At 37.1% G+C, this 101,467-nt stretch overlaps 2 protein-coding genes and 1 long non-coding RNA gene across 5 annotated transcripts; 2 read left to right on the forward strand and 1 right to left on the reverse strand.

Annotated features, from left to right (window-relative positions):
- Positions 1 to 749: 749 nt before the first annotated feature.
- LOC128209203 (protein kintoun-like) lies at positions 750 to 74,397 on the reverse strand. Of its 3 annotated transcripts, none has more exons than XR_008256954.1 (6): positions 72,750 to 74,397; positions 43,142 to 43,300; positions 9,227 to 9,393; positions 8,646 to 8,947; positions 2,527 to 8,384; positions 750 to 2,487 (listed from the first exon to the last, which is right to left on the reverse strand). XR_008256954.1 is itself a non-coding variant. In XM_052913137.1 (5 exons), the coding sequence occupies exons 1-5, from the start codon at positions 74,370 to 74,372 to the stop codon at positions 7,636 to 7,638; spliced, it is 3,000 nt and encodes a 999-aa protein (XP_052769097.1). In that variant the 5' UTR covers positions 74,373 to 74,397; the 3' UTR covers positions 750 to 7,635. The 3 variants fall into 3 exon arrangements, 1 of the variants encoding a protein (XP_052769097.1); XR_008256953.1 differs by having other exon boundaries at positions 750 to 1,105; positions 1,273 to 8,384; XM_052913137.1 differs by having other exon boundaries at positions 750 to 8,384.
- On the forward strand, positions 61,958 to 71,512 carry LOC128209219 (uncharacterized). Its single transcript, XM_052913160.1, has 3 exons — positions 61,958 to 63,569; positions 63,836 to 64,062; positions 69,976 to 71,512. The coding sequence occupies exons 1-3, from the start codon at positions 63,342 to 63,344 to the stop codon at positions 70,259 to 70,261; spliced, it is 741 nt and encodes a 246-aa protein (XP_052769120.1). The 5' UTR covers positions 61,958 to 63,341; the 3' UTR covers positions 70,262 to 71,512.
- A 126-nt stretch (positions 74,398 to 74,523) lies between the features above and the next one.
- On the forward strand, positions 74,524 to 76,946 carry LOC128209665 (uncharacterized). The gene is made up of 3 exons (XR_008257049.1): positions 74,524 to 74,645; positions 75,345 to 75,822; positions 76,139 to 76,946. It is a non-coding gene; the product is annotated as an uncharacterized LOC128209665 (long non-coding RNA).
- Positions 76,947 to 101,467: the final 24,521 nt, after the last annotated feature.

The following is a 101,467-nucleotide window of genomic DNA, read 5'->3' on the forward strand; positions in this document are numbered from 1 at the left end:
GAGGGCCATGGGTGCAGACATTATCGAGTTATCACACGGACAACCTTTTACTATTCAAGGTCACTGTGACCTTGACCTTTGGCAGATGACCCCCAAAAACAATAGGTTCATCTACTGGTCAGGCCATATCAAGTTTGATGACCATAGGTCTAGGCATTGTTGAGTTATCACTCGGACAAGCTTTAAAATTATTTACCATTAAAGGTCACTGTGACCTTGACCTTTGACCCTATGAGCCCTTAAATCAATAGGGGTCATCTACTGGTCAGGCCCAACCTTCATGTCAAGTTTGATGATCATATGTCCAGGAATTGTTGAGTTATCACTCGGACAAGCTTTGGTCTACCGACGGACCGACCGACCGACCGACATACCGACGTCAATCAAGGGCCATAAGTTGTATTTAGGGTTAATTTGGAGTTTATAACCTAATTGTGTGATGGCCATAAGCAAAAAACCGATTTAAAACGATTTAAACATAGTCAGTACTAGTAGACATAATATAATCTCAACCACTAACATTGTTAAAGGGTTATTAGTCTACATTTATCAAAATAAATGGTTATGCAACACATATGCGACATGCGTCACATTAAAACGTCTTTTTTGGTAAATACATACTAATAACCTTTTACAATTACTTAATACGTAACCAATCTATCCTTTAAAGCCATTGACACTTAAATGCAAAATAAATACTGACGGAACTCATTTGACATAAAGGTAAGGACAGAACATCAACATTATTCTTATGTTTCTTTTATTGTTTCAATGTCCCTCTTACAAAGTAAACAGTCCTCCATGTACATAAAACATGTCCTATCATGTAGGCACCATTATACATGTTGCTCTAATTGATATAATACAGCAACCCACAAACAACAAATGTCATCTCATTTTTCACAATTGTTAAATCAATGCACCTGTCAATTGTAACCACAGCCCCCCCAGGTCCAGGGGTATACCAGGGATAGCCGGGGAAATGGGCCGTGTTTTTACCTTTCAGGTCGCCCCGCAGTGCCGGGTGAATGCAGTGGTTTTGTCTTTGCACAAAATGTAGCGGGGAATTTGCGCAAAATGTAGCAGGGAATTTGCCTTACCTAGGCTCCCTGCTGTGCGGGGGCATTTGGCGGGGATTTGACCATCAGTTCATCCCCGCAGGGCGGAGATTTTACCCGGGGTTGGCTGGACCGAAAGTAAAAGTCCCCGCTATTCCCCGGACCGGGGGGGGTATGTTACAATTGACTGGTGCATAATAATTACAGTTATAACAAATTGTTCTCAAAACACATCAATTGATGCATAAATGTGGAAAACCTGATCACATGTAAATGTGTGCTATAATATACAAATAGCTCCACCAACAGCAGGCACAGAGAGTTGGCAATCATTAGATATTATACAAGCGCCAGAGTTCTTGGGTAGTCCTGATACTGCTGGCCTTTTTTTGCATTGGGTGCCAACTATTGTTAATGTGATGATAATGATTGTGTTGAAAAGGCAAACTTAAGTTATATGTTCATCTGATTGAAATAATCAAGTCACATCAAACCATTTGGATATCCAAAATGTTACCATTTTGTCATAAACAATTTTATAAACACATGAGTTTTATCTCAAGTTTTAAGTAAAACCTCAATATCTCAGAACTTTTTGGATGAAACTCTTTATGAACACAATGTACTTACTTTAACTATTAAAAACATTTCTCTCCATAATAATATAGTTCAACAAGAGCTGTCACAGAGACAGCGCACTCGACTATCCCGCTGCTTTTCGGTGTATGGATTGAAAAGTTTTGGCGAAACATGCATGGATCACTGTTAGATTAGATTTCAATGCAATACATGATGTGCTGAGATATTAACATAAATTGAATAGGAAAATATTTGAGGTGGTACGCAAACTTTAACGTAAATTCTAAGTCGAAAAAGGGGCATAATTCTGTCAATATGCTTGATACAGTGACCTCCTCCTGTGTACAGGTTGGGGGCATGATGGTGAACAAGCGTGCAAAGTTTGAAAGCCAGATGTCAATGGACTTTGAAAATATTTGAGGTGGTACGCAAACTTTAACGTAAATTCTAAGTAGAAAAAGGGGCATAATTTGGTCAATATGCTGGATAGAGTTACCTCCTCCTGTTTATAGGTTTGGGGCATGATGGTGAACTAGCGTGCAAAGTTTTGAAACCAGATGTCAATGGACTTTGAAAATATTTGAAGTGGTACGCAAACTTTAACGTAAATTTTAAGTAGAAGAAGGGGCATAATTTTGTCAAAATGCTTGATAAGAGTTACATCCTCCTGTGTATAGGTTGGGGGCATAATGGTGAACAAGTGTGCAAAGTTTCAAAGCCATATGTCAATGGACTTTGAAAATATTTGAGGTGGTACGCAAACTTTAACATAAGTGGTTACGCCGACACCGACGCTCGGGTGACTAGGATAGCTCTCCTTATACTTTGAATAGTCGAGCTTAAAATACTTCTGGCAAAAACGTATCAAAATAAACCAAAGGCCAAAAACAAACACAATGGTAAGAAAACCCAAGTTGTTTTTACACAGCACAATAAGTACACAGTAATGATAATCAACAAAACCTAGTTCATGTCAGTTTAGTGAGGGCTATTCCAATTAAACATATAAGCCACTGGGGGAAGGCACTTTTGAATAAGACAAAACCCGACGGAAGCAAATAAACTGTTTGGAGGTCCTACCCCGATTTGTTTTTTTCCGACATGGAATAATCTCCTTTGGAAGCATTTTAAAATTTACAAGCATAAAAGCAAATTTTTAATTTACTGGAAACGGAAAAGATTTTTTTTGGTTTCAAGTTTTCAGACTTGCATCAGCCTTTTCTGGATGCTGTTAATGATAAAAACAGACGTTAAACCAGTTCTGTTTTAATTCACAAGACTTTCTTAAGATTTTAGAGGACATCATTTTAATGTTAGACTCTATAGTCACTGTGTTTTATGGTTATATATACATCTTGTTGCTGAAGATACATTGAAATTAACAATACTAGTGATGCTACAGTAATATTAATTGTATAAATTTTCTAAAGCACAAAATGTCTATATTGTGTTAACATAGAAATATCCAGAACAAAATCCACTCCTAGCCTTACTTATAAGAAACTAGAAGCGCCGCAATGCGACGAAACCAGGTTTTTGTTATGGGCAATCAGAAATTATAGCCAATTAATTTGTTGTATGAGGAAGTTCAATAGATCTGCAGCTTCATATAAGCTATATTCACACTAACATTCATCACTATCCATCAATTCTAACTAAGTTGTTGGGCAGAAAAACATTTTTCTATTTTTAGGAACAGTGACCTTGACCCCATCTCCCAAGCTAGCTCCTCACATAAGCTACCTTCGCTCTAAGTTTCATCAATATCTATCAATGCTAACTAAAGTTATTGGGCAGAAACCATTTTTCTATTTTTAGTAACAGTGACCTTGACCCCACCCCCCTCAAAAGAAATTCCAAGCTTGCTCTTCACATAAGCTACTAGTACCTACACACAAAATTTCGTCAATATCTATCAATCCTAACTAAAGTTATTGGGCAGAAACCATTTTTCTATTTTTAGTAACAGTGACCTTGACCTTAGCTCCACCCCCCTCAAAAGCAATCCCAAGCTAGCTCTGTACATAAGCTACCTACACACCAAGTTTTAACAATATTTATCAATGCTATCAAAAGTTATTTGACAAAAAACATTTTTCTATTTCAAGTAACAGTGACATTGACTGTAGCCCCTCCCCACTCAAAAGCAATCCCAAGCTAGCTCTTCACATGCTACCTACACACCAAGTTTCATCAATATCTGTCAATCCTAACTAAAGTTATTGGGCGGAAACCATTTTTCTATTTTTAGTAACAGTGACCTTGACCTTAGCCCCTCCCCACTCAAAAGAAATTCCAAGCTAGCTCTTCACATAACCTACCTACACACTAAGTTTCATCAATATCTATCAATGCTAATTTATGTTATTGGGCAGAAACCATTTTTCTGATTTTAGTAACAGGCGACCTTGACCTTAGCCCCACCCCACTCAAAAGCAATCCCAAGCTAGCTCTGTACATAAGCTACCTACACACCAAGTTTCAACAATATCGGTCAATGCTTACTAAAGATATTGGGCAGAAACCATTTTTCTATTTTAAGTTACAGTGACCTTGACCATTTTTCTATTTTAAGTAAAAGTGACCTTGACCTTAGCCCCTCCCCACTCAAAAGCAATCCCAAGCTAGCTCTTCACATAAGCAACTTACACACCAAGTTTCATCAATATCGGTCAATGCTAACAAAAGTAATTGGGCAGAAACCATTTTTCTATTTTAAGTAACAGTGACCTTGACCCCTCCCCCCTCAATAGCAATCCCAAGCTAGCTCTTCACATACGCTACCTACACACCAACTTTCGTCAATATCTATCAATTCTAACTAAAGTTATTGAACAGAAACCATTTTTCTATTTTTAGTAACAGGTGACCTTGACCTTAGCCCCACCCCCTCAAAAGCAATCCATAGCTAGCTCTTCACATAAGCTACCTACACACCAAGTTTCATCAATATCTGTCAATGCTAACTAAAGTAATTGGACAGAAACCATTTTTCTATTTTAAGTAACAGTGACCTTCACCATTTTTCTATTTTAAGTAATAGTGACCTTGACCATAGCCCCTCCCCACTCAAAAGCAATCCCAAGCTAGCTCTTCACATAAGCAACTTACACACCAAGTTTCGTCAATATCTATCAATGCTAACTAAAGTTATTAGGCAGAAACCATTTTTCTATTTTTAGTAACAGTGACCTTGACCTTAGCCCCACCCCCCTCAAAAGCAATCCCAAGCTAGCTCTTCCCATAAGCTACCTACAAACCAAGTTTCATCAATATCTATCAATGCTAACTAAAGTTATTGAACAGAAACCAATGTTTGACGAGCGCCCGCCCGCCAGCCCAACGACAACCTCATTCTAATAACCCGGTTTTCGTTGAAAACCTGGTTAAAAACAAACAATAATCACATTTTTTATTCATTTAATTTACAACTGTCTGAGTTTATTAAAAGTTAATCAGTATACAATGAATCCTAATTTTTCCTAACTGGTACGAAAACGTACAAGTACGAGCTGTGCAGGTGCCAATAATGATAAATTGGACTGGGCAGCATTTGATAAGTAACTAGCTTTCAATCTTTACGCATAATTGGCAAAGCCTCTTTCTTTAAGGGCATTTGAAAGCCCCTCTACATCGAGTAACCGCCAAAAATCAGCCATTTTTTGTGATCAACAGAAAACACCACAGTATTCGGCAAAATATAAACATTTCAAGGGAGGTTACACAAATGATCTGTTCCATTGCTCTGAAGTGGTTTCCACCCTTACATCATGTGTGATTTAGATTTCTACACCCCATGAGAAGCAAATTTCACCATTTGACAATCACCTACAGATGCAAATTAGCGAGAAAGACACCCCATTATAAATGTTAAAAAAAATGCCATCCCCTTGTGGGTAACGGTGAGATGTTTTTCTGAAATAGCCCTGAATTATATACAATTAATTCAATATGTTAAAACTTCTACAGACTGCCAGGTTTTTCTATTAAAATTTGCAATGTAAAACACTGACATACATTTGTAAAAAACTTTCATGGTGTAAAACACTAATGGATTTCTTAACAAAAGTGTTTATGTGAAAATATATGAAACAAAAAATAGTGAACAACATAACAAGTTGCATAAATCATTTAAATGCATCGACTTTTAGGGAAATAACAAAATATAAAGTACAATACAATTATAAACAGAACACATTTGCCCATTTAAATTTCATGGATGTTTATCATGCGATACTGTATGATTTCTTTGTGACAGGTCTTAAAGGTTTTGAAAAACACCTTGTGTAACAATAATTAATTCCTCTAATTAAACAATTATCACAGGTGCCTACTAGCGAATAATATCTACTATCAAACAGCACATATAATTGGAATCATAATATTTATCACAAATTTTATTGTCATTTCATGACTAGGATATTTTCAGTCGCAAAATTCAGTTGATGAGTGACACAATGATGCTGACGATTTTTTTTATATTTTTTTTCAATTTAGGACACACTAAACTGTTATCTGTTAAATTCACTAAAAAACAAAATTCATATGTGTGTGCAATCACAATTTATCTAATGTAAAATCTTTTATTTTTGCCGCATTCAATTTTCTGCCATTAATTCTTCCTGGGCCTGTCAATGAAAACTTAAATGCTTTAATTTATTCTTGCGATTGAATTGTTGCACATCTATTACAGCCCAAAAATATGTTCAGCAATACAAATAAATGACTTCACAGTGACAGTAGATATCAGAATTACTAGTGCTATATATGACTTCATACAATGTATGATATTAAGTTATCCAGTCAAGACTTTTGCACAGTAAAACTGCAGTCCCTCGAGGATGCCGGGCCTGAACTAAAACCTCAAGTGATCCGATTTTTAAAACGACCAAAGTTTTAAGTCTGTTACGGTTAGGATATGCCTTACAATGTATTTTCATTAGTCAGATTTAAGTTTCCCAAAATCAGGGATGGATAATTGGGGCATCTTGTCTGTCTCGCGCACCGTTGCATCATAATATGCACGATTAAATTCTCATCATTAACTGCTCAAAATTATCTTCTCAAATGCCCTCATCAAGTAATATTTATACCTTTAATTTCCATTCCTTCGATGGATGGCCTTTCAGGAATTGCGAATATTGTCCGATAAACGCAATATCTTCGAATTGCAAATCATTGTGTCTTAATATAAAAAGCATACTATTGTTTGTATTGTGTCAGCAGTCCACAAGTATTTTAAACAACATGTTGAAGAATTTTTACTTAAGATTTGTTAAATGTATTGTTGTCATAAGCGTTTCAATTTTACGTAAAGAAAGTGATTTTAATTTGGGACTCTTTTGTCCGCAGCAATAAAATGTGTAAACGGGTCGGGTCGTCCTATTAACAGCATACATGAGAAAGAATTTTTCTTAAATGAAATTATGTATTTTATTCACAATTCTGGAAAGAAATGATGAAATATTGGTGTAAAAATAAGAAATGAATTGCGTGATTGATGTCATTATAATTCTGCAATTCATTCCTTAAATAGAGGTAAGTGTAAACGATGATAATCGTTTTTTCACACCAAATCACATTTCCTTTCTACTGTGTGAAATCAAATTTCTAAATTCTAACACCTGGCAATTGTTTATTCTTGAACATGTCTTCCGGAAAATGTGTTTTACTGTACATGTAAACCTTAGCATATCTATGCAAAATTTTACCACGAGTATACATGTAAAAGTCATAAACATGGACCTACACAATGTATCTACAAGAGGTCCCCCTATGAAGAGTAATAACTGCAAATAGCATCTGAAACATTTAAAAATTCTGACACACATTATGTAATTTATATGAATGCTTTACAAGAATTATCCCAGTTTTAATATTAAGCAGAAAAGTAAACATAATAATTCCAGAGTTTCCATTTTGGGTCAAGCCTCAGTAAAACAAACAATTTTTTTTATGGATGGTCTAGATTTCATGTGTATGGAACTGTTATCTGTGCTTAATCAATGTCCAAGTCAAACAGGACATCATTTGAGAAGTTGAAGGCACATTGTGTGCGGTGTGCGTTGTACGGATTATTTCTGTCCGAATCTCTCCAGCTCATCTCAGTCTCCACCTCATTCTTTCCTTTCCCATCTGCAGCATTATCACCCTTCCCACTTTCCTCTTTCTTGCCACTGCCGTTTTCTTCTTTACTTCCCTTACTTTCAGATTTGCCATTATAACCATTACCACCATTCGCACCTTTTAATCTTACTCCCGTTGTTTTTTTACTGCCTTTGCCCTGATTTGTGTCGTTCATTGCACCAGCTGTATCACAATCTGCATTAGAACCCCCTGAGTCTTCTGAACTGCCATTTGTACCACTATTGAGATCAATTCCTTCCACTTTCTTAGCAACTTCTGCCACATCACTTATCTTATCAACAAATTTCTTCTGGTTTTCATCTGTATTTATCACAGTATCAATTTCACTTGATTTAACAGTTCTCTCACCATCCTCCACATCATCATCACTATCTTCATCATCAGCATCCTCTTTGCTTGTAGCTAGCTTGTTTATTACCTGTGAGGCGATCTTGCTGCCTATGTTCCCCGATTCACACTTCTCTGACTTCCCTGATGCACAATTTTTAGAATGCATCTGATATCTGGGCAGTTTATTTTCACTATTATCCTCTTCTTCTGCTTCTTTTTCTTCATTCTCTCGGTCTTCTTCGATCACTTCACAGTTATCAGATTTTTTTACTGGAAAAAACAATATAATTAAATTTTAAGGAATGAGCAGTGTTGAACATTTTTAAAAGTTAAGAAAATCTTCAGTCAAGATAGAGTAAGTATGACCTTTTACAACCACAGTCATTTTGACACCAAACATTGGAAAATCGCTACCACAATTTTATAGCTTTGACCATTAGTAGTCATTAGGTTTCTACGATTTTCGGAATGAAAATCGATGATCTTCAATCAGAGAAATGAATGAAAGATGTTTTTTTTATTCCCTCTCACCAAGTTTGTCAGTGGTTTCCTCCTCAGCATTGCCACCCTCATGAGCCTTTGCCCCTAACCTGAGGTCCCCCTCATCACATGAGCTGCCTTCTGAGCTGGCGCTATTATGACGTCTCCGTGGACCTCTCTCTTTCCTTTCCTCACGCTTACGCCTGTTACGCCTCTTACTCTTCAGTGCCTGAGTCATGCTGCTCACTGAGGCATTGGTTTTAAACGAGGCTCGGTCAATATGGCTGTTGAACGTGACAGAGTGTCGACCACCATCGTTGTCCCTGGGACTTGTGCTTGTTGGGCTGTCACCACTGTTTTGAGGAAAAAATGCTCATTTTACAAAAAAGGAAAACAGGAGATTTGTTAAATCAGTCAAAACCTAAACATGGTAACCAAGGCAAGGCAAGATTTCTTTTAAAGGGAAATATAACTAATCCATTAGGACATCCTAATTTCTTGTAACATCATCATACTTCCCTTTAAACAAAGTGCACAGATAGTTTAAACAACCATAAACACACTAAACATTTATTATACAAAGATTATGCCGATGATATGGTATTATTACTGACACAAGTAATGATAACAACCTGGATGATGTAGGGTCCTCACTTGACTCGGAAATGGACCGTTGTTTTAGGATGCCATGGAGATTGGGCACTTCCTTCGAGTGGACGACCTCAATGCTGGCGGAGAGTGGGGCCTCATCATCGCTCATGCCGGCCTCGTTGTCCTCGCTGAAACTTGACCCTGACTTCTGTAAACAGGAGAGGTAACATTGAACTAGGTGATATGGAGACGTGTCATCTGCAAGTGTACAACCTCAATGCTGGCTTACATAGTGGACTTTTTGCTGCTCATGGAAGCCTGATCATCCTCAATGAAACTAGACCTCAGCTTCTATTAACATGAGAGGTGACATTAAAGTAGGTGCCATTGATCATCTGACATGTCTGTATCAGTGGTAACAATTATTGATCAATAGCATGTACCTAATGTCTTTTAATGGTCAGCATCTTTATTTCAGTACTGTTTGTACTAAACTTAGAAAACAGTGCTCGTCGATCAGTTAAACAAAGCACGATCACAATGCCATTTTGCACTGGAGAGACAGTCCACCTGTAGGACAGTTTCGGGCAGTCAGTTTCAACTCTTAGAAGTGTTTTGTTTGTAACTGCATAGTTCTTGCAAGTGTAATTTAAAGTTACGATTAAATTGGCAGGTTGAAGATCAACCAATGCGCACTGTTCATGTATGAATGCTTTGAAGGGTAATGGCTGCCCGTCTCTTCATTTGTAAGTTCCACAACAAACTATACACCAATTCACTATATGTGGCACTCGATACAAAATATTGAGTAATATTGAAATATCAATCAGTGTTATAACTGGTATTCATGCTAGGTTCCATACACCTAGAAGGCTTGAAAATGTATATAAAAGCTTAGTGTTGGATAACAGACAAAGGACATCAGACACTGTGAATTTGCCTATGTTCATTTTTAAGCAATAAAGAATTAATACATGCAATTTTGTGTTAAAGTTACCTTAATTCATGCCCATGTTATGACTTTGTCTTTTTTTGGTAATTTTCTGCATCTAAGAACAACCTTTAATTTTTACTAACTAAAACACACTTAACATATTTGATACATCTGTAAAAGGATATAGTTTTAAAGAATTAACCTCATTATTAATTAACCTTTCATAAATATACATCGGCTTATGAAATAAAACACAAATCTTATTCTACATTAATTGAATCGTTTATATAATTAAACTACTGAAAAGTAAAGAAATATCACTAATATTATTAATTCTACATGTATAACATGTACTATTAATGCTGTATTGATTTTCACTGGTGTAAAATGGTGTTAATATAAGCCTCCCTTAATATTTAACTAGTTAAGCTTCAGTAGTTATATACATGACCATGAGCAGTTCTTGAGACTACAAGGCAGTCCAAAGGACGGCTATATCCCCCGCCGTTGTTTTTTTAGTATATTTTGTTTTTCTCGCAACCTCACTGGTAGGTTGAATTTGACCAAAATTGTACACAGCCACTGGTCAAGAGTGGGAATATAGGAAATACAAGTTGTTTGATCGGTTACCTAAATATTCTTGGATATTTGAACATATCATAAAAGGATATTTGTTAAAGTTATTCATATCGAGTGTGTAGTGTAGGTAAGATCAATGTCAAGGTTATTTTGGCTAAAAAAAGGAAGGAAAATGAGTCCTTGATTTATAACATCGATGAAATAGCAAGCCTCAAGTATTTTCGATAAAGTGGTACATATATATTGTGGTGAACGTCATAACATTGTTTTACTGCTTTTGAAGAGAAAACACATGTAATAAATATATTATCACATTTGTGTCGATTGTTTTTTTAAATATTAAACTTGTTGCACATAACGATAATGCTTGGTAGAGTGCGCTAAGTATCAATCTGTGCAACTTGTTTAACACTTTCAATTAACATTTATATCTTATCCTCTATTTAGCATTGCCATTATATGGACCCGAAACTTCATAATGGATTACTGACACAAGTTGCAACTTAGTTCGAGTTCTTGGATCAAATTCATTTATTGATGCTAAAAGTACATGAAATGTATAAGGTCAATAAATCCAGTAAGAATTGATATGTCTAACCTGCTAAATGTAAAAAGCCCAGACACAAGCATGTGTACTATGACCTTTAAATGTCAGATGTGACCTTGACCTTTGAGGTAAGGACCCGGGTCAAGGTCACTGCACATCATCTTAATAAGGACAACATTTGTACCAAGTAATATGGTAATCCATCAATGCATAGTAAGTTATAACGCAGACATGAGCATGTGTACTATGACCTTTAAATGACTCATGTGACCTTGACCTTTGAGGTATGGCCCCAAGTCAAGGTCACTGCACATCGTCTCAATGAAGACAACATTTGTACCAAGTAATATGGTAATCCATCAAAGCATAAGTAAGTTATAGCCCGGACACGCAAATGTTACAGCCAGACAGACAGACAGACCGACGGACAGACTGACAGACGGACGGACGGACGGACGGACGGACGGACGGACGGACGGAGTGCATTCCTATACTCCCCTCCCCACTCCGAGTCGAGGGATTAAAAATTACCAATTGCCATCCAGTTCAATGGATTATGCAATTATTAATTTGCCTTAATTCAGAAAGAGCTATCATAATATAAGTATCTATCATGTGTTTCCGGTATGAGAGAAAAATCAGACCCGAAAATACATGATTGATATTTTTTCTTGCATATCTTAAATTATCAATTCGTGGAAAAATTGATGTAGAAAATGCACTTATGTACATTTCACGAAAAACGCGTACGACATTGTTTACTGACGTCATAAAGCTCAGTAATTTTAAATCACTATTGACGTCAAAAAGATCCTCTAAAAATTTTTTGCGATTATTTATTTTCAATTTTAATTAAAACTCATCTATATATTTTATTGCGCTTTATTGAAATGGCATAATACACCTTTCATAATGCACCAGTCAATTGTAACCACGGCCCCCCCTGGTATGGGGAATAGCGGGGACTTTGACTTTCGGTCCAGCCAACCCTGGCTAAAATCCCTGCCCTACGGGAACGAACAGATGGTAAAACCCCCGCCAAATGCCCCCGCACCAGAGGGACCCTAGGTAAGGCCCATTCCCCGCTATATTTAAAGCGAAGACAAAACCACCGCATTCACCCGGCACTGCGGGACCACCTGGGGGGGGGGGGCGTGGTTACAATTGACTGGTGCATAAACCATACAATAAAAGAAATAAAAAGTGGTGCATGGATGCGCATGACTCATCTTACATAGGGGGTGTAAGATGGGTTTTTCCAGCAATGGTCACATGACCGGAAACACACGTCCGGTATGCAAGAAACATTAATCAAATGCCGGCCTCACTGATGGATGACATCAACTGTGGAGGAGTGATGCAGTTAGAGGTGGGGACATGGGTCTTGCATCAGACAGGTATTCTTTATGTACCCATTACATGTGCAAATCAATTTTATAATTCCTCTCTGCATGACTAAGTTACAGCCCAGACACAACTTACAATGCTGTGTATGCATACATACAGCATTCCATAATGATTAAACTTTAAGTGTGGCCTTGAACTTTGAAGAAGGGTCGTCTTGCATGTGACACACCGCTTTTATGTACTGAACACATTCATGAGCCAGTTTATTTTAAAATCACTCTGTGCATGACAAATTTACAGCCCAGACACAACCATAAATACTGTTTATGCATATATTAGCAGCATTCCATAACGATAAACCTGTAAGTGCAGAATTTCATTATGATTAAACTCCAAGGTTGACCTTGAACTTTGAGGTAGGGTGGTGGGTCTTGCTCGTGACACATTTCTTTTATGTACAGAACACATGTGCCATTTTGTTTTAAAATCCCACTGTTCATGACAAAGTTACAGCCCAGACACAACGAACTAATTGTATATGCATATGCAGCATTCCTTAATGATAAGTTTGGCCTTTAACTTTGAGGTAGGGTCGTGGGTCTTGCATGCAACAGGTCGTACCGAACACATGTGCCAATTTGTGCATGACAAAGTTACCGCTCGGACATGACCAACTATACTGTATATGCATATAAGCAGTATTCCATAATGATAAACCTATTAGTGTGACCCTGACCTTTGTGGTAGTATTGTGGATCTTGTACAAAGTAATTTTAAAATCCTGCACTGCATGATTAAGTAACACCCAGGACACGACCAACTAAGTCTATACTCTGTGTGCTTACATGCAGCATTACATAATGTTAAAACTCCAAGGGTGACCTTGAACTTTGAGGTAGGGTAGTGGGTCTTGCATGTGACACATCCCCTTTATGTACCAAACACATGTGCCAAATTATTTTAAAACCACTCTGTGCAAGTTTCAACCCGCACCAACAATACTGTATAATATGCATATAAGCAGCATCCCAGTATGATAAACGTGTAAGTGTGAGCTTGAACTTTGAGGAAGGGACATGGGACTTGCACATGACACGTCCTCTTTATGTACAGAACACATGTGCCACGTAACTTTAAAAGCCTCAGACAAGTCGATCTGGTAAAATGGAATTTTTTACCAGGTATTTCCATGCTTTACATTCTTTGCGAGCAAACTTTCCAAGTGTCAGGACAAAATCAGGTCCGGATAACCGCAAAACAGCTGATATTTGTTGACAGTCGGGAATATTTTGCAGGACGCATCGTTGTTATTCCTTTCTGGTAGTAAGTTTCAGTTTACTTTCAGTTTTCGTATTGTAAAATACATGTTTAACATTAAAGTGAAAATCAGTGTCATAGTCAATGGATTATAGTCTTCAGGAAACAACAACAGTTTCACAGCGTCAAAGGCAATAATTATTTATGTGTGTTTTAAGTAATTCATTGTTTTGTACTCAAAATTTAGCGCTAAATAATATATATATATATAACAATCAAATTTTGAGTGCAAAACTTATATTCAAATACACGCCGGACACACGAAATACAACCATTGAACATGTTTTCGAGTTATTTTTTTAAATTATAAAATGCATTTCTCAGTATTCATATGCTCATAAGTGTTATACGAGGTGCAGTCAAAAAGTTCCCGGACTGGTTATATATTGCATAATTTTGAAGTCTGACTATGACAATACTTGTCACACATACAGTACACTCCACGCGGAACTACCACTTTCCGTTTTCCTCGGCGGATTTTGGTCATCGCGGACACGACATCCAATTGATCATAATCCTCTTTCCTCTGCGTTTTCACTCGTTCACCCACCGAGGCTGATCAGTGGACTGTATTATTACAATCGCCGCGTTCACCGTGTCCAATCGTTACTGGTAGCGGTGGCTAATGTAACGCCTGTGTAGTGGCTAAATAACGCCAGCGTGCGGCTAATTTTCGGAGGGTAAGGTAAGAAAATTGAAAAAAGTAATCGACAAAGTTTTTGTTTTTCTAATAAGAATAGGTGGAGGATGTGGCCATACAATCATACTTTCAGGTCAAATGTTTCTTTTTGCCCAGACTTTTGAGTGTTTCCATATCATCCTGGAAAACCTCACCCTGTTTGGATTGATATTTCGATTTTCAATTTTAAAATCAAGATTCTAGCATATCTATCCATCTTAGGATTCAATTAAACCCTTTAAAGTTTTTATATTTATACTTGTAAACATTAAACAACATTCTGATTGTCCAATAAAATATAATGTTACTTCGGCAGACCCTTTTAAATAACGATTCGGTGGTAACGCATGTGAAGTGGTGCGCTTTTTCTGTAACGCCTGAGGAGGTGGTGCAAATACTTGCACTCCATAGCTTAATTTTTTGTCAAATATTCCATTTAAACGCCAATCTTTACATAGATTTCTCAAAACAAATGCCCGTTAAAGACCAGATGACATTTATTTACGAATTTATCATTTTAATCTCAACGCATTTATGTGCATTTATTCGTATACTATTCCCAAATTGATAACTACAAAACATTGCATAAATATCCTTTTAGTTTGGTGTTAAATGTTTCATACTTGGGTCTGTTTACTAGTAACTGGCAAAACATGAGTCTGCAAATTACATTTATTTTAGAAACATGTTCATTTTGAGAGAAAATAGGATAAAATAAGTACTCTTGTGAGGTTGAACACGTGACTGTAAAATAATGACCCATTAATCTTAAACTTAAAGAGCAGAGCGCAAACAAAAAGGCTATTGGGAATTTAAATAAAGCAATAAAAACCCATACATCGTCTTTGCCATATGTGTACATCAAACGCACAAAAAGATGCGTTTTAGTGTCCATATGGGTATGTTAACGAATGATACCTTACAGGCTAAACATATCATTCATGTCCGTATTATTATGTGGGACATCCGAGTCTTACGAACATTTTTTCTTACATCCTAAAATACACGATTCGTATAACATACGACCGCCGACAAACACGCAAACGCATACAACACCCATAAAAGTAACCTGTATGTGCCTTTTCTTTGGACGACATAAAAATGGTGTACACAATTATATTTGTATATTTGCACTAGTATATTATACGAATCGTGTATTTTAGGATGTAAGAAAAAATGTTCGTAAGACTCGGATGTACGGATGTACTTATTGAATCATCAATAAAAGTCAACACATTCAATGATATAGGTAACTAATTAATGTGATAAATTAAAGTTGGAAATGCAATACTTAAATTACATTCGAAAACACCACTCAGACACATTAATCCTGCATAACAATATACATGCTTTCCATGAAATCCTCTGGGTAAAACTGTGAGTTATGTGACGTCACACAGTGTGACTGTTTGATCTGAAGCCGATAGAATGTGTTATTCATTTCAATGCATGTATAAAATGGCGTTTAATGGGATTTTAATTAACTTGATGAAGGATTTACACTTTGATAACTACGGATAAATTGATAAGTTGTAAAATGCAAATTAAGATATAATGACCAAAAAATATTCACACTTACAAAGTTCTCAACACCATGGACCTTTTATATGTCCATGTCAACACCTTCATTACTCCAATCTAATTAAGTTCTCAACACCTTAATATAGTAAGAGAAAGATGACAACACAAACACAAACGCACGCTATGGTATATCTTTCAATTACATAATGTGAAAAACATGGAGTGTACTGTAAATCCCATAAACTTTTTTACATTTTGTAAGCAAAATTAATAACATAGCATCCATATTTTTATATAAAAATATGTTTATTATAGTATATAACATGCGCTACGCATCACTTTGAATTTTTACCAATTACCAATTTTTTTTCACTATTATTAACGCTAGATATGCAATATTTTGGAGCCCTTTAATCATGTTAATTTACATGAGGTCACATTAACGTCATTTCTAAACACACGCCCAAAACAAACATCATCCCTTATAAAATATTTATTTCATATGAATTGTTTGAAGCCATTGAAGAAATCGCTGGTGTAGAAACTTCAATGTCATCCAAGCGAACAGAGCAACCGACAGTCATTAAATACTGTGCGAGAGCAGGAATGACACCAACAGACACATGTCAATTTATAAATCTGTAGGATGGATTACGTTAATGTTCCTGGACACTCGTAATTGATTGACCCAAGCATTTCTGGGACGGTTGTGGCATAATTGACAATAAGAGAACAGATAGTGGCAGTTTCGACAAAATGCAGGGTGTCATTTCGGTAGATCGGCGGAAATCGATTGGCAGGTGTGTTGGATTAAGCCATTGAAATATACCGGTATATTACATCTTGACAATTAATACTTTTATTTCTAATTGATTCCAGGCATTTCTTATGATTTGATTTGGGTTCATATTGAGTTACATATGTTTGTGACATTTGTTGCCGTGCAAGATATCTCACGAACGCATCGAGAGAAAAACGATAGGACTGCGAAATTTGATCTTTCATCAAGACAATGCTCCTGCACGTTGGGCTGAGGACACATTACTAAGGCCAGAGTTTTTATATCTTTAGATTTACGGGAGCGCCGTACCTAAATATTGCAAAACCCAAATAAAAATAAAATTCATTTTCGTAGTTTTATTTTTATTTTTTCCGACGAACGTTGCTCCAAGGTTAAGAAAAAAATAAAATTAGTGTTCTATAACCCATATCTCAGAACCAACTGGTGTACCAATTGTCATTCATTATCGGTCTTTTTACTGCACAAACCACGTAAACCAGTCGGAAATACGCGGGGAAACAGAACAGGTACCCGTTACCATAACAACGTCCTGTCAAAAGTGAAAGTACTTTTTGTCATACCCCTTATTTCTCACAATTTCTGCAGCTATATAGAAATGTTTTACTACAAAAACGTTCCGATGTTTATGTTTCATTATTTAAATAAAACCGTGGTGAACTTAGAGCGTGTTTATAATTGTGATTTTTTTGTAGATTCAGTATGTTGTTGATCGCGTTTCGTGGAATGATTGCGAAACTTCCGGTCAAAATAAGGAGACAGAAATTCGTGGGTTGTATTGTCTATTAAAAGTCGTTGGCGCACGTCGTATATTAACAAGGATGAATTGGATTACAGCGCAAAAATGTATAGCTTCTGACAAACACAAACTGCAAAATGATATAGTGTTCATCATAGTCAAAATGGATATTTTTGTCTGAATTTGACTCTGGGGAGCATTGAACACACTGCTTCACGATCACATATTTGAAGAGAAAAACACAAGGTATCGTGATATTCGTAGTTGTTAATTAGTTTAATAATGATTTAGAATTTAAATCGTTATAGAATACTGAAAATGATGTAATAATACCATAGTGTGTGTTTCCGAAAAAATCTGAACATAAGATATCTGGCAGTCAGTGCAAGAAGTCAAACTTATCCGTTGCTTTAATATTGCCAACGGGCATAGCTGGAATTAGAAGGATATTTTTCAGGACTGATTCTAAAATCAGTTCTTAGACCTGGTTTTTTGAAACATATAACACTTGTAAAATTTATCTTAATGCTCCCGAATTTTCTTTGGTGAAGTATATAAATGTAGATTTTGACTGTCTGTGTATCCGTAAGCCCTGTCAAACTTTGAAGTGAAGAGAAATTTCCATCAGGGCTTCTACTTTTTTTGGTTCTATTTTCTATATAAAAACCACATCACGGTAAATTGTCACGGTGCTATTTCGTTAAAGACAGAAAAACACATTTGACCTCCTTATTATACCGTGTCTGAAACTGTGTTCAATGTTTGATTACTTGCAATGGAAAGGATATGCTTATATTGTGGGCAAAAGGTTAGAATTGGCCATTTAAACTTCTTTATTACACTGACATGTTTCATAAAATTCATGGGTTGATAATATATGCACCTCATATGCATAGATGCATTCGAACAAATATATACAATTAATTTCAATGAGCGCTTGAACTCACAGTGTTGAGGTCAATATTTTCAGTCATTAAAAGGATCTTTTAATTATGCTTTTGAAACTTTATGGTGATCTATCACCCTTTTTTTCAGCCTATGAAATAGCTGACACAAGTAAAGTGTGTTTTGTCTTCATGATATAAGAAGATTTAAAAAATAAAAAAAATCGGAGAAAAATCCGTTTTATTTTTATTTATTTCTCCTTTGGGACATTTTATGCATTTTATTTTTATTTTTATTTCCTCCTCCTTACCCAACTTTTTGAAAAATCTCCCGTAAATCTAAAGATAAAAAAACTCTGGCCTAACAATCGATTTTTGGGGTTATGCAAGACTGCAGTATCTGCCTTATAGACCCAACCTTGCGCCTTTGGACTTTTGTGTATTTCAAAGATTAAAGGCCGACTTACAAGGTCAAAGATTTGAATCTGAAGAAGCATAAAAATTGCCGTCAGGTCGGGGGTAAGCAGCTACAAAAAGGGGTGGTACGCAGAATTTTTTAATAAGTGGGTAGATTGACACAGAAAATGTCATGAATCTCAAGGGCAATACTTAAAAAAACATTGACTAGCATACAAGCGCCTACGTTGAGGTAAATTTCATTAGTGAACGTTAACAGTACGTCACTTCCGTACGAAGTGATCTGTACAGTGTGAGTTATGTTTATTTGTTTTGTTAAAATTGATTGTTTTATGTGTGATTAAAAAGTAGTATATTTACAGTCCTGTAGAATTGAGTTTTTGCTTTAGTTTGATGCACTTTAATTTTTTCAAATCCAAAAACTGACAACAGTACAAAGGCAGTCCGGGAACTTTTTGACTCTGATAAACAGATAAAAAAGTATGACTTGTTAATGTTTTAGAAACACTCTGTATTTACACATATAGTATTATAATAAATTCAGTTATATGAGAAAATAAAACCTTTTATGAGAAACAAGAGCTGTCAGAGACAGCGCGCCTGACTATTCCGCCGCTTTTCAGTGTAAGGATTGAAAAGTTTTGGCGAAACATGCATGGATCACTGTTAGATTAGATTTCAATGCAATACATGATGTGCTGAGATATTAACATAAATGTGGTTACATGCAAAATTTTAACCAGAATTTTTAAGTGTAATAATAAAGGGCCATTATTTGCAAAATACAGTTATCTAATTTGGTTATTCAATTAGGTTGGGTGGTTGAATACCATTGTATAAAGTCTCAATGCAATACATCAAGTAGTTGCTGAGATATTATCCTATGTGTGCTAACATGCAAGACCTTAACCAGAATTTCTAAGTTGCTAATAAAGGGGCAAAAATTATATAATATGAAAGATAGAGTTATCTTACTTGATTAAATAAGAAGGTTAAATGGTTGGGAGCCTGTGTGTAAAGTTTCAATGCAATACATGATGTATTCGCTGAGGTATTGACTTAAAAGTGGTTACACGCAAAACCTTAACCAGAATTTTTAAGTCGAATAATAATGGGCAATTATTTGCATTAAATGCAAACTAGAGTTATCTAACTTGGTTAATTAAGTAGGTTGGATGGTTGAGTACCATTGTATCAAGTCTCAATGCAATACCTCAAGCAGTTGCTGAGATATTAACCAATGTGTGCTTGCACGCAAAACCTTAACCAGAATTTCTAAGTCAAATAATAAAGGCCTATTATTTGCATTAAATGCAAACTATAGTTATCTAACTTGGTTAATAAGGTAGGTTGGATGGTTGAGTAACATTGTATCAAGTCTCAATGCAATACCTCAAGTAGTTGCTGAGATATTAACCTATGTGTGCTTGCACGCAAAACCTTAACCAGAATTTCTAAGTCAAATAATAAAGGCCTATTATTTGCATTAAATGCAAACTAGAGTTATCTAACTTGGTTAATTAAGTAGGTTGGATGGTTGAGTACCATTGTATAAAGTCCCAATGCAATACCTCAAGTAGTTGCTGAGATATTTACCTATGTGTGCTTGCACGCAAAACCTTAACCAAGGGGTGACGCAGACGCCGATGCCGACGCTTGGGTGAGTAGTATAGCTCTCCTTATTCTTCGAATAGTTGAGCTAAAAAAAGACGGTTTTATTTTTCTCAATTCTTTGTTCTTATCACACTTATTTTCTTTGATCGATTAGTGATAAAGTGGCCTGTTTCAAAAGGGCATTAAAGCTATGGAGGCTGTCATGTTATTCTTTTTCAAGGCACGGACCTATAAACCATAGGTTTGTGGTCAAGGTGAGGTCTTGAAACGGATCTTTAATCCACCACCTGCACTTAATATAATGACCAGTGCCACATTTGCAAATTTGTTTGATACTGCTTCAGATATATTGTCCCACAATTCAATCCACAGTGTATTTTTATCAGAAATGTTCTCTGTGTTATTTACATTTTCCATCTTCTGCCATGGCAATGCCACTACAATTTTATCATGTGCTTCAAGAGGTTCAAATTTAGACCTGACAGAATATTTAGAAATGCTCAAATGATGAATTACTGTTACTTGTCTAAAATGTTTTTTTTGTGATAGTAAGTTAGATTAGTATGGAATGAATACAATAGTTGTTCTTTTTGGTCTTCAAATAATTGCACGTTAGTGTGAGGAATGCTGTCTTTACACTAATATCCACCTTTAAATTGCTGATGCAATGGAAGTTAATTGTAAAGCACTGGATCTTATTGCCATTTGTTAAATATTGAGACAGATTTGCATGTGATACAATCACAACCTTTTCATTTTTAACTGAGAACCTTTTTGCAACTAAAAAGCATTTCTTGACATAACTGTATGATAAATTTGGTAAGAAATATACATTTTTTATTTATTTTTTAATTTTCGCTTTGCGCTCGCCTCTGATTTGCCTTAAATTTAGAAAAAAGTATATATATATTTTTTTCTCGCTTGCTCCTTATTTTATTTGGCAAAATCCGTAGAACAAATGATCAATTTGTTGTGGCATTATACTTGCATTGTAAATAAATGTACAAACAAGTCAGATTTACAAATATAGTAGTGTATATAAGTAATAAGAATTATATCAACAAACAATCTATTCAAAACAAATGTGGTTGATATGTATAAAATAAGTTTAACATTTTCAAATTGTCTTTGTGGACAGTCGCGAATGCATATGCCGTATTTTGAAAAGATCTGTTATTAGTCATATTGGCAATTTCAAAAAAAGTTGCCTCTCGGAGAAGTAAAACTTCAAGGACACTATTCGTATTGTCTGCTCCCTGCATGACAAAGTTGCAGCATGGACACGGAAAACCAAATAAGCAGTATTCCAAAATGATAAACCTTTGTGACCTTGAACTTTGAGGTAGGGTAGTGGGTCTTGCATGTGACACATCCCCTTTATGTACCAAACACATGTGCCAAATTATTTTAAAATCACTCTGTGCATGACCAAGTTTCAACCCACACCAACAATACTGTATAATATGCTTATAAGCAGCATCCCAGTATGATAAACGTGTAAGTGTGAGCTTGAACTTTGAGGAAGGGACATGGGACTTGCACATGACACGTCTTCTTTATGTACAGAACACATGTGCCACGTAACTTTAAAAGCCTCAGGCAAGTCAATCTGGTAAAATGGAATTTTTTACCAGGTATTTCCATGCTTTACATTCTTTGCGAGCAAACTTTGTATGTAGGACTTGCACACAACATGATGTCTATATGTACTGAACACATGACATGTATTAAATTTTACTGCATGACAAAGTTACAGCCTGGACATGGAAAACCAGATGGACATTGGGATTTTAGTATGCCCTCTGTTGGGGCCATCAAAATATTTGTACAACGCTGATTTGGATATAATTATGATGTTTTGATTCAACAAATGATGTTTTACATGAAAAGTTTGTTCTTTAAAGAAAGCAATGAAGTTCAATGAAAATGGATTATTGATGATTAGAATTGAATATCTCTGATGTTGGACGCCCATCGACGATTATTTGATTGTATTCACTCTTTGCACCATCACTATAAAAGGTGACATATTGAACCAGTTTGGATTTAGTGGTGAACAATATTACATGTACATATTTCATCAATATGTCAAATATGTTTCAAGAAAAGTGCATACAAAACCAGCCTTTCCCAGTGTAACTAGGCCAAAATGCTTGACTCATGAATTTTATTCAATAAATTCTATTGATCAGCTGACAATCTGTTGAAAAGATAAGTAAAGCACAAGATGAACATAAACAATTTACACATTATTTTATTACCAACAATACGGAGACATAGACCTTTTTTTTCTCCAATAGTCTATATTGATTTAACAAGAGGGCCGAAAATGCATTATATCGCTCACCTAATTAAAATGACCAACAAGTCAGTGGTTATTATTGATGTTACTGCTTGCTAAGAAAGTAAGTGGTTGCCGAGTAAATTGATGGCTGATATAGAAATTGGTCCTTATAAAGGGAAATAAACTGTATTTCTAGGGAAGTCAAGATGTTGTCGGTTGCATGTTCCCAGGGACAATGGATGTGATGGCAATGGAAGTTGACTGTTGCTATTGAAGTAAATGGTTGCTAAGGAAGGGTTTGGTTGCTATGGATGTAGGTGGTTGCTAAGCAAGTAAGTGGTTGCTAAGGACATCATTGGTTGCTGATGAAGTAAGTAGTCAATGGGTGCCAAGGAGGTCATTGCTTGCTAAGGAAGTACAGTCAAACCTGTAATTATTAAGTCCAGATTGAACATTTCCACTACTTAAGCATTTTTCCCGAAATTGTAAAAATTCTGCCTGTCCACCGGACAGGCACTTTGGAAGTTTTTGTTTGTCTGAAAAAATATTTGCCTGTCCGAACAAATATGTCATAGTACACATAAAGAGTAAAAAAAATGAATGTCAACTGTTTTAATGCTTTCCTGATTTAGTTCACAAAAAACAACAACATATAAACACTACATTGACTAGGGATCAAACGATGATCTAGTATTGTCGAAAGTCGATTATTTGTGTCCGAGGTCAGCGATTATTGATTTCATTACTCCATAATCAATTATCGCTAATGTACGGCAAAGGGAAGTAACCGTGTTGTGTATGTACTGATTTTCTTTAAAATGGGAAACGGTACGGATTTATGGGGTTATACGGCAATTAGAAATCAGGGGAGCTTACTCTCGCAACATCCGTTTCAAAATGTCAGCTCCCATGGACGAACGTGTCTTTTTAAAGTAAAAAAACATCTTCATTGTAATATCAAATATAATTTTTTTTATAAAGTAAAAATGATTATTTATTCAGCATTTCCCCATGTTATATCTTGCTAGAAAAATATTAAATTCATTTCAACATGATGTCATGATAATTGATAAGTATTTTATGTAAAAGATTGGAACATTTTTTAAAATGCTACATGTAAATACATTTTGTACTACATTTTTGTTCCAAATTATGTAATATCTGTTTTAAAGTGATTAAAAATGCTGATAATTATGTAAATAATTCATCAGTTTATGGTTGATCTTTTTAATAAATATAAAACTACTGTCTGGTATATACTTGTAGTGTGGAAAAATCAAGTTTTTATTCTCAATTATTTTAGAATTAAGTTATCTCCTAACAACATTTTACTAAATGATCAATTGTCACCTGGAATGTATAACAAAACAGCATATATAACATAACTGATTGTAATATGTTTGTTCATTTAAAGACATGTATGTACAAACCAATATAGTTTTGGATATATTTGTAATATATTCACTTGTTCCGTTTCGATTATATAATCGATGATTGATCGAAATGGCTCGTCCGATTATTTTCGATGATCGATTATGACTTAGTCCGATTTTCAATCCCTAACATTGACATGTCGTTTAGTAAAAATAAACACACTTGGTATAGCAAAAAAATATTTAAACACCGCCTCCATTAAGAAGATTAAATACAGATGTAGATAATAACTTTATTTCAAAATTATAAATAAAATGCATTAATTAGATAAATGTTTAATGCTCTCATATTCCTCCATTGTTCGATTAACCGCAGAAACTAGCCTGTCGATAGTTAAATTCCTTGGCAACACTTCTTGCACTACGACCGTTTTCTATTAATTTTACAAACTTCTTTTAGAGTCAAACACTTTTGATTTGTCTTATTTTCAGCCATACCCCAAAATTATTTTTTTTTATATCAAGAACAATGCAATGTAAATATCTGTTCATAGAAATATAAATCAATGCACTTTAAAAATTATTATGGAAATGAATACAAATCGTAACTTGTTTCACACCTTTGAGTGACAATGCAAACTGTTATATCATAATAACCGGTTTTCTTTGTCGATATTTGATAATTAACTTGAATTTTTTTAAAGTATCTTCTTTAATTGTATCAATTCTGATCAAAACATTTGCCATCGTGTTATAAACATGACTTCTCGATGAGTAAACACGCATGGCAATCATGTAATGTAATATGCATTTCATTGGATGACAGAAATAAAGCTGTGTATTGGAAAAATTAACAAGTGGAAGTGTCAGTGGCAAGGGACTAGTGGCCGATAATTAGTGTTTATATGGCTTCATTGGGTCAAAACTTACTGACCATGGCCGCGTTACACAGTTGGCCGCTTAATGCACATACTTTATATACTAAAAACATACAGGGGGAATTCGGAGTGGCCCATTAAGGCAAGTGACCATTTAAAGTAGGTGACCATTCAACCAGGTTTGACTGTAAATGGTTGCTAAAGAAGACATTTGTTGCTAAGGAAATCATTGGTTATTTACTAAGTGAGTTGTTGATAAGGAAGTCATGAGGCTACATAACAAAGTGTTAGGGCCTTGCGGTTTCATAGATTAAGATTTTACTAAAGAAGTCCTGGGTCCCCATGGGGGTGGTCAGCTTTGACCCAGAGGCATTGATTGAACAATTTTGGTGAAAAAAAACTTCATAACGCTATATTTTTATTTTTTATTTTACTATATACAGTCGAAACTCGTTGGCTTGATATCTCATGGCTCGATATCCTCGTTGGCTCGAACCAGTTTAAAAGAACCGATTTTTTTACTCTTTGTTCATATAAAATTAGATCGGATGGCTGGATATCTTCAGGGTCGATATTTCTCCATGCTTGATGTCATATTCGCGGTCCCAAGTAAGAATTTCACACTTTGTTTTGTTTGCTTGGGTCGATGTCATTTTCGCAGGTTCAGGTAAGATTTTCACACCTTGAATTGTTTGCTTGGCTTCATTTAGCACAAGACCCTAATTGATTAAAATTGCTGGATTAGTTTTTATCAAATTTAAATGGTTATACTGTTTGAGCAAACATGCCATCACTACGTTCTGTCTCTAATTGTTATCGTTATCCATGTATACATTTTAATGCGTTTTGATAAGGCGATATTCACATAAAATATTGCCCTGAATGCTCTTCTCAATGGATGAAATCTTACAAATTTCAAATGCTGAGCAATCTAGAGAAGGACCCGGTACAACCGGGAGGATATCAAGATCGGCAACCTCTAAGATTTCTGCCTTAGGAACTAAAGGGACAAAGAGAAAACTTACTGTTAAATATTATCTTGAGAATATGAGGCCATAATGGCTGTTGAGAATGGACGAAAATCTAAAAACCAAATTGCAGAAGACTTAATCATTCCGCAGAATACTTGTTCAACTTGGTTGTCAAACAAAGACCAAATTAAAGCCAGATTCCACGCTGCTTTCATAGAGCCCGAACAAAAGCTAGCTCTTCTCTTGCGGAGATAGCATAGCAAATAACAAACGAGGTAAACACCTCAAAGAAAAAATCACATTCTGTAAGCAATCCCGCTTGACTCGATATTCTCGAGGCTCGAAGTATTTTGGCCATTCCTAGAATATCGAGCCAATGAGTTTCGACTGTATATATATTTAAGTATTTAGAAATCCTTGGACCTCAAGGGCGGTGCCAGCTTGGAACCCAGAAACATAATTTGAACAATTTTGGTTAACGGCCACTACATAAGGCTACATACTAATTATAAAAGTCTTGGCATTGCGATTTCAGAGAGGAAGATTTTCAAATAAATAAGTATTTAAATATATAGAAAACCTGGGACCCCTGGTGAGGGGCCAGCTTTGACCACAGGAGCAATATTTGAATAATTCCCTGTCCCATACGGTTTCTGAGAAGATTTTTACAATTTTACTATATCAGTACAGTACACTCAACGAGTTAGACCCACTTTCCTCGCTCACTCCGAGGGATAAAGTCGATGATCGCGGGTTTCCTCCGAGGGTAAAACTGTTGCCCTCGCTAAAATCCCCCCGAGTTCTATGGAGGCTATTCGTTGCCAAAAGTCCAGACGTGTATGTTTACATTTTACACTGCACATTTTCATTTTTCATTGTACCAATTGGAGATTTATTCTCGTTGCATCTATTCAACAGACGATTCAGTCGTGTTTATAAGGTTGTGTATGTTAAACACACGTCATTCTGTGAAAGTCACATGCCGGGTTTTACATTGCGGTGTGTAGAAGACAGATTTCAGTTCGTGGTTCTACAAAGTACATTGTATGGTGGTGACTTTTCATTCGCAGTTGAACATGTTTACGAGATGAATTTAATTTTATTTATAGATAGCTCCGCCTTAACCATGTCTTAACTCCGCCTTAACCACGTTCGCAAATTGATGTTTTATGGCTAAAAGCGATACTACAGTAACGTTTTAAGAAAAATGAAAAATGTCGGCAGTTTTCCAAACAATTTAGATCTGTTTTAGTGTGAGTAATCTTTTAATTTGTATAGAAAGCATTGCTGCCAACTTAGCCGAGTCCGGAACAAAAAAAAGGTTGTCAAAACTGTCAATCTGTGAGAGTGCAGCTTTAAATTACTATAAACACTATTTTAAATTCTACCATTAGAGGACACGTTCTTGCCTTTTTGCAATGTTTAAGATTGCAAGTAATATTAGATAATTTAAAATTTACAAAGAAAAAAATCTAAATTTTCATTAAGTTGAAATTATTCACTAAGATGCCCCAGAGGTTTCTTACCTGGTAGCTGGAACTGTATGGATAAAATACACTTAGATTACAACTTCATATAACTCGTACATTATACTGTAACGAATATTATTTTATGGGTAATTAATAAAGTATTTTAATGATGAAGTCAATTTATTGCTAATAAACAATTATTACTTGCTGCTACCTTTTATACCCCACCCACACTCAACAGTCAGGGCTTTTTTTCACATTTAGGTGAAGCGGACCTAGCCCTTTTGGAGGGGAAAAATCGCGAATTCGTTTTTCTAATCTAAGACTCACGATATCTATTTTTTCATGTTCTTGAAATCCCCCACTTGATTGTTATGGTTCACAGTGGCAGATCCCGTAATTCATAACTGGGGGACACAAGTGGGTTGGAGGGCTGTTCTTCCATCCACATGGATATTTTGTTTCAATGATGTATTGAAATTACACGTTTACACCATACATGCTTATTAAGATAGTAAATGTATAACATCAGACAAAACTAGGTGGATATCATTATGATGTCCATTAAAAGTTTCGTGGATTTGCTGGAGCAGGTTTTGAACAGGGAATTGCGTTAGAGGGGCGTTACTTAGGGGCACAACTTTTGGACATGATCCCTCGAGTGGGCATGACATTAATATGTTTAAAATGTGGGAAGTGGGGTTTAGGGGTACTCCCACTAGAATATTTTAAATATTTTTAGTCTGAATTGGTGCATTATGGCGTAATTAAGTACTTTTTTTCTGAAAAATATTGAAAAATTAACCTTTAAGTTTACTTGCGGGCCAACTGGGGGGGACACTGGCCCTACAGCTCCCCCCCCCCACTGAACGACCCGCCCATGGTCCACTTGTAAATAAAATAAATGAACAATGTTTGCTTGCTTGGGTATATAAGTAAAAAAACAACTGACAGTGGCAGTATAAATCTGGGTCCCTGAGCCCAGCTCAGATACACCCAACTGCAAATGACTAAATAATATGGTGATTTATAACCCATTCAGGAACATTGATCGTCAAAATGAAATAAAAGATGAAGTTAATTTTAGTTTTTATTGTGAAATAAAGAGAGAGTACTCGGACTAACAACCGGGAATTTACAGGAGGTAGGCGAAGATGTTATCTCCCTTGCTTAATTCGACGGAAATAAACGAAAGAAAATCTGATTCGTTAGCTCCGCCCATTCACCTTCGTTTCTTTCGGTGACATTTACCATATAAGGTATAGGCGAAATCGTCTATCCTTGTAATTCTTAACTTGTCAATTGACTTTTGTAAACCTGGACTTGTTGGACTGCAAATGTTCATTTTACGAATGCGAGTGTCGACTGTAGGATTGCAGTTTTACATATGCATGATTCGGCTTTCTAAATTACATCATCATATTGTTAACCCTTTCCCTGATACATACGCCATTCTACTCCTCTATCGATAGCCTGATAGATACGCTTTTCTACTCCTCTATCGATAGCCTCATACATACGCTATTCTACGCTCTATCGATAACCCGATAGATACGCGATTCTACGCCTCTCATTTTCAATTGTCAACATAAACATCATCAACGATCAAAAACGCCTATTAAATGTTACTTATATCACTAATGATACAAAATAAAGTGAATTATGCAATAAAATAACCTTGTCATTATGTAAAGTTGTTGAATAAATTAATCCATTCGCGACATGAGTAAAATCCATACAACAGCACTAAAACATCGATGTTTTCTTTCAGTCTTGTGCCTTTTCCGCATGGTTGACCCATTTTTGACCAACATAATGAACAAGAGATTATTCGTATTTATAACGACCAATAAAATTCGCGGAAACCATATATCACGTGGCAAGGTCACATGGCGAGGTCATAATGACACAGGTAGTCTGCTTTGGGTTTCAGAAGCAACCTAAACGAAAAAAATACGCTGGCAACTTCTATTCTTGATAAAGCCGTTAATTGTTTGTTATTCTGATATAATCTGATACATTTATGTTAGCACGTACAGTAATCAAGGAAGAAAGCAATTTAAAAACAAGAGCTGTCACAGTAGGTGACGAATGCCCCCGAATGTGACATTGACCTACGAACAAGGTCAGTACATGAAAAGTTGATCTTGCCTTTACGTGTCAAATACATATGGCAAGTTATTTTAAATTGCCTCTGAACATAAAAAAATACCACCCATACTTGACAACCTACACTGTTATGTCCTTATATTCAGAATTCCCTTGTGAATAAACACTTAGTGACTCTTTCACCTTAGAGGTAGGGACATGGGTCTTGCACACCACATGTCGTCTTGGTATGTGGAACACATGTAGCAAGTGATTTTAAAACCGGTCCATACAAGGGAAAGTAACAGCCCTGACACAACAACCTAAACTCTATGTCCTTATATGCAGCACTCCATTGTGAATAAACACTAAGTGTGACCTTGACCTTTGAGGTAGGGACACGGGTCTTGCACGCGACACGTCGTCTTGGTATGTGGAACACATGTGGCAAGTTATTTTAAAATCTGTCCATACAAGAGAAAGTTACAGCCCGGACACGACAACCTATACTCTTTGTCCTTATATGCAGCACTCCATTGTGAATAAACACTATGTGTTACTTTGACCTTTGAGGCAGGGACACGGGTCTTGCACGCGACACGTCGTCTTGGTATGTGGAACACATGTGGCAAGTTATTTTAAAATCTGTCCATACAAGAGAAAGATACAGCCCGGACACGACAACCTATACTCTATGTCCTTATATGCAGCACTCCATTGTGAATAAACACTAAGTGTGACCTTGACCTTTGAGGTAGGGACACGGGTCTTGCACGCGACACGTTGTCTTGGTATGTGGAACACATGTGGCAAGTTATTTTAAAATCTGTCCATACAAGGGAAAGTTACAGCCCAGACACGACAACCTATACTCTATGTCCTTATATGCAGCACTCCATTGTAAATAAACACTAAGGGTGACCTTGACCTTTGAGGTAGGGACACGGGTCTTGCACGCGACACGTCGTCTTGGTATGTGAAACACATGTGGCAAGTTATCTTAAAATCTGTCCATACAAGAGAAAGTTACAGCCGGACACGACAACCTATACTCTATGTCCTTATATGCAGCACTCCATTGTAAATAAACACTAAGTGTGACCTTGACCTTTGAGGTAGGGACACGGGTCTTGCACGCGACACGTCGTCTTGGTATGTGGAACACATATGGCAAGTTATTGTAAAATCTGTCCATACAAGAGAAAGTTACAGCCCGGACACGACAACCTATACTCTATATCCTTATATGCAGCACTCCATTGTGAATAAACACTAAGTGTGACCTTGACCTTTGAGGTAGGGACACAGGTCTTGCACGCGACACGTCGTCTTGGTATGTGGAACACATTTGGCAAGTTATTTTAAAATCTGTCCATACAAGGGAAAGTTACAGCCCGGACACGACAACCTATACTCTATGTCCTTATATGCAGCACTCCATTGTGAATAAACACTAAGTGTGACCTTGACCTTTGAGGTAGGGACACGAGTCTTGCACGCCACACGTCGTCTTGGTATGTGGAACACATGTGGCAAGTTATTTTAAAATCTGTCCATACAAGGGAAAGTTATAGAGCCGGCCGGACGGCCGGCCGGCCGGACGGTGCGATTTTAATATGCCCACCTTCGGGGGCATAATAAAATGCATATAGATTATATACATGTACGTCGTCACGTACGCACTAATGATGTTCAATACGATCATTTTCGTACTGCCTAAATGTAAATTGTTCTTAATTTGACAATATGCATCTGCTGTGAATTCAAGTCATATATATATATACCCAAAACGATATTTACAGGATGAATATAAGATCATTATAATCCCTGAATTAGCTCAGATGTAAGAAGCTTGTGCATCATAAATATTTAAGGGGTCGGGAATGAGGGGTGGCCGTAAAAACTCCATTTTACAGGTCGACGATGACAACCTTTAGGTATAAAGCGGTAGGGGGCACAATTATTTATAAAGCTGGATTACAACACCTATGTTTCGTGTGAACGATCGCGATCAAATAGAAAATAAATCGAGTGGATTTTGTTCTAGCGATTTGACAAAGCTATCATAATTATTCGCTCCAAGATAAGTCGCCTAACTGCTTATTTTATAATTTAAGATTAATTCTCCAATCGGATGCTGTGTAAAATTAAGTTAAATGATACTGCATTATTTTATTCTCATTGCATTATTCTTATCTTTTTAAATGAATAGCCCAAGCTTTACGCTATTGATCGGCGGGAACTTGAACAGCACGTGCTACCTTTTTTCGCGCCAAAAATAATCATGCGCTTTATCGTAGTTATATTGTAAGACAAAAGTGCAATACAAGAACAGTAATTAATGTGTAAGCAATATTAATTTTCAGTTTGTCACATTGCGATTGAGCATTCAGAAAATAATATTTTTTTACATAATCTTGGTATTCTTCACTCGTCGTAATAGGTTGTTTTTTTATAGTTATATAATATACTGCTTCTTATTTCGACTTTATAATTGTCTGTCCGCTATTATACTACATCGCTTGACTTATTTTTTAAACACGTGTGCATCTTTTATTACGTAATGGTAGCTTCCAGATGTTATAACCATATTGCCCAAAGGGTCATAACCATATTGCCTACAGGGTCATAAATCACATCTCGCACACGAGTTCAAAGCCCAAATCGTCGCTTGTGCAGACGACAGATGACATATCAAGCTGGGGAAAGGGGTTGTGGTTTGGAGGGGTTGGCATTTATGACCCTGTCTTGGAATGAAACAATTAAAAGTCTTTGAATTTAGAAAGTATATTTGACGATCCAATGGTATTGCATATACTAATTTGCATATTTAGAATTGACAAATCAGAACATACACATAAATACTAATTTGCATAAATTTTCGATAGTAAAAAAACTACCACAAATTAAGCCATTGCAGATTTTATCTCAGTACAATAAACAATTATCTATAATAATTACAAGCACTTAGACATAATTATGGCACACGTTTTTGAGAGTGACACTGACTCAGGGTCAGAGTTCTCAGGGTTTGGCTCGTCTGACATTGATGTTCCCCTTGATCACCATGATGAGCCTGACTCGCCTGTATCTTCCGACGAAAGTGATGTTGATGAACCGGCCCACGAGGTGGAATGGACACAGGACTTCACACCTTTCGTGGTACGCAAAAAAAAAAAAAAAAAAAAAAAAAAAAAATCTAAAATAAAGCAAGTGCAAAGATAAATAACTGTAATACATTTTATTGGATGATATAATAAAAATAAATATCAAATAAAATAATAACATTTGTCTTATATAATACTTTATGATTCCAGATTGATGATTTTCATGGAGAACCAGGCCCACAGCTGCCAGATGACTTCGACACTTTGACTGCAACACCCCTGGAGTACTTCCTCCTCATATTTCCTGTCCAGTTGATACAGGCCCTGGCACACCAACGTGTACTCCGTGTGGAAGATCGCACAGAATGGCCCTGATGACCGCTGGGATGACGTCACCTTTGCGGAGATGAGGGCCTTTCTTGGGATCAACATACTGATGGGGATCTCCCAGTTACCCCACACGGAGATGTACTGGTCCACTAACCCATTCTTTGGTAACACTGGAGTACAGAGGGTTATGACCTGCAACCGATTTCAGAAGATCTCGCAGTACTTCCACGCCTCAGATCGAAGTGCCAAACCAATCAAGCGTGGAATTAAAGTTTGGATGTTATGTGACTCCGCCAACGGGTACTTGGCCAAGCTAGAAGTATACCTTGGTCGGGAAAACAACAGGACCGAACATGGACTGGGTCATAACGGAGATGTACTGGTCCACTAACCCATTCTTTGGTAACACTGGAGTACAGAGGGTTATGACCTGCAACCGATTTCAGAAGATCTCGCAGTACTTCCATGCCTCAGATCGAAGTGCAGAGGTTGGGCGAGGTCTTCCTGGATATGACAAACTGTACAAAGTTCGGTCTGTGATGAATGTTTTACTTGGCACCTTCCGGAGGTATTACACCCCGTCACGCGAAGTAGCTGTTGATGAAGCCAGGGTGAAGTACACAGGCCGACTTTCGTTCCGGCAATATATGCCTGCCAAACCAATCAAGCGTGGAATTAAAGTTTGGATGTTATGTGACTCCGCCAACGGGTACTTGGCCAAGCTAGAAGTATACCTTGGTCGGGAAAACAACAGGACCGAACATGGACTGGGTCATAATGTTGTCACTCGGCTGACCAGTTTCCTGCGGAATACATTTAGATGGGTGTTTTTGACAATTTTTTTACTGGCCTTCCACTTGTGCAAAGTTTATTTCAAAATGGATTGTACTCGTGTGGGACTGTAAGAATGAACAGGAAAGGATTTCCTCCTGGACTTAAAAAACCCCGGGAAGTGCGCGAGAGGGGGGATTTCAAAGTGATGCAGCAGGGAGATACAAATGTGACCGCCTCAGTATGGATGGATCGTAAACCCGTGCATCACTTGTCCTCCCTCTCAGACCCTTAAGATGTTCGCCAGTGTACAAGGAGGAGTGGACCGGGTATTTTGAACCTCATGCAACCCCACAGTGTGTCCGTGTACAACCGGTTCATGGGTGGTGTTGACCTCCACGACCAGTTCCGTGCCAAGTACCCAGTGGGCCGATCGTCAAAGAAGTGGTGGCGCCATCTCTTTTGGTTTCTTCTGAACAGTGCAATCGTCAATTCATTTATTCTGTTCAAGACGTAAGTACAAGGCCAACCAAGAAGAAGAGATTTACACACCTGGACTTTCGAATGGAATTAATTAACGAACTAATTTCTGGCCATTGCCAAGCGCAAGAGGTCCACATATGAAAATCGCCCCCCACTAGTCCTGGCAGCTGAGAACGTGGATAAGCACAGGAACGACGAAGGGAAATGAAAAAGTCAACGTGCAAGTACCATTCGCATGTGTTGCGGCAACGTAGAGAGACTGTATATGGGTGCAATATATGCAACGTGCATCTTTGTAAAGATTGCCATTTGAACTTTCACAGCCACCCTATTGCTAGGCAATTGGGTGGTGTTGTCTAAAAGTGCACTAAATGGACCAAGTGGATTTACTTGTATATATTGTAAATTGTGTGTAAATATTATAAATATGTTATTTATTGCATTTGATTTATAAAATGTATGATGTACCTTACCAGATGAATTATTTTTTTGCTTTTCAATTTATAATAAATATATATATTCTATTTAAAAAAAATTCTTTGCATTCTTAGTGGCCTTTTAGCTATTTTCTTATAAAATCTTTCAAAAACCTAAAATTATATCACTTATTAATCTTGAAGTCAGTAACCATTTATATAAAAATCCTAGAAACATCATACATTTTTTATTGAAGTAATAATGCTCATTTGAATAAATTTTACTTGTAGTAAACGTTTTTATAGTTTTAAAGTCTTGTTCCTTCTTTTTCACCCATGGTCAATTCTGTAAGAAACCCCAAAAATAATACAGCTCAGTTGTATTTTAAAATGTTTTAAAAGCAATATTTACAGTCTTATTAGTCTGAATTATTCATCAAATATGCAGTTATATATAGCCAAACATGCCTGTAAGTGCAGATTTGTGATAGAAATTGGCTAAAAAATATGTTTGAACAAATGATATTATGGAACTATACATCTGACAGAAATAAAATTTAAATCATAACAAAGATAATTTTATGCTATAAAAATCATACACTCACATCAAAATGATAAAATGATTCCTTCTACTTCTAATTATGATCTTAGCAGAGCAGGTATCAATTTCTTACTGAATTTTCCAATACCTCTATGGAGATAGGGTACTGAAAGGGGCCAGCTCCCTATTAGGTACTGATAAGCATTTTACAGATAAGGGCATGCACTAGTGGTAGCTTATATGTTCACTTATCTATCAGGGAAAGGGTTAAAGGCAAGTTATACGATCTATGTTTTAGTGAGTTTATACAGGGTCGATCTGACAAATATACATTTTGACTACTATAATGACAAATGACAAATCAATACGGAAGAACTGACGAATAGAAACAACAAATAGCACGTCTACATTGACAAATGTAAGAGATATTTAGTACGATTAAGAAGCACATTGTGGGAATTACACGTCTGGACTTTTGGCAACAAATAGCCTCCATAGAGTTCCTCAGAGTGGCCGGCTTACCGCCGAGTTTAATATGAACGATAGCGTTGAGAATCGTCCGATTTTATGATCCCGCGGCGGAACTCCGAGTCTTATCATCATTCTTGTTTAAAAGTTATTTATTGGCGCCACACTGAAGTGCGCGCCTATTATGGAATGGGAATTTATTTTAGTTAGTGGTAGGAGCGGTTTTTAAGTTGATTGACAGTTTGGTTTTACTGTTATTTTATTATGATTAAAAAATGCAAATTGATGGTGATTGCATGGGTGTTAAAAATGCTATTTATGGTTGAATAGATTGTCTTCAATTTATCTTCAAAACATTATATCGGAAGAACGACAAATAAGTTTAATAACTGTTCCCGATTCGTTTACGTTTTCCGATTGGTTACCTGTAATATCATGTGCCGGAAATGTAAACATTCGGAGGAGTTCCGAATGAAATGTAAAATGTGTGGACCGGTAATTATGTGAATGGGAATAATTATGTTTCATGTTGTTTTGTAATAATAAACCATGAGGTAAGCTGTTTTCTTTAATTTAATCGATATTGGAATTAAATGTTCACATGACTTTATTTGTTAATGTGTTGAAGGTGACATTAGTAAAATTTTATTACGATTGCCCCCGAGTTGTTTTATTTTTAGAACATTACACATATCCGGATGTTGCTATTTTTAGAACCAGAAGGTATTTCCCTGCTATTCATAGGTCAATAATGGAATTTCTACATCGTCGATTAATAGTTGGAAATTCGGTGAAGTTTTTTCATGAATATATGTTTAAAATAAGTAAACACTAAAAGTGCACACTGACAGTTGATTACGATACATCTAACAATTTGAGTCATTACAGTTAAACATGGATTATAAGTGAATTATACGCGTAAGAGAAGATTTTCTGTCGAAAAAACTAATGTCAACAATCAGCATGGAACTGGGATATTCGTATCAAAGGGCTATTCATGTAAGTATCCTTGAGTAGTTGTGTACGTTTATGTGTTCAAAAATGTTTGTTTTTTAATTTATCTTTGGAATTCTTAAATCATTTTTATTTGCTAAATGTTAAGACAGCGTTTTAATATTTCTACTGGTTGACGGTACATTTCCGAACAGGGCACAAATCCCGAACACCGGCTAAAACAAGCGTTTGTTTACCGTGATCGATTATTCGATGATCAAGATCAATACAGAGGCTTGCCTTGACTACACTTGTGAAGTTTCATCTTGTTTTATTAAGTATTTTTCTAAAAAAATGCCATTTAATGTTTATACCTTAAAGATCAAAATGTAGTACATGGGGGAATGACGTCAGAGGGCGCACGTGCATCTTTAGGTTTTGCAGTTATGTTGACCTACATTCAAGGTATTTATAAATAGAAATCACGCTTTACATTTGAATTGAATGTTTTAAAAAACATTGGAAACAATAATTAACTTTGCAGTTAAGTGTTTATTTAATATAGCATACTTATTAATTATAATTGTATGACCATGTATTTGCGCTTTTCAAGTGTTCGGTATTTGTGCCCTCCAAAGCATAAATTTAAGGGTGACTTAAGGATTTTCGACATGAAATTGATGAGATCGTGAAACTGTACTTTGACAGATGTTGTCACATTAACCAAAGATGTTTCATACCCAATTTTAACTTACTTTAACAAAAACTCTCCAAGATAATTGTGAAAAACCTCAAAAAGTGTTTTTATTTGTGACCTTAGCCAGTACATGTACTATAAATATACATGTTACATACATGTACTTTACATCTACTTAAAATGCACCAGTCAATTGTAACCACGTCCCCCCCAGGTCCGAGGAATAGCTGGGACTTTGACTTTCGGTCCAGCCAACCCCGGGTAAAATCCTCGTCCTGCGGGGACAAACTGATGGTCAAATCCTCGCCATATGCCCCCGTACCCCAGAGAGCCTATAGGTAAGGCATATTCCCTGCTCAAAGACAAAACCACCGCATTCACCCGGCACTGCGAGGCCACCTGAAAGGTAAAAACACAGCCCATTTCCCCGGCTATCCCCGGCATATCCCCAGAACTGGGGGGCTTGGTTACAATTGACTGGTGCATTGTGTACATGTTACATATTTTTAAATGTACTTATGTACATCATTTATGTATATGATATCAGTATGTAATCTTTTATTTGATTGTTTTATCTTAGAAAAATATTAGACTTAAAAATACCCATTATTTGTTTACTGCATATTTTCAAAATAAACCTGTATTAAAAGATGATGTATGGTTTCGGGCTGGAAGCCACGACAGCTTGGACACAAGCGACATTCATTTGCTTGGTGTAGGTCTTGTTGAACGCCATACTGTTGTGAATCATTATCAACCATATGCACAACAACTACACATTTGTGCCTACCAACCCTTACTCTTGGCTAAAACGGATATTAGTGCAGAATGTATAATTAATACATGTGCATTTGTATTTTACGGTTGTAGTTTCTGTTGGTTGATAATCAGAAGTCCAATTTCTTTCAGGCAGGAAAATGACTGAATATTACTATTATATGAAGAATTCCAGCCTGCATTAAATACTTTGTTGGATCATTGAGATAGATTTGACATCCATGTCTATCCACACTGCAGTCACATCTGATAGAGATGATGTGAGTATTTCATATAAAACATATTTGAGTTGGTGTTTGTTGTTTTATAAACTCACTGTATTCAATAATCCAGTGGTGAAGGTGGTGATGGTGGTGGTGATGATGAATTTTATTGATAAATTTAGTTATTTTCTTTATATTGTATACATGTATGTATCAGCTTATTGTTGTTGTTTTTAAATAATGTTGAGAAATATTAAACTGTTTATATTTTTTTTTGTATATATGTATGGCAGTATTATTATCTATACAAATTAGTTAGAAAGTACTTTTTTTTTCTTTTACAGCACTAAACATTCTAGATGGGTAAAGAACCTGAAGGGGCATGAAAACCAAATCAGCATTGACTCAGCATTGAGTAATTATCATCTGTGCACACACTACAAGTACAAACGCATGGGAACAAACCAAACTTCAAATGTTGAAGAGTGAAGAATTATTGTGAAAAATTCTAAATGTTTGAATACCATTGACTAAATAAAACAAATAGACATCGATTACCAACAGAGACTGTTTACATGTTATAATATTAAAAAGACATTAGTTGAGATCTTTCACTTTGACATTTTTGGAGGGGCATTACTGCCTACTTAGTGTTCTTCTTTCTTTACATATATATATTCATTTAAAAGTACATTCATTGTTTTTAAAATCTGAATTCTGAGTTAGTATCATAAGTAAAATTCATTTATTTGAATGATTACATTTATGAATAAGTCCAATTAAGCTTTATCAATTTTTACAAGAAAAAGGTTGATTTTTAAGCATTTTATTAGTTATAAAAATGTATAGTTACATGACATTATGTATATTTTCTTCAAAACTGAACGGTAAACTATCATAAATTGTCTTTTTAATTGTTCATTAGACATCATAGAAAATATTTAAAATGATTTCAGCAGGTTGTCTTATTATTAACTATTTTTTATGAATTTATAAAACTGCTATATATTTTCAATCATCGAAATACTGCTCTGTTCCGAAGACTCACAAGATCAATCAAAATGATTTTTTTCCATGTGTATCAATAATATGTTGGTTGAACTTAATTTTTCTGTTAACTGAAGTTTATTTTACCAGAAACTGTTGTGTTTATTTCATAATCTCTGATAATGTGGAAAAAAATAATCAAATATAGACAAAGTATTTTTAATTCACGGTAAAAAAAAATCTTCAAAATTTGGATAAAAGTCCCATAGTGTTCCATGATAATGACTATGTTGTTGGTAAAAGCTTTATAAAAGTGTGTATTACTTATACCTTAATTCAGTTTAAATAATTATTGCCTTTAAGGATTTGTGTTTTCATATAGATTTCCTGTTATATTGAGCTTTGTCATTTTTTGTTGTTGTTTTGTATTATGTACAATTACTACTTCTATTTCCTAACTTTTGTCTCATTTGTCAAATTGAATTGTTACCTATTTAAGTGAAAAAAAACACACACTATTTTTAAAGATGCACTCTTACTCCCATATAAGACTTATCACAATTAATATTATTGTATTATTGTTTTGATTTTTTTTTAATGGGTTGATATATGTCAACAACAATATTTCTAATGAAGGATCTTAAGTTCAATTTGCTAATAAGAATGAACATAAAACATGGTATTTCTGCCTTGTGATACTATAGTAGACCACAGTAAATCTTTTAGCAATCACCAATCATTTAATATTTGCCATGCTTTCTGCTATTATAAACAGGGTGACAAGCTTGTTATCAGTAAACAATATTTCAGTAAATGCATTATTTAGTAAGTAGTTATTGTTTTATCATTCAATTTGATGTGTGTTATAAATACAATTATATGTATTGATTTCAAATAAGAGTTTCACTTTAAAGATGCTCATTTAAAGATAATGAACAGACACACAAAAACTAGACACATTTGATACTAATTATATGAATGATTATTGTTTAGGTGACCTCTGATTTGATATTCATAAATGGGTGTTATTCTTTATTGTCTTCAGTTTCTTATACATTTAAGGATTTTTATAATTGCTTTTCTGGTATATATTACAATGTAATTTAATGCAAATGAAAACACACTTTAAACTAGACACATTTGATACTTATCATATAAATGATTATTGTTTACATGTACTCTGATTTGTTATGAAGATATTCATAAAGGGGTGTTCTTCATGTTATTATACATTTTGGACTTGATTTAGTATTGCTTTTCTGGTATATATTCATTTAATGCACAAAGAAATTATTTTAAGTGTTCAGTATCACTTTCACACATTGTTTACTATTATATTTTTGCATATTTGGCCTATTTATGCTTATATATGTGCATTGTTGTATTTCAAAACGTTTGTGAAAAATAGAAACAGTATTATTTCTTTCATAAATAGTCTGATACATTTTCAGTTTGAATGCGTTATTTTTATCATATTTAAAAAAATTGCCATTGTCCAATAAGACACATGCTGTTTTTGTGTTAATATCAACTAAAAACATCCATTTTCAACTCTTCTTTACTATGTAAATGAAGAAGTTAACATAATAACTCCATTGACCAGATTTTTATGCAATTTTACATTACATTTTAGTATTATTAAACAGCTAAAAACAAGGCATGTTATGTTATAAATGCATTTCATCTAGTAAACAATGTTCACTTTTTATATAACAGTTCAATAATTATGTTCTATTTATGTTTGCAACTTTCAGAAGAAATGATAATGTTTATTAAAGTACTACAAAAATTGTTAAATTGTTATTTCATATCACTAATCCTTATGATGAATGAGGTAACTTTTTCTTCCCTACAAGTCGTCATTCCAGCATGGTGACGTTGCCCCCTCCCCCTATATGATTAGAACTGCAGTGTACATGAACAATAACTCTATTTCAGCGTATTGCAAGAGTTATTCCCTTTGTATCTTTTCCTGTCCGGAGCATAACTAGAAAACTACTTTTTTGGAATTTCATTAAACATCATTCAATGGTATTTAGCACAACGAGAGGAAGTGCAGTGGACAATGACTATAGCTCTTTTTAAGCTAATTACATAATTATTGCCCTTTGCCGCTTTTTCTTGACCAGAGCATTACTTTAAAACTACTTATGGTATTGAAATAAAACTTGGTATATGGGTAGGTGGCAATGACAAAAAGTACAGTGCATAAGCAACCTAATTCTGTCGTGTTCATTAATGTACCCCACCCCTAATGCAATGTTCAACTTGAAACTCTTCAATTTCAATGCTTTTGCCTATGTTGTCAAGCAGAATACTACAAATATTTTGAGAAGTTCATGGATGCGGTTCAATGCACCATAATATGCTTGTTGGCCTTGACATTCCTTGTTTTTCAACATATAATAAATGCATAAACTATTAAACGGCGCCCTTTGATGCTTTGCATCAATGGTCTTTCTTGTTTTTATGCTGATGCACATTGTTAAGCGTAAAAGATTCTTACATGTACCAACGTTTAATTTGTATTTATGTCCGTAAACGCCAATTGAACATTGTCTTGAATTATAAACATTGAATCATTAAAGTATATCCACTAAGTTATTGCATCATAAAGCAGCCGACTATTTACACGATTCTGAACCATGACCTCTTGACGTCAAGCGCGTGATTAATACAATGTAGAATTTACTATTTATTATTGGTGGTTAAAAATAGCTATGACGTTTCATGGAATTTTCCACAGAAAACGAGGCAAGAAGGCCTTCAAAACCATGTGCTGTGAACTTTGAACGCGTGTTTGACCTCCTGATTTTCCGAAAATGTGTAACCTAGAATTTCTCGGAAGAAATGTGTTTATCAGTCATTAGCAAAAACACATTTATAAGATGCATGACTGTGCAACTAGTGAAATACGACTGCATTCTTGTGGTAAGCTAACTTCATGCAAAACGGGCAGAGGAAAAAGAATAATAGCATTTTACTGGAGCCGTCGTAAGCGGTTGAAAATTTTAATAAAATAAATATAACTTTAGCGTAGATTCTTATGTAGTGTCCGCAGAGTTTCGCGGAGTTAACCCCTCCGAGGAACGCCGAGTACCGAGGGCCTTAAATTCAAACTCCGAGGAACGTGGACAGTCGATAAAATCATTGTGTTGGCCGCGATAGCAAAAATCCGCGGAGGGAAACGGTAAGTGGGTCTAACTCGTTGAGTGTACTGTATATCAAGCAACTTAGCAGTAAAGGTCAACCGAAGAGGGACGTAACTGATGTTGGCATAACTTGTGGCCCAATCCCTTTGCATGTTTGATAAAATACAATTTGTTTCAAATGCTATATAAACCTGTTTATGTTGTATTGATTATTTCATTATTAAATAATATTTATGCAATAACATATCATTAAATTAAAACACTTTTGTCAGTTTGAATAAACTTAAATTTGAGGGTTTTACATGCAGTCGCAGGCATTGGGCTTGTTCATTAAGTTTTGGTTTAACTGTCTTCTGCTCATAAAACTCATATGGCTGTCAAATGTCTGTGTACATGTTGTAGAATATTTATTGGATTTATAACAATGTACACCCATACAACATATCAAGTTCGCAAATGTTTAATGTTTTCACTGAAATTATATATTATTATCATTATATTATTTTGGCTTTGTGCAGTACAAAACCGTGATTTCCTTCAGGCTTATAATAACTTTACACGTACTGTGTTTCATAACTTATTTGGGACAGTCTGCTTCTAAATGTTTTCATTTGAAGAAAGTATGTTACTTTTTTCGGCAGGTTAACGTACCATGATCTTAAGCGAGAGCTTCTTCTCGTTCATCTCTGTAACCTTGACTTTGTCATGGTAGGAGTCCTTGTGTGTATCCGCCTGTCCCATGGCTTTTCCCTCTGCCTGCAGCTGATCTAGGTCCTCCTGAAGATTGTCGGTGGTCAGAAACAGCTTCTCCTGAAATAGATAAAACTTTTCTCTGTGATTTTGAGAATAATACAAGTTTCTTGCATACCGGACGTGTGTTTCCGGTCATGTGACCAGTGCTGAAAACCCCCATCTTACACCTCCCATGTAAGATGAGTCACGCGCAACAACGCGCCACTACTTATTTCTTTTATTGTATGGTTTATGAAAAGTATATTATGCCATTATAATAAAGCGCAATCAAATATATAATTATGTATGCAAGACTTTTAATTGAATTGTAAATAAACTAGAGCTATCGCTGAAGGTGATTAATACCCCCGAACGCCGCCCTGATATGAAATTGCAGTCAACTATTTGGAAAGCCAACCTATAAATGACAACTTTATTTTATGGACTGTCGTCAGGCAGTAAAGGCTTTAAACAATATCAGTGATGCTAATACTGAGATGTTAATACTGATATATTTGATGTTCTAAAGCCCAGAATATACGATTGCCTATGACCATCTATGAATGAGTTACTTTTTTTCAAGTTATGCTCCGGACAAGAAAAAAGTAACAATGTAGGGCAATAACTCTGTAATTGACTGAAATAGAATTGCGGTTCCTGTACACTGCACTTCCTCTCATTATGATCTATCACTGTATGAAGCATCATTTAATTCCATCCAATAGTTTTCAAGTTATGCTCCGGACAAGAAAAAAGTAACAAAGGGCAATAACTCTGTAATTGGCTGAAAAAGAATTGCAGTTCCTGTACACTGCACTTCCACTCATTATGATCTATCACTGTATGAAGTTTTATTAAATTCCATCCAATACCGTATTTCCCCGACTATAAGGCGATCCGCTTATAAGACGATCCCCTAACTTTGCCCATGAAATCTGGTGTTTTTGTCTCGACTCGTTTATAAGACGGGGTTGATTTTTAAAGCAAATCCAGCAATTGAAATTCTCAAAGTCTGTGATAATGTTCAAGCTAAACAGTCAATTATCAACTAAATTTTTATTTTCCGATTGTATGGTATGTTTGAACAGCATAGACGCAATTTTGGGAGTTAAGTGGGTTCATACAGTATTTGATTGACCTATTTAAATACAAACCATTGCAGTGCATCTTTGATCTTTACACAGGTCGTGCTGTGACGTCACAAATTGTACTGTTTGATCTGCAGCCGACAAACAGGACACATTCCATTACATGTGTTAATAAGTTAATTTTTCGCAGGTGTTTGTTTGGATTGCAGTTGGTGGGACTAAAATTTTGAGAAATAAATAACCATTGATGATTGCGGATATATTAATATAACGATTAATGAAATGTGTATTGAAATCTGCCAGTTAAATGCATGTGCATGATATACGCAAAGCCTTATAGTAAGGAAAAAGTAAGTTTTATTTACGACATAGAAAAAGAAAAATAACAATTCATTTTTTTTAAATAATTTTTGTTCAAAATATTTTTATTTTAAAGGTGGCAAAATATGTCTCCTGTTATAAACAACGTGTTTGGACCGATAACAAGCGTTATATTGAGTGTTCATCTTAATAGCATAACAAAGCAGATGGTCGTCTTAATCCGATGGCTGTGATCTTGTCACTTTTATTGGGGTGTCATCAACAAACAATAAATCAATCAGTCGAATACCTTATGTTGAATATTCCTGATTCTGACTCTATTCTTTATGAATTTCTTATAGACTCACCTATAAGACCCCCTACTTTTAGGTTAAAAATCGGGACAAAATTTCCCCGTCTTATAGTCGAGGAAATACGGCAGTTTTTAAGTTATTCTCCGGGCAAGAAAAAGTAACAAAGGGCAGTAACTCTGTAATTAGCTGAAATAGAATCACGGTTCCTGTACACTGCACTTCCTCTCATTATGATCTATCACTGTATGAAGCTTTATTAAATTCCATCCAATTGTTTTCAAGTTATGCTCGGGACAAGAAAAAAATATTAAAGGCCATAACTCTGTAATGAGCTAAATAGAGTAATGGTTCTTGTGCACTGCACTTCCTCTCATTGTGCTTTACCATTGTATGAAGTTTCAATAAATTCCATCTAGTAGTTTGCAAGTTAATGTCTGGAAAAAAAATTGACAGCAAAAAAAACAAATAAAGGGCAATAACTCAATAATTAGCTAAAGTAGAGTTATGGTTCTTAAACACTGCAATTCCTCTCATTGTGCTTTTACATGGTACGAAGTTCCAATTAATTCCATCCAGTACTTTTCAATTCCATCCAGTACTTTTCAAGTTATACTCCGGACAAAAAAAGTAACAAAGGGCAATAACTCAGTGATAAGCAAGAATAGAGTTATGGTTAGTGTACACTGCACTTCCTCTCATTATGCTCTACCATTGTATGAAGTTTAATCCAATTCCATCCAGTAGTTTTTAAGTTATGCTCCGGACAAGGTAAAATGCAACGGACCGACCGACAAACTGACCGACCACAGGGTGACTCCAATATACCCCCTTCAAACTTTGTTTGCCAGGGGTATAATAATCGTAAAAAACGTGATTTTAAGTTATTTAAAATTACTGCGTTTATGACGTCAGTAAACAACGCCGCACGCGCGTTTTGGTTAAATTGTACAAAAGTTTGTTTTCTAAGTCATTTGCCCTCAAACTGATCATTTTAGATATGCAAGAAAAAATATCAATCATGTGCTTCAGGTCCGGATCGAAAAATCCGACCCTCGGGCATGCTGCGTGGCCGGTAACTCGGCAAGCCTCATTACCAGCTAACGCGCATGCCCTCGGGTCGGATTTTTCTATACGTACCCGAAACACATGATAGATACTTTTAATCTTCCATGGCCGAGAGTATAAGATAGGTTCATCCTGACCTGAACGCAGGGTGATTTGCGGAAACAAGGTTTACCGAGTTTCCGCAAAACACCCTGGGCAAGGGTTGGGATGAACCTGTCTTACACGAGCGGCTACGGTAGATTCTTTTTCTCCCACCTCAGTTAAACAAAATTAAGTAAAAATGTATTTTTTGCTGGAACTCTTTTGTGCATAGTGAAAATAATGGCGTATGGATATGTGATAATTCGTGGCTGTCATGGATATGCGCGCAGTGATTCAGATTATGTTAATTATCAAATCGGTCTTTAAATAGTTCTGGGGAAAGTTCAGCATTATTAATTGAATTGTGCATGAAAACTTTTTTATGGTGACATTTGAAGCGAGAAATGATAAATTAGCATTCTAAATATTGCCACAAGACAAAGTTTCCATGATGCTACAGACGACAGTCTTCAACAAGGGAGGTAATTGTGTGATGACAATAAAAAAGGAGTTCCATAAGGGTACTTGTTTGATCTTAGCCCGTGGGCAAGATAAGAATATCTAGCATGGCTAAATTTTTGGATCTACTTATCTGAGTAATTAGTTTTATTCTTATTTCAATTCATACATATGGGATGATAACAGACAAAAATTCCAATCCTGAACATATAGTTTGCCCAAAACAGGGTATAAAGACTGCTGTGGAAATTGTTTTCTAAGCTATTTATATGCATTTCAAGGTACTTCTTACTATTTTAATATATCTAGCTAAACAAAAAATTAACTGAGTACAAATGACTGAAATTAAAAGCTCATTATTTTATGGTAACTTACAGCCAACTACAAACAAACACCAAGACTTAAGATTTCAAAATCACAACTAGATTCAGAACAGATGTTTTGTTGGCAAAATTATCTCACATCCTATCCATAGACAATGTGATACAAGATAAAATATACCAGTTCAACTTAAAAGTTGGTTTTTATGCACCAGTCAATTGTAACTATGCCCCCCCCCCCCCCGGTCCGGGGAATAGCAGGGACTTTGACTTTCGGTCAAGCCAACCCCGGGTAAAATTCCCGCCCTGCGAGGACGAACTGATGGTAAAATCCCTGCTAAATGCCCCCGCACCCAAGGGACCTATAGGTAAGGCACTTTCCCCGCTATATTTTGCGCTAAGACAAAACCACCGCATTCACCCGGCACTGCAGGGCCACCTGAAAGGTAACAAGAGCTGTCACAGAGACAGCGTGCTCAACTATTCCGCCACTTTTCAGTGTAAGGGTTGAAAAGTTTTGGTAAAACATGCATGGATCACTGTTAGATTAGATTTCAATGCAATACATGATGTGCTGAGATATTAACATAAATGTATTTAAATGGAACATTTTAACCAGAATTTTTTAGCCTAATAATAAAGGGCCATTATTTGCAAAATACAGTTATTCAATTACGTTGAGTGGTTGAATACCATTGTATAAAGTCTCAATGCAATACATAAAGTAATTGCTGAGATATTATCCTATGTGTGCTAACATGCAGACCTTAAACAGAATTTCTAAGTCGCATAATAAAGGGGCAAAAATTATATAATATGAAAAATTATAAGTATCTTCCATGGCCGAGAGTGTAAGATAGGTTCATTCCGACCCGAGCGTAGGGTGTTTTGCGGAAACAAGGTTTCGGGATGAACCTATCTTACACGAGCAGCTATGGAAGATGCTTTTTCTCCCACCTCAGTTAAACAAAATTAAGTAAAAATGTATTTTTTTTACTGGAACTCTTTTGTGCTTAGTGAAAATAAATGCGTATGGATATGTGATAATTCGTGGTTGTCATTGATATGCGCGCAGTGATTCGGGTTATGTTAACAGTCAGATAGGTCTGTAAATAGTTCTGAGGAGAGTGAAGCATTATTTCATGAAAGGTGCGCGAAAACTGTTTTACAGTGACATTTGAAGCGAGAAATTATTAATTAGCGATCTAAATATTGCCACAAGACAAGGTTTCCATGGTACTACAGACGACAGTCTTCAACAAGGGAGGTTATTACAATGTGGCGACCATTAAAAAAGGAGTTCCATACGGGCATTTTATCTTTGCCCGTGGGCAAGATAAGAATTTCTAGCATGGTAAAATTATTGGATCTACTTATCTGAGGTGGGAGAAAGAGTTATCTTACTTGATTAAAGAAGAAGGTTAAATGTTTGGGAGCATGTGTGTAAAGTTTCAATGCAATACATGATGTATTCGCTGAGGTATTGACTTAAAAGTGGTAACAAGCAAAACCTTAACCAGAATTTCTATGTCTAAAAAAGGGGCCATTATTTGAATATTATGCAAACTAGAGTTATCTTACTTGGTAAATTTAGTAGGTTGGATGGTTGAGTACCATTGTATCAAGTATCAATGTAATACCTCAAGCAGTTGCTGAGATATTAACCTATGTGTGCTTGCACGCAAAACCTTAACCAGAATTTCTAAGTCGAATATAATAAAGGCCTATTATTTGCATTAAATACAAATAAGAGTTTTCTAACTTGGTTAATTAAGTGGGGTGGATGGTTGAGTACCAATGTATAAAGTCTCAATGCAATACCTCAAGTAGTTGCATATATAATAATCTATGTGTGCTTGCATGCAAAACCTTAACCAAGGTGTGACGCCGACGCCATTTTGGGTGAGTAGTATAGCTCTCCATATTCTTCGAATAGTCGAGCTAAAAACACATCCCATTTCCCCTGGTATCCCCGGTATACCCCCAGACCTGGGGGGGGGGGGGGGCGTGGTTACAATTGACTGGTGCATTAGCTTTGATAATTCAATTTTTTTCTTTGCATTAAACTTTTCACAAAGCCAGCAGTTTCCACATCCACACAGTAGCTCATCTTAATGCACGGCCATAAAATGTTCCACAGTGAATGCAAACATCATTTAGGTCACACAAGTCAAGGTCTCCTGAACATTCTGCTTGTTTGTAAACAACTCTATTATATGACCCCATCATTTTATGGTTAGACCAGTTCAATGTCTTACCATATATTTTAAACTTAATATAAGCTTACTTTTAAGTTTATGATTAAGATAATACCTCCAAATCACAATGTTCACAATAATTTTAAGTCACTGTTTAAAATTGGAAGCAAGCTTTACTGAATGGCATTATTTAATTTTTGTTTCAATATTCTGTAAGCTTTCCATATAGCAATCTTTCTCATTCTCGAAAGTACTATACAGCCTAGATTTAACGACACGTAAGCTGTCCCAGGATTTCATCAGCTAGGCTGTAAATAAACATGATTGTGCACATGGCTGACTGTGAACATAATACAAAATATTTATTTTAATGGACGCTGTGCCATTAATTTTGTTCTTGTAAATATTTAAAATTTAATGTCACTATTTTCAGCTTAGTACTAATATTTAACACAAATTCAACCCTGGTACCCTCCATTTCTTTAATTAAGATAGAACCATTTTCAAGAAGTTAACAAGAGATGTTTGTCAAACATTATGCCCCCCCTGAGCGCCATGTTGTCAGGATTATATGGACAATTGAATGAAATATGCATGGACCGAAATGACAGCTGATTTGTTGCTGTTTTAAGATTATGACCATTTAAGTGTGAGGATAAAGTGTGTTATGACCGTCATGACCTTTGACTCTATGAACTCAAAATCCAGAGTCATCAGCTGGTCACCAGAAACCTAAATGTCAAGTTTGAGGGCCATGGGTGAAGGCATTGTCAAGTTATCACAAGACAAGTTTTTTTCGTTCAAGGTCACTGTGACCTTGACCTTTGACCCGATGACCACTTAAATCATAAGGGGTCATCTACAAGTCAGATGCAACTCCAAGTTAAGTTTGAAGGCCATGGGTTCAGGCATTGTTGAGTTATCACTCAGACAACCTTTTACCATTCAAGATCACTGTGACCTTGACCTTTGGCTCTATAAATCCTAAATCAATAAGGGTGATCTACTGGTCAGGCTTAACATCCATGTCAAGTTTAATGATCTTAGTTTCAGGCATTGTTGAGATATCAGTGGGGGAAGATTTGTTAACTCTTTTGCGTTAAAGGTTACTGTGACATTGACCTTGGCCTGATGACCATCAAAGTCGATTGGGGTCATCTACTGGGCAGGCCCAACCTTCATGTCAAGTTTGATGACCATAGGTCCAAGAATTGTCGAGTTTGCTTTCAAGGTCACTGTGACCTTGACCTTTGACCCCTAAAATCAATAGGGGTTATCTACTGGTCAGGCCCAACATCCATGTCAAGTTTGAGGGCCATGGGTGCAGGCATTGTTGAGTTATCACTTGGACAACCTTTTATCATTCAAGGTCACCGTGACCTTGACCTTTGGCCCAATGACCACTAAAATTAATAGGGACAATCTTCTGGCCGGGCTCAACCTCCAAATCAAGTTTGAGGGCCATGGGTGCAGCCATTGTCAAGTTATCACTCGGATAACCTTTTACCATTCCAGGTCCTTGTGACCTTGACCTTTGGCCCAATGACCCCCCAAAACAATAGGGGTCATCTTCTGGCCAGGCCCAATCTCCAAGTCAAGTTTGAGGGCCATGGGTGCAGGCATTGTCGAGTTATCACTCGGACAACCTTTTACCATTCCAGGTCACTGTGACCTTGACCTTTGACCAGATGACCCCCAAAAACCATAGGGGTCATCTCCTGGTCAGGCCAATTCTCCAAGTCAAGTTTGAGGGCCATGGGTGCAGGCATTGTTGAGTTATCAATCGGACAACCTTTTACCATTCAAGGTCACTGTGACCTTGACCTTTGGCCCAATGACCCCCTAAAACAATAGGGGTCATCTACTGGTCAGGCCAAACATCCAAGTCAAGTTTGAGGGCCATGGGTGCAGGCATTGTCACGTTATCACTCGGACAACCTTTTACCATTCAAGGTCACTGTGACCTTGACCTTTGGTCTGATGACCCCCAAAAACAATAGGGGTCATCTCCTGGTCAGGCCTAACCTCCATGTCAAGTTTGAGGGCCATGGGTGCAGGCATTGTTGAGTTATCACTCGGACAAGCTTTAAAATTATTTTACCATTAAAGGTCACTGTGACCTTGACCTTTGACCCGATGACCCCCAAAATCAATAGGGGTCATCTACTGGTCAGGCCCAACCTTCATGTGAAGTTTGATGACCATACGTCTAGGAATTGTTGAGTTATCACTCGGACAAGCTTTGGTCTACCGACAGACCGACGGACCGACTGACATACCGACATGCCTGTGCAAAGCAATATACCCCTCTTCTTCGAAGGGGGGCATAATAATTGACACTAAATGAATATGATTTAAATGTATATTTTTGGCAAACTTATCAGCTTTTAATTAATTCAATCATTATATAACGGGAGAAATGAAGTATTAAATACATTATTACACATCTTGGAAATTACTTGGAAAATAAGTCACACTGGATTATATGCCATCAAATATATTTTACATTTGATAATACATAGTAATACATGATATGAAGCAGTTGCAAATGTTATTGGAGCCCATGTATGATTTTCTTATAAATACATTGTATCCTAACAGTAACACACAAGTTTCTTAGCATGCTAACACCTACCCAGACTGAAGTAATGAGGCCCAAGATTTGCCAGGTGAGCCACACCAGTACCCGCAAGGGCAGCACTCGCCTGGCCCCCTCAGGTCCCTCCCTCTCCAGAGTACCCTCCGTGTCACACATAGGTCAAAGTAAAAGTCTTTGATATACCTGTGCCATACTGATACATTCACACACTTATACTAAGTTTTCCAAATACCCAAACACTTTAAAATATCCTATTACTTGTATTTATTTTAAACTAAAATATGAACTGCAACAAACAATTTCACTTCCTCTTAAGCTCTACAAAGTATCCAAAACGTGTTTGATGAAATACTTTTTTGTATAATTGCAAGTAAAATCTCAAGTCCTTTCAATAGATTCTATTTTCCAAGTTACTTGGGAAATGAACTTCAACTCTGCATGGATGTTCAAAGTACTTATGGCCTTATGCAGGTCATGTCATGAACATAACCAAGTACTTTTTCATGAAGGAATATATAGTTGTAAATTGCACGATGGCGACCCCGATTCTGGTGACAGTAATAATAAGCAAATTGATGTTTCCAGAGAAACCTGCGGACAGTCTCGCAGACACTTGTTATACCTTTAGCTTCCGATACTGAATTTTCTTTCTCATGTTATAAGACTGAGACACTCAAATGACTCTATGCTCCCAAAGTACAATACTCCATAATTTTAAAGTAATTCCCAACATGCATCCGCTCCATACATTCTTGTTCCCAATTATCCATGCAGTTAAGTGTTCTTGTTGAGGTTTCACAGATTTTACAGGTAAAACACAAAGAAACAGCATACATTTACAATAAATGGGTCATGTTGCTGCACAGGTTTTACACTACAATTTGTATGGGAATATCCATAGGTTGGCAGGCCATTAAAAACTATTGATTTGATCATACAGGGCTTTTTCTATAGTACCCACAGGCACGACTATCGGACCCATTCCCAAAGCAAAATATAAGATATTTTTCCCAATCTTCAGAATTTTTTTCTTTTTTTTTGTTTTTTTTTAGAAATTCTTTTTACCTGTACTGGTTCATTTTCAACATCCTAATAAATTATGTGATGTGAAGTTTTTTTGGTAATTGAACTCAGAAATCGTTGATTTTCATCACATTCAGAGATATGAAATATTATCTGTCATGATTTATTGCAATAGATATTTACACCCCAAGGATTTATATTTCAGCCATTGTGGGTCGACTTTTAAAGGGAAAATAAACTAATATTAAATCATTTCCTAATTCACAGGAGACTAGACAGCTTTCTTTTCACTGTCAAATTTCCCAATTTCCGCATTTTCACGACACAAAATTTCCCAAAATGTTTAGGGTCTTTTTTCCAAAATGGGCAGAAAAAGCCCTGCCTTACTTATTACACTTAAGTGTTTCATGAAACACAAATAATTAGTTTAATTTAGATCGACTTCTGTCAATAAAGCATCGCCATTTTGAAACCATTTAGCAGGTGCCCGTTATCTTTCCGCTCAATATACTTAGCGCTGGGATCTGTCATTTTTGGCTAGGAAAACCACAAGTGGGTTATGGACGCGTAGAGTCGCCAAATCCAAAATCTTCAAAGACTCTGAAGCAGCTGTTTATATGGACTAATTTTGAACATCCTAATAAATTATGTGATGTGAAGTTTTTTTGATAATTTAACTTGGGAATCATTGATTTTCATCACATTCAGAGATCAGTATGACATATTATCTGTAGTGTTTTAGCTAAAGCGGAATGGAAGGGCGGCCCGCCCTGCCCTTTTTTTACCCCGCCCCGTTGCCCCTTTTTACACGCCCTGTCATATTTTTTACGCCCCCTTGCGCCCTTCTGGCCATTCAGATTGATGCTTATCACAAAGTTACGCCCTAAAAGTATTTCATTGGTCAATGTGGCCGTTTCCTAATCTGTCACAGATCAGTGCGTGCTAAGGCACACGACCGTCATCACCGCGGGTCTGATTAACGGTAATTCACGCTTATAATCAGGGTGCTAATTGCTGTTCATTATGACACATTATTCCTTGTCTGAGACATCGAAGTTGTACCTCTAAATGTCGATCTTTGATGCCGATGTTGTTACAAATGTAGTTAATTTAGCCATTTATAATCGGTAAGCACATAATTGGGTCATCTATCATCCAATTATCGAAACGTCCCATGTTAACCAATCAGAGAAGACACTGGTCAAATGATAAAAAGTTTGTTAAATTGCGATAGAAAAAGCGAAGAAATGATAAAAATGTTGTCAAGCATTAGTAAACAATTGATACTTGCAGTGCACAAACAAGGCACACTTTTTAGAACATGGTTTCGTTTGAAGCAGACAGTCATTGAAAAACAGACGGTGGTGCTAAGAAAATCAGATCCTTGACTTCATGACCAATTTTTGATAGTTTTTGTGTTGAATGTTCATAATGAAAATTTGTTGTGTTATCTCAAAACTTTTTTATTTGCTTTATATAGCGTTTACTTACGGTATTTTCTTCATTTGTACGATGTTTAAAAGTAGAAAATTCTACGATTCACCGCCATTTTGTCATAACATTTTTTGGAGTTTATTACATGATTTTCTAGTTCTATTATTAAGAATTAGTGAGTTTTTCATGAAAGATAAAGATTTTAAATGTCATTTTGTTTTAAAATGTCAGCATATTGAAATTTATTTAACCAAAGACAAGAAAACAACAGCAAAGCTGAATGTGACATTCGTACCCTATCCTGATCGTACCAAAACAAGATTCGCCCCCTGCACTTAAATGTTTTTAACCGCTCATATATAATGCCATTCTGATTGTTTCAAATGGTATTTTTTTTAAATGCCTTTGTTTTTATTTTAGACACTTTTTGGAGGTAAACTATACATTGCAAAAAGGAGACTCTAGACAAGTACACTTTTGATAGGCCAAAAAAGAACACTTTTTTTAACATTCCATCTAGTAAAAGCAATCAAAGTAAATGTGAATTTAAAGTTTTGTGGCATGGCACAATATTTATCTCAGGTTTTACGATAAGTATCTCTTCTCCTTAAAGTCTCCCCACTTCTCCCTAATTTGACTGGTGGGAGAAGTGACTTCTTCACAAAAAGAAGTGAGAGCCCTGGTGACAACAACCCGAGATGGTAAAGAAAGTTTCTGAAGTGAAAATGAACAAAGAAGAATTAAGAGTATTCTGTAGGGATATTACTACAATGTGTGCATGAACATGTATGTACTTTGATAAGGTACATGATAAGGTACATGGTCGTTTAACAATACAAAGCTAATATTGTGCGCATTGTTATCCCATTTAAGAAAGCACCATGCCCCTATTTTGGCCCACCCTGCCCCTTTTTTGGCCCACCCTGCCCTTTTTAATTCCTGGCTAAAACACTACTATAATTAACATTATTTGTAGCTCCAAGAGAAAACTAGAAGCGCCGCAATGCGACGAAACCAGGTTTTTGTTATGGGCAATCAGAAATTATAGCCAATTAATTTGTTGTATGACTTTATCTTTACTTTTATCAAAAAGAGACGTAACTGAAAACTACTGTTGGCGGAAACCATTTTTCTATTTTTAGTAATAGTGACCTTGACCTTAGCCCCACCCCTCTCAAAAGCAATCCCAAGCTAGCTCTGTACATAAGCTACCTACACACCAAGCTTCATCAATATCGGTCAATGCTAACTAAAGTTATTGGGCAGAAACCATTTTTCTATTTTAAGTAACAGTGACCTTGACCATTTTAAGTAATAGTGACCTTGACCTTAGCCCCTCCCCACTCAAAAGCAATCCCAAGCTAGCTCTTCACATAAGCAACTTACACACCAAGTTTCATCAATATCGGTCAATGCTAACTAAAGTTATTGGGCAGAAACCATTTTTCTATTTTAAGTAACAGTGACTTTGACCATTTTAAGTAACAGTGACCTTGACCTTAGCCCCTCCCCACTCAAAAGCAATCCCAAGCTAGCTCTTCACATAAGCAACTTACACACCAAGTTTCATCAATATTGGTCAATGCTTACAAAAGTAATTGGGCAGAAACCATTTTTTCTATTTTAAGTAACAGTGACCTTGACCATTTTTCTATTTTAAGTAATAGTGACCTTGACCTTAGCCCCTCCCCACTCAAAAGCAATCCCAAGCTAGCTCTTCACATAAGCAACTAACACACCAAGTTTCATCAATATCTATCAATGCTAACTAAAGTTATTGGGCAGAAACCATTTTTCTATTTTTAGTAACAGTGACCTTGACCTTAGCCCCACCCCCCTCAAACGCAATCTCAAGCTAGCTCTTCCCGTAAGCTACCTACACACCAAGTTTCATCAATATCTATCAATGCTAACTAAAGTTATTGAACAGAAACCAATGTTTGACGCCCGCCCGCCCAACGACAACCTCAACCGATTCCAGGTTTTCAACGAAAACCGGGTTAACAAGGTAGAAAGATAAACTACCTTATGACATTGAATATATGCCATATGAACTATTATAACCAAAGCCAAAGTAAATTTATAACCAAAGCCAAAGTAAATATATGCGGACTAAGAACAGTCATTTTATTAGCTAACTAATAGAATAACAAGAAACGCCGCAATGTGACGAAACCAGGTTTTTAATGATTGACAGAAGAACTTCAGCCTATGTCTGTTTTTCTATTTTTAGTAACAGTGACCTTGAACCTAGGGACCCCAAATGCAATCCATTGAAAGATATCCATAAACTCTTTATACCAAGTTGTGTCAGGATATGTAAACCCTAACTGAAGTTATTCAGTTTCAACCGTTTTTCTATTTTTAGTAACCGTGACCTAGACCTTAACTCTAGGGACCCCAAATGCAATCCCATGAAAGGTATCTATAAACTCTTCCTATAGACCATGTTTGGTCAAGATATGTCAACCTTTACTAAAATTATTCAGTTTCATAGGTGAGTTTGACGACGCCCGTACCAAGCTTGGTCAAGATATGTGAACCTTGACTAAACTCATTCAGTTTCAACCATTCTTCTATTTTAGTAACAGTATCCTTGACCCTAGAAGCCCTATACGCAATCCCATGAAAGGTCTCCATAAACTCTTCCTATATACCAAGTTTGGTCAAGATATGTGGACCCTGACTAAAGTTATTCAGTTTCAATCATTCTTCTATTTTTAGTAACAGTGACCTTGACCCTAGGGACCCCAAATGCAGTTCCATGAAAGGTCTCCATAAACTCTTCCTTTATTAATACCAAGTTTGGTGGAAATATGTGAACCCTGACTAAAAGTATTCAGTTTCAAATGTTTTTCTATCTTCAGTAACAATGACCTAGACCTTGACTCTAGGAACCCCAAATGCAATCCCATGAAAGGTATCCATACACTCTTCCTATAGACCAAGTTTGGTCAAGATATGTCAACCCTTACTGAAATTATTCAGTTCCATAGGTAAGTTTGACACCGCCCGTACCAAGCTTCGTCAAGATATGTGAACCCTGACTTTCAGTTTCAACCATTTTTCTATTTTTAGTAACAGTGACCTTGACCCTAGAAGCCCTATACGCAATCCAATGAAGGTCTCCATACACTCTGCCTATATACCAAGTTAGGTCAAGTTATGTGAACCATGACTAACGTTATTCAGTTTCAACCATTCTTCTATTTTTAGTAATAGTGACCTTGACCCTCGGGACCCCAAATGCAATCCAATGAAAGGTCTCCATAAACTCTTCCTTTATACTAAGTTTGGTTAAGATATGTGAACCCTGACTAAAGTTATTCAGTTTCAACTGTTTTTTTTACTTTTCATAACAGTGACCTTGACCTTGACCATTTTAAGTAATAGTGACCTTGACCTTAGCCCCTCCCCACTCAAAAGCAATCCCAAGCTAGCTCTTCACATAAGCAACTTACACACCAAGTTTCATCAATATCGGTCAATGCTAACTAAAGTTATTGGGCAGAAACCATTTTTCTATTTTAAGTAACAGTGACTTTGACCATTTTAAGTAACAGTGACCTTGACCTTAGCCCCTCCCCACTCAAAAGCAATCCCAAGCTAGCTCTTCACATAAGCAACTTACACACCAAGTTTCATCAATATCGGTAAATGCTTACAAAAGTAATTGGGCAGAAACCATTTTTTCTATTTTAAGTAACAGTGACCTTGACCATTTTTCTATTTTAAGTAATAGTGACCTTGACCTTAGCCCCTCCCCACTCAAAAGCAATCCCAAGCTAGCTCTTCACATAAGCAACTAACACACCAAGTTTCATCAATATCTATCAATGCTAACTAAAGTTATTGGGCAGAAACCATTTTTCTATTTTTAGTAACAGTGACCTTGACCTTAGCCCCACCCCCCTCAAACGCAATCTCAAGCTAGCTCTTCCCGTAAGCTACCTACACACCAAGTTTCATCAATATCTATCAATGCTAACTAAAGTTATTGAACAGAAACCAATGTTTGACGCCCGCCCGCCCAACGACAACCTCAACCGATTCCAGGTTTTCAACGAAAACCGGGTTAACAAGGTAGAAAGATAAACTACCTTATGACATTGAATATATGCCATATGAACTATTATAACCAAAGCCAAAGTAAATTTATAACCAAAGCCAAAGTAAATATATGCGGACTAAGAACAGTCATTTTATTAGCTAACTAATAGAATAACAAGAAACGCCGCAATGTGACGAAACCAGGTTTTTAATGATTGACAGAAGAACTTCAGCCTATGTCTGTTTTTCTATTTTTAGTAACAGTGACCTTGAACCTAGGGACCCCAAATGCAATCCATTGAAAGATATCCATAAACTCTTTATACCAAGTTGTGTCAGGATATGTAAACCCTAACTGAAGTTATTCAGTTTCAACCGTTTTTCTATTTTTAGTAACCGTGACCTAGACCTTAACTCTAGGGACCCCAAATGCAATCCCATGAAAGGTATCTATAAACTCTTCCTATAGACCATGTTTGGTCAAGATATGTCAACCTTTACTAAAATTATTCAGTTTCATAGGTGAGTTTGACGACGCCCGTACCAAGCTTGGTCAAGATATGTGAACCTTGACTAAACTCATTCAGTTTCAACCATTCTTCTATTTTAGTAACAGTATCCTTGACCCTAGAAGCCCTATACGCAATCCCATGAAAGGTCTCCATAAACTCTTCCTATATACCAAGTTTGGTCAAGATATGTGGACCCTGACTAAAGTTATTCAGTTTCAATCATTCTTCTATTTTTAGTAACAGTGACCTTGACCCTAGGGACCCCAAATGCAGTTCCATGAAAGGTCTCCATAAACTCTTCCTTTATTAATACCAAGTTTGGTGGAAATATGTGAACCCTGACTAAAAGTATTCAGTTTCAAATGTTTTTCTATCTTCAGTAACAATGACCTAGACCTTGACTCTAGGAACCCCAAATGCAATCCCATGAAAGGTATCCATACACTCTTCCTAAAGACCAAGTTTGGTCAAGATATGTCAACCCTTACTGAAATTATTTAGTTCCATAGGTAAGTTTGACACCGCCCGTACCAAGCTTCGTCAAGATATGTGAACCCTGACTTTCAGTTTCAACCATTTTTCTATTTTTAGTAACAGTGACCTTGACCCTAGAAGCCCTATACGCAATCCAATGAAGGTCTCCATACACTCTGCCTATATACCAAGTTAGGTCAAGTTATGTGAACCATGACTAACCTTATTCAGTTTCAACCATTCTTCTATTTTTAGTAATAGTGACCTTGACCCTCGGGACCCCAAATGCAATCCAATGAAAGGTCTCCATAAACTCTTCCTTTATACTAAGTTTGGTCAAGATATGTGAACCCTGACTAAAGTTATTCAGTTTCAACTGTTTTTTTTACTTTTCATAACAGTGACCTTGACCTTGACCATTTTAAGTAATAGTGACCTTGACCTTAGCCCCTCCCCACTCAAAAGCAATCCCAAGCTAGCTCTTCACATAAGCAACTTACACACCAAGTTTCATCAATATCGGTCAATGCTAACTAAAGTTATTGGGCAGAAACCATTTTTCTATTTTAAGTAACAGTGACTTTGACCATTTTAAGTAACAGTGACCTTGACCTTAGCCCCTCCCCACTCAAAAGCAATCCCAAGCTAGCTCTTCACATAAGCAACTTACACACCAAGTTTCATCAATATCGGTCAATGCTTACAAAAGTAATTGGGCAGAAACCATTTTTTCTATTTTAAGTAACAGTGACCTTGACCATTTTTCTATTTTAAGTAATAGTGACCTTGACCTTAGCCCCTCCCCACTCAAAAGCAATCCCAAGCTAGCTCTTCACATAAGCAACTAACACACCAAGTTTCATCAATATCTATCAATGCTAACTAAAGTTATTGGGCAGAAACCATTTTTCTATTTTTAGTAACAGTGACCTTGACCTTAGCCCCACCCCCCTCAAACGCAATCTCAAGCTAGCTCTTCCCGTAAGCTACCTACACACCAAGTTTCATCAATATCTATCAATGCTAACTAAAGTTATTGAACAGAAACCAATGTTTGACGCCCGCCCGCCCAACGACAACCTCAACCGATTCCAGGTTTTCAACGAAAACCGGGTTAACAAGGTAGAAAGATAAACTACCTTATGACATTGAATATATGCCATATGAACTATTATAACCAAAGCCAAAGTAAATTTATAACCAAAGCCAAAGTAAATATATGCGGACTAAGAACAGTCATTTTATTAGCTAACTAATAGAATAACAAGAAACGCCGCAATGTGGCGAAACCAGGTTTTTAATGATTGACAGAAGAACTTCAGCCTATGTCTGTTTTTCTATTTTTAGTAACAGTGACCTTGAATCTAGGGACCCCAAATGCAATCCATTGAAAGATATCCATAAACTCTTTATACCAAGTTGTGTCAGGATATGTAAACCCTAACTGAAGTTATTCAGTTTCAACCGTTTTTCTATTTTTAGTAACCGTGACCTAGACCTTAACTCTAGGGACCCCAAATGCAATCCCATGAAAGGTATCTATAAACTCTTCCTATAGACCATGTTTGGTCAAGATATGTCAACCTTTACTAAAATTATTCAGTTTCATAGGTGAGTTTGACGACGCCCGTACCAAGCTTGGTCAAGATATGTGAACCTTGACTAAACTCATTCAGTTTCAACCATTCTTCTATTTTAGTAACAGTATCCTTGACCCTAGAAGCCCTATACGCAATCCCATGAAAGGTCTCCATAAACTCTTCCTATATACCAAGTTTGGTCAAGATATGTGGACCCTGACTAAAGTTATTCAGTTTCAATCATTCTTCTATTTTTAGTAACAGTGACCTTGACCCTAGGGACCCCAAATGCAGTTCCATGAAAGGTCTCCATAAACTCTTCCTTTATTAATACCAAGTTTGGTGGAAATATGTGAACCCTGACTAAAAGTATTCAGTTTCAAATGTTTTTCTATCTTCAGTAACAATGACCTAGACCTTGACTCTAGGAACCCCAAATGCAATCCCATGAAAGGTATCCATACACTCTTCCTATAGACCAAGTTTGGTCAAGATATGTCAACCCTTACTGAAATTATTCAGTTCCATAGGTAAGTTTGACACCGCCCGTACCAAGCTTCGTCAAGATATGTGAACCCTGACTTTCAGTTTCAACCATTTTTCTATTTTTAGTAACAGTGACCTTGACCCTAGAAGCCCTATACGCAATCCAATGAAAGGTCTCCATACACTCTGCCTATATACCAAGTTTGGTCAAGTTATGTGAACCATGACTAACGTTATTCAGTTTCAACCATTCTTCTATTTTTAGTAATAGTGACCTTGACCCTAGGGACCCCAAATGCAATCCAATGAAAGGTCTCCATAAACTCTTCCTTTATACTAAGTTTGGTCAAGATATGTGAACCCTGACTAAAGTTATTCAGTTTCAACTGTTTTTTTACTTTTCATAACAGTGACCTTGACTTTAGGGACCCCAAACGCAATCCCATGAAAGGTATCCATAAACTCTTCCTTTAAACCAAGTTTGGTCAAGATATGTCAACCCTGACTAAAGTTATTCAGTTCCATCCATTTTTCTATTTTTAGTAGCAGTGACCTGGACCTTGATTCTAGGGACCCCAACCACAATCCTATGAAAGGTATCCATAAACTCTTCCTATAGACCAAGTTTGGTCAAGATATGTCAACCCTTACTGAAATTATTCAGTTTCATAGGTGAGTTTGACGCCACCCAGCCGCCCGCCCTAACAATGACGTTCGTCATTCTAATAATCAGGTTTCACTAATTACAAAGACAAGCTTGAAATATCATTCCTACCGTTGAAAACTCATTGAGCAAGACGCGTATTTATCCAGATCGAACGTTTTTTATTGCGGTATTTATACCTTTGGGTGTCCCTAAATTAGGTACGCAAAATAAATTATTTTTGAATTAATTATGGGTGTCCGAAATTTTAGAGTGTCCGAACGCTAACGTGAATTACAGTATGTATGTATACAGGGATGAAAACTAACGGTTGCCCGTTCGCCCGAGGCGAGTTATTTTCAGATCGGGCGAGTTAATTGTCTCAGATGGTCTGGCCGGGCGATAAGTTTTTTTGGGAACACGTTTTCTTTTTCATTTTGCAAATATTCCTGTTGTAAAAATGACAGATCAAATCAAACGGCAGACGCTTGTTTTCGCTTCGAGCAAATGATCAATACATTCACCCCTCTCGGCGCTATTGTTATATCCAATGAAATCGCTCGATACTTATGCTCTGGCCTGAACAGCCAATGAAAGTGGTCGTTTTAGTTTTATTCTTTATCGTAATGGAGGCGCCCTAGTCGACCGTTGTTGTGACATTTTGTAAACAATGTGGCGTTTCCTAAATGGCGCGAAAGAAAAAGGTATGCAGTGTGAATACTGTATTGCACAAGGATGTACACACTCTTTTGTTTCGGGGTGTTCTTCTCTGAAAGTTGATAGTATCAAAAAGCATGAAGCATCTGATAGCCATAAGAGGGCTGCATCTATTGAAGTTGCAAAATCTAAGCCTAAATTTGAATCTATAGGTGACAAAATCTGCAAACTTTGAATGCATAGATCTGTATTTAAAAAGCTTTCACATATGCTCAGAACATGCCATGCATTGTGGTTATCAACAGCCGCCCATTGACTGATTTCTCATGGATGTGTGATTTAGACTGTGTTAAAGGGTTAGACATTGGAGAAACATACAACAGAAATCATAAATCTGCCCAAGTATTTGTCAATGCTATTGGTGATACAGAATTTAACAAAGTGGCAACTGAAATCTCCAAATGTGGCTTTGTTTGCTTGATAGGCGATGGTAGTACCGACTACGGAATTCAAGAGCAAGAGATGTGGTATTGTAGAACATCAAGGCATGGTAAAATTCGGACATTCTTTATTGGGGTTCATAAATCAGAAAAAGCAGACGCTCAAGGTCTTGTCAATGGGATCAAAGAAATTGTATCCGAAAACTTGCATTTGCAGTGGAATGAATTTTTGTTGAAGTTAATTGGCCTAGCATGTGACGGGGCAAGTGTCATGTTAGGTTGTAGAGCTGGTGTGCGTGCTCTACTGAAAGGATCAGCCTTCATTGATAACCATTTATTGTATGGCATATCAGCTGGAACTTTCAATTAAGGACATGTCCAAATCTGTGAAACTGTATGAGAAAACTGTTGATACTCTATTACTTGGACTTTACCTTTTTTACCAATAACAGTAGTCTCAACAGATCCATGCTAAAAAGGAGTTTTGAAGCCTTGAAACAGGATGGTAAAGGTGAATTGTTGATGCCAGTCAGAGTTGGAGGGACTTGGTGGATAGCCCACACATTGAGAGCAGTCTCAAATGTCCTTGGATCATACAAATTCATTGAAGCGCACCTTCAGCAGGTAGAGTTTCAGTACATTAAGACAAACCATTATTTTAATTTTGCAGGTAACAGATTAGGGTCTTTCCATATATTCATTAATCTGTTCTGGAAGTATTTAAAAAATATAATTAATAACACATTTAATCTCTATAATGCAAAGCTTTTGTTTTAAGGTTAAATCTGTCATGTGTCTCTTTAAATTGTAGGAGTTTTGCTTTAAGTATAAAATGCAGCAATAAAACTCTACAACCATTTAATTTCATTTTTTCCTTGTAAATGTTTCAGTTGATCGAGACGTCAGAAAGGGTGGGCAGTGAGGCCAAAGCAAAAGCAAAGGCATTCCTGAAGATGTTACAGTCCAAAAGTGTTGTTTACTTTCTAAACTACATGCTAGATGTTCTGAGTCCTTTGAGACGGTTGTCTAAACTTCTTCAAGACAGACAGGCTATACTGGCGGGTCAGCATGCAGAACTTTCTTCAACAATTAAAGTTATCAGAAAGTACACAGACAGGTAAATGGACAGAGCATAAACTTTGTCAAGTATTACTAATGTTTAAACACATTTTAATTTACTACTCACTAACCAAGCATAATAAACATTTTTGTGGCTTGTCCATCTTAACAGAAAGATATGTGTTTAATAAGACAATGCAATTACTTGTGTGAGGGTCTTGCAACAGTGCTGCATTTTTTTGTAAAGGTTATAAACCAAACATGAAATTCTTAATAATATAATTACAGTGATGGTCCCAATTTGAGAAAGGTAACCCAGCAAGACACTTTTGGTGAATTGAAGGGCTCTGATTCTGAATTTGTGAGTGCAAGGAAGCATATGACCCTAGTGGAGTTCTCTTGTCCTGGTGTTGTCCATGCAACCAGAATTGCAGATTTGAAACAATGGCCAAAATCGTGGGATAATTTAAGAGGTCTTAATTGTTCAAGAGCTACATATTTGGTTTTGTTATATTTGTCTCACTGCATTTGTTATGTATGACAGTTTTGTTTCAGCAAGTTGTTCTGTTTTTATTTTGTTCTGTTGTTATTTTAGCTTGCAGCAGTCTATTTTGTTATTTTAACTCAGTTAATGATATAGGAAAGAAAAACATGTTCAGTTATCATTAGATTAGTGACAAGATTTCATTAAGAATAACACACTGAATAATGTGAAGCTTATACAGTACACTCCACGCGGAATTACCACTTTCCTCGGTGACTCGGGAGGTTTTTTTAATTTATCGCGGATTTCCGCCGAGTACGCAACCTTTTTCCTCGCTAAATTTTGCCGAGTTGCACCGAGTTACTCGTTTTCTATGGAGGGTTTTATTGCTGGTAGCGCCGGTGATCGTATCGATTTATTGACCTAATCGCGGAACTCCGCGTTTTGTGCATAGCTACTACAGTACATTGCTTCTGTTAAAACAGTATTAAATAATTAGATAATTAAAATTTCAAAGTACAGTAAGTTTCTTTTTAAAAACAACAAGAGATGTTTGTCAAACATTATGCCCCCCCTGAGCGCCATGTTGTCAGGATTATATGGACAATTGAATGAAATATGCATGGACCGAAATGACAGCTGATTTGTTGCCGTTAAGGCAGTTTTAAGATTATGACCATTAAAGTGTGAGGATAGAGTGTGTTATGACCATGACCTTTGACTCTATGAACTCAAAATCCAGAGTCATCAGCTGGTCGCCAGAAACCTAAATGTCAAGTTCGAGGGCCATGGGTGCAGGCATTGTCAAGTTATCACACAGACAAGTTTTTTTCGTTCAAGGTCACTGTGACCTTGACCTTTGACCCAATGACCCTTTAAATCATAAGGGGTCATCTACAAGTCAGATGCAACTCCAAGTCAAGTTTGAAGGCCATGGGTTCAGGCATTGTTGAGTTATCACTCGGACAACCTTTTACCATTCAAGATCACTATGACCTTGACCTTTGGCTCTATGAATCCTAAAATCAATAAGGGTGATCTACTGGTCAGGCTTTACATCCATGTCAAGTTTAATGATCATAGGTTCAGGCATTGTTGAGATATCAGTGGGAGAAGATTTGTTAACTTTTTTGCGTTAAAGGTTACTGTGACATTGACCTTGGCCTGATGACCCCCAAAGACGATAGGGGTCATCTACTGGGCAAGCCCAACCTCCATGTCAAGTTTGATGACCATAGGTCCAGGAATTGTCGAGGTCGCTTTCAAGGTCACTGTGACCTTGACCTTTGACCCCTAAAATCAAAAGGGGTCATTTACTGGTCAGGCCCAACCTCCATGTCAAGTTTGAGGGCCATGGGTGCAGGCATTGTTGAGTTATCACTCGGACAACCTTTTATCATTCACACTGTGACCTTGACCTTTGGCCCAATGACCCCTAAAATCAATAGGGACCATCATCTGGCCAGGCCCAACCTCCAAGTCAAGTTTGAGGGCCATGGGTGCAGGCATTGTCGAGTTATCACTCGGATAACCTTTTACCATTCCAGGTCACTGTGACCTTGACCTTTAGCCCAATGTACCCTTAAATCAATAGGTACCATCTTCTGGCCAGGCCCAACCTCCAAGTCCAGTTTGAGGGCCATGGGTGCAGGCATTGTCGAGTTATCACTTGGACAACCTTTTACCATTTTAGGTCACTGTGACCTTGACCTTTTGCCAGATGACCCCCAAAAACAATAGGGGTCATCTCCTGGTCAGGCCAATTCTCCAAGTCAAGTTTGAAGGCCATGGGTGCAGGCATTGTCGAGTTATCACTCGGACAACCTTTTACCATTGAAGGTGACTGTGACCTTTGGCCAGATGACCCCCAAAAACAAAAGGGGTCATGTACTGGTCAGGCCCAATTCCAAGTCAAGTTTGAGGGCCATGGGTGCAGGCATTGTCAAGTTATCACACGGAAAACCTTTAACCATTCAAGGTGACTGTGACCTTGACCTTTGGCCCGATGACCCCCAAAAACAATAGGGGTCTTCTACTGGTCAGGCCCAACCTCCAATTCAATTATGAGGGCCATGGGTGCAGGCATTGTCGAATTATCACTCGGACAACCTTTTACCATTCAAGATGACTGTGACCTTGACCTTTGGCCCGATGACCCCCAAAAACAATAGGGGTCATCTACTGATCAGGCCCAACCTCCAATTCAATTATGAGGGCAATGGGTGCAGGCATTGTTGAGTTATCACTCGGACAACCTTTTACCATTCAAGGTCACTGTGAACTTGACCTTTGACCCGATGAGCCCCAAAAACAATAGGGGTCAGCTACTGGTCAGGCCCAACCTCCAAGTCAAGTTTGAGGGCCATGGGTGCAGGCATTGTCAAGTTATCACTTGGACGACCTTTTACCATTCAAGGTCACTGTGACCTTGACCTTTGACCTGATGACCCCCCAAAACAATAGGGGTCATCTACTGGTCAGGCCCAACCTCCATGTCAAGTTTGAGGGCCATGGGTGCAAGCATTGTTGAGTTATCACTCGGACAAGCTTTAAAATTATTTTACCATTAAAGGTCACTGTGACCTTGACCTTTGACCTGATGACCCCCAAAATCAATAGGGGTCATCTACTGATCAGGCCCAATCTTCATGTGAAGTTTGATGACCATACATCCAGGAATTGTTGAGTTATCACTCGGACAAGCTTTGGTCTACCGACGGACCGACCGACATGCCTGTGCAAAGCAATATACCCCTCTTCTTCGAAGGGGGGCATAATTACGGGTAGTTTGTGCTTGTGTGGCAGGTATATTTCAATTCTTGAACTATATTTTCTTGTCAGATACAAATGTGTCAGATACTGACTTTCGGATTGATATGTCAGACTTAAGTGTGCAATTTTGGCAATAAAACCTGCATGTTACTTGTTCTTCAAACCTGAACCCCCAGGTCCTCTTGACAGCATTGAGGTTTCCTTGGCTGATGGCTTATATGGAAAATTTGCTGTCCCACTCTTCATGTAATTATGTTACAGGGAGGTTAGCATTCTACAGAGGGTGATTGAAAGCAAAAGGGTGCATAAAGAAAAGTAAAACCGTTCCTGTAAAGTCTTAAATAATAGCAGAGTGGTGTACCATAACTTAGTTGAAATCCAACCATCATTGTCAAAGTATTTAACCAGACAAATAAAGAATGTTTCCTTCGAAGCATGGAACATGTTTAAAAACTACCGATAAACCTGAAAATTGATGACTTTTATTTTCGTTACTTTCTGAGTCAACAGTTACTGAAATCAATATATCAAAAAAAAAATAAAAAAATATTCCGACCTACCTACCCTATTTTTTTTGGAAGTGTTACCTGAAACGCACCTATTTTTTATTTGGCCTCAGCATCGTCTAACATCTGTTGTTTTTCACATTATGTAATTAAAAGACCATAGTGTGCCTTTGAATTTGTGTTTGTGTTGTCATCTTTCTCTTACTATATTAAGGTGTTGAGAACTTAATTAAATTGGAGTAATGAAGGTGTTGACATGGACCTATGAAAGGTCCATGGTGTTGAGAACTTTGTAAGTGTGAATATTTTTCAGTCATTATATCTTAATTTGCATTTTACAACTTATCAATTTATCCGTAGTTATCAATGGTTCTTAACTTATTTATTACGTATATTAGTGTAAATCCTTCATCAAGTTAATTAAAATCCCATTAAACACCATTTTATACATGCATTGAAATGAATAACACATTCTATCGGCTTCAGATCAAACAGTCACACTGTGTGACGTCACATAACTCACAGTTTTACCCAGAGGATTTCATGGAAAGCATGTATATTGTTATGCAGGATTAATGTGTCTGAGTGGTGTTTTCGAATGTAATTTAAGTATTGCATTTCCAACTTTAATTTATCACATTAATTAGTTACCTATATCATTGAATGTGTTGACTTTTATTGATGATTCAATAAGTATAACTGTACATAATTGCTTCTTACAGTCTATAAGTGTGGTACAAGTTTTAAAGTTTATTGGCAGATCGTTTTACAGAAATGTCATGTCTTTGTTTTCTTAATCCCTTGATTGCCCTTGTTGTTTATTTAATCCTCAAATAAATATTTCACACTTCCTCTTTCTACATGCAATACATCATTTAGGATGGGTATTTATTAATTAACTTGTCACAGTGGTGTATACGGTTAGGTAATCTAGCCAGGATAAAAGATAAAAATCAATAATCTTCGTCATTCGGAGCTCCTCAGCCATTTTATCAAAAATAACCTCGGATGTATGCAAGTACATCAGTTGAAATAGTTCGTAAAATTTTGAATTATATCATTAATTAAATGTAGTGTTTCAGAGTTGTATTTATTGATATAAGTTTAAATTGATTGCCATTGAATTGAATTATTGCAAACATAATTAAGAATTCCAACAGTTAAGTCACAAAGTTTAAATGCTAAATAAAATTACTACGCAATCTACTTGCAGCGGACTTAAACGTACCACTTTTTGAGTATGTAAACCGTCCAAATACATCCGAGGTTGTTTTTGAAAAAATGGCCGAGGAGTTCCGAATGTAATCTTCGTCTGTGATACTTGGCAAGTGTGAAAGTTACGATTGATGTCCTTTGGATGTCCGAAAATTAGGTAAGCGAAGTCAATTATTTTTATAAATAATTACGGGTGTAGCAAAAATTATCAAATAAATTAAACAAAATTAGATACAGTGGGAGATTCTTATTGGTTTTTCTCCGAGTTTCGCGGTGTTTTTACCTCCGAGTAACGCGGCGATTGTAATAATACGGTCCACTGATCAGCCTCGGTGGGTGAACGAGTGAAAACTCCGAGGAAAGAGGATTATGATCAATTGGATGTCGTGACCGCGATGACCAAAATCCGCTGAGGAAAACGGAAAGTGGTAGTTCCGCGTGAATGTACTGTATATATAATAAGCATTTGAAACTTAGTTTTGATAAACTGCACCCTTAACATAAACTTAAAATAAGACAGCAAAATCACAGTCATTTATTCTTGTTTAATATCCTGAACAGACTAATACAATACACTTACATTTACCTTCAAGATCAAATGTTTAATCTATGTTATGTTTTTTTGCAGACTATGGTGACCAAGAACTCCAGATGCTGTTAGAGCACTTCCATTCAACACTTCTTAAGGCTGGTGTGAACCCAGAAGAAGCGGAATGGAGTGGACCATGTTGAAAAAAGCACTGCTTGACAGGTACTTTTCTTTGCAACACTATCATACCTAACAATTATTATGAATGCTTTACAGAAACACTAATTTAAAATTATGGCTGAATATTGATTAAATAAGATGGCTGAATATTATATAATATACATATATCATCTTCATTTACAAAGAATATATTTGTCATTTCTATCATCCACAAGTTGGCACAAAAATCTTAGACATAACCGACTTTTCCGTCAGTGTATGAATGTAATGTATCTTTCTTTGTAGCAACAAGTTACCATGGAGTTGGGCAGAGATACATGAGGTCATGTCCAAGAAATTCCAGAACATCCTACCTGTAATGGATCTCATCATGACAATTTCTCCATCAAGTGCAGAAGCTGAAAGAGGTTTTTCTCAGCTAAAACTGATTAAAACTAGATTACGCACACGCTTGTCACAGTCAGTTTTGAACAACTTGCTATGTATTAAACTAGAAGCTCCATCAATCGAACTGTTTGATCCAACTCATGCAATAAATCATTGGAACACTAGTAGACCACGTATACGTTAGACCAACCTACATGGATAAAACAGAAACTTAAGTCCATTGTGAAACACCAGTCAGTGGTGCTGCCACTGAACAAGTGACTGTTCAACAGAAAGAACATGATTTCTGTTGCTCAGACTCGGATACTGATAGTGACTTCTCAGAGACTGAAGACAACTGTGCAGTTTTTGAAAGACTACTTTTTTTTCAGTCGTGAATGATTAGTTATATGGTTTTAAGAAGGAAATAAAATTTAACATTGTTCTTTCATGCTAAAAAATATGGGCTCATAGATTTTAAGACGGGCAACCAAAACCCAAAAGTTGGTTGCCCAGACGGGCAACCATGCTGGCAAAGTTAGTTTCCATCCCTGGTATACCTAGTAGAATTCATTCTTATGCGTGATTGGCTAGTCGATGTTATCACATGATATTACCAAGTTAGGTCCATAGCTTTAATATTCCAACTTTTAAAGGACTGCAATTTTGGCGACACCGGTTCGAACCTGATCTCCGACTCGATTTTTTTTTTACATTTTGGTATTTTTTTTACAATTATTAGTCATCGAAATTAAGACTTTTGGATAAAAAAGCCCGAATTCTTATACTATTGCTTGGCATCAATTTTTTTAACAAGCCCTGCTATATAAAATTCAGAATTTGAGCAAGCCCGGAAGACATTTTACCAGTGCAGGGCTTGCGGGCTTGTGCTAATATCGATCACTGAATTATGATATCGAAGAGTAAAACCTTTTATTAACCCTTTAGCGCATGTATACGAGATAGGCCGACATTGCTCATTAGCAGATGTAAACGCATCTGGCCGACCCTATCCACCACCAGTGTGCGAAATTAACGGTAGCCCGATCGCCCGTGGCGACAAAAATTGACTCAGGCTATAAAAAAATCCTTTAAGGTAGCCCGACTGGCGATGAAATCATCGGGCTTGTTGGTTAAAAAAATTGCCAGGTAAATGTTTACCTCGACACCGTTGACTGACTTCCGGATAATCTCTCATTGTTATGGATATTTTCTGTTGCAGTAATCTCCCTTGTCAAGCAATTATACGCTGTATATTATATATATACTGCTTGAAAATAATTATTTTGACGGAAATCATATTTCTGACTGTCAATACTATTTTTTTTGTTTTAGTGAGATATCAAAGTTTGGATGTTGTTTTTGTTGTGTGTTTTTTTTAAATAAACTTGGATTATTTAGTCACCGAAAATTATGAAATAGATGTTTGTAAAATCCTGTCACTAATGCCACAAGCAGCACATGTTGACAGTACTTCCATCCTCCCCCTTCATCAACAATCCAACTGCCTTGACAGAACCAGCCCCACACCCCTCGAACCACCACCAGCCCCCTGGCAACACAGGACCACACAACCACCATACTTGCATTTTATACAAAATATAATAAGATATTGTACAGTTGTCATATCATTCCTTGTTTTTAACCATATAAGGTACTCAAGATGTGTTTTTCTGTTAACCGGTGGGCTATGGAAATCTGGTATGGGCTACAGAAATTTCAAAGTCTGTAGCCCCATTGGCTACCAGGTAAAAAAGGTTAATTTCGCACACTGCACCACTGGATGTAAACGCATCTCCCACATATTTCAATAGGGTCATTTCAATATTTCGTTTTTGCATCTTTTTTTTTGTTAACAATATCCCAGATGTTTATGAAACTGAAGCTTAACCTTTTGTGTATTGATTTTTCCTTGAAAATATCGTCTGCTTAAATTTGAAGGTAATTATTTATACTGCCAATCGCAGGTGTGAGATTCCACTGTGAGGTAATAAAACCACGAGCCGAGTACTGTATGGAAAATCCCCAAATGCATTGATGCGTAAATCATTAAATATATTACGTCAGTTCAATTTACCATTACAATCAATAAAGATTACAATTTTTTGTAGATAAAATTTTGTGTTACAAAAAATAGAAACAATAAATAGCTGAGAAAATGATGAGTAAATTTTCTGTTAATGTCCAGCATGATTCCAGTCGTAAAATAGGTCAGGTAAACACATTTTTACAAGCCTTTGGGTGAGCTAGATCTTTTATTTATACAGGTGAAAACATTTATCGGCTTTCTTTTTGTAAACAATTTTATGAAAAACATGTCGCCAAGAATAAATGTTTCACTCCCAAAAAAGATCATTCCTCAAAGCTAAATAAAACATGTATCTAAGTTTTAGTTTTTGACCTTCCCCACCCACTTTTGCATCGCTGCTGACCTTTTATTTTTATGTTGTTGTTTTTTGTGTGTGTTAAAGTGCACGACTTTAGTGCAAGAACTATTTTTGTCTCAAATAAGACTTTTGGGGATAAAAACCTATTATGTCGAACATGAGGAATGTTGAGGTGAAATTATAAAGATAACAACCCTGTAATGACTAAGAAGCGCTAGCATGCTTTGCCCTTCTGAATCATTAAGATTTTGCATAAATTGGTATATTACATTTCTTTAAAATTAATTTAGAAAATCACATTCATACCACTGTTGAAGTAATGCTTGGGCCTGCCAGAAACTTGTTCCAGAGCGATCTGCAGCTTTTGTGCTTCAGCAGGGTTACTGTGGTGTTCTTGTCCCCAACATCAACAGAAGTGTGCTCGGCTACAAGCTTGTTAGCAGGATCAAAGTCAGCAAAGAAGCTGTAGTGCATGGGGAAACCACCTGAGCCAACAGAGATGAACTTCACCTCTAATGAGCTAGGGTTTTTAAATGACCTAGTCACAGAATCTTCTTTGATGTTCCTCACATGGAAAATAAAGGTAACAGTCTCAATGTCTTGATTAAAGTCATACTGCGGCATGATATATGACAATTCTGCCTTTAGGCTTTTTGAGAACAATTCTGGCTGCGTATCTTTGTCCAAATCTTTGATGTCTTCCAGTGGAAGGAATTCATCATTAGTGATAACGCCATCAGCTACCTCTTCCAGGGGTGGAAGTTCTTCTATCAAAGAAGGTAGTGCGTCATTCTCACCGCTATTTGTTCCATCCTCTTCAATGAAAGTTGGGATGCTCGGAACCTCTACTGCTACAACTGGCAGGATAACGACAAGACTTTTTTTGCTCTTATCAAACCTAGCAGACCCTTCTTCATCATCAACAAAATACGGCAGTTTCAAATCAAGCTTGTATGCTGGTTCCTGGCACTGCAGAAAAAGTTTATCTTCAAATATATCAAGATCAACACCAGTCGCAGACTTGCACAGAGGCAGTTCAATTGAGACTACAATTTCTTTGGGCCTAGTGGATGGTCGTGAATCAGGCGCATTGCGATATTCCTGCAAGTCCATATTTGTTCGGTGAATTATCGTATACTTCGGGGTAGTGTAGCCATCGTCTTCCTTCTTAGTGTTTTTATTAAATTTTGTTTTACTCTCTTGATTGGCTTTATCCTTGTAACGTTTTGCAATTTCTTTCTTTTTTTCTTCAGCCAGTTCTGCGCTCGTTTTATCTCCATATGGATATGGCATGTTTGCCAAAGGGCCACTATTGTCTGCAAGCTTTTTATCACCTTTTCTGGATCTAATAACTGTTGCAACGGGTGCTCCCTTATAATTCAGCTTCGGATGACGAATGTTGTTTTTGTCAATCTTCACACCAAACTGCCTTTCAATGCCTTCCATGGCAGTATCTTCGACCATCTTTCTAAACTGTTGATTACGACTCATGGTGTACGTATCTGGATGGAAAACAACATCATACACCATGCAAGTTTTCTTAGCCTTGTCGAACTCTTCCCTAGGTGGGGAAAACGAATGTGGGATCTGCCACTGCAAACCACTGACACCTGTATTATTGGTTCGTCGATGGGATGATGGTTTCCCCATTTTATCGTTCTTGCAAATGTTAATGAACGATTTTTTACCATCAATAGTAGTTTTGATGGTGTGACCTGGTTCAGGGTTAACGAATTGCACGTCCATTCCCTTTTCTTGTTCCATCATTGCAATTTCTTCCTCGTACCGTTTGCGATTCTCCGGATTCGAGATCTCTTCCGCATACTCAACAAACATTTTCCGGAACTTTTCATCTTTCAACGCTTCTTCTATTCGCTTAATTTCTTCCCGAGAAAGGTCTAAATCTTCGAATGTCTTATTGGACGCCATTATTATTTTTGTTTGTGCTTGTTGCTACGAGCATGCGCACAACCGCACAGGTCGACGTTATATTCTATACACGCTCAGTGTCTGACCATTGGAATCTATACAGCCTTAAATTTTTCCGTAAAGTAAACCATGAAACTGTTGACTGCGATCATTTCAACTAGTTTCATTTCCGGATAGCACTTTAAGCTCCCATTTTAGTATAATAACTCTTTTTAGGGATTATAACTTCCGTCACCATGATGTATCGCTGTGGTACGAAAGGATTGGGATCAAGTATGCTAACAGTAAAAGATATATGATTTTACTTTGACGTTTGAAATATCAAAGACGAATATTTGAATGTAATTTTATGTATGTTTGGTTCATAATGGTACTTTGTCAAGTGTAACATCCACAAACCTTCTTCAAAGTTGAAGTCACTATTGCAGTTAATTGTAACCACAACCCAGGTCTGGGGAATAGTGGGGACTTTGACTTTCGGTCCAGCCTATCCAAGGTAAAATTCCCCCCTGCAGCGAAGAACTAATGGTCAAACCGAATCAAATGCTCCCACATCCCGGGAACCCTAGGTAAGGTCCATTCCAGCAATATTTTGCGCGAAGATAAAACCACACTATACATGTCACTTCCAGTTCATCTGGAAGGTAAAAACATGGCCCATTTCCCTGACTACATGTATTCCTGGACTGGGTCGGGCGTGGTTACAAATGACTGGTGCATAACATTCTAAATGCAATGTCAGATTCACATTGAGAGAATTGCTCCCATTTGTCCAAAATTTATTTTCATTAATTGTGGCAATGAAAGCAGATCAGATATCATGCACAGCAAAGATTTTCCTTTTCTTTTTGTAATATATCTTGAAGAATATCAAAGACTACATGGGAACTGAAAGGTTTTATACCAAGACTTTCAGTCATAGTTGATAATGACAAAGTTATCAAGTATTGCATTATTCAATTATAATTTTAGGTTATGCAGATTGTTGAGAGCAATATGATGAGGGAAGGCAGGAAAGACTGAGTCTTATAGTCTGGTAATGTACAAGAAATGTTTAAAACACCTACTTTTTTAATCATGATTTTCCAATATGATTTTATGTGTATTGTGATCCTAAAATTGGACTTTTTTCTTTATTGGATTTTTTGGAATATTTAACTGCTTCAGACTTTATATAATATCACGACAGTAAAGCAAACCACAAAGTATGTTTTAATATATTTTGCCTAATACTATCGTACAGGCCATCCATATAGCATACTTTTGTTGTAAAAAAACATGTTAATATTTGCACAATAGGTTTTAAGACTTTGATTTTTTGAAAGTGATCAACAAAAGAAAAAAAAATCATAGAATTTTCTTTTATATTATGATTTTATTACTCATGGCAAAATGGTGTTCGAGAGGTGGCGAATAAGGATTTTCTTGCAGCATTGAAGAACGATAATATGTATGTTGTATTTGTTTTCTTCTATGTATGTGAATACTGTGTTAAAATTTAAATCTTGCCATGAAATAGGTATCATGCATTCCAATTTCAATTTGCCAGTATTACTATATCATAATCCTAAACGATCCTCTACAACTAAACTTTGTGCAAAAATGTTTTTATACATGTGAAATTCTTGTAATTTCCTGCTAACAGCATTTATTCCTGTATTGCATATAAACTGATAAATGCGCAAGATTGCCAAAAAATTGCTAACTGCTTATCTTTGATAAATGGGGATGCTTTTAATTTATATCTTTATTATTTATTTCTTCAGGCAAAGAACAGAAAGAAAGGTTCTCTTAACATAGAAAGTAAAGAAATAATGAAGTTCACACTACAGTTGTCAATCTGGATGTGTTTCCTTTGTTATTTGAACACGATTTATTTTAACTTACATAACAAGTATGTTCTACAATAATGAATATCTATATTAATAGTAATGATATTCCATTAAACATGGACATGGAAAAAAAATTCTTTGACAGTGCAAGATAAGATAAATCCAGACATAGTCAGATTCTTCAGTTAACTTGGATGTGTTCCATTTGTTTCATCCACATACTTGAAATTTGTCTTGTAACTACATGTACTTTTATGAGGTTAAGTGGTTAGTAATCAACCTTTATCATAACATTTTCTTATTTTGGGATAGTATGTATTTATGTTGACACTATGTGTACCTTCATTCTATTCATTTTTCTGTACGAAACAAGACCAAATGTGTCATTTTAGTTTAACCATTTTAAACTGTATTTATTATACTCTTCATTGAATAGCTATTTGTTGAATAGCCATTCGTATATTATCAAACATTTTAACAAATTTAAATGTGTTGTTATTTTGATTATATTGTATCGGTGTCATAGGGTACATGTCCATTCCTAACCTTCAAGATAAAACAGATATATTCTTTGTTGAAAAAATGTGTTCTTTATGCATATACATATAGAGTGGCTACAGAGAACTCGACACTTACCATTTTTCTTACAAAATATCTAAGGGGTTTCCTGCATGTGGTTGCTACATTCAGTGTACCTTATGTTATATAATACATTATATATGATCAATAAAACAGATTAAGAACCAAAGCTGTTGTTAAATACTTTTTAAAAGCTGTATATGTACAAGACAATACTGAGACTGTATAGACACCAATGTTTGTCCCAACTTGAAGATGTATAGATTCCAATGATTGCCTTGAGTTGAGGCTGTATAGATTCTAATGTTTGTCTTCAGTTGAGGCTGTATAGATTATAATGTTTGTCCTCAGTTGAGGCTGTATAACGTCCAATGTTTGTCCCTACTTGAAGCTGTATAGACTCAAATGTTTGTCCCTACTTGAAGCTGTATAGATTCCAATGTTTTTCCCTACTTGAAGCTGTATAGACTCCAATGTTTGTCTTAAGCTGAGGCTGTATAGATTCTAATGTTTGTCTTCAGTTGAGGCTGTATATAACGTCCAATGTTTGTCCCTACTTGAAGCTGTATAGACTCCAATGTTTGTCTTAAGCTGAGGCTGTATAGATTCTAATGTTTGTCTTCAGTTGAGGCTGTGTATAACGACCAATGTTTGTCCCTACTTGAAGCTGTATAGACTCCAATGTTTGTCTTAAGTTGAGGCTGTATAGATTCCAATGTTTGTCTTAAGCTGAAGCTGTATAGATTCTAATGTTTGTCTTCAGTTGAGGCTGTATATAACGTCCAATGTTTGTCCCTACTTGACTGTATAGACTCCAATGTTTGTCTTAAGTTGAGGCTGTATAGATTCCAATGTTTGTCTTAAGCTGAGGCTGTATAGATTCTTATGTTTGTCTTCAGTTGAGGCTGTATAGATTCAAATGTTTATCTTAAGGTGAGGCTGTATAGATTCCAATGTTTGTCTTCAGTTGAGGCTGTATAGATTCAAATGTTTATCTTAAGGTGAGGCTGTATAGATTCCAATGTTTGTCTTCAGTTAAGGCTGTATATATTCAAATGTTTATCTTAAGGTGAGGCTGTATAGACTCCAATGTTTGTCTTAAGATGAGGCTGTATAGATTCTAATGTTTGTCTTAAGTTGAAGCTGTATAGATTCAAATGTTTATCTTAAGGTGAGGCTGTATAGATTCCAATGTTTGTCTTAAGCTGAGGCTGTATAGATTCTATAATGTTTGTCTTAAGTTGAGACTGTATAGATTCCAATGTTTGTCTTAAGCTGAGGCTGTATAGATTCTGATGTTTGTCGTCAGTTGAGGCTGTATAGATTTCAATGTTTGTCTTAAGCTGAGGCTGTATAGATTCTAATCTTTGTCTTCAGTTGAGGCTGTATAGATTGTAATGTTTGCCTTCAGTTGAGGCTGTTCAGTTGAGGCTGTATAGATTCTAATGTTTGTCTTCAGTTGAGGCTGTATAGATTCTATTGTTTGGCTTCAGTTGAGGCTATATAAAGTCCAATGTTTGTCCCTACTTGAAGCTGTATAGACTCCAATGTTTGTATTAAGTTGAGACTGTATAGACTCCAATGTTTGGTATTACTAATCGCGTTCCTTTGAACAATTGACCTCTTTGAACAGTTATCTCACCCCTATAACACCAGTATGGTTTCATGTATTCAGGAAGTGCTGACTTATCTGGCCACCCTTGTTTACAATACAACAAAAGTTGTGTACAGATATTATCCTCTTTGTAAAGGGACTTAATTCGTTCCAGTCGATTAGCGGTCGCTGGAATGTCATTGAAAATCATTTGAACATATGCGTCACTCGCGGACTGCAAACTTTCGGATTCTTGATAATTTGACGTACGCAGAGGTGCCCTTGATAGACAGTCGGCTGTAACCAGTTTACATCCGCTTATGTAAACAATGCTAAAATCGTAACGCATAAGGCGCATGCGAAACCTCTGGATTCTAGCAGGTAAATCGGTCAAGTTTTTCGTACTTAATAAAGGAACTAACGGTTTATGATCCGTTTCTAAGACAAACTTGGATCCTATTGAAAAGTTTTGAAACTTTTCGCAAACCCATGTTAATGCAAGGCATTCTTTCTCTATTTGAGCATACCTTTGTTCTGCTTCAGTAAGCGAACGAGAAGCAAACGCTATTGGTTTCCATGTACTTCCCTGCTTTTGCCTAACAACTCCCCCCATGCCAAATGAAGAAGAGTCTGCTGAGACCATTATTTCCTTATTAGGATCATACTGGGCCAAAACCTTGGGAGAACTTAACTCCTCTTTCAATTTCTGGAAGGACAATTCTTGATCTGGACCCAAGAACCACGAGTTTTTGCCCTTTAAAAGGTCTCGCAACGGTTTAGACATTTGTGTTAAGTTTGGCGTGAACTTTGCTAACTGATTGCACATTCCAAGAAATCTCTGGATATCTGAAATATTCTGCGGGTTTGGCATGTCAATAATTGCTTTCACTTTGGCTAGGTCGGCCCCAATTGTGCCCTGACCTACAACAAGACCTAGAAATGTAAAACTGTGTTTCCAAACTGGCATTTTTCTTTGTTCAGTGTGATGCCAGCCTCAGAAATGAGCCCTAACACGCGAAATAAACGCTGATCATGTTCATCCTTATTCTCACCGAATATGAGGACGTCGTCCATTTTGCAAACTACGCCCGGTACTCCTAACAATGCTGACATTTTCCTCTGAAAGAATTCTGGCATAGCATTTATACCGTATGGCGAGACATTAAAGCAAAACCTACCGAATGGGGTTATGAATGTAGTTAAATGTCGCGATTCGCGTGCTAATCTTACTTGCCAGAATCCGTGGCGTGCGTCAATTTTCGAAAAGAAACGTCCTCCAGCGAGCTTTGCAAGTGACTCGTCTACGGATGGTATTGAAAACGCTCTCGTTTTACTGACTGATTCAATTTTGACAGATCTACCCTAATTTGACCATTTGGTTTAGGAGCTACTACTATTGGCGAACAGTACTCGGTCGGCTGTTACTTTTGAAATAACCCCCGATCTCTCCATTTGCTCTAGCTCGGCTTTGAATTTTTTCTTTAAAGGCAATGGTACTCGACGCGGTGTAGACAATGAGTACGGCTTTAAGTTTTCACTTAATGTGATTTTGTATTCCCAATCAGTTTTACCTAATTTGTCGCTAAAGACAATGGGGAATTTCTCATATACTTGTTCATACGATGCTTTGACAGATGAAATGTATTTAAAATCATTTACCTGAACAATTTGTAAAGCCTCAATAGCAGGTCGGCCAAGGAGAGGAAATTCCAAACTTTTTACAACAAACACTTCTGTAACACACATTTTTGATGAAGATTCAATTGTGGTTTGGAATTTACCCAGAACTGTTGATTTAGAATTGCCTGCGCCAAATAATGATCTGTTAGTTTTCTGTATTTTCACTCCAAACATGTGTTTTAACAGTTTCTCTGGGATAACTGTTACGTCTGCCCCGGTGTCGATTTTGAACGTCACGTCCGCTTCATCATTTACGGTTAGTGTCACTTTCCACGGGTCCGTGGTCGTTGATGCCCGTACTGTACCAAGGAAGGACTCGTCTTCGTCGGAATGCTCGGTGTTGCTAGCCTCGTTAACGGCTCCAACGGTTGAGCGGCATTTCTTTTGGAAGTGTCCTACTTTCTGACATTTACGGCACTTCGCATCTTTTGCCGGGCACCTGTTTCGAGGGTGCCCCGGCGTGTTGCCACAACGCTGGCAATCCCTGCTTGCTGGCGTAGATGGGACCGGTTTTTTCTCTGGCCTCCAGTTCCGGTGCCCCTGAGTCTTGTGTTGTCGTCTTGTCACTGCCTCAACTGAAGATGACGGTTCGCCTCTTACAACCGCTTGTTGGGCTCGAACCGACTCTCGTTGTTTGGCCTCAGTCACCGCCTTATCTAGCGACAGTGTTGGGTCAAGCTGCAGTCTTTCGGACAATTTGTGGTCTCGGATTCCGACCACAATCCTGTCGCGAATTAAACTATCGTGTAAGTCCCTGAACTCGCAGTTTTCTGCCAAATGGTACAGTTCTGTGATGAAACTGTCCACGCTTTCACCAGCCATTTGTGATCGTTGGTTGAATTTGGCTCTCTCGAAGATAACGTTCTTTTTAGGAATAAAATGCTGATTGAGTTTTTCTACTACAGTGTCAAATTTCTTGCTGTTTTCACTCGAAAGATTGAACGATGACATAATTTCTTCTGCTTCTGGTCCCATTGAATAAATTCAAGTGTTAACTTGCACTTCTTCGTTTTTTTCTCCTAATCCTGACGCAAGCCTAAATCTCTCAAACCGTTTTAACCACTTTCCCCACTGTTCCTGCTTTTGGAAGTCAAATTTATCCGGATGTTGGAAATTAAAATTTGCCATTTTGTTTTTTTAACACTAGTGCAAATAGTTCCAATATTATTGTTGAGTTTAATCCCGCGCTGCCACCATGTCGTATTATTTATTAAGTATAGGGATGATAGATAAAGACTGTTATGTAGTTTACGATGTTTATTCGACGCTAGCTAACTACAGACTGCTGATAAGCCTGGCCACTCGCAGGTAGCCGATATCATATTACAACAGTCTTAAGCTGAGGCTGTCTAGATTCTAATGTTTGTCTTCAGTTGAAGCTGTATAGATTCTAATGTTTGTCTTCAGTTGAGGCTGTATAGATTCCAATGTTTATCTTAAGTTGAGGCTGTATAGATTCCAATGTTTGTCTTAAGTTGAGGCTGTATAGATTCCAATGTTTGTCTTAAGCTGAGGCTGTATAGATTCTAATGTTTGTCTTAAGTTGAGGCTGTATAGATTCCAATGTTTATCTTTAGCTGAGGCTGTATAGATTCTAATGTTTGTCTTCAGTTGAGGCTGTATAGATTCCAATGTTTCTTTTAAGCTGAGGCTGTATATATTCTAATGTTTGTCTTCAGTTGAGGCTGTATAACGCCCAATGGTTGTCCAAATTTGAGGCTGTATTGAGTCCAAGATCTCTCAAATTTGAAACAGTTTAGATTCCAATATCCGTCTTAATATAAAGCTGTATACAGTCCAATGTTAGTTCTACGTTGGAGTTGAAAAGAGTCCATTGTCTGTCCTATGGTGTAGCTGTATAGATTCCAATGTCGATCGAACTTGGGAACAGTGAGATATAATTGTTTATTTCCTTGCAAAGTATTTATTTTATTTAAAATTGTCATCTTTTGTCTTAATTATTATCTGAAATCTCAAAAAATGTGGATAAAGAATATATTTTTTTATATATTTTACGCCATTTCAATGGGGGTGTATAGATTCCAGTGGTCAGACCGTGAGCGTGTATAGAATATAACGACCATGCGCACCAGGGTGCGTCATTTCAAGGGAACTAACTCAATTACTAGAATGTTTCTATGTCAAGCACTAGAATATTCTCTGAGAGCCCACCAGGTGTGCATATGTTTGTTTTAAAAACGTATGCTGGACCTTTATTAAAAATGTGTTGTTTAAATATTATAGCAAACATTGCATCAGATTTTCAGAGAAACGGACAATTATAAAATTTGTTTAGTTAAAAAAGAAAGAAAACAACGTAGTTTACAATAATAGGCCCTTGGGCCTGGCACAGAGATGGTTAAAGAGGGTTGTCACTTATAGAAGGCTTAAAATAGGCCTTTAACCATCTTTGTGCCAAGGGCCTATTTTTATAAAGTACGTTGAGTGCAAAGGGCCTATTTAAGTTGTGTCATTTAAGTTGCTATAATATCATATAGACCACGCCCACAATTACCAAGGAAACCGTAACTGTATATAAGTTGTTTATCGTCTGTGACGTCATTTAATCCCCGCGCCGGGATGCACAAGGAGTCATTTCGTTTCCCGTGTTTTTTTTTGTCATTACTATTTTTGGTCTTGCTTTTAGAACCTTTAAACATATTATATTGTAACATGTGCGGAGCGTACCGAGCGTCTGTACACTATTTTATCAAATTTATGGCAGAACTCTTAAATAAATGACAAAATATGAAACTATATAATAATTTTCCTCAAGGTTACTTAACCTTTTGATTCATTGTGTACAAATAATTTTTGATTAAGCTCCAAATAAATAATCACAAACTAATTATAAAAGAAGTTTTGTATTAGTAATTTTCCTTTTGGATAATAATTTCAAACTCTCTTAACCTACTGCTATGTCAGTGATCTCTGTGAATTAACAGAAAGCTGGGCTTTCTCGCATTAAACACAGAGTTGTAACTTTCAAAATGAAACTACTTAAAATACTACTCTGTTATGAAATACCAGATAGCCGAGCTTTCTTGGTATATACATACAATACGTTCACTTTCTTTGCGTCTGCAAGCTATAAATACGCTCCAACTACATCAAACAGGAAAGCAGAGCTTTTTCTGAAAGATTGTTAAAGTTTCAAATTGCTATGCCTCACAGGATATATGTGCATAGAAGTGTAGGCATTAAATTAACTATCGTAACTTTCAACAACAACCCGGTCCACTCGTCAGCTATTAACTATACAGTACGTCAAAGCTGAGCTTTTCAGTAGATATAGTTAATATTTTAGAAAAGCAACTCCGGGTCCCAGCGTGAGCACATTGAAGGGTCCCAGAGTGACAGTTCAACCACCGCACACCTATCCTGGGCAGACTATCAGGCGGTTAACCAGTACTAGGTGCCTTCACCTCTGCAAGGAACAGACAACTTCTGTACATGCCAGAGACAGTGGTACAGTGCGGATGGTCGTAGAAAGGATTTCATAACCAATCACAACAGAAGTGACCTGGTCCGCCCGGGAATCGAACCCGGGTTGTCCGATTCACAGTCCAATGCTCTACCGATTGAGATAATCGGGCGGACTGAATGACGATGTTGTTTGTTTTGTTTATTTGAGTTTATCAAGGTCTGCGCGCGCCCATTGGCTGCATTATGGCTTGACCCCGCCGTGACGCCATCACGACTTAAATTGTGTTTAAATGCCATAAGTGTCATGAGATTTTTTTCCATTTTAATATGTATGTGCGGGATAAAAATACATAGTATACTTTCTATACACAGGTATGTAGCCCCTGGTCCAGTGCATTCTCTTTTTTATCAATGGGTCGTAACAATATATATTTTCAACATTTAAATATCTTTAAGTGAATGAATGAATTAGGGCTAGGATCAAAAACTGTTTTTCCTATCAATGAACCTGGACCAGAAGCGTTATATCACCACCTAGCATAGCATGTAATATCATCATGGACTTCTAATAGTACTAAGAATGTAACGGTTTAAATCGGTAGAATTGTTAACTCAAAATGTCTCTATACAGTTTATACCGATATTGGTTTTCCTTCTTGACTAATTCGGCCGAAAAATAATTTGGTTTCGTTTTAGGTAATGGTGACTTGCATTTAATAATTTATGGTTAAATCGATGTATATCATCATACTCCTTAATACCTCATCTTTTCATGTGAAAACGAAAGAAGAAAAGAAAAGAAATGTTTTGTCACCATAATGTAGATTGAAAATCATTGAAATAATTTATAGCTTCTAAAAGTAGTACAGATCCAAATTATACTCTTTCATCTCATGACTCCGCATTCGGAACTCCTCGGCCATTTTTTTCAAAAACAACCTCGGATGTATGCCGGTACATCAGTTGAAGTAGTTCGTATTTGTTTGAATTATATCGTTAATTAAATTTAGTGTTTTAGAGTTGTATTTATTGATCTAAGTTTAAATTGATTACCAGTGAAGTGTATTATTGCAAACATAAATAAGATTCCCGAGAGTTAAGACATAAAGTTTAACTGCTAAATAAAATTACTACGCGATCTACTTGCAGCGGACTTAAACGTACCTCTTTTTGAGTATGTAAACCGTCCAAATACATCCGAGGTTGTTTTTGAAAAAAAATGGCCGAGGAGTTCCGAATGATGACTCCGGGGATGAAATGTTTGTTTACCGGCCTTGATAATAATGGATAGTCGATTTGGTATTCATTGTATCGTTCCAGATACCCTGCTTAAATCCATTCGTATGGTTCGGTAATTTCAAAAGGTAAAATATGTAAAACAATAAATATTCTATATACATTTTGCTGTTAGTTTAGTATTTCGTTCATCGTGTGAATCACTATCGTGTGTGTCGCTTAAGGTGCCAGTTACCGTTTCGTTCCCTCTATGCTCATTCTTGTTCAATATAATAAAATGTGCTTGTAGTTGTCAGGTATACCTGCCATATTTGGTGTTAGTAATGAACGTTCCCTAAGCAAGGCGCCGGAGAGGATCGTGATGCCCCTCACTAAGATAAAGTTTTACTCATAGGGAAATATTTTTTTAAGCTTGATACAAAAGTCCAGTCAAGATTTACTTTTGTAATCCAACGTGGAATGTTTGCCCCCCTGTATGGAAAGAGTCTGTCCACGTGGTAGGCCTTTGGACATGCTCTAGATGACAATTTCACCTTGCATACCATATCATCTATTACCCTAGTGATTTGAAATGGACCCTTCCACTTAACGGCTAATTTAGAGCTAACTCCGACTTTTCTTGAGGGATCGTGCAACCAAACTACTTGTCCCGCCAAGCATTTTCTCTTTTTAGCGCTGCAGCCATAGTGTTTCTTTTGATACATGGCTGCAGACTTCAGATGCTTTCGCCCCACCTCATGACAAAGTGTCATTTTTCTTTGTAGTCCAGCAACATAGCTTTCTGGTGTTGTGTCTGTTAAGTTATTTTCAGGGCACCCAACTACTGTCTGTAATGGAAGACGAATATCGCGTCCAAACATCATTTTGTTCGGTGTTATTGAGGTACTACTTTGTGGGGATGATCGATATGCCATTAAAACTTGTTGAAGGTGGGTATCCCAACTGTCCTGTTCAGTTTGACAATATGACTTCAACATCGCCAAGAGTGTCCTGTTGAACCTCTCTACTAGTCCATTTGCCTGGGGTCTCTTCGATGTTGCGTGCAGCTTCTGTATTCCCAGGTAGGTACACACATCTTCTAAAAGTTTGGACTCGAAACTTCGGCCTTGGTCTGTGTACACCTGAAGTGGGGTGCCATAACGACAGATGAAGTTATCCACAAACGCCTTGGCGACAGTTTTGGTCTCCAAATCTGAAATTGCCACGCACTCTGTCCACTTGGTAAACCAGTCTATCATAACCAGAATATACCGCTTCCATTGGCCGTGACCGGAAGTGGCCCCAATATGTCCATTTGTACTATCTCCATAGGTTCTCCAACCAAGTACTGTCCTAGTGGAGCTTTATTTGACTGTTTCGAAAGTTTGTTAACCGCACATATGTCACATTTGATGCAGTAACTTTTTACACTTTCAGCTATCCCAGGCCAGTAAAATGATTGTCTTATTTTGTACAGGGTTTTTATTACCCCAAGATGCCCTCCAGTTGCCAAGTCATGGAGAAATTTCAACACCTCTTCACGCCTGTCGGATGGGGTAACCAACTGGTGCAATATTCCCCCATCATCTTCTTCGTACTTCCGGAACAGCACCCCCCCCCTACAACTTGCAACCGATCCCATTGCCTCCAAAGAGTTTTTGTCTCAGCTGTTGCACTTGAAATATCATTCCAGTCTGGTCTTGTTCTGTTTTCTTCTTTTGCAAGTTTGATTGTGCCAATGTTAGTGTCAGCTTGTTGACTTCGTGAGATGTCTAGTGGTTCCCAGTCGCTCAACAGAAAGTCGGCCCTTTTTAGTTGTGATGATTGTGCTGCTGTTTAGCTCTTAGTTACAACCCTTATGGTATCCTCAAGTGGTTCTTGATCTTCTTCCCCCTCTTTGGCCTCCTGTAACTCTTGTTGGTGCTTGCAGGACTTGCACGGTTTACGCGATAGGGCATCAGCATTACGGTGTCCCAACTCCAGCCCCATGCTGTACCGCGATATCATAGGTGTTCAATTCTTGAAGCCAGCGAGTGACCTGACCTGTTGGCGCTTTCAATGTACTTACCCAGCTGACAGCCGAGTTATCAGTCCTCAGAAGTATTTTCTGTCCATAAAGGTAATTGTGAAAATGTTTTAGAGCACAAATGACTGCTAGCAATTCTTTTCTGGTGATGCAGTATGACCTCTCATGGACATTCATTGTCTTACTCATGTATGCAACCACTCTCTCCTGTCCATTTTGAACCTGCGATAGTACCGCCCCTACTCCGTTGTCCGAAGCATCGGTATCCAGAATGAACTGGGAACCAAGTTGAGGGTATGCGAGAATGGGAGCAGACGTTAGCAGTATCTTGAGGTGGTCGAATGCCTCTTGACAGTCGTTGTTCCAGACAAATTTTGCTCGCTTCTCACAGAGTTTATGTAGTGGTTTGGCAATATCTGCAAACCCCTTAACAAATCTTCGGTAGTATGATGCAAGCCCCAAAAAGCTTCTAACCTCCTTGCAGGTTTCTGGTACAGGCCATTCTTTGACTGTTCTGATCTTCTCTGGATCCGTTCCAACACCCTGCTCCGAAACTATATGCCCTAAAAATATTACTGCCTTTTGGAAAAATACACATTTCCATGGTTTGAGTTTTAGGTTGGCTCGTCTTAGTCGTTCAAAAACATTTTCCAATCGTGTTAAACATTCATTATCTGTTTTACCCGGCGTAATTATATCATCTAGGTACAGCAAGGACCCACTGCAGGCCCCTCAGAACGTCCTCCGTGACCCTTTCGAAGGTCGAAGGGGCATTAACTAGACCGAAGGGCATGACCTTGAAATGGTACAACCCCTCGCAGGTGGAGAAAGCTGTTTTAAGTTTGTCTTTGTCATCCATCTCAACCTGCCAAAATCCTGAGCAAAATCATCGTGTTAAACCATTTGGATCCGGACAGCGCATCTAGACAATCATCAACCCGTGGGATAGGGTATGCATCCTTGATAGTGACCTCATTTAGTTTGCGATAGTCCACACAAAATCTGGTCGATCCATCTTTTTTAGATACCAAAACTATGGCGATGACCATGGACTATTGGACGGCTCTATGATACCCTTCTGTAGCATCTTCTGTGCTTCACTTCGTTCTATTTCTCTTTTACCGTATGGCTGTCTTCTTGGTGGCTGTCTGATAGGGTTAGCTGCTCCAGTGTTGATAGTGTGTTTAACTTGGTTTGTACATCCAAGGTCGTCAGATGATCTTGCAAATATGTCTTGATATTTGTTAAGTAATTTAGCAGTTCTTCTTTTCCTCGGGTTGAAGGTGGACAACACTTCGCTCATACATTTCTTGCACATGCTCTGGTAGAAGGACCTCTTGTGAAGATACATCGATACATTCATTGGAGCAATCGGTTACTGCTGCACACCTTTCATAAACTGGTTCAGGATAGCAAGATCGATTTTCCAATGGGAAACAGTGACCAACGCTGTATCCCGCTTCCAATGTAATGGTCTGGTCATTATCGTTCACTACACATACAGCGGTGTCCTCAACACAGTTCTTAATGATGCCAACCACCACCGTACAATTCGTATCCTGTAGGTCACGTGAGTTTTCTATAAATGCTGTTCCCGGCAAACACGTGGTGCCTTTTACTTCTACAGGTAACATTTTATAGCTTCTAGGTGGTAAATCCATTCTTTCCTTTACCAGCACCCGGCATATTCTTTGTCCCCTTATCTCTGCTTCGCATTCAATCGTTTAACGATCAATTGTGTGTAGTGTCTGCCACTGTATATCCCATGATCTTATATGTTCCATTATGAAATCTTGTCCTAGCATGCCCTGTAGTGGATTGTCGCAAACAATGACCTTAACCGTAGCCTTGTATCTCCCTAACGTCATTTGTACATCACAAGAGCCATGCACACTCAGCACACTCAGGGGGGGGGGGGGTCCGTCTATAGCTTGTACATAATGGCTGTGTTCTTGCAATATGGATGTTTCCTTTCCTAACTTGATAAAAGTTCCCTTTGATATAAGCGTTGTGGTAGCCCCACTGTCTAACAGGAGTTCCACCGCTGTTTCATCTATGTTTCCTTTAACATATACTAGTATACCATTGTCCCTTGCTTTCGAGTTGTCCCAGATATGCCCTACCCTCATACCACACTTGTCGGCGCCGCATGAAACGTCAGTGTGTCTAGGTCGATTTTCATTCACACCCGTCACATCACGACCTACTGATGAGACGGTGTTAAGTTTTCCCACTGCAAAAATCTTCTATTGTCACTACCTCTTACCGGACAATCCCTTAGGAAATGGTCCCCTGCTCCACATCTATAGCAGCACGACCTCGCAGGAGTTTTGCTTTTGTTAACAATCTCAAGCTTGTCCAACCGTTGCTCGATTCTGATTATGGCATTACGCAAATCTTCACAATTTGTTTGGCTGGTAATGCTAGGCCTTGCTGTGTTGCTTACACTTGTAACACCTCGTATGGGCAGCGACCCTGTGCCGATATTCGCTCGTCCTAGCACCTCTTCATAGCGTTCGACGACTTCAACGGCTTCGCTTATGGTCTTACAATTTCTATCCATAAGGCGACACATAACGTTCTTGTTGAAATGTTGAAGCGCCAGCATCTCTTGTGCCTCTTCATCTAGTGTCGAATATGCTTTTTGGGCCAGCAACCGTACTTCGTCACCAAAAGCAGCTATTGTTTCAGATTTTCCCCTTATCTTGTTCTGCATTTTCGCAAGCCACCTTTTCTGCTGCCGTTTACTGCCAAATCTCTGCTCAAGTCGGCTTGTCAGTAGCTTGAAAGAACGTTTTTCCGAAACAGGTAGAGAACTGTAGTGGACACGTGCCTGTTGCTTAAGGGAGGTCGCTAAGTACAACAGTTTTTTCTTTATCTGTCCACTGTGCCAGCTCCGCACAATCTTCAAAGTAAGTAAAATACTGGTCCCAATCTTCTCCTGTATATGGGTCGGGTTTGATGTTTGGGCGTGGGCGTCTCCTGAACATCGGTCCTGTTTCATCATCCCCTTGATGCTCGCCCCCATGTTCGTTTTGGTTCATATTAAAGTCGATCTCAGAGTCGGACTGGTCACTATTATCACACATTTTAGAACAATTGTATGGCTACAGAAAATAAAAAGAAGAATGAAGATTGTTATGAACTTCTTTCCTTTAATGTATGATAGTACATAAGCATTAAACAGATATATATTTGTATATATTTATAAAGCAGTCAATTCCGCTCAGTAAAATCCGCTCCCGCTCTTCTATTCCGTTCTGCCACTCCCGCTTTGCAAGTCCGCTCTGCCGCTCCCGCTATGCTATTCAGCTCTACCACTCCGCTCTCTTATTCCGTTCTGCCGCTCCCTCTCTGTAAAAGCTCCCGCTCTGCTAATTCTGTTCTACCGCTCCCGATCTGTAAAATCCGCTCCCGCTATACAATTCCGTTCTACCGCTCCCGCTCTATTATTCCGTTCTACCGCTCCCGCTCTGCTAAATCCGTTCTGCCGCTCCCGCTCTGTAAAATCCGCTCTGGCTCTACAATTCCGTTCTGCCGCTCCCACTCTGTAATATCCGCTCCCGCTCTACAATACCGTTCTACCGCTCCCGCTCTGCTATTCCGCCCTGCCGCTCCCGCTCTGTCAAATCCGCTCCCGCTGTGCAATTCCGCTCTGCCGCTCCCGTTCTGTCACTCTCCAGAAATAATATCTTAACAAAAGTTCGTCGATGCTAAAAATATCAGCATCCCACTTCTGACACCAGTGTAAGAGTATTCAGTTTACCCCGTTTATGAAATGCAAGGTAATATTTCGCTAGAGTGACCCCTTTTTAGTCGTTAGTCTGTGAAGGTTAATTATTGTTGAACGAGAATAAAAAAAACGAACATATGTTTAAATGTTACTTATTTTATTTGTTATAATAAACCAACAATAAAGCAATATAGTTACATTTGCGACGCCATCCGTAGTAGTCTTAAGTTGTGTAAGTTACTGTTAGTTATGTTAGTGTAAATTTTGATGTTGTCAGGCCTAAAGAAATGCAAAAAGAGATTCCTGTTCGTCTGCGCGTTCCCTTTTATACCCAGCTCTTTGATACATCTTCAGCAGCCACCGTAGTAGTACTTCGTCAGCTTCCGCAAATGAAAATGCTGCATTCGCCAATTTCCCTCTTCTCAGCCAATCAAAAAGACGCGGCAAAAGACGCGGCAGTCCGTGGTCCAAGAAATAATTATAGGCCGAACATTATTCTAATTTATTAGTTATTGCTAATTTCAATATCTAATATACTAAAACTGTTCTGCTATATTAATACATCCATATAAGCATAGTGTAAATTAACCTTACATGATTCTAGCTTGAGGTCGAAAATATGAAAAAATGGCGGTCTTAAAAATTTGAGCGAGTGAAATTAATTTAAATCAAGGGATAGAGGGTTTATTTGTGTGATGAATTAGTGAGGAAGTGTGATGATTCATCCCTAGTAACGTACTATTTATTCCGATTTGGTTTGTGTGGTATCGATGCTTAGAATCAGTGTTTGTGTTTACGAGTGAAATTGACAGGTCACAATGACAAGTGTAAACAATGGAACTTCCGGCGGTGTAGGGGCAGGTAGGAAAAAGGAAAAAAAGAGAGGCAGACCAAGCAAGAAGTCGGTATCAGACGCAACTGTAAGTAATGAAAATGATATTGAAATTACTTGTTTTAAGTGTACAGAAGTGTTTGTGGAAGAATCTGATAAATTACTTGAATGTGAACGGTGCGAGAACTGGTATTGCATAAAGTGTGCAGGCTTAGATGACAGTGTTTACACCGTAATGGTGGCAAACAAGAACTTGCATTGGTTTTGTGTCGAGTGGGAGAAACCTGCATTGAGTGCCGTAAGGAGTGATAAAGACATTGAAGAGAGATGTGCGGCATACATGAGTACACTAACAGGCAGAATCGGTGATATTGAAGTAAAAGTTGATGGAAAAGTAGACAAGATTGAGCATGAAAAACTTTCTGATCGTGTAAAGATACTCGAGGAGAAAACGACGTCAGAACCAGCAAGTGCCAGTGACATTTCAGATCAGGTTCGAGAAATAACACAAGAACAGAAAGAAAGAGAGTACCGCGCCCGAGCCTTGATTATCCAAAACCTTCCGGAATCAGGCAAGGAACAGTCGGAGGGCAGATCTAATGATGACTTGGAGTCTGTGGGGGATCTTATGAAAGAAATAGGCATAGCGGAGGAAGACGTCATTGAAAACTGTTTCCGAATCGGAAAGTTTGAAGCAGATAAGAAGCGTATTGTGAAAGTGACTGTGAGTAGTGTAGACATGAAGAAGAAGATTTTGAAAAATTCAAGAAAGTTAAAAGGCAAGAAGAACTATGAGAACATCTACATTGGGCCAGACCTCACTCGAATGCAGAGAGCAGAGCAATTCAAGTTGAGGAGTGAGTTGCGAAATAGAAAAGAACAGGGTGAGACTGATATTTTTATCAACGGAGGAAAAATCGTCTCGGCAAAGGACAGGGCCGTGCAATTCAGAGGCGGGGCTGAGGCGTCTGGAGCAGGAGAGAAATAAGCGCAACTCCCATGTAAATAATTTTAAACATAGTGGACTTAAGTTTCTTGTGAGCAATGTGGATTGTATCACCACCAAGATGGCAGATATTGAACAGTATGTGAGTGACAACAACCCAGATATTATAGCTTTTACAGAGATTAAACCCAAAAATTGTAAAATTGGACTTGAGGTATCAGAAATAGCCATTGAGGGGTACCATACTCCTTTCCACAACTTAGACAAAGAGGGACGAGGCATTTGTATATACGTTTCAACACAGTTTGGGGTGGAGGTTTTTAGTGTTGACAAATCTCAGAACTATAAAGAATCAGTATGGGTTAAAGTAAAGGTTGACAGCTACAAGACAATTGTGCTTGGATGTGTGTACCGTAGTCCATCAAGTGACATTGGAAATAATCGGGGTCTAGAAGAACTATTAAAGTGCATATCAGATATGAATTTCGAGGACTTAATCATTGTGGGCGATTTCAACTATCCTCACATAGACTGGGATAATTGTGCTGCAACTGACAGGGAAAATTCTGATAGTGATCAGTTCACAGAGTGTTTGAAAGATTGTTTTCTGATACAACATGTTGACCAACCCACCAGATACCGTGGGGACCAAAGACCGTCTGTGCTTGACCTTGTGTTAACAAATCAGGAGAACATCATTAAAGACCTACAGCACGGAGCTCCCTTTGGGAACAGTGATCATTGTACTCTAGCATTTGAATATGTGTGTAATGTAGAAGTGGTCAATACAAAGACAGTGAAGTTTAAATATGACAAAGGGGATTATAACGGTATGAGAGACATATTATCTAGTGTTGAGTGGAATACAGTACTAGGGGAGAAAAGCACACAAGAAGCATGGGACAGTTTTAGTGGTATTCTTGAGAGTGCTATGCATACCCATATACCGACCCACCGCACAGGAAGACAACATAAGGCTAAACGAAGATCTTATATGGACAAGCAGGGCATGAGGCTCATTAAAGCCAAACAGAGAACTTGGGCTCACTACACTGAATCGAGGGACATGTATGACTACCAGAAATATTGCACTGCTAGAAACAAACTCAGGAGTTATACAAGAGAACTGCGTAAGAACTTTGAGGAATCCTTAGCAATTGAGGTGAAGACCAATCCAAAAGCTTTTTGGAAATATACACAGTCAAAGTTAACTGTTAAGAGTGGGGTTAGCGACTTGAAGGACAATGAGGGTGTTATGTACAGCAATGACGAATCCAAAGCAGAGATTCTCAACAACTTTTTCTGTAGTGTTTTCACTAACGAGGACATTGAGAGTGTACCACATATGACAGATAGAGCGAATGGAAGTGACTTGCTAGACATAAACATCACAGAAGAATCAATCTGCAAGCACCTCCAGAAATTGAAGACCAGCAAATCGTCTGGGCCAGATGGTTTCCATCCAAGAATCTTGAAGGAGGTAGCAGAGAGCATAGCAGCACCACTGTGTCAAATCTTCAGGCAGTCACTTGATTCCGGTCAGCTGCCCTCACAATGGAAACAGGGCCAAGTCACCCCAATATTCAAAAAAGGAGACCGCAGTACACCCGGGAACTATCGGCCTGTCAGTCTGACATCGGTCCTATGTAAGGTGATGGAGTCCTTCATTCGAGAAGCACTGATGGACCATATGACAGCAAATAATTTTTTCTGCGACGAACAACATGGATTTGTCCCTGGCCGTTCATGTATGACACAATTGTTAGTTTGCCTGGATGAATGGACCGAGGCGTTGGACAGAGGGAATCCGCTGGACACTGTGTATCTCGACTTTAAGAAGGCATTCGACACGGTTCCACACCAGAGACTATCCAACAAGATAAGAAGTTACGGCATAAAGGGGAAAGTGAGAGACTGGATAATCAGCTTTCTACAAGACCGTTTACAAAAAGTAGCAGTCAACGGGCACACATCCAGTTGGGCGGAAGTGACAAGCGGTATTCCTCAGGGCAGCGTCCTTGGACCCATACTCTTTGTAATCTTCATAAATGATCTACCGGATGCTGTCAGGAGTGTGACTCGTATCTTCGCCGACGACACAAAGATGTATGGAAAATCTGCGACGAATGAAGACAGGGCGAAGCTGCAAGAAGACATTGAGAGGCTGTCAAATTGGTCAGACACGTGGCTCCTGCGCTTCAATGCAAGTAAATGCAGCGTTATGCACCTTGGTCATAACAACAAGCGGCACCAGTACTACATGCGCGATAGTGAAGGGCAGCAAACAGAACTAGCAGCAGCAGAAATGGAAAAAGATCTTGGGCTAAATGTAGATGACAAGTTGACCTTCCATCAACATGTCAACACTGCAGTGGGGAAGGCAAACAGAATCCTGGGGCTCATAAAGAGAACTTTTACAACAAAAGCTAACAATGTTATGAAGAAGTTGTATACGACCATGGTTCGGCCAGTGCTGGAGTATGGGAATGCCCCCAGAATACAGCAGTATGCCATTGACATCGACAAAATGGAGAAAGTTCAGAGAAGAGCTACAAAGCTTTGTAACGATGTCAAGGACCTGCCCTACGAAGAGAGGCTACGAAAACTCAAACTGCCATCCCTCTACTTCAGAAGAGAGAGAGGAGACATGATCCAGGTATTCAAAATCCTGAAGGGCATTGACAGGATTGACCAAGACAGCCTACTGCCTCTATCCCAAGGTACGAGAACCCGGGGCCACAGCATGAAACTGAAAAAGCAGCGTAGCAGACGAAATGTCAGGAAGTAAATCGTTCTGTGTGAGGGTTGTAAACGATTGGAATAGTTTGCCCAACTGGGTTGTGGATGCAAAGACCTTAACGCTTTTAAGACCAAGCTTGACAAGCACTGGTTACAAACAATTTTTAACTAGACCCACGCATGCAGTCATAGGTGTTAAAAGAAGACTTGAGCGGGAGTTACAGGCCTAGCCTAAATCCTGTAGAACAGGTATCAAGGTATGATTTGCTGTGTCATTCGGAACTCCTCGGCCATTTTATCGAAAACAACCTCGGATGTATGCAGGTACATCAGTTGAAGTAGTTCGTAAAATTTTGAATTTTATCATTAATTAAATATAGTGTTTTAGAGTTGTATTTATTGATCTAAGTTCAATTTGATTGCCATTAAATTGTATTATTGCAAACATAATTAAGAATCATAAGAGTAATGTCACAAAGTTTAACTGCTAAATAAAATTACTACGCGATCTACTTGCAGCGGACTTAAACGTACCACGTTTTGAGTATGTAAACCGTCCAAATACATCCGAGGTTGTTTTTGAAAAAAATGGCCGAGGAGCTCCGAATGTTGCTGTGTTACTTCGCAAATCTCACGAACCAATATTTCGTAAACAGACAAGTTCAGATGGCGCCACATATATATATACATGTGATACAAAAGTTACTTTCCAATGGAATTATGACGTTACCAATGAGATACGAATAGTGTAAGATATACTCTTTCACAAGTGACAATATATTTTATAGTGATATATGCATGAAACCTTCTTCAATGGTTATTTACATGCAAATGTCATATATTTCCGCGAACTGTCAAAACTGTCAGAAACTTGGTACATTGATATCTATAGAAATCGTGGTAAATATGTAACTTAAGTATGGTTAAAGTTATTGTTCATCGTTGTTGCCAATTCATGTCAGGAAGCAGTCCCAGTCCCTCACATTATAGTATTATTAAGTATTTGCTGTAAAATTTCTGGCTGTGACCTGGAAAAGCTTGCTTTCATTGACATGAGAGCACTTAACGAGTCTGATAATATTGTTTCAGTGTTGTGTATATTGTTTGCTACCGCTTGCTGGGTGAGCATTTTAAGTGCACAGTCTATTGCCGCAAGTTCACAAGAGTAGATGGATAGCCTAAAGTCAAATTTTAACCCACATTCAAAAAGGGGGTTGCTATTTTGAAAAAAGCCTACTACCCCGGCCCCAGCTAGATGGAGTGGGGTCTTTGCTTCCATCCGTGAAAAACTGCCATGAGTTGTTATATTTGCTATTTATATGATCATTTACTATTTTACGGTTAATGTTAGGGTCCTCTTTCTTGTCTATATTATTATAACTTTTGTTAAGGATAAGTCTATATTGAGTTCTCGTATATTGATTAGGTTTAAGAAATGAGGTCGGGCTATTTTATCTTTTGTAAGAGAGCATGCTTCCACTAATGGTTGTACTTTCTGGCTGTATGGCATCTTAAAGTGTTTTAGTGTGTTGCCTTTGTGTTCAAAGATAGGGTCAATGCTACATTTCTTATTGATTGGTAGGTCATCTCCTTGACATGATGATCTAACCCAATATTTTAACATATTTATTTCTCTTTGGTAGTTCAGAGGAAGTTCACCACATTCTGCTTGCAGTGCTATTGTACGTGTACTTCGATAAGCGCCTGTTACTATTCTTAAAGCTTTATTTTGTATAAAAAATTTTTTTTTAATTTGTCATCAGAAGCGGAGTTATAAGCTATACTTCCATAGTCTAGTTTTGATTTGATAAGCGATTGATAGATTTTATGAAGACACTTTTTGTCTGTTCCCCATTCCTTTCCTTTTATAGTTCTTAGGAGGTTAAGGTCCTTTTCACATCGGGCAATGAGTGAGTTTATGTGGAAATCCCATTACAGGTATTTATCGAAGGTTAGTCCTAAGAATGTAGCCTTTTCGTTGTAAGTTAATGTTTGGTTACATAGTTTTAGCTGTGGGAAGCTTGGTGAGCATTCTGGTGGTTTTACTCTCTGTTTGTATACTAAGAGAACCTGCGTTTTACTGGGTTTTATTTTAAATCCGAGGTTTTCACTCCATGTCTCAATATTATTATGAGTATGTTGGATGTTTTTAACTGCTATTTCAGGTTTTTTAGAAACTGTCCATATCGCTCCATCATCTACAAACTGATCGAGATAGGTCACTTTGGTAGGCAGGGTTTTGAATTTCTGAGTTGCTTTTTTCAATTGTGTCTCTCCTCTCAATGTATTCATGAAGAGTGAGAATATGATTGGTGATAAGACACTGCCCTGTGGACAGCCATTTACTGTTTCTATGGTTTCTGAGTACTCCCCTTTTAGTAATACTTTTATTTTCTTGGATTTAATAAATGCATTTATCCAAGTGAGCATTTTGCCTCTTATTCCTATTTTATGTAGGTATGTTAGAGCTCCTTGACCCCATAGTTTGTCAAATGCTGAGCTTAGGTCCAAAAATACTGCTACTAGGTATTTGTTGTCAAGTTGTGCTCTATTACAATCATGTTTTAGTCTGACTAGATTGTCTTCACACGAATGATTGGCTCTGCAACCTGATTGAAATTTTGATATCAGTTTATTTGTTTCAAGGAAGTTACATAACCTAGGTTTAATCATTTTTTGCATTAATTTAGTGAAAGTTGATGTTAGTGAGATTTGTCGGTATGATGCGGTATCATATTAAGGTTTATTTGGTTTCAGGATAGGGATGATTACGGCCTCCCTCCATGACTCTGGTGTTGAACCTGATTTCCAGGATTGGTTTAAGAGGCATAGTTCTAAGTGTTTGTTTTGCCGGTGTTGGTATTTTTTTTAGAATTTCATAATGTATCCCATCTTCACCAGGTGCGCCACTTTTACAATTAGCCAGTGCCCTGTTGAGTTCAATCATACTGAAATCTGCATTATACTCGATATCTTCCCTGAGGAGTTCTGCGTTGATTACCTCATTTATAATATTATTGGTCCTATTTTTATATCAATGAAGTGTTGGGTACATTCTTTATCGCTACTGATTTTTTCGTAATGTTTGTCTGCCTTATCTTTTGGATCATGTATTACCTTGTCGCCTAATTTGAATGGTGGTTCATGACGATGTTTATGTTTATTTGAGTTTATCAAGGTCTGCCCGCGCCCATTGGCTGCATTATGGCTTGACCCCGCCGTGACGCCATCACGACTTAAATTGTGTTTAAATGCCATAAGTGACATGAGATAAAAGTGACAGCAATTCGCAGTCAAATCCAGACATTGGAAGACTTGAAGAAACAGAGTGAGATACAAGAGATCCAGGTGCGATACCCTAGCTCTTTGCGAAGAGACCTCTTGGTTCTTTAACGTGCTCGGTGTAAAGCACCGATACACGGGATACACTTTTCCTGGGTTGAACCAGTACTGAGTACACCACTTTTCCAAGCACTACCCTTTAAATGCCGAGTGCCAGGCAAGAGAGCTACTTGTACTAGCTTTTAAAGTCTTTCGGTATGACGCGGCCCGGGATCGATCCCACGACCTCCCGCTCCGTAGGCATGACGATGTTATCAAAAACTTGACCTTATATATGTCGCTAAAAGCTCAATTAAAGCAATGCTTTCATTGGTTGTTTAAACTGCGCGTTGATTGGTTGAAAACCAAGCACTTTGATTGGTTGCGATCAGCATTCTGATTGGACAAAATTATTCTTATTTAAATGACTATCAAATTAAATAGGGAAACAACTTTTTAGGTTACAGTCAACTATTTTATACGGCTGTGGTAAAATTCGTCACAATATTAAATAAATATTATCACGGACCTATAAACCATGGATTGGCAACTCTCATCTGTGTTAATGCGATTAGCTCAAACTCACGCGTGCAGCGTGATTTCATTCCGAGATCTTACCGTGTGGTCGTTTTCGAGACGTCCGACATCGGCCGAATATATACATGTTGGAAAACATTAATTAAAACTAAATATAAATTTAATCAGGAACACATTACGACCTGATTGATACTTCGATAATTAGAGAAAATACAATAACGACAAACTACAAACATACTACATGCGACATGTCGATCGGTGTTAAAAATAATTATCAGCAGAGCTGGTTTATAGGTCCGTGATATTATGCTTCATATCAAGAAACCAGATCTACCATAGGGCTGTATATACTGTACAACGTCATTTTAGGCGGCGCAGTATGAAATGCATACAACAAAGAAATAGAGTAATGCATACAACATAGGCAAAGAAGGGTTTTCACATTTGCATACAACATACACAAAGAAGGATGTTGAGAAACGCATACAATATAGAATAAGAACAAAAATATTGACATTGAAATATTATTGTTTAAATCAATAAATTAGTATGTTTATGAGGTTAGTCAAGTGAGAAATAGTTTATTAACTTTATATTTGAATTTTGCTTTTAAAACTAAAACATAATTGATTTGTTTTTCAAACTTTTTGTTTTGTTTGAATAGGGAAAATATCCTTATATGAAATCATTAAAATTGGTTTAATAGCTTGAAGGAAACAAAAAGTTTATGAAAACTTTGCAATTGGATAAAATAAAGATTGTATTCATTGTGTATACTACAAGTATATAAGTACATTTAGGAAACAGAAACATATCATGTCACACTGATTACAATACATCAGAAACTTAAAAAAAAAATCTATATAAATAATTTCTCATAAGTATAGTAAAGCGCCTGGTATTTGATAAAAGACATACATGTATTTTTAAGAATTATTGTAAATTATATGTAACAATTATAAACTGTGTCCGAAATGAACAACACATTTGCATAAATATATTATATAAAAAATGATGAATACAACAGAGAAGCATGTGGGATGTAAAGGTTTACACATGATAAATGTACATTCATTTGTTTACTATAATGAGTATTTTTTTACTTAAATATTGCATGAAAAACACAGAAATTTCTCAGTGGTTGTTGAATTATCTGAAGGTGTGTTAACACAATATTTGTTGGTCTTTACGGGTGTGGTGAATTTGACATGTAGGCGAAATTGTTGGGTTCATTTTAAAATTATATTTCCACCGTTCTTCATCCTCATCGAAAAGTGGGAGACATTATATAGTTACGTACTAAGTAAATGTGTTCTATACAAAATATGTGCTGCTTCCATATGTTTCAAAGAAAGCTTTTTGTTAAGTTTTTGTCATTAACAGTCAAATTAAGGTTGACCAGTAAGAAACATTTCTGAAACTGGTTCAATATAATTTCTTATGTTTTCAAGATATACAAAGCTTTCACATTTTTCTTTTTCTGGTAATGGTTCTATTTTAGGGATTTTATGAATTCAATTTGCCTCAAACTTTAATTTAATTTTTTTTATTTTTTTCCTGCTTTGGAGTCCTTGATGTTTAATAAGTAATTTTGGCGTTAATGCAGAGTAAAAAAATGTGTTTTTTTGCTTTCCCGGGATTTTGTATTTTCTTTGGCGTTAAACTTAATGTGTTGTCTAGATTTACAAAATCATCAAATTCAATAAAGATTAAGATCAATACACAGAAACTGTGTACTATATACAGATTGGTAGTGGTCACTTATCCAATAAAATTAAGGGTCACTTGTCCAGTAAAATACCAGTTATTAGAGATTACTTATGTGTATTATCTGCCATAAGGTGTCCACATGACATAATTATGATTCATTAATGACATAATCATGATTCATTATATATTTTTCATTTGTCACCTAACACCTATCTTTATGGCATCCCTTAAATTAACGATGTGTGAATAAAGAACAAACAAACGATTGCATAGCACCTGCTATCATGGATAATAGGAGTATTGTCTCAGAATTTTGGGGAGTTTATAATAAGGAAGTCAATAAATGAAATCAAAGGATTGTTATTTCTCAACTCATTTTATTGGGAAGAAAACACTATAACACGATTTATCCAAGCACTCTGACAAATATTTTGTCTGACTATGTCCTATCACTAAAGCCATTGTTTATAAAAAAAAAAAAGATAAATTTATTCCAATCACAAATATTGCAATCAATATAATATGCACATGTAATAACTATAAATTTAATCTAACAGAATAACCAAATTTACTACACGAAATATATATACCTACCCTTTTTACTCATTTCTCCTTTCAATTTATAATTTCAAAAGGATCAGTTTATATATTTGGGATTGTTTGTTCTGATGAATGTATTGGATACGGAAAGATCAAATGTTGTTTTTTTTGCATTAAAAGTTAAACTATTAAACAAATTTAACATCTGAGGTTTATCCCTTTACAAAATATATTAATAATTATCTATATTTCTCATTTTGCAATAATGGTAAGAAATTATAAATCCTATTTTCACCTATTACAATACAAATCATCAATTCAGACATTTTTACAACTACCAAAAAATGGTTTAGTTTTTCATCTTATGATGAAATGAAAGTTATTA

This window comes from Mya arenaria, chromosome 11 (genome assembly GCF_026914265.1).
Source record: "Mya arenaria isolate MELC-2E11 chromosome 11, ASM2691426v1".
Classification (NCBI taxonomy): Eukaryota; Metazoa; Mollusca; class Bivalvia; order Myida; family Myidae; genus Mya; species Mya arenaria.

What these genes read in the sequence shown, in the direction of transcription:
- LOC128209219 (XM_052913160.1), top strand. Translation starts at nt 63,342, where the DNA reads ATGAGAAAACTGTTGATACTCTATTACTTGGACTTTACCTTTTTTACC. An exon ending in TTGAAGCGCACCTTCAGCAG is followed by an intron (nt 63,570 to 63,835) that starts GTAGAGTTTCAG and finishes TAAATGTTTCAG; the next exon opens with TTGATCGAGACGTCAGAAAG. An exon ending in ATCAGAAAGTACACAGACAG is followed by an intron (nt 64,063 to 69,975) that starts GTAAATGGACAG and finishes CTTTCTTTGTAG; the next exon opens with CAACAAGTTACCATGGAGTT.
- LOC128209203 (XM_052913137.1), bottom strand. Translation starts at nt 74,372, where the DNA reads ATGGCGTCCAATAAGACATTCGAAGATTTAGACCTTTCTCGGGAAGAA. An exon ending in AGCTCTCGCTTAAGATCATG is followed by an intron (nt 9,394 to 43,141) that starts GTACGTTAACCT and finishes TCCTGTTTACAG; the next exon opens with AAGTCAGGGTCAAGTTTCAG. An exon ending in GGAAACCACTGACAAACTTG is followed by an intron (nt 8,385 to 8,645) that starts GTGAGAGGGAAT and finishes TGTTTTTTCCAG; the next exon opens with TAAAAAAATCTGATAACTGT.